The sequence below is a fragment of the Rissa tridactyla genome, chromosome 1 (assembly GCF_028500815.1).
Source record: "Rissa tridactyla isolate bRisTri1 chromosome 1, bRisTri1.patW.cur.20221130, whole genome shotgun sequence".
Classification (NCBI taxonomy): domain Eukaryota; kingdom Metazoa; phylum Chordata; class Aves; order Charadriiformes; family Laridae; genus Rissa; species Rissa tridactyla.
Genome location: NC_071466.1, coordinates 129,801,000 through 129,943,652, shown reverse-complemented (window position 1 = coordinate 129,943,652; position 142,653 = coordinate 129,801,000). Strand labels below are relative to the sequence as shown.

At 47.4% G+C, this 142,653-nt stretch overlaps 1 protein-coding gene across 1 annotated transcript; it reads left to right on the top strand.

Annotated features, from left to right (window-relative positions):
* Nucleotides 1-26,866: 26,866 nt before the first annotated feature.
* IGSF11 (immunoglobulin superfamily member 11) lies at nt 26,867-135,536 on the top strand. Its single transcript, XM_054220840.1, has 7 exons — nt 26,867-26,912; nt 129,259-129,422; nt 130,637-130,844; nt 131,646-131,801; nt 132,779-132,901; nt 133,131-133,281; nt 133,978-135,536. The coding sequence occupies exons 2-7, from the start codon at nt 129,384-129,386 to the stop codon at nt 134,426-134,428; spliced, it is 1,128 nt and encodes a 375-aa protein (XP_054076815.1). The 5' UTR covers nt 26,867-26,912; nt 129,259-129,383; the 3' UTR covers nt 134,429-135,536.
* The last annotated feature ends 7,117 nt before the right edge of the window (nt 135,537-142,653 follow it).

Sequence of the window (142,653 nt, the reverse complement as noted above, 5' to 3'; positions counted from 1 at the left end):
CAGCCTAAGACACGGAGATAGATAACAGACACTGACTCGTGAGTTTTCATTATAGTTCTTCATGCTAAAAATGAGTCATGGTTCAGAGTTAATGGGTGTACCCTTCCCCTCCAAAACTGACTCAGCAAGAGGTTTGGGGATGCAAGGGTAAATTTTTGGCTCAGATCCAAGCACACACGTGAAGGTGAGAACTGTGGAGATCACAACTGCCTTTGCTCTCTGTAGCTCTGGTTGGGATCTGCAGCCTTAGAGTGGTGGGAGTGAGCGGCTCCCTTATCCCAAAACCTTGCCCTGTTAGTGAGGCTGCTGCTTCCCCTGGTTGCTTGGTTTAGGATTGCTGCAGTTCCTGGCCAGGGAAGGAAACACAGGAGAACCCTGTGTGAATCCCTGGTGAATCCCCTGCAGCATCTCTGCAGAGGGGCGCAAACACCACTCCCCTACCTCACTACTTCTGTTTTTGTCCCCTGTCCCCATTACGTGTTGCCACAGCTGCTGTGCCATCTGTACAGAACAGACTGACCTCTCCTTCCCTCGCCCCACACCCTCTGCGGAGGCAGGGGGCTGGCCATTGCCTGCGACAGACGTGCAAAAGGAAAAGGTGAACGTCACAGACAGCACCAAGAAAATCCATCCGAAACCCTGCTCCATATGGGGGAGCACAGTTACAGCTGTTGGGCTTTTGGAGTAAGCTGGCTCTGAAGCTGCTGCTACCCTGGCTTTAATGCTAGGCAAGCAGAGACCCATCAGAGCTGGTGAACAGGGGGAAAGCAGCAGGGGAGGAGCATCACGCTGGTACAAGGAATCTCGTGATGCTATTGCTCCCCATGATTATGCTGTTAACAGCCAAGCAGGGTGGAGTTTAATGAGCAAAGGTAGATGAGAAAAGGAAAACAACTGAGACAAATGATGTTTAAATGTGATGGCTCATTAAACAAAAGCTCTCTGCTACGTTTCTTTCCTTAGTAGCAACAAAAGGGACAATGGCCATAAGTAAGAGGCAACCCACTGACAACAGGAAGGATTTATAGAAAGTAGCACACTTAATTTAGCAGCTCCAGCACCAATGAGCAGTGATATTTTGCATCAAGTAACTCAAGTGAAGAGTTTTGCAATGTTTTTGCATGAGGCGGAGAGCTCTTTTCAGCCCAAATCCTAGGAGCTTCTCGCTGCTTGAATATTGAGGACCAGTCCTGCTTTCCCGCACATCCGAACTCCTGCTGTCTCCAGCAGATGTTTTGGAATGCAGGAGTCAGTGCAACGCGGGCTGCGGGTGTCATACTAATGCACCCACCACTGTGTCTGGTCTGGGTTATCAGTGCTCGCTTGTGGGGCTTTGATCCTGACCAGATCCTGTAGTTTTTACTGAACTGTAGGCCTTAACAGACTTTGAGAAGTTATCCTAATCAATCAATCCCCCTCCAAAAGGCAGGAGCAGTTACACTGTTGTTCTTCCTGCCAGCTGCGTAACCTGTGCTCAGAGCATCCAATTGGTAGAGGCTCTGCACCCCCCAAAATGAGCAACTGTTCCGGTGTTTCATTGTCATTATCCACCTTGTCAGTATGTTGTTCTGTCCAGCCAGGTTATGGAGTACAGATTATTTCCTCCCTCTTTGCCGAAGCCTTAGTATTGATTTTGTAATAGACTGCCTTTCAGCTTTCCAACAACATGCAAGAAAAGATCTCCACGATGTTCATCTGTTTTACAAGGCAAATGGCCACTCTGCATTTGTATAAATCATGAAACTGGGTGTGAACTTCTGCCTGAAAAAATAAGATGCAATCTGTCATATTGAAGTTTCTATTGTGTTTTTTTCTGAGAATGGTAACGGCAACAGTCTTCAGACATAACGTTCCTGATCCCCTGGGAGCTTCCACCGGTACAGCAGCTCCTGAGGTGAGAAGATGGCCTTGCAATTCAGCAAGAGTGGAGAATGGGCCCCTGGACTTCTTTGCCAGTTCAGAATTTGTCAGGAATGAAAACATGATTACTTCTGATGTTAGAACATCTCAGATGGCAAGAGAATAGTATCTTTGCTACACTTTGCTTGTTTTCTGCATGGGCAACCTAGCCTTATCAGAAATTATATTGTCCAAGACTGGAAAATTTAGCCACTTGGATGCTGTAGAAAATAAGCTGCTAGTTCTCTCCTTAAGAAAAATATTCTTAGGAGCAGATGCAGAGATATCAGATTTAAACGGCCTATTCTTTGGCCTTTTTGAAGGTCAGGCGCCAAGGAACTAACCCAGATTCTAGGATTCCCGCTGAAATGGTGGTGCATAACAGCGGTAGTACAGGCCCTTTTATTGGCTGTGTTCTTGATGTTGACTGCGCTGACGATGTAAACCACAGTAAAACAAGTAACTTTGTTCTAACTGCTGCAACAGAAGGTCCTCTGTCTCCCAAACGTCATTTGATCCAAGAGGGATTGAACTGACTTGAAAGCAGCTTTCATCAACACCCTCTCTGTTCCGAATGAGGAGCTTGCACCACTGGAGCTGCCTATTCACAAAGCTCATGGGAAGAGAGACAGCAGAATACAGCATCCATACGGGAAGTGCTTATTGGTTAAGAGATGGCAACTCTGGACAGGAGAAAAGTTACTGAGACAATTTATCTACAGCGGAGAGTTTAAATATCCAGTTCTCCCTTCCATACTGCTGTATCTCCTGTTTAGTGGATGTCAAAATGTTGCAGTTGAGCAACATCTCATTTTGTGCATACAAATCAATGGTCTGATTGATTGCCCTCAGACTGATTTTTGTTCAAAATTGCTGAAGCCCCGTTACCTGAATGACATGAGTCAGAGAAATTAAAGTCTCACTGATTATGATGTTATAAAGCAGCCCGAGTCTGCAAAAGAATAACCTATGTATTTGATGTGTTTGCAATTGACATTTTGAAGGCAGATACCACATAGGCCAGAGCAACCTACAAAAAAACCAGGACACAACGGTAAGTCAAGGCCAGCTGGACAACGCAGTGCATGAAGCGCGTTTCACCTGGGCCTCTCGCAGGGAGTGGATTTCCAAAATTTCTTACTGACGGCAGGATTTGGCTGCCACCCCATTAAGCAATGGATGTGGGTGTATGGGAAGCTGTGACCTTGCAGTCAGCAGAGATCCAGTCAATGCAGGCGGTGCAGTTTGGAGAGCTATGCTGCTCTCGCTGAAGTAGACACTGTTGGTTGGCTGAATGGCTCTCCAGACTCTGCAGCCTGCATTGACTCATTTTTCTTGACTGTAAGCAGGTGTTTGGCCCCTAGTTCACGTGTAGGTACCTGCAGTCCAGGCACGTATATCTCACACTGGCTGTAAGTGCACGTAGTTGAACTCACTCTTGAGCTTCAAACGTCACCTTGGTGTGTCCCTTGTCAGTCAATAACAATAGCAAGTTCCGTTAAAAAGTGGTTGTCAAAGCATAATCTCCAGTTCCCTGGGAATATCAGCTTCATATTGAAAACCAGTCTTTCCACTTCATTTCATGCCGTGAGGATGTAAAAAGTATCTGGAAACTGAGTCCTGAGCTGGACTGTCTTCTGAATGGTGTGTTCACAAAACATTCAGTCCCAGAAGTCAAGAATATGTAAATATGTATTTCTCTCAAATCTTTCACCCACCTTGCCTATCTTATAAATGACTACTACTCCTGGTTTTGCTCTGATGGATTTCCTGGAGTTTTCTTAATTCTTTCCAGGTGGTCTCTCTCCAGTTTCACATCTGCCAATGACCACATTTTCTTCCTGTATCTATTGAAAGCAGTAACCACTGTATCTGTTCCAAAACACCTCCTCATGGGCAGGCCCAGGGGCTTCTGATGACAAACAACACTTTGATGCTCATTCGCGTTATGCTGGCATGTAAACCCACTGAGGATGACCAGAACAAATGGGACCTGACTATCTTCATAAATTTCCTCGAGTGCCTCGTGGGAGGCAGAACGTGCTCTTGCCAACGACCTCTGAGACTGCAGTATAAAAATAACCTAAAGCATTTAAAAAGCAACAAGAGGGGAAGGATGCATTTTATGTCAATTCAGTCAAAAAGTCCTCAGAATTAGTTGCCTGAAGTGTTTGGGAAAGCTGACAGAGTATAATAGCACAGAGACTATTTTCTTGCTTCTCAGCAAAGACAGCATTAATCGTCTGGGCTTAATATAGCCTTCCACATGCCAACTGGGTGCAAAATTATGGCTGGTATTAGAAAACCACTTACCATGTGGACAGGCTTAAAGTGCAATAAGCTGTGGGATGTGGATGCAGATGGAGTATGCCTAAGGACATACTGTGACCTTGAGAATTGTATGCCGTGTCTCTGGAGACATAGTGCCTCTTCATTATGGACCCTGACAGAGATGGAGCTCTTCATCAGTGGTGGGGCAAGGAAGGACTTGGGTTTGGAGTCAGGCTTGAATTTTGTGATTCAGGTATATCTAGAGATGTCTGAGCACAGAGATTTAGTGGAATTGGCTGTATACACCATTATAATACCTCTATGCATAATACATAGACCAATATACATCAGGATTGGCCAGAGAGAGAATCCACAGCTATGGGTGTTTGCAAGGATGTCATGTGTAGAAAAAAATACAGACCTGTGAGCATCCTCCATTCTCTTCCATACCCAGCTTGGTTTGGTTGGTGTACCTTCTGCCAAATAGCTATGCTTATTTTGATAGGGAGCAGATATATGGCTGGGTATCTCATCTGAGATTTTGTCTTAGCGCCTGAAGAATGCAAAGCATGGCAAATAAGGTCAAACTCTTTAACGCCCTGTATTGTAACATCTGTACATCACAGCTTAGAGATTGTTGTTCTAGTATTACTACCTAGTAAAGTGGGCTCAGTCATTCGATGCTTATGTAACGCTCTTTTATTCTGTATGTGGATTGTGTCTCAATCCTGTTTTTCTCCCAATAGGTTTTCTCCAAAGTTATTAATAAACAGTTTTGACTAATAAGTTACAGGTTTTGCAGTGAATTTTTTGTCGTTCTGTCTGTAGCTGGCCTCCTTGATTATGCAGTGATCTCTCTCTCTGATCTCTGATGCGAGGATTAATTTTAAGAGCATGATAATAAATGTACTTTTGGTGAAGTCTTTTGGGCAAATGTAAATCTTTGCTAAAATTAGAAGACATTCAGCCCAGCATTTCTGTGGTTATCCAGATACTGACATATACAACGACATCATGCAGAGTGAGTCAAGCAGAAGGCTTTTTGATAATCAACCAACACTAGTATTTAGGTAATTATGTCTGTAAAGGATGTTATGACATATCTATCCTACATGTATTGCCAGTTACCGAGACAGCTTCGTTTTATTACTAAAATATACCTTTCCTGCCTTGAAACATTACAACAATTGTGGGAACTTCTCTTATTACTGAGCCACATGCCGCCTTGGTGAAACCGACAGGGCTCAACTTGTGTGAATTAATGCTGAACTGGAAGCACAGAGGAGACTGTCCATGGCTCCTCGTACGACTGGTGGAAGGATGAAAGGTTTGGCAGCAGGGCTGGAACTGAGAGAAGCAACTAAAAAGAGAAAGGGAAGTGAGGACATCCCAGGAATTTCTAATGGTCATCTTCTTGTGTTAGTGACCAAATACTGTGAGATCACTGAATGCCCTTTCTCCTGTTTCAACCCGTGTTTCTGCAGACACCTGTGCACTGAGGGCCACCAAGATCTGCTAAGCTGAGGGGGTTGATCCACGTCTCACCTTCTAGCTGGGATGGGGACCCTGGGGAAATGGCTGGATATTGTGCCACCAGTTGGCGATTGCAACTATCAGGAGGTATGAGCATCTGTTACTGCTGCACATGTTCTTGTGCAAAACCCTCCCCTGGCCACAGTCAGGAAGGGGAAAGGTGACTTCACAGAAAGCAGTTGCTCTGCGCTTAACATCTTGTGTTGTCACCACTCAGCGCTGGGCCACCGTTTGGGCTGTGAATGGAGGGTCAACCCTGTCTCCAGAGGACAGACATGCATCGATCTCTTACCCTCTCACTGCGAATCTTCCAACAAACACTGTTCCATGGTCAGATGTGGGGAGAAGTGGCCTTATTTGCCTGCTTAGACCTCTAATACACACCTTCCAAAAACTACTGGAGTCTATCTGAAGGGCTAAATAACAAGGCGCAAGGCGCTTGCTGTCAGGCTGGAGTGTCGTAGCTGTGCTGGTGTTCGTCTGAACCCTGCCAGCTCAAGGCTGCTCACTGTGCTCCTTCTGCTGAAAGATTCCCCACCATTCCTGCTTCCTTCTCCTTTTTCCCCTCCCCATGCCAGGAAGGGCTCCTTGGCTTTTAGGTGGGGGCAGATCACAGCAGATGTGTGCTCTCCTTTGAGACTCGCCTACTGTTTGGCTTAATTAATCCTGACACGATGCAGTTGCTGTTACGGGAGAAACGTCAAGAGAAATTAGACCAGCTGGTAGCATGAAAACCAGGGAAGTCAGGACTGTGCGGTGCCTCACTTTCCTGGAGAAGTTTGATTTGCTTTCCTGACAAGGGTGGTGGGGAACTGGATGGCTGTGAGCAGAGGAGGCTGACCTGTGTCACCCACTCTTGGTGCAGTCCCCTTGCACCGAGATCCACTGAGGGGACAGTGAGGAACTGTTCTCCAAACAAGCCCAGCAGGAGATCTAGCCATCAGCAACTGGTCCGGCTGGGCTTTCGTGAGAGCCAGGACAGCCCTGGGATTCAACTTGGCTGAGGGTCCAGGATCGCTGAAGTGTAGGGCTTAGTTGAGCCCCTTGGGGAGGAGAGAAGCACTGCTGAGTTCCTTCTTTATCTTCTTTTATTCTATCTATGAGCACCTTCAGCTGCTGTTTCTCACCACTTCCTTCACCTTTATATCTATTGACTTGAATGATTTCATACACCGATCAATTTTGCTGGATTTATCAACAGCTTTCATGCTTTTTTTCTTAAAGCAAACAACCTTCATATTTTGATGTTCCATTAGACCATCGCATTTGAGCTCTTTCCTTTCTGCAATGATCTGATTTAAAGAAATGAGAAGGTGGTGTAATAATACACAGTGCAGCTGCACAACGCGTATGCATTGTAATACATATTTGCCTCTATAAGAACATCTCCTCCACTGTGCTCTCCTGTGGGACATGTAACTTGTAAGTCTGCAGATGCCACAAGCCTGGAATAGATTGCACTTACGGAGAACTAGCTTTGACACTTAAATATTGCCCAAAGTTCAGGAACGTATTTTGTGCAGTGCGTCTTGGGGATGCAAGCACATAAAATTTCACTCTGCTTGATGCATTGGCAAAAAAGTTTCTTTGTTCTACCACAGACAGGCACCTACTTGCCAAAGGGATGTTACTCATATTTAAATATTAAGAACAAGACCGTGCCATGGCATGGTATCTCTGGCTTGCCAAGCTCAGAAGTAAGTTTGGCTTCTAGTAGTGCAGAAGGAATATATTCCTCTCCTTTTGAACCCACAGACTGCACGTCCTGTTGCAGGCATTGGAGGTCTTGCTCCTGCTGTCTGCCCTGGGCTCAGTGCAGGCGTGCTTCTCTGTGACACCTCAAGGGAGTGGACCATGAGCTGCATTGCACCAAGAAGCAGAGAAGACACCAGGCACTCAGAGGGGAACATAGAAAGGATGCAAAAAAAGGATGGTTTTGTGAGGGCCGTGCCACTCCACAGGGGACAAAGGCCTGCCTGCAGCAGAGGTGCTGGCTTTGGTAGCTGTGATGGCAGTAGCTACTCTGCCCTGTCAGGCCTCTTTCTCTGCACCAGTGAGCTCCAGGCCCAGGGGCTGCTCAGCGGGTTGGTCTAGGCACAGGGTTACCCAGGGCAGGAGGCTATAGGAGGCAGCAAGACAGTCATGGTCTCTTGCCCACTATACCTGTGTGTGCAGATGAAAACCGAGCTATTGCTGGCTGGTGATGGCCCCTCTAATCTGCAGCAATCAGTGCATCCTGTGTCAGCCAAAGGCTCAGCTCACCCCTGTGAGAGCAGTCCCGTGGTCTTATGCATTGTGTCCCTCATCCCCATCCCGTTCTATGTTCCTCAAAAGATCACAGCATTGTTTATTCTCCCTCTGTTGTGGTCAGGGCAAAAAGGCATTCTCTGTTGTGCTGTAGAAGACCTAATTCGTGAGGACAAGCCCTCCTCTCTCACTTTGGGCTTGGTCTGAACCTTACTGCACACATCCAAGGTGTAAGAGGGCAATGGGAATGGGATATGGGGACTATGTGAAGTGTGTCTCAGATACCAGTCACTGATCCCACATCCATTCATTTCCCTCTTCACTCTACTCTTTACCAGAGGTGCAGCTCTGCTAGGTTGAATGTCACCGGGCTGCACAAAACACTCGCTGTCTGTGGTCACAGCAGGTCTGCCCGTCCTCTGGGTGATGAGTTTCCAATGAATCTGTAGAAGGAGAGCTGTACCTGGTAAGCATCACTGCTCCCTTGATCCTAATGTCCATTTCCTTGCTGGGAGAGCCTCAGGAGCTGTGACCGTGGGGAGCAGCCTCATAGCTGCCCGTGAAGGGGGGGGTGTGTTTGTGTGGTGCTGATCACACTGCGTGAGGTGGGAATGCACCTCTGTTCGCATCAGGCCACTGCCTGAGCCGGGGCTGTCTTCTGCTGCTCCGCCTGAGAGCTGCACACATCAGGGCTGCCACACAGCATGGCTGCTTTACTGGGTTGTTTGGTTTTGGTTTCTGTTTTGTTTTTTTTTTTTCACAAATCAGGTGTGTTTCAGTGACCAAAACTGCCCATGACTTAGAAAGGAGCTGCGCTAGAGCTGACAGTTTAAGGCATTTTGACACAAGCACACAGAGAGCCCCTTGATGCTCTCAAATTTTGCTCCATCTTATGTATCGGAGTGTTTTCCATCCAAGCAGGTGAGATGCAGAAATTCTGGGAGCTCTGGACCCCTTCTGTGCACTCAGAGGTATGTCAGGCCTTGTCATCCATGTCAGCAGCAATATTGACTGCTTCAGGGCTGAAGGACTGAGGCTAGGTCAGGCCTTTTGGGAGGAGCTGCCATTGGAAGCATTCCTCTTCTTGTGTCCTTCATGTCTACAAGTCCATGTCCTACAAGTCCTCTACCTGCTTGAACACAGCAGACGCCAGCCTGGCTCAATGGTTTGGCTTAGGTGAAGCAGGTAGTGGGGTCGTTGTCCCATACTTTGCACCCCTTGGTCTAGGCTACTTGTCTCAACAGCTGGGTGCAGCAGCTGATGGAAGCCCTCCTCCTTCCCTTCACTGCTGTTGAGCTGGGCACAGCAGGTCACTGCCGCAAATGGTGTGGGTTGTTGCGTTGACATCTGAACAGGTTTTGGTCTGAGGGTGATGCCAGTTGCCTTTACCCCAAGCCTCCGCAGGTGAGCAGAGATAGCTGTAGTGATGGAAAAGGTGGCTGCCCCAGCTTGCAGTTGCTGCTGCCTGGTTGGTAGTTGCCAGCCCTGACCAATCTGCTGGGGAAGCTGTGCAAGTTTCATTCCCTCATCCGAGTTGTGCAAAATCCTCAAGCTTAGCTCACATCAATCGTTTTGATGGCTTCAACTAATCTGTTTGTTTTTTCCATGGCTTGGATTTGGGAAGGCTCCTGTGAACTGGTCTCTCAGCAGTGCGGTGTAGGCCCCTCCATCTTTGCAAGGGCAGCAAAAGCAAGCTGGGGTACATCTGCTCTTCCACTGGCATGGCTGAACCTGAGGAGAAGGCTCCTCTCCATTGCCTGAGGCCTTTCTCACTCACAGCCCTGCCCGGGGTTAGTTAAAGCAGCACAGACTCCTCCCTGAGCTCTCTCATGTCAGTATAAAAGTGGCTTACATCCGCTTTTTAATTCATAATTTCCTTACAGACTTAACTTGGATCATCATAAGCTGTTTTCAATCCTATAGAGTGTGAGCGAAGAGGGGGGCCTTCAGCTAAATGCACGTAACACCAGCACAATTTTCTGGGTGGGCAAGCTCTGAGCAACGTGACTGAAGGCATGTGAATATTCACAGCCATTAAAGTCAAAATAAATACAGTGCGGGTGGCCTAATAGATTCAAACAGTGAATGCTGTAGCAGGAACTGCTGTCAGTGTCCATGAGCAAAGAAATACGGAGTTCATCCAAAGAAAAAAAAAGTATATTCACTCTGCATTATTCACCCAACCGCAGCTTCTCCTCAGGGAGACCATGCTGGTAATGGCTGGAATGGGCGAAGGCAAAGCAAAAGGTGCAACAAAAATGGCAATATAAACCAAGCATTTTCTCACGTTTCGCCTATTGGTGCTAAACTATTAAATGTGTTTGCTCAGGGTGGGAGGTTGTGGAGCCCTCAGGTAGGAGCAGCAACACGCAGAGACACCCCTGAGACTTTCTACATCCGCTCTGAAAGATGCTCCAAGGATAGTTTTTCACGGTTGTATCACAGGACCTTCTTGAAGGAAGGAGAGACACCCCACCCCTCTCCATTCACTAGTCAGTTGACTGCAAGGTAGTAGGAATGGAAGGACTAGCACCTGGCTGGGTTGGGAAGGAAGACCTACTGATGGTTCTCCTGTCTTTATACCCATGCTCCTGCATAAACCTCTGGAAGTTAGCTATCATTAGTGTCTCAACAAATTACGATAAGGTTTGGGGACCAGCTCCTCTGGGCACTTTAGTAAACCTGAACCTTATTAGACGTCTTCCAGAAAGTCAGCAGAGTCTTTGCACATTTACTTCAATGTTATTAATTTACAAGGGTTACTCAATTAGGAGAGTCTGCTAACTTGTAAAACTTTACTTATTTACACTGTTTCTTGGAGAGGGATTTTCTCAAAGCGTGATGATGATAAGCTTAGGCATTACAAATCCTCTTGCTGCTTTTGTCAACAGGCAGCCTGAGAGCATTAATCAGAGACGCAAGCTTCATGGCAGTGCCTTCGCTCCAGTTCCCCGCTGCTGGGCACGGCTCTGCGAAGCACCGGCTTCCCCCCAGGCCTGGAGGAGCTCTGCACACCAGCACGAGCCTTTCCCGGGGATGGAAACCCCATTTGAAAGGCAGCAGAAAATCGGGATGTTTCTCGTGACTCCCTTTTTTAGGCAACAGGCAAGACAAGGCTGTCTTTGCCTCAAAAGAAAAGCACTCTCCCTAGAGCATGCATTTCAGCTCAAGACAATTTTCTTGCACCTTGCAGGTCTCTACTGCATGAAGCTTAGGTAGGACAAGATGCGGGGTACGTTTGGGCTTCAAAGCATGCTCCGAGTCACTTTGCAGCCAAATGAAAAATTGCGGTTCAAATTACTCCTGCAGAGAAGGGAAATGGAGCACAGGGTGAGGAGGACTGGGAGTCTTGTGACCTCCAAGCCCTTGAGACTGTCTCAATCACCTTGAGGGGTGTCCCAAAAGCCCCCTGTTTGTCTAGGAGCCTCCAAGTGATTTCAGTCCAAGCCAGTATGCAGCTCTGTGTTATTCGCACAGCAAATGTGGTAGGTAAATGCCGCTGATCTGCTACTCCTGGGAGGTGCTGGTACACATTAATGGTATGAGGAACTTGGCACAACTTCTGCCCTGCCCCAGCCCGGGGTGTTATTTATCCCCGTGTCACTGCTGCAAGTGAGATTTAACAAAGAAGAGTTTCTCATTCCTGATAGTTACTGAGATTTTGCTCTGGGCACTTGGTGAATCCTCCTCTCCCTGGTGTGCAGACACTGTTGGTGCATGAAGCGTGAAGTTTGAACCCAGCCGGCAGACTGGGACAAGTCCTTCCCCCATGATGGATTCACTAAGACAGTACTGGGGAAGGTGAACCCATCTGCTAGCTGGTTTGGGAAGGAAGACCACTGTCTCAGGCAGTGACAAATAAGGGTAGGATCCAGCTGCCAGAACAGGCAGATATTAGAGACACGGAGGGTCTGACACAGGTTGTGTAGAAGTGAATTATTGCTCCTTTTGACCCTTTGTCCAGCGTCTTCCTGTCTGGCTACTCGGACTACTTTATGTGATATTCAGAACTTTATTCTGTGTATTGACATTTGTCTTCTTTGAAAGCTGCAGGGAGAGGATAAACCACTGTTTTCTTACGTGGAAAATGCCAATAATGAGATTGGATGCAGTGAGTTCTCCCTTCACTAAGAGCTCCATGGTTTTACGAACGTATCGTGAGCGTGTTGGTAGCCTTTGCTGCCTTGAAGGGTCTTCCTTCTTGAAGCAAATTGATTTCCCCTCAGAGTCAACATGAAAGCAAAGGTTTTCAGCCCTGACTGTTCTACAGGTGCCTATGCAAGATCTAATATACGTGTTAATGTGCATGCAAGAATGTTGCTAGGAAACTTGTGAGAGCTAAATGAGGAAATGCTGTTAATAGAGGCAAGCATCAGGGCCTCAAAAGTCTTCCTTTGCAGTCTTGCAGATGTCGTTATTATATAAAGAGGGCCAACTGTGAAGTTGGGTTGGGTCATCCCCTGGTATCAGTAGGCCTGCTTAAATAGCAGAAAAAAAAAAAAAAAAAAGCCTTAGTTTGACTCTTTTGGTGAGGTTTTGATGTTGCTTCGTCCCAGATAAGCTTCATTGAATCATCTGCTTCTGGAAAGGGCAGGTAAGTGTTTTCTGTCTGGGTTAGTTGGTGAGGACTCTGCTCTGCCTCGTTTCACTGTATGTATTTGGCGCTCGTTGGTGACCAGCCTGTTACAGACCTGTCTGAGCCCCAAGTTGGAGCACTGCTTTCCCAGTCAGCCTGAAAAAGTTTTGTGGTGTCTAGACCACTGAGGGAGGTGACGTTTTGCCACTACCTTTGTCTGTTTCCAGTGGGCCCCTTAGAGCTTAATTCAACTCAAAAGTGATCTTGAATGAAAGATTTTCCTCCCCTCTTTGTGGTGTAATTGCCTATAGATCCCAAGGGATGCAAAGTTAGCAGGGAATGCTAATATCTTACATTTGGAAGAGGCCAAAACACTTTTGTCTCAGGTTGACAACGGGTATGCTTAATACATGATCTTCCTGAGTTAACTCCTCCTGCTTTCTCCTCTTAAAGGCATATTATTTCTGCAACAAGCATTGTTCTTCCTGCCAGTACTGACCCCAAGAAGCAATCCCTTTTGCTTCTTGCAAAGGGTTAGGGAGTGCTGAGCTTGCCCTCTTTTGGAGAAACATTTAACTGTGTTATGTACTTTCCAAGTGCTGTAAAATTTAGGGCTGGCAATCCTGGCTTATGCCCAGCTGAATCTGTGTTATTGTGCTACTTTAGCTTCTTTTCTAACTTCGTCAGTACATAATACTTCCCTTTGTGTCAGTAGTTGTTGCATTTTTTTATTTTTTATTTTTTTAGAAACAGATAGGAAAAAAACTCAAAAGAAACCAAATAAATTAACTAAACTCCAGCAGAAGAGGTTTTCTTTGGGTATGACCATTTGTTCTCTCAGCTAAGAAGTGACCTGCAGGTTTCTGCTGTCAGCTGGAGAGGGAAGGTCTTTGCTGTAGTGTGACGTGTGGATGAAAGCAAGGGGTGTCCTAGAGAAGCTTTTTTGGAATGAGGTGGGGATGGAGTTGTTCCTCCTGTGTCCTGAAGCATAACTTGTTTAGGTGGCTCATGCTGAAGGAGCCCCGATAACTTTTAAGCAAAAAAAATTGTCTCAAATAATTTAGTGAGCTTAAAATGTTTATTGGAAGAATTGTCTCCTCCTTGGCTCCCTAGTGTTCAGATCCAAAGATTTTTTTTTTTTTAATCTTGAAGGCTTTGCGTTCCTAAGAGATTGTGTGATATTTTTTTCCCATCTCTTAGTTGATCTAATAAAAATTAATTTCTTTCCCTACAAACTTTGTCTCAGCTACAGCCTAAAGCCTTCACAACTACAACAATGCTACTACTGTGAACAAAGTTGCCTCAATTTCAATGAATCCAACTGTGCAGAACTCAAAGGGAATTAGCTGTGCAACCATTTAAAAATGACTCAAATGCATTTCTATGCACAAAAAGTCATAGCATTAAAATTTCAAGTCTTTTCAGGACATATGTCCCCTTTGTGCAGCTGGGAATTGCCCTTCCCTAATAGCATGAAGCTCCCATTTCTATCCCTTCACAACCATCAGGCATTAAAGATGAGAGGGTTTTTGTTGTACAGGGTTTTTATGCCTAGAAAAGCATCACTTGCCTAAGGCTGAATCTGAATCTTGTCTGCCCTGAGTGGGGATAGTTTGGGGAGAAATGCCTTTGAAACTGATGAGTTATTTGTAACACTAGAATACATCTTTCTGAAGATGGATTAATGGGTAGAGTATAGCTGAGCTGGTGAAAGGTACATGATTAATTCAGTTTTGACAGGACTGCATAACTTATAGCCTGGATCACACCTCCAATTAGGCATATCACATTCTTTATTTCTACAGCTGTAGAGTCTAGGAATACCATACCCGAATGTCAGCCTTAGCGTGCTTGGTGCTGTACAAACAGAAATAAAAATACAATCTGAGAGAGAGAGAGAGCGCACCTGAAAAATATTGAGACTATTTTGGAAGGCAGTGCTGCTCACTAGTGACATATTAGACTATTGAAGCTTTCATGCTTAATGAATTCCTGACTATTTCCATAAATGTCCCAGTTTCTGCCTTTGCAGCCGTTCCCTTGCGGAGGCCAAGTTTGATTCCAAGGAGAAATAAGCCGAGGAAGGCTACTTAAGGGGGCGGGAGAAGCATTGCAGAGACGTGGATGTCTGGTAATGCTGTAGATGATGTGGGTTTTGGGTGCCAGGGTCACCAGAGGTTGAAGTTTTGCTCATGAGGGATGTGTGGGTTCCTGCCTTCTGAAACTATAACACAGGGTTACAGAAAAGAAGGGGAATTTGCCTGTAAAGGAAGTGATCTGTCCCAGGCAGAAGCAGGTCGCCGTGCCTCATTATAGGCGTGACCAAGGTGATGAGGACAGCTAGCTAGGCTGGAGCTCCTGGTTCCTGTAAGGGCATTAGCTACCCTTGCTGTGGGCCCATCTCTCAATGCCAAGCAGCCTAGGGAAAGCAGGCTCAAACTGAACTGCTGCCCCTTTGCAATCATTTGGCAGGGGGTCCTTCCCCCCAGTGCAAAGTGGCTGTCAGTCAAAACCCCTCGTTAGTGGCACTGCGCTGAAGACCTTGCTGTTATGCCTCTACCTGTAGGACTTGCAAGGCTGTTGTAGGAGCTCTGCTGTGCGCCTCCGCGACACACCTCGGGGCTACTGTTCCTTGCACAGCTTGTGCTCCCCTTGCTAGTGATTTAGGAAGTATCGCTGTATAAATCAGTATGCAGGGAAATAACTTAGTGTCTCTGCCAGGTGTCTGTTTTCCTGTAGTCTTCCCTAGTGTTTCAGACTGGATCGGTAATGAGCAGAGAGCTATATTTGTGTGGAAGTGAGACGACAGCTCCTTAAGGATTCATTTATTGGGCTGCAGGCCAATGCATATTCTGGCCCTTGATTGCATGTTACTCACTGCATTTAGTTAATCCAACAGGGAAGGCTTTAAATTTTCAATCCAACAGCACAAATGCACCATTGCACAGTCCTTTGATTTTCTTACTAGCAACATGTGAGTAATGAGAAATGGGGCTAAGGAGGAAAGGATCAACAGTGTTGTTTTATCTGAGGAGGGTCAAGATCTGCTCTGTGGCTCTGGACTCCTTGTGGTAGAGGTAAGATAAGTACTGTGCTCTTGTCTTTTCACAACATCAAGACCCATTTTGTGAGACTCTTCTGAAAAATCTGGTTTGTAGCTGCTTGCCTTTGCATTCCTATAGAAAGGCAGCTGATTTCTTCCCTACTGGGAGAAGGATTTATCCTTGGAGATGACACCTCCTGGAAACCATTATAGAACATAGTATCCCTGGTAACTGGAGCTGATATTTCTATACTCAGAAGAAATCTGTGCCATGTTAAACTGAGAGTTGAATGAGTGGAGGAGGATAACTTCAGAAAAAGCTGCTCTGAGACACTGGAGGTAGGATCGGGAGTCCATGCGAGGTGTCCAAATGTAACCTTATACACAAGTGTGAACCCAGTCCCAAATTCTGTAGTACCCACATCACCTTTCAAACATGGCATGTCCAGGGAGGTCACTTAGACCTCACCTGTCCTATATACATTTTAAATTGTTACCAAAGTAATACCAGTCTGAGAAAAACTGAGTTGGTTAGCGTGCCCCGTATCAGTATGAGCTTGCTATGATTTTCTACTGGTTAAATTGGATTGAGGTTAAGTACTGTTGTGGTGATGTAGAGGCTTTGATTCACTACCACATATGAAATCAGGGAGAAGCAGAGGGAGCTGGGCTTCTTCAGCCTGGAGAAGAGCAGGGTCAGGGGAACAAGCACCTGTCTTCCAATGCATAGGTGGAGGCCATCAAGGAGATGTAGGCATGCTCGTTACTGAGGATAATTAATCACTGGAATAGGTAGCTCAGAGAGGTTGTGGAGTCTATGTCCTTGGAGGTTGTGAAGAACTGACTGGTCAAAGCCTCAAGCAACCTAGTCTGAATTGAATGTTGACCTTGCTGAAATTGTTAATTTGCTAGGTTTTTTTTGAAGTAAAAAATGGGTTTTTTTCCATTACTTTTTTTGCTCAACTTAGTTGCCTCACAGCAACATTTTTAGTTCAAAGCTTTAAGAAAAAAATCTTTCAAACCCTTTCTGTATCTGAGAAGCACTAAGACTGGAATCTCTCCATGAAAAGATGTGAAGAAAAACACTTGTGGTAAAAATTCAGTCAGAAAACTTGGACCTGGTCTATGCTCAGTTTTTGATGTGTCTAGACAGAGCGAATAACACTGGTGGTGGTAACTAGGACTTCTCAGAGTTATTTCATATTCATATTGCAGTTGCACCCAAGGGCCTGCTGGTAATGAAGCCCCCCATAGGTTGGTCCAGCATATCCCTTTGAAGAACATGCAGATGAAGAAAAAAGTGAATTTATTATTAAGGGCTTAATTTAGATAAATTGAGTTGAATCTGTGCTACCAAACTGAAAACTCCAATTGGTTTCCTAGAAGTCTGATCCTCCGTAGTTCTCCAGATGGGTTTAAAGTACTACGTGTTCCCCCAGCAGAACATGCTCCCTCTGGCTGACCAACACCCAGCTGCTACTACCTCATATCTTTTTGGGAGCAACCTGTTTTGAAAGGACAGCCTCAGTGGAGGTCACACTCCCTTCTCCTCATACTGATACAGTATAGGGGAATGCAGGCATGGTGTGGTAACAGAGGTTGCAGTGCAGAGGAGAACAGGCATGAGGTGATGACAATAGAGATGCAGGATACCACTGTATGCACCAAGTCTATAAACATCTTGCCAGTGATCAGATAAAGAAATGTGGACGTGAGAGCCGGTCAGAACCAGTATTAAGGAGAAAAAAGAACAAAATCCAAAAGTTCTCCATATGTAGTAAATCTGGATGTTGTGTGGACTTGCAGATCAAGGAAGGAGGAGTAAGATGTAAAATGCTGCTAGAAAATGTATAAACCCGACTCCATATGGACCTTAGATGGAGGAGGAAGAATACATCAGCATCGTGCTCCTCCCTGTGAAGAGAAAGGTGGGATGTTTGCCAGGAAGCGTGTGAAACAATTTAAACTGTAGTATCACTCAGATTTTTTTTTTCCAGTTAATATTCTTTCTTTATTTTTTCCTCCAATAATTACATCAAGGCAATTAACATTTCTTGGATTAGACTGTTAAGATTTCAATTACACTGACTAAATTCTTGGGTTTGCATGTAAGGTCTGTTTCTGTATTGTCTATAGCAAGAATTTAAGTGCAAAAGTGGCACTCTGCAGGTGAGTGATAGCCATGAAAAAGTAAAAAAGAAATAAGGACCAGAAGAGGTAATAAATTCCTCAGGCTCAGCTTTGTGCCCTCTGGCATGAAATGTTCTCCTGCCATCCCAACTTGCAGTACTCCATGAGACCAAGCTCTATCTGGAGAAACCCGTGAGTGAGAGAGCACTGATTGCTGCCAAATGCAAGTCAGATGGCACTAGGGAAATAGGATCATAGAATTGTCTAGGTTGGAAGGGACCTTTCAGATCATCATCTAGTACAACCATCAGCGTAACTCTGACAAAAACCATCACTTATCTGAACTATATCTCTAAGTACTACGTCTACCCGTCTTTTAAATACCTCCAGGGATGGTGCCTCAACCGCTTCCCTGGGCAGCCTGTTCCAATGCTTAATAACCCTTTCAGTGTAAAAAAAATTTTCCTAATATCCAGTCCAAACCTCCCCTAAGGTTTAGACTTAGGTGAGATGCAGTTTTCCTCTAAGGGTTGGGGCAAGCAGACATTTAAATGACTGCCTCTGCTAGTCACGTCCTGAACTCGGGGCTCTACTTGCTGCATCTTTTCCCTTTCCCTTAACATGAGAGGGACCCTGTTAAGATTCCTGGAGACTTGACTTCTGCATGCAGTGGCTATGCTCGGTCTCTGCTGCTCTGAAGCAACAGCTACAAAACCCAGAAATGCTTTTGCCAGCGCGACCCGTTATGTCCCAGGCCATTTTGCTAAGATAAGCAAAAAGTAAGGCAACTGATGTAGTGGGTTTTGTACTGCTGAGTGAGGCACCTCGCTGAGACCGCTGCTCTCATTTCTCATACTGTAACCGTATTGTTGTTGAAAGCATTCATTGCCATTCACCTTTAGGAGTTTAATTTGCATAATCATTTTTCTTGCAAGGCTTCAGAGTTGGCTGATCTGGACTCTCCACTTCAAAATATCTTAACTGTGCTTTTCAATATGCACACAATGCTGTGAGGGAGAACAAAACGATCTTGTTGTGTTACCATAGAGACATTCAGGGTCTAAGAAGGGTTCCTGCTCAAAATCGGACTGTTAAAGGGACAAGGGGCTGTTAAAATTTGATGGAGGTTTTAATCCTTGACCAGGCACTGGTATAAATCAGTGCTATCAGGGTGAAATGAACTGGCAGTCCCAATGTAGTGCTTTGCAGACAGTGCTCTTCAGTCCAGCTGGCCCAATGGGGCTGTCATCTTGGTAGATTCAGGAAAAAAAAAAAAAGAGGTGGAAGGAGTGGGAAGAGGTCCAGGAAATTCAGTTGAAAATGTTAAATCACTTTACGCTTTTCCTTCATTTTCCTCCCTTCTTTTGATTTGAGTGCTAATTAAGAGGCTTTCCTTTGCACTTAGACAACTCAACTTTGCTTTTTAAGCATACATTTTTTAAGCACCACTAAACGAAGGCGGGGTGAGGGAAGGTGCGGGGCTAACAACTCTGGTCTGGAGGCTGAAGTTCTGCATTTACAGTTAAAGGCAAATAGCAGGACTATAGCTGCATTCCTAGGTTGACCTGGAGAAAACGTGGTTTGGACTGAGAGGATTCTACCTCCTATGAGCCTGTTGAGTTTTTAGTGTCGGCGCTGTAATTGCCAGCTATAATGACAGTTTTGTGCAATGGAGGGGAGAAGCAAGACATTTTCTATATACATAAAGGGAAGCAAAAATTGGTTGGGAGTAGATTCAGTAACAAAACCTTCTGGCACTTAGCATTGTCTTTGCTTGGGACTGCAGTGTCTGGGCTATCTATGTGAGCATCAAAAGGGTGCTTACAAATCCTACTTGCTAAATTATTTAAAAGCCCTAGTGCAAAATGGAGAGAGAGGCTGTACCCTGCCCCGTGTTACTGGATTGATGTGGACCCTGGAATTATAATCCCTAAATGGGCATTTGAAAGAGCATTGGGGAACATGTTTTGAAGAGTCACCTTTTGTTGTGTGACTGTGGTGGGAGATGCAAATCTGCCCTGTGTTATACGTGGAGCTATTCCTCTCCTCCCCAACAGTAGTTGCTGATTCAGGCTCTTAGGACCTCCTGGCTCTGGAGTCTGGTGAGGGCAGAGTTTAATCCTTCCTACTAACCTTAAATCAGCCCTGATGACTTCTTCCTCTGGCTTAAATTCTGGCCCAGATGGACTCACCCAATGACTGTTGTAAGGTGTCTAAAAAAAGACAATTCTGCTCTCTTTGCTGTAAAGCAAACTCTTTCTGGCCCAGGCTAATGTGAATTATGCACACCTTGCCCTGCATAGGAAGCCATGGCATATTGTGCCAAAGCAGTATGTTCAGCAGAGCTACGTTTGTGCACATCCAAGCTACTATTAACTCCTCAGGCACCATGTACTCTGACAAATACCGTGTGGCCCATGGCTAACACTAAGCAATGACAGGCAATACTGCCAGTAATAGCTTGGAAAGTTGCATTCCTGTCAGCAGTGATTTACAGGGTGGTTTAGTCTCCTTCCAGAACAGGTGAAAGGAAGATCAGGTGGCATGGGCTCAGGGCAGCTTCCCAGTAGCACAGCAAATGCTGCTACAAGGAGAGGTTTGAGTCTGGAGTGCAGCATGGGCAACTAGAAATGTTAACCACCGAGTTGTGTCAAAGTACAAGCTTATGTTTTGTCCTTATATTACTTTATTCTTATGTTCTTTCTAAAGAGAAGATTTCATTTGTTGCCACATGACTGCCTAGATTTTGGAGGAGTCATCCTTGGGATGTGGTTGGTTCCTTGCATTGGAGGATCAAGTCAGACCCAGAAGATGCTGAGCACTTGTCCCATGAAAGCACTGATAGACAGGGGTGAGGTGCATGCTCTCCAAAATTCAGTCACTTTGGTGTGGTGGTAACATCACACTTTATAGGTGGGGAAACCTTGCCCAAACTGACCTTTAGACCAGCAATACATAATGCCCCCTCCATCACTGCATGGGCCCCCTATCTCATCTATGGATACCTTGCACTGTGGAAACCAAAGATCTGAGCTCTCTCCTGCCTTAGTCTGACTGAGATGCTTTGCTCAGCTGCAGAGTAACATAGACGATATTGTAGCCCCTGAGCCAAGCAACCCTCCTGAACTGGGAGCAGCGGTGAGGGTGCTAGAGATACCTGCAAAGCTCTGTGGGCTTTGGTAAAGTTGATGTTTGCTGAACGTGGAAGTGTCTGCCGTGCGCTCTCCAGACTGTCCTGTATATCCCTGGGGTTTTCATCGTTTCCTGGGATATCTCTGGCCTTTCTAGATAACTTGCAAAAATAACTTTTAATCCAGTAAGTTATTGATACAGGCACCATTAGCATCACCAAGATTAAGCAAAGTGGCCTGTCCACTGGCATAAGTATTTTAGCCTCTTTATTGTTTTTCTTTTTATTTGTTTTCAGTCCTCAGAGGAAAAAGCAGGCCAGTGGCTGAAAAACGTTATGTATGGTTACTAGTTGCCAATGAACATCAAACAGTTAAGAAATGCAGAAAGCTGCAATATCTTTATATGAAAACATAAGTTTTCAGGCATGGAAGCCCTTCTCCAGGTCAATGTGCCCGAGAGTGTGTTGATATTTTTCATCTACATCAGCTGGTCTAGTAAAAGTTATTGCTTCTCTGTAGAAGTTATTGCACCTCGCATATCTTTAGACCATCACAGCAACACTGCCACTAAACAAGATTCCTGAAGACCCATTTTGTATCACAACTGCAGGAATATGTCCACATGAGTCCTAACTTTAGTGTATTTCTTCTCAATTTTGTCATCTATTTATTTTCTGTCACAGCTGTGTGTAATAAATTCTTTCAGCAGTTCTGGAAAAAAATGGAAGAGTGATTGATTTCCATTTTCTGAGCTTTATGGGGTGTGCTACTTAGAAGACTTGTCATTACCACCATTTGCTGGTGTTTAGTGGAAGATTTAATTCACCTACTGTAACGATTTGGGGAAATCTGTCGATGTACAATTTAGAAAGTTATTATGTAAATGGCAGTATTATGAAATGCTTTTATGTGGATGCAGCATCCACCATTCCCTAAGAGGGGTGGCAGCGTGTGTCCGACAGGGTACAATGGACAGTTGTTAACCGCAGCAAGAACAGCGTGTCCAAAGAAAAGATTTAGTTGAGACCTTGGGGAGCAATTTGTTCCGAACATGTCTGTGTGAACTGGGTTCGGGGGAGTGGAGTGAGAAAGAGATGAAGGATTTCAAAATGTTGAATAAAAAGCTTTGATTTTGTAGACTTACACTGAAATGCAGGGGGTCTCTGGGCAGGAGGAGGGGAAAGGAGAGGATTTTGTAGCTGCGGAGGCTTGGTTTTACTGTGGGAGCAGCCAGGGAAAAATCAGAAGGTGTAGAAAAGGTGGAGAGACTTGAAAAGATTGTGGATTAGCTCAAAGCACACTAAAATGTTGCAGGACAGATAGAAACCAGAGGGGTGGGTGGCGTAGGAACGCATTTATTCCCTGTCATACAGAGGGAAAGAGCACCTTGCAGGACTCTAAGCAAAGTTGTTGTGTGGCAGGTGCTACATGCCTGCGATGAAGAAACCAGACAAACCAGCACACCCACGAGGGTGAAAAGGTCCAGGGGAAGCAGAAAAGGTCCAGGGGAACCCAGCTCCCGGGTGCTTGCGAAGCTTGGCTGTATGGCTCCTTCCCCATGAAGCAGGGACAGGCAGAGAAAGACTGCTCGAGGTGCAGGTCAAAGTGGCCTTGGGGAAAGAAACAGCGTGGTGGCCTACTTCAGTGCTGAGAAGTTTGAAAGTACTCCTAATCCACCCGGGTTTCCGTGGATTCATCCGCTCCTGCCATCTGGCACTGAAGGAGTGTGGAAATCTGTTTGTTCTTTCAGGGCTGGTTTTGCTCAGATGTGCCTGAGGTCTCGCTACCTGGCTGACATGCAAGCACAGGTCATTGCTGCGGCAGGGATGAGGTTATCCCGACCGGCACATGGGAGTGCTTGCCCGAAAGCCTACGTTGGCAACGTGTTGGACGCACGGTGCCTGCGTTGGACCGCACCTGACTCTGGGCAGAGAGGGCAGATGAGAGTAAACTAGTAAATACCTACCTTTCCCAGACCCGAGGCTCCTGCTAATTCCAGTATGTGTGCTTTCAAAATCACGAACCTTTGTACTTGGGACAGTATTCCCACATAACCATTCCTGTGGCCAGGAGAAAAAAATCTCCTGGGATAGACGAGTTGACAGGAGTATCGCTGCTGCTTCTTCAGGTTGGTGACACCTGTTCTGTATACACAGGTGTTCAGCAAAATAAATCTAGGGTTTTGTTTTGATTTTTTTTTCTTATTGAAAAGGTACAGAGGCAGTTAATTGGGTGTATCTCCGAAGGTCTGTCATATTTCTTCTCAGATAGGATTAAAACAGTTCAATCTGCAAACTCTATTTCCTCTGTCAGAAGGAGATAACCAATTCCACAGACTGAAGTTATTAATGATCAACTGAGTAAATTTTATCCATCTCTTTATATCTTGGAAGGACACTTCACTGAAGCTGATTTTGATCAATTTGTAAGCAATGTCACCTTCAATACATTCCCATCTGACAATAGATAACCCAGTAACAAGCTGGGAGACAGCAAAGGTGATGTAAGACTTGGCATCTATTGCAGCTCTTGAACCCAACTGCACCCCCACTGGTTTTTTAGAGCCATGTTAAGGGAAATGGGGGGGTGGGGTGCGGAGAACATCGTCCTGGAAAAAAACCCTCTTTTCAAATTTGATTCAGAAAGATGTTTTTCCCTGAGACACGAGAACTGCATTACTTATCATAATTCTTTCAAAAGAAAAAGCAGATGGGAGTGGTTTAATTTTTCTCTTTCTGTCCTTGCCCAGCCTAGCATGTAAAGTCTTGGCAAATACCTTGGCCATTCAGCTTGAGGATCCCATGTCTGTTCTTGTGAGCAATGTAACACAACTGAGCCCTGCAGTGGTCACCTGCCAGCGTCTGATGCTTGGGATATTGCAAATGTATCTCCTCTGTCCACGATGTGCTATTCCATCAATGCCAAGGAAGAGGTCACTGATGGGAAAATAGACTGCTGGAGCAACAAATATATGTCTGCTTGTAGCTCTAGCACCCAACCCGCCAGCGTGTGCTGCACTCGCTGAATAAATGGTTGGCATAAGCCTAATATGTTGGGGAAGGCTCAAGGGCAACTCAAACAGAAATTCAGAGTTCCAGGAACAATACCTCCTCGTCCATGTCCTTTCTGCAAGCTATTTTTGGAAGTGGTGGTAAGGTGGAGAGGGAGCCAGGGTGAGAGGACTGACTGGTGCATCTGAAGATTATTATTCCCTGTGGCTGCTCCATCCTTCTGGAGCGGGGCCACAGATTGTTCTTGCAATTGCTGCAAGAAGCAGCTCAGGTCACTTGCTGTGTCACTGTGTTATGCAGGTACGACATAGTATATCTGCTGTGGTGACCAGATCCTAAAGGGGATTAAAATACTCTCTGCTCCTACCAGCTTGGGTGAGAAGGGAGTCATGTGGGTCCGTTCTGGGCAGAAATGCTTTCTCTGACCACCAGGCTCTTGGTTCACATTGTGCTCACTGCGCTCTTCAGGAAGCACATTAATTCAGCCACTGTACAGGGCAAACTGATCTTCGCTGCTTACCTGCCAGCTGATGCACAGCAGGATGCAAGGAACAGTCCAAGGCGAGCTGGGATGGCGTTTGCTAAATGCAGCGTGTCCTTATACTAAAAAAACACACTTATTTCCATTAGGTCAAGAAAGCTTCCGAGTCTTGGCAGATCAGTAAAGCAGTGCGTCAGTCCTAGGGAGAATATGCAATTTTTCTTGTTTTCACTTGATTTGTCTTTGCATCTTTTCATCCCTGGAAGTTACCTGAAGGAGTAAGGGCAGTGGCAGGCCACTGTGCCCAACATGCTCTGTGCTCTCTGCCCTTGACTTTGGTGAAGGAGGTTATGTTTGGCTTTCATTGTAGTTAGGAGCATGGACATACCCATTGCGTTCCTCCAGGTGGTTGCTGCACATACCCATGAGGGTAGGGGGTCTCCTGGAGCTGCTGCTGATCAATAAAGAGATCACGTTCCTCTACCCTTTTTCTAGATGAAAAACACAGCAGGTCAGCTGAAGGAAAGAGACGCTGAGGGAGCCTGAGAAAAATTCAGTCCCCATATTGCTGGAGAATGTGGGAAACAGCTGGGCTGTGACTCTCCCTTCAGTGCTCTTCTGAAGAGTTCTGCTTCAGCTGCTTGAGCCTTTGCCAAGAGCTGGCTCCTTAATGGAGCAAAACTATTTCGTAGCCCGACTGCCTGTGGCAGGGCTGCAGTGGGGGGTGTTTTACAAGAGCAAAGAGACCTATAAGACTATCCACATTGTCAGGTTTGATGCCTGAGGACATGCAGTGGGCACTTGACAGACCTGGAAAGAGACTGGGGCTACGTCCCCTGAATCCCTGTGTAGTTCCTTTTTTACTCCATTGTACCACCGCTCACTGAATGACATCTCAGTCCACACAGGGGTCAGCAGGAATTTTGCTGCCTGATAAGGGCAGGTCAGCCATTGCTTCTCATAAATAGAATCAGCAGGGTTTTTTCCAGAACCAAGAAAATCAGTAAACCTGGACCGCTGGGGTGACATTTATACCTAGTCCTCTGGTAGAAGGGTGACAAAGCTTGATGCTGGGCAAGGAAGAGCTTAACTTAAGTTTGTTAGATGGTGGTGTTTCCCACTTGCTGTTTCCAGATATTCCAACTTACCTTTTTCCTGTTGCTTAGACATTTCTGTTCTGCTGCCCCAGATGCTTTTCCTTGTCTTCCTCACTCCCAGGTGCAGAACCCCCTTCTCAGTGGGAATGCAGCCACATAAACGGTCAATGCAGCTTTTGAGGCAGCTGAGGAGGCAGAAACCTGATAGGCCTTTAGCAATAGGGTAGACTGAGCATGGGGATGCTCCCAGGGCTAGGAAGGAGGTAGGGAAAAGTGTCATAAGATGGATAGGCTGTCTGCAGGATGCACAGGTTGCACGGCTGTGCTTTGGTGGGGAGGAAACTTTGAGTAGGGGAACAAAGTGATCCTACGTTTTGCAGAATTCTTAGGGTTTTCCTAATGAAACCACTTATTTTCACAAAGCAAAACTAACGTGGTCAGACTTGGACAGGGAGCTGGGGATGTGGAAGGAGTCGTCCTGTGCAAGCCCTCTGCTTTGATCCTTTCCCCGGATGACCGCCCTAAATTTGTAAAGAGCTCCTTTCCTCCCTTCCCACCCTCTACATGCACACTTGATGTCTAGCGTGCTGGATTTCAATTGATTGATTTTTCTGTGTAGCCTTAAGGACGGCAATGACTTAAGCCCGTGACCCTAAATGACACAACTTCTTGGTGTTTCTTGTGTTATGTAGCATTGCGGGGCCCCAAATCCAAGAACTGCCTTACTCCCTTCAGGGATATCTTGGTCTGAATTTTTTTTTAGGGGTTCTGAACGTTCATGTCTCCCACTGTCTTAAATGGTGTAGTTAGGGCAGCTCATACCTTTAAACAACGATCCGGGAAGGTTTATATTGTGTGCTGCAGCGGTGCCCAGCCCCATGCCGCCCGTCCCAAACCGTTTGCCGGGTGCTGCCACCCTCTTCTTCCACGCAGCCATAGGCAGGTCCTGGGGAGAAGAAGCCCCCAGTGACAGGGAGAAGCTGCGGCGGTGCAATCTCCAGCCTGTGCCGGACCGCCGCTCCTCACCCTGGCCCGTGGAGCATCCCTACGGATGCAGCGGCACCGGGTTGGCGGCGGCGCGGGGCGGGGGGGCAACCCCCAATTTGTGTGTGCCCCGCGCAGAGAAGGCAGGCGGGTGGGATGTGCCACCGTGTACTGGGACGGGACGTGCTGGGGGTGACAGCCGCAGCCCGGCGGGTTGCGGGGGCGGCTGGGGGCCGCCAGGCTGCGCTCTCGGGCCGGCCGCCGCGCCTGCCGCCCTCCCCGGGCTACCGGGACTTGGGGCACGGCGGAGCCTCGCCGGGAGCGGGCGGTCCCGGGACGGCGGCGGCGGCACCACCACCACCAGCGGCGGCGGCGGCACCTGCGGGGGAAAGGCGGGGGCTCGGCGGCCCGCTCTGCGCCCCTCGCCCGGCCCGGCATGACTCGGCGGCGCCCCGGCGGCGGCGGGAGGTGGGTGCCGGTAGCCCTGGCCGCGCTCCTGGCCCTGCGAGGTGAGTGCTGCACGGGTGGAGCGGGAACGGTACCCACGGACGGGGCATCGCCCTGGGGTCGGCGCCGGGGATGGGGCGGGCGGGTTCCCCGCCCGCCCCATCCCCGGCGCCGACCCCAGGGCGATGCCCCGTCCCCCGAGCCGGGTGGGGAAGTTCCTTTTCTTTTTTTTTTTTTTCCCCCCGTTTTTTTTTTTTGTTTTTTTTTTTTTTTTTTTTGCTCTGGTTGCGGTCCCAGCGGTGATGCTCGGAAATGCGGCGGCTGGTGAGTGCTGCTTGCAGGCAGGCGTGGGGAAGGAGCGCTGCTCTGCTCGGCTCCTTTTGCTGCTTCCCTGCACCATCCTTCTTCCTATTATTATATATGTTTTTTCTTTTTCTTTTTTTTTTTTTTCTGCTGTTCCTTACGGGGCTGTAAAACTTGCTTTAAAACTGGGCTTCGCATCATGTTGGGTTGTCTGGGCCTAACCCCTTGATAAGCTCACCTGGGTGGAAAACTCAGGCCCTGAGGCAGCAGGGAACTTTCTGCAGTGATGGTGACAGGCTGCCCGGAGCCCTCTGTGTCCCCCGGGGGGTCCTCCCTCTGCCTCCTCCTCCCAAGCTTACGGCAGGCTCTTTCTGCTCTAAAATAAGTCCCTACCCTTGGGTGTGTGGAAAGACCCAAAATCACTCCACCACCTCCTGCTCCCAGAAGCCCTTCCGAAACAAGGTGTGTACCCTGGTCCTCTGTGTGGAGAGGGAATGAATTGCATGTGACAGATGCTACTGGCATCACTTAGTGCATTGCTGGAGAGCACTGGGAGGTGCTGCGGTAAGGGCGACAGTAGAAACTACAAAGTGCAAAATGTTCAGACTCATCTGTTGATCAGGTGGCAATGTGCCTTCTTTCAAGTAATGCCGAACTTAAAAGCAGGCCTGCTCAGTTATGTTTTACTGAGGTCCCCAAGGTAGTTTTCTTAAGGCCTGCTCATTGATGCAGAGGTCCACTAAGTACTTTTGCAGAGGTCTGCTCAGCAGTGAGCAATGCACAGCTCCACTGAGCCAGCTGGGCACTGCTGCTGGCCACCTTCACAGCTGGAAAACTGGGAAACCTGCTGCAAGTGATCCCTGAGAGAGTGGGGGGGGCAGCAAGAAATGACAGGTTCTCCCACAAGAGACATCTCAGCAAGGTCTGGATGAAACTTCCTCACAGTCTGGATGTGGATGGAGTCTGCTGCTTGGGTGGCAGTGCCTGGCTTTCGCTGCCTGGCGAGACGCAGCAGGCCATTCCTCTCTGCCCGGGGCCCGCTGAGAAACAAGTCTTGTGATGGTCAAGGTGAACTTTTCACAAATGCCTCAGCCCCAAAAGCACTCTGAGCCTCATCCTCAGAAAACATTTGGGAGTCTGAGTCACGTGCATTAAACGGAAATTGCACCTGCTGACTTCAAAGAAATGAATTACGGGAAAAAAAAAAAGTTTATTAGCACTTAATTGAAAGAAATAATCTCAGCTGTTTCACACTTCATGCTATTTGTTTACTTTTTGAACTTTTTCCTGTTTGAAAAGTGAGTTCAGTGACTTTCAGGTTCTCAATGCCACAATTTTTTGTCTGCAGACATTGCAAAGGTGTAACTGTCTACAAAGTTACTGTGCCTACAGCAGTTAGAGGCGTATAAGTGATGAAGTGTTTCTGTTAAGTAACATCCCTGTGAAAACATGTAGTAGTAACCAGATTTGAAGTTAAAATTAAAGGGGCGTTTAATTATCTCTTTAGGCAAAAAGATTGACTCTGTTTAGTTTTCTTTTTTTTTTTGGTTGAGGGCATGTGGGGACAATGACAATGGGGGCAACTAGGAACAAAACCACACCTTTCCATGAAATGTTTTTCTGCAATAGTGTAATACTTTTTCTTGCACTTCATTTTAAGGCTTAAAGATTACCTTAATGAACCACCTGTGTCTTAAGTTTGTTTTTTTTTTTTAATTTTTGTCTTAGGAAAAGTCTTTAGAAGACAGTGGTAGATGAAAACAGCTGTAGTACACAGTTACTTCTGGGTTACACAGTATGACCATGTTTTTGGTGGTTCTTGAGTTTGAAAAGAAAACCCTGATAAGCAACAAGGAACAGACAGACACCCAGGAAAGCTGAAATAAAATTGAGAGAGTTTCTTCTAAACAACATTTGCAGAAGATCATTAAGTGTGTTTCTGCTCTAGGTTGCCAAGTCTGGTTAGGAAGAGTGATTTTTTTTTTTTTTTATTATTTTTTTCTTTCCCTTTCAGAGGCTTTACATTGGTTTAGAGGATAGAGGATAAAAACAACGGTGTCATATGCAAAGTGATACCTAAATGAGAGGTGAAAGGTTTAAAAGTTAAGGGGTCTGAAGCTGTAAGAGTGTATCTATGGAAGAAATACTTAATGCCAAACAAATGAAAAGCGGTGGGGAAAAAGGTCCCTGGAGGTCATTTTGTCATTCTCACACTTTATGCTTATGGTAGAATAGTCAGACTTTGTAGTGAAATGTCAATCAAGTATTATAGTCCCATTTTCTTACATTGTTTTGGATTTGTAGAACGGCAATGATTCTTTTTAACTGAAGCCAGATGACTGCTTTCTTTGGGCCTCTAATACCCATGTTTAATGCACCTGGGGCAGGGGCAGCATCTATGTTTTTCCCTCTAAAGCATTATGAGCATAATAACTTTTGCGGGTGTAATATTTTTTTTCAGGCTCCCCAGAGAAGTTTAAGGAAAGATAGCGGGGAATTCTGTTTAGAGCTTTGAAACCGAATTTGTGATTGCAAATCAATCCTGCTGCATAGCCACAAATAGCACACTGCAAGTTGTCAAATGTGTTAGAAATCACACATCGAGTACAGCTAAACTGCAGAACCAACTTTTTTTTTTTTTTTTTTTCCTTCAACTGCATGGTGTTTGGATCCTGTGACACAGTATTGCAACAGGTGAGATGTCAGCCTGTTAGGGTCCGTTGAAGCTGGATCTTGCAAGATCAGGGCAAGGAGGAGGGTGGTGGGGGGTGGTACGGTGCATGCCTGCCATCAGTGCAACAGCTGCTGGTCCGCAACGTTTCACACAGGTTGGTCTTTCCAGTCCTCACCTGGAGTCACCCTCCTGCCAGTGTGAGGTTAGCGCAGCTGAAACTGAGCGTTTAAGTTTTGGCCTTGCAGCACCCTTGTGCTTGCCCACATTTCCTCCCCAGCCCTGCACCAGGTCTTCAGCCCCAGCAAGAGAGGACTGTGGCAGTCCGTCGCTTTTCCATGCTTATGCATTTTTTTTTTTTTTTTTTTTTTGGAACAGATTGCCATTTGTGTCAAGCTGTGTGGTTTTGTGACGTGTAGATAAATCATTTTGCTCACGACCTGACCTTGGTCCCCAGCGGTAGGCACAGATGCATTAACTACTTCTTGCGTCTCTGAAGTGGGCATCCTTCCCTTATTTTGGAAACTGATTCTTTACCTCTGTTTCTTCAGTATTGCCTAAAACCCGATTTTCTTTTGTAAGATGCCCTTCTCTGAGGGATCTCAAAGAGCCTCGAGAACCACTATATTTAGCTGCTCAATCGTAATATGGATCTACAAAGTATGGTGAAAACAACAATTAAGAAACTTAAAAATCATTTTTCCTGCCTTCATTGGGGAGATGTGTTTTTATTATTATACTGGTAGTACAGATGGAGAAAGTGAGGCTCAGACAGGTTTCGTGACCCACTGAAGGTCAGCGGGCACTGGTAGTTGTCTTGAGTGTCTTGGTCCAAACTGTAACCACAGGAGAATGCTTAAATTTATGCGTCAGGTTAAGCACTATTGTAATGGTACTCTTTAAGGATGTTCACTACTAAATTGTGGTGAGTCATCTATATTTAGCAGGATGCTACTATCACTGTGCTTTTTAAGTAAAGTGCTTTTAACACAGTTTATTTCAAGAAGAAGTGCATGCACTGAAAATCTGTTCTTTGTAGTTTTCTCCTTGTGGAGCATTAATGCTGCCTTCCCTTTTGTAAATGTTCAGAGAGAAATTTACCTCCTGGTTGTTTAACAGACAGTAGTGTAGCAAAGACAGTTCCCTGGTTAATACTAGCTTGTGTTTGCACAGTCATTTACGAACATTAACTAATTGAGATTCTCCAAACTTACTTTGTGAGGGCAGTCAGTTTGATTCATAGCACGGAAAACTGAAGTGTACAGAGATTAAATGATTTTCTTGCTGTCAGGCAGGACATCTGCCCAGCCTCTCCTTCAGAGAACTCACAATTATGGGGCTCCTAGTCGTACACCACCCCACTTTTCTCTCATAAATGTTTCATGTCTTATGCATCAAGGAGAAAGGAGAACACACACCATTATTAATTATGCACAGTGAACTGTTGTGTTTTGGTTTGTTTTTTTTCTTGTATGTTTTAATCTCTTTGGTTTTGGAGGTCACTCATGTCTGTTCTGGCCTCTGCTTTTTTTTTTTTTCATTGCTTGATCTGGGCTAAGGACAAATGCTCTGTTTCATCAGGATTGAGGAATTGGCCTTCATCCTGGGATGGAAGTCTGGGATGGAAGTAGAAGTTAAATGCTTTGATGGTTTTGAACGGAAATTTTTGAGAGGAATTCCATCTTAGGACAGCCAATATTGTGTTTCTTTGTGGAATTGTATTATTATAATACAAAAAAAAATACTCTAAACAAAAAAATATTTTGATGTTGAAAGTCGAAACTTCATCCCAAAGAGGCTTAAGTTGGATGTTTCTGTATTTCTCACAGTTTTCCCCTGTGTTTCTTTTGAAACACAGTTACGATTTTACAAAACATCCCACGTTTTATAAGGTTTGGTTTAGTGGAAGTATCCATGGTAAAGGCCTTAGTGTTTGCTATTTTTTATTTCTACAGGGCATTTAAAAACAGCAGTGACAAAAACTAACTTGCAGCCGTTGGTGGTATCTGTGCACAGTCTCTGTCCATTATTTTTGCCACCTTGACACAGGTATGCAAGTGCCATGTACACACACGTGGCATTGCCCATGTCCTTTCCTTATTTATCATGCTGTAGAACACTGTTGGCACCAAAAGAAGCAGAAAATGGCGTATGAAACAAGAGGAGTTCCTATTTAAGAAATACAGCCTCCTTGTTAATCTTTGTTTACCCTTCTGGAGCAGTCACTGGAGAAGTCGGAACAGGACCAAGCAGATCGAGCTCAGCCTCTTATCACTCATGCATGTGCAGAGCCACAGCTCTCCCTGGCACCACAGCAGTACTTGTGCATTTGCATATTTGCATGAAGTTAACTTCAAGTGTAATTTCAGTATTAGATTGATTGGATTGCTTGGTTAGGGATAAAAACTTGTGTGGGTGGTTTTTTTTTTTTCCTTCACAAGTCAACCTTGCTACGAGAACGTGAGCTTGATTGTGTTTCACTAGCATCAGCAGGAGAAAGCTGATGTCTGAACTCCACTTGGTTACATCTGGGCTTCAGTTTTACTCGGAATGCTGAAGCCAGGAACGTCATTTTAGGGGCAGGGGACAACACATTGTTTAAAATGTGTGCTGTGTTTTTGCAGTGACCTGTCTAAGCGGTGCTGGGACAGGTCAGACCACTGGTCTGCGGTAGCATGGCCAACACTGGATGCTTCAACTGGGGGTGCCAAAACCCTCACAGGGAGCAATTGGTACCAAATATTTAGCAAAGAGGAGTCTGGTGCCATGCCAGTGCTATAGGTTGCCCTAGGAGGAAGTCGGTGTACGTATTGCTCTGGACTTGAAAGCCTACTCAAGCCAATTTTCTCTTAATTTCAGGAGGTGCCCATGCTCCGCTTCCTTGCTGTAAAATGTACTAAGTCATATATATATTCCTCCTACCAATGCAGAGCGAATACATTTCATCCCCTCTCCTTTCCTCAGGGAAGCCCCCTCTGCTTGCAAAGCAACAGATGCAAAACTCTGCCCCACTTCCCGCTCCCCCCCTCCCCGACCCTCCCCCTTGCCAGGAGTGAGGTTGAGCTGGGGTGACCGAGCCCGCTCTTGCAGCCCCTTCAGTCATTGGGGGGGGCTGGTGTGCAGTCCCCTGGGCACCCAGACCTCAGCCTCCCAAAGGGCATGGGCTGCTGCGGGTGGGCTGTCCAGGCTCAGCTCTTCCCCTGCCTGGCATCTAAGCAGCGTCTGCCAGGAGCAAGTGGGTTGGTACACCCTCTCTGTGTGCCCGCTGGGGAGATTACTTCCTAATCCTCGTTAATTAGAAGTTGGCTAATGCCTGGAAGCATGAGGGTGTAGTGCTGCTATGGTTTTTCTTTTCTTTTCTTTTTTTTTTTTTGACTTCTTTTTTTTTTCATTCTACCTGACATATATATGGATGTTCCCAATATCCTTATGAATGCACAGGCCTCTTATTTCTGCTGAGCTTTTGACTTTATGATAACACGGGCTAATCATTTCTGGTAGTTAGTTATGGGCTGTGTTTAGAATAAGCAGAAAAAGTAAAAACAGAAAAGGAAAGGAAAATCGTAGTAGTTTCCTTATGTCTGGTCACATTTCCTGCTCGTGGTGGTTTTGGCTGGATTGACCAATCAGAACAACAGATGCCCTCCTCCCCCCCCCCCCCCCCAAATTGTATAGAACAACCTTTTGTCTTTCTCTTAAAAAAAAAAAAAAAAACCCACACAACAAAAAAAAAACCCAAAAAACACAAAACAAGGTAAAAACATAGAAACACCTGGTTCGCTTCTTCATACCCGTTTGATAATTCCTTTCTTTCTAGCTCCTAATTTAAAAATTGTCCCAGTTTTAACTGTGCTTGGCCAGTAAGTGTTATTGACTGGTGCATGATGAAGCATCTCTGTGCCTTCTGTATTTTCAGGTGTGCCATCCAGAAGCAACTGCAGCAATTCCAGCTGAGGGTGCACTCTCAGTATTCACAGTGGCATTTTAATACTTCTATCATCCTTTTCAGCCTCTGCCTTTAGACATCCTAACAGCTTGCTTGCTTTTTTGACCACCATTGTATGTTGAACAGATGTTTTCATTGAGCCGTTCACAGTGATACCAAGATATTTTCCTCAAGTGATTACATTTGAATTAGAGCCCCATGGTATAAGAGTAGTTCAGATTATTCTCTCAAGTTCTTATTACTGTCCGCTTGGTAATGTGGAACTTCATCTTGCATTATGCTGCCCACTTGCTGAGCTTTGTCAGATCCCTTGGAAGTCTCTCTCAATCTCCTTTTGTCTCAGCCAGCCCAAATCACTTTGCCAGCTCCTTGTCTCTCTCCCAGATATTAAGGAATGGATTAAACCACCCCAGAGCTGGTATGAAACCTGGGTGTAATCCCTTGTAATCAGGGCCAGAGCAAGGGCAAGGGGAGAGGGGCTCCTGCCCCTCTGAGCCTGGGCACTGAACAGTGGGGCAGCAGCTCCAGACTCAGCCTGAAGCTGAGTGGCATGAGCCCCACTGGGAGGGGGGAGACAAAGGAGGGGGTGTCCCACCCCCGGCAAGCAGGGGACGGGGCTGGCACTGAACTGGCATTCTGCCTGGAATGGTTTAGCAGGCGCACGTTGAAGCGATGGCAAATTAATCGCATAGTCCTGTTCTTTTCCTTCCAAAATGTGAGTGGGTTGAAGGGGCACAAGTTCCTCTGAGCAGAGATCAAGCTGTTTTGTCTCCTAGTGTGTACTTTGAGGGGCTTAGGGAATTTGGTAGGTTTAACCGATCCCTGCTGCAACTTCCAGGTTAGCCTGTGCCCTCTCTTAAAGAAAACATTGCTAATTTCAAGAAACACCTGACTTAGCAAGAGCTTGCATGTCTTTGCTAGCAGCCCAGCCACTTGAGAAATGTCATTCTCCTGCTGCTCAGCGGTTCTGGACTTGTCCTTTGAATATACTGAAATGATTGTTTGGTTCTTGACTTTTGATATTTGGCCTTCAGTTTTGTTCTCAGCCTTCCTAGCTACCATCTTATGCAGCAATTGCTTAGACTGAATGACTTCTTGTTCCTTTTGTTTGACCGTATAACGTGCTTTCTTGCTTCTCAGCAGTTTTGTTTTGTTTTTTTTTTGTTCAGGGGCACCAAGTACCTTTTCAGTGACAATGCCGAGATTGCTTCAATGAACCGCCATACAGACTGTAACAACTTTAATTCCCCTGCTTTTGGAGTTAGGGTGTGATGACTGTTTTGCTTGTGATTGTCTTCTATAATGTGTAAGAGGTGTCATGCAAAGTTCTGGTGCTGTTTTTCCTACCGGGTTGTTAAATTTGATTATGTAGCAGTCACTGTTACTCTGTAATTCAGGTTGCTCCTTGCATCAGTTGGTGTTTTAGCTTCTGAGTGCCTTGGGACTGGCTGTTCCAAGCCCTACCTACGCTCTTTAAGACACTGCAAAATTGTAACCCGCTGAGACACTTCGCTAATTCCTGCACATGTTGCTGAAGTCACCATTTTTTGCTGTTTTCTTTGACTTTGTTCCTTTGTTTTCCCTCTGCGCTGTGCAGTAGATATTCCCTTCCTGATCAGGAGGCCATTGGTAAATCCAGGTTACTGTAGTGAGATTTGGTTTTTAGTTAACTTTTCTCCCTCTTCAGCCTTGGCTATCTAGATGGGATCTGTGCGTTACTCATCTTGCAGTTTGATGTCTCTGCCCTTTTGCCCACTTGGGATTTCCAGGCAGGACGTCAGCCTGTGATGAATTCTGCAGCTGTGGGACCACAGACTACAAGATGTGTTGGACACCTTAACCATTGGTTAGCACGGGTATTTCATCCCATTCCTGCACTGTATAAAGCTGTTGTTGCATCACGTTGTAGGGACCAATTCACTGCAGGCTTCAGCATCAGACCCTAGGTGCTCCTTGGAACCTTTTGCTCCAGCTTCATGCCCACCTGCACCAACCTGTGTTCCCGTGCAGTCTGTCAGGATCGGCCGCTCCCTATGAAATGTTCATTTTTGAAGTGATATCTCAGAAAATACAGTCCTGCTTCTTGGTTAAAAGGTCCGTGGGTGCTCCTGCAGGGAATGCTCTGGGTCCCCCTGGCTCCTGTGCATTGCTCGCTCTGCTGCCTCTCTCTGCCTGAAGCCCCTTGTGACCCCTGGGGAAGGAGAGTGGGGTGGGTGGCAAATCCTGTTGTTTTAGTGAAGCCCTGTGAGAGAAGGTGCCAGAGGGCTTCTGCAGGGTATTGCTGGGTTTATGTGGCTACTGGGCTGCTTCCGTGGCTGAGGATGTGTTTGAACTTTACTGTTTGACAGGGCTTGATGCCTGATGGTCTCCGTTTGTTGTGAAGCTGCTAGGCTGCAAGCCTGCTTGGCTTTCTGGCTGTGTGTTGGAAGCTAGTGGCTCGGAGAGGTTGAGAGGACCTTGGCTACTTGGCAGCGGGACAGAATAGCCTCAGTCTGTCTGCAGAACCATCATGTCCTTGGCTTGTCAAGGGCAGCCCTTTCTTTTGCCCCTGAAACAGCTGGTGTGCCCTGGGCCCCTATTATGGGACTCATCCGCAATCAGCGCCTCCCTCTCCTGCGCTGAAAACGCCTCGGACACGGAGTGTAGGCTGGTGTTTCTCAGCTGCATGGAGTTGCAGCAAGGCTGCGTTTTGCTTGTTCTTTGGGGAATGCTCTGTGTTAGTTAGTTCTTCAGCAGCTTTTTTGCATAGTCTCATCTGTTCTTGCTGCTCTCGTCCCTGTTCCCAGTGGCTGCCTTTTTTTTTTTTTTTTTTTTTTTTTTTTTTTTTTTTGGGTAAGACTGCATTTCGGCTGCCACATTGATGGCAGCAGTCCTATTTATCCACAGAAAAGGTACAACGCGAGCAGGCTTCCTCCACCCACCCCGGTCCCCATCCTCCAGCCCTCTTGCACTAACCCTCGCCCTCCCTGGGAGCTCCAGCCCCGAGTCAGCCCGCTGCAGGTGAAGGAAGGGAGCTGTGGCATCCCACAGCCACCACCAGCTCGTGTTGCATCCTAATTGCAAATAGCCCTTCCGGCGTCAGCAGTTTGTGGGAATAATTGACAGGAGGTGCCGGCGAGGTGCTGAGTCAGAGCGAGGTGTGCTTGCCAAGTCACTGCAGCAGAAGGAGCCCGCTCGCCTCGCGTGGAGGGAAGCCAATGGACGGTGGGTTTCCTGGCTGACTTTGGGGGCCTCTTTCTTTCCTTTTTCTGAGGCTGCAATTCAGCGGCAGTCATGCTATGCACGTAAGGGAGAAACCAGGCGCTAGGGAGGTGGGGGGAGCCCTTTTTATTTTTTTTTTTTACCTTTCTTTCTTTCTTTACGCTGTGAGCACTGGGGATTAGGAGATGTGAGCTCCATTCCCACCTGCTGCCAGTGGGTCTCTGTGCTGCCATTTCCGTGCAGAAGGGGTAGAAAACATGTGGTGTGGTGGTCAGGGGCAAGTGAGTGGCCCTAGTGATAGATTGATGTCTCCTAGGGGAGGAAAAAGAGCATGTGGCACCCTCAGCCAGGCAAGGAGAATAGTTTAGTGAGCCAAAAAAAGCTGCAAAATAAAATAACTGAAAAGGTGTTTTGTCTTGTCCTTCCTGGGGGTTGCTTCTGCTGCAGTGTCCTGCTGTTTGTTTAGGGGTTTGAAATGAGTTGTTTGGCATGCAGGAAGATGAGTGCTTGTCCTATATACATCTAGCACCTGATGGACCTCCACTTGAGGTTCATGAGAGCTCTGCCATTTGCTCCTGACCTTCCTGAGTGGGGCTAGCATCAGTATTTATACCACAGCTGAATCTGTCCCAGAGGTCTGGATCCTTTCCTTTTCCTTGCTCCAGGCTGACTTCAGATGTCTTTTGTCTTTCTCCCCTTCTGTAACACAGGGTACTGTTTTTCTGCCTTGGACAAAAGTTGGTAATTGTTTGCACAGTGATCTAAATATACATGTGTCTGATGCGTGCTGCCTTTGTAGGAAGCGTATGTTATTTTTGAGTGACTACTTTGTAGAAGGAGATGAGGAGCATGAAGATGGAGGCCCACATATTTTTCAGAACATTTCATATCTATGCTGCGCTCCACCCACCCACGTTTTTAACGCTAATCTTTGTATAATCTTCCTCTCCACTGAGTAAGGTAACAGCCATGTGATCTAGACTATTGTGCAGACGATGGGAAAACTGAGCCCCAGAGGTGGAAATGTCATGCCTACAGTCATGCAGGATTCCCATGGCCAGCCTGGGGTTGGAGCCTGTATCTCCTGACTGCCAGCCCCGTGTCTTGTCTGTGGGAGCATGCTGCCTTCCCACTGATTAAGGAAGTGGCCTGGTGAATGCTTTCCCTCCTGAGTATTCATGGCAGTGGCTCCTGGATGGTTGTTGATTACTGCAGGTTGTTACCTGCAGTAACTACATTGAATGTGGTTCTTCTGTCATTGTTGCCTTGGCCACCTCCACAATGAAAGTCATGCACGGGACCACTGGAGAGGTGGCCCTGGGGGCACTGGGGAGGGGAGAGCATGTGTGTGACATCTGTCCTCCTTGCCTCCACCTAGGTGCCTGTTCACATACTGGGTGCAGTCTGTGATGCTGGTGGCAATCTGAAGCCATCTGTGGCTTGATGACATTTTGGAGGAAGCCTTGTACCTCTGGGTTCTGCTGCAAGACCAGCCGGGGATAGCTTAGTGTTCAGGCTTGGCTCAAGAGGCTCAGGGCTGGCCTGCCTTCCATTTGTATTTCTGTGTGAGTTTTGCCATGGATGGTGGAGATGTGCTAGCCAGGGCACTGCTAGAGAGAGAAGAGTGGATCTGGTCCTCCTGTGCTTTGAAGGATTGTCTTTGTTGTTCAAGGGAACCTTGGTCTCCATCTGGCCAAATGCAGGCCTTCCTCCTTATCCACTCTCTACTCATGCTGTAGCTTCACTCTGGAAATGAAAAAAAAAATAAATAGTGTTGTCTGTTACAGTTGGTATTTTATAAGGTACCTATGTGAATTAAGCACTCAATTCCCTCAGGTTCCTTTTAAACAGCTGAGCCGATGCATTGAAAATAAGCAAGGAGAGGAGGCAGTCCTGTCAGCAGTGCCATAGCTATTCTCCCCGTGTTTGATGTAGCAGCTGCCATGGTAAAACTGATTTAGACTTTAAGGTCTGTGGGTCAGGAGCTGGGACCAGAGTCTTCAAGAGGTCTCTGATGAGAGTGGACCCTGTGCCCTTTGCCTCCTCTGTCCCTGTGCTGAGGGCCTTTTAAAGCACTCATAAGAACTGTGGAAATACTAGTGTGTAACAACACTGTGTGTAGCTACACTGTGCTGTGCTGGGCCGTGATAAATGCACCTGACATCCGCTGGGCCAAGGACTAAGCCTGCTGCAAGTCAGTCCAGGATGACGAAGCTCTGCAAAACCAACTTTTCTTTCATTCCAAGGAGTAAAAATGTGTATGGTTGATGAGGTGTAACATTTAATCACAACCCATTGCCAACAGCAGCGATAGCTTTCACTCTGGAGACAAATGGGAGATTATTTTGACAACTGCAAGAACCTTTTTACACTTCCTTCCATAACAAAATAACCACAGTTTGCATCAGTTTTCAACAGAGAAATTCAGTGACAATCATCATCATTTTAATTAAAAGTAAACAAATATGGTATAAAAAAAATAAAACAACTACTGAGAGGCCTAAGAAGTAGTGGAGTATGGCTGTCGCTTAGAACAAGTCAGGACACAAACAAGATGAAAAAGCTGCCTTTGTCCTTGCTTATGAGTGAGAACCCTTTCTGAGATTTTGTTTTCAGGGCAAAAAGAATTGTATACTGTATTTGAAGTTTCTTTCTGGATTTTCTTCCTCTGGCCATATAGCCAGGGTGCATGGGGCAGCTTGTCTTGCGGTTGCAGGTGGGGAAAAGAGACTCAGGTGGGGATGCTGCTGACCCTGTGATCCAGAGCCAGTGGGTCCTGGAGAGCCACTGCCATCCCCTGCCTGTGATCCGCTCCTAGCTCCCCCTCGCCCCTTGGCTCTCTGACACATGCCTCCTGCATCTCTCACCTTTATGATAATGTTCACTACGTGGCTTGATACAGACACAAAAAAATGCCTGCTCCTAACTTTGAATTTACGTGAAATGGACCCCAATTGTGGAATTCTCATGTAATTAGCCAACTGTGTAAGATTGCCTTTTTTGTTTTGGTTTTGCTCAGAGAACAGCTTGGATTCTTCTCTCAGATTGGGAGAGTTATTCAGCCTTGGAACTCAAAATCAAATCACAGTCTAAAATCAGACCAGGTCTCCTTAGCTCAGCTTTTAAAACAGAAACGTATTACACTCAAAGTACATTAAAGACAAAAGGCTGTCTTAAAAGGCAATAATCTAACTGGACAGTCAAAATAAAGCGGCACTGGGAAATGCATAAGTTAATGATGCCTTGTTATGTATCCTGTATCTTTTATGGCATGAATTTTATAGTCTAAGTGGTAGTAAGATTAGAGGTAGGTGAATAATTTATAGCAAATAATTTATTTAATGAATTCCTCTTCCATTTCTATTTGCAAATTGTTTGTGAACATCCTGTGGTTTCTTTGCATTTTACTTATTTGAAATTACTTACTGAATAGCTTCTACAAATAATATCTGACATACTGTGTGCTTAGGAGCAGCATTTTTTTTTTCCTGTTTCGTTTGTGGGGGAGCAGTATTTCAGCTCCAGGTTTGGTTGCTTGGCACTGGTACAGAGCAGAAGTTCATGCCACAGTATTTCACTATCCTGACATCTTAAAGTAATTGTTAGAGTTAAGCTGTTTCTGAAAGGTATCAAGAGTTAGCTATTACTTTTTAATAATCATGCAGATTATTTATGTGGATAGGCAAGTGCAAATTTCATTTTTGCCAGTGTGTGCTAGAAGTTCTTAAAATGTGTTACTTCCTTGTACGCTCACATCACTAAATTAGAATAGTTGCAGAAATTAACAGAAAGATATAAGGTCCACGGTCAGCGGTGCACTGTGCATATGCTTGACTTCAGGCATATTCTTGAGTAGATGCGTAAGTGGTAGAGTGGCAAATGATGAACTTCAGCATCTGTTTGAGTGGTTTGCTGAATTAGGCCCAAAATATAGAACAAAGCAGATCTATTTTTCGTGAAAGTGAACGCAGGAGAGAATTTTGTTTCCTCATCTGCAATTATGGGGTAGTTCATCTTTCAGATGGCGGGGGGGAGGCGATGATATAGATATTGCACTAGCTTGCAGTATTTCTGATTTCATAAATATGAGACAGTATAATTCTGCGCTTTTTTTCCCTTAAATATCGGGGGAAATAACATGACAAATTGAAAAAAAAAAAACAACCCAGACGTTAGTTTTCCTTACTATTTTATTTATATCTTCATCTTTCAAGATTTCTCAGATTTCAGAATATTTGCCATGTGCTTTTATTGGCTTATGATCTCTCTAAAAAAAAAAAAAGTTAATTCAGAAATATTAGATAATGCTCGACAAAGGTGACCCACACAGAGAGGAGAACTTTCTCTGTGTCTGCGAGGAATGGGTACAAGTTACTCTAGCATCTTAAAAGGCTCTCGTAACAATACAAACCAGGAAAGGTTTACATTTTTCTGTGCATCTTTCAGAGGCTACACATTGTGGAAAGCAGCTTCTGAAGTTATGTGAGGTACCCTTCAGCTCTGTAACTCAGGTGGTGTTTTGTTGGACTGCCTGAAAAGCAGAGTTAAATAGTTAGTTTTGTGGATCTGTGAACCTGTGAGACCTCATCTCCTTCCCTTTTCTGCCTTCAGGCTGACCTGTGTGGAGTCTCTTATGTCTCGTAAAGGGTTGAGTGTGGCCTGGTCTTTCCTCCTAGCAGTGAGTATCTCACCTGCACCTACCCACCTAATTTCATGAACCTTATGGAAATAAAAGTAATGTCTTTGAGCCCTTTACTCTTCTGTCAGAGGAGGGATGTGTGCAGGGGCCTCATGTCCCAAGGAAACAACTGCAGGCCACGATGCCCATGGGCATGTTGAGTGGAGTAGCTAGCAGAAGGCTACAGACAGCTCAGGCCAGTGTGGTCTGGGAAGAGAAAAAGCCATCTCTGGGTGATGGATGATGTGTGGGAGGCAGCCGCAGAAATTGGCGGTGACTTTTGGGTGAGGAAGAGCAACTATTTCTGCTGACTTGCAAGAGCCAAAATGACCTCTTTGGCGCAGAGACTCAAAGGAGTGGGATGCTGTTTCTTATGCCACAGTGATCAGAAATGCATCCAAGCCGAGCTCTGTACCAAAACCCAGACCAGGTATATTACAAGGACGAGCCTGTAAAATGTGGTCATCAGTGTCCATCAACTCCTTGTATGCAAGCAACTCACACAATGTATGTGAGAGGAGGACTTTTTCCAAAAGGAAGTTATTGGACCTGTGGACACATTTATTGCCCCTTAGGTGATGGCCTAGATACTGATCTTGTACACACGGAGATCAATGGGGCGGTTTCAGCTCTGTGTGGTTGGGAAGGTGAGGGAGCGTTTGTCAGGCAGAAGAAAGGAGCGCTGGAGCTGGACTAGCGGTGTGTGCTGCAGGGAGGACTGGAGAGTCCCTGGACTGATGTGTTTTCCCATCTATATTCCTATTTATCAATCAGCGCTCCTTGTCCACCTGTTCTCCTCCATGTCTTGTCATGCGATTCCAGCTCCCGGGCTGGAGAGGACCCTGCAAAGAAAAGCTGGTGGTGGAATTCTCAATTTTGCACTGGCAGTCTCCTCTCCTCTTTGTAGGGCTTTCAAAACATTAATCGCATAAAATTTATCCAGGCTTACTGCTCATCCCCGGCACCTTTGATGACCCCAGTGATGAACATCGTGAAATTAAAAAGCAATCACCTATAACAAACAAGATAAACAGCAAATGGTCCCAGCGGTCCGCCACGTGTCCTTACACACTACAGGGATGCCTTCAGCAGCAAAATAAGCAGCACAGCATAAGGTTTACAGAGGCAATGATTCTCTATCCTGCAAGGGCTGTGGGCACTCGTATCTATGACAGGAACAGCATCAAGAGACTGCTTGAGGCAATTGCATCCTTGTTATTTTGGGACCAGAGCCTGGTCAGCTCAGGAAGGTGGGAGATCAAAGGCCACTTCTGAATTTAGCTTGGGCTCACTTTCATAGAACCTTGGGCTGAAAAAGGCAGAAGAGGTTAGTTTGAAAAGAAGTGTGGCTATGTCTCCATCCGGTGGCTAGTGCCACTGATGATGACCTGGCTTGCCACAGAAATTCAGCTTTATATGGGGAGATCTCCCAAAAGGGGGATGTGGCAGAGGGGAGGCTGCCTCCCTAAAACTGACTTTTACAGAGGTCTGAGGTGTGTCTTATCTTGTCTTCTGCCTTTCTGTGTTGCTTCCTCTTCAGTGTTATATACGTAGATTTGTTAACAGTAGCAATAAAATAATAATAATTAACTGTTTTCCACTCCTTTGGGAAAGACCTTGGTTGTGCCAACTGGTTCTGCAGTGACTCCTATAGGATGGTGCACAGTTTCAGACCTAAATGGCTGTGGCCATACATCAGGGTCGCTGTGTGTCTGTCACAGTCAGCCAGGACAAGTCAAAACAGGCAAAAGGAAAGAAAATAGACAAATTTCCGCATTCACAGCAGCTGGAGTGAATGTCAAACAGATGGGCTCTTCCACCCCGATTATCCTAACGTCCTAAATTTAGAAATACGGGCTTTTTTCTTTTTTTTTTTTTCTCCTCTCTTTTTTTTTTTTTATAAATTTAAATTACCCGAGGGGGTGGTGTTAGCTCATGCTAGGGCAGTGCTAACGAGTGCAAATAGAAGTCATCTGCTGACAGAGTCAGATCACGGCTTCTGCTCATGACTGTTCCCCCCACCCTGCCCACACACACTTTTTCCATTGGAGGTGTGGGGACTGACAGGGGCTGAAGCTGCCCTCTCTGTGGGGCAGAGGAATATGTATGTGTGTGTGAGCAGGCTTTTATTGCAAATCGTGGCCGTGGTTATGTAGATACACAAAGTAAGCACCAAAGAAAACGGGTGAGAACTGCATGTCCTCACCTCCTCCTGCAGATGGTTTGGTAAGTAGATGGGGCAGCCGTACTTCAGGTCACTGGAGGAGTTTGCAGCTATTTTGGTTATCCTTGCACAAGCACACTGATAGGTGTGGGGTAAGAAAGGTGTCAGGTCTGCTTTTATACTGTCCCCACTCGTGTTTTTATGCATTGCACAGAGAGATTGAAGGGATGACTGCTGGCAGTGGGATGGCTGGCTGTGCCTGAACACTCTCGTCCCTTTTGTCCTGCGGAGGTTGACAGCAGTGAAGCAGCAGCAAAGTAGCTGCTTTGGACTTCTTTTACTGTACTGAGGACTTGGGTAGGGAAACTCTGATGGATTTTTTTTTCCCAATGGTGGAGCAAAGCACTTTGCCCAAGCCTGTGTTTTCCGTTCATCTTCCAGGTTACTTTTCTTCTGCTTTTTCTTGTCCTGGGACTGAATTTCATACCTGTTCTTAGGCTTTTGTTCCCTGACCAGCCATGGGAGCAGGAGGCAAGGAGAGGCAGGAGGAGGTTCTGCCTGGAGAATGTGGTAGAGGAGCATGGAGTGAGCGTGAGGCCATGGGTCTTGCCCCTGCCCTGATGGTTACATGCACCATGGTGGGTGCACACACCTGGGCCTTGCTCTCCTCACTTCAAGGAAGGGAATGACAGGGGATTGTTTCTGAGGATGCTGACAGGGAAAAACATTATGTCGGTGCTGTATTACTATCACTGCTGTAACCATGACCTAAGACACAAAATGAGGATAAAGGTTTGCAGCAAAACTGCCCTGACTTGGGACCCAGCCAAGCAGCACTGCAATGTTTTTTCCTTGTCATTATGCACAAGGGTGTGTTGTGCTCTGTGGATGTATCTACGCTAGCATCAACGCAGATATACAAATAGATCATGAATAAAACTTCAGAGACTCTGTGAAGAGATTCTTTATCTTATGGGCTGCTCTCCATGTAAGGATAGCACATGGTTTATTAAAGCTCTCAGGGCTCATTTTGCTTGTGGGCTCATGCTCTCCTGCAGAAACCCAAACAGTTGCAACCTTAAACCCAGGTGCCAGAGTGCTGTATGTACTGTTGGCTTCTATAGGATCTGCATCTTCCTTGGAGGTCTCCTACAGGCAGGAAGGGTTGACAACCGTTGGAGGAGGCTGGCTGAGGAACGTGTGGAGTTCCCACCACGGAAGAAGGCCTCTAAGAATAGGTTCAGCAAGCAGCTGGCAGGGCGACAGAGCTGTAGGAAATCCTGCCTTGGGGCAGAAGGATGAAGCTGGTGGTTTCCTGAGGGTTGCTGCGCAGGGAATTGTTACCTCTGGTCTTTTCAGGGTAGAGTGCTTCTCCTGCTACATACACTGAGGTCACGCAGAATAGTACTGTCTGGACCCATGAGGCACCCAGATGCTATAGATACTGGGCAGCACAGCAAAAGCAAATGTATCTGGAAGCTCCCCCTGGAAACAGTGTGTGTTTGGCATAGTGGGGGTCATTCCGCTGATAATAAGCCCTAGAAGGGCCATGCTCATGTTTGCACTGTGTTCCCTAGAGCTTGGGTTGGGAGAGGGCTTTGCAGCTTGGATGCAGCACCAGACCTGAGCTGGCTTCCACACGTTTGCTCGGGACTCAGGATAAGCTCTCCCAGATACTGTGTATGAGGGATCACAGCAGACAAGACACCTAATTGGCTTTGCAGGAGAGGAGCTCTGGCATGGTTTATTCCCTCTGATTCACGAGTGGCTGTATGGAACCTGGCTGGCACGGCACAGCGGGGGGTCACTCAAGCATCTCTGCGCTGCGTACTTGAGTACTCCTGCCCGGCAGCAGCTCAGGGGTGCCGGCACACCATCCCTGGCTCTGCGCGCTGCCTGTTTGGCAGAGCTGCCTCCCTCGGGCTGGGAGCCACCGCGTGCTTCATCTGCCTCTTGCTGCAGCTTCGCCTCATTCATGCTGCGCAGAGCCAGGGCAAGTCGGCCAGCCGGACCCGCGGTAACCCTGATGGGACCCGCCACCGTATTTCTGCACCAATGGCGTGGTTAATCTGCAAGCTGGTTAGAGCATCTCTGGCTATGATAACAGTGTTTTTAGGATTTAAAAAAATAATTATACTGCAATCAAGGAGGGTGATCGTGCCGCTTGTGTTTAAGGACACCTGGTATTTTCAGTTATACTCTTGGTAAATGGAGCTAACACTCCCCCTGATTGCAGTTGTTGCCCCTGAGTAACTGTAATGGTCATTATTGTTATCCCATCTTTGCTTTGAGACACTTAACTATCTTGTCAGGTTTTAAAAAGATGGGCTGAAACTTTCCCATCCCCAGATTCTAGCTCACACTGACTTTGTATGGAAAATGTTAACCACCTCTGTCTTATTTTTGAGAATAATCATGGAATGGTTTGGGTTGGAAGGGACCTTAAAGATCTTCTAGTTCCAACCCCCCTGCCATGGGCAGGGACCCCTCCTGCTAGACCAAGTTGCTCAAAGGCCCATCCAGCCTGCTCTCAAACACTTCCAGGGGTGGGGCATCTACAAGTTCTTGTTGATTAGGGTTCCTGTGTGTGTTTGAAAAGGAAAATGTTTTCTTTTGGATGCTGCCTTTCCACCGTGTTGTGCAGCCAGACCTTGAAACGCTGCAGCAGCAGGGTGATCTGTGTGATACAGGTGTGCTTTCTGCCATCTTTGGGAAAATCTACCTGAATTCAGCTAGGTAAAGAGCCTTTTGAAAAATCAAATCTGATCATCCATGTGCTCAGCATAGGCACCATACAATTCAGTGAGGAAAAGCCCCTCCCTTTCCAACCCCTTGCTGCTGTTGTGTGTGATGGGGCTGTGCCTTGTGCCCCCACCCAGCGTGCAGATCATGCTGAGCGGGTACCAGGACAAACCCAAACCTCCCCTAGAGATGCCGTGAGCTGAGCTAGGGCTGGTCTCTGGCAGAGTGCATGTCCATGTCTCCGTTACCTGCTCAGGGGACTTCCTTTGTCATGCTTGGAGGTGATGGAGGAGCAAGCCAGTCTGCTCATGTTCAAGAACAGAGGGACCTGGTCAGGGAGGTGACCAAGGCAGGGGGTGCCTGAGGGGGCCAAAGGAGCATGGTGAGAGTGGGACTGCACCAAGGGATGGTGGGAAGAAGGGAGGAAGTGTAACCGAATGGGACTGGATGGAGACAGGGACTCACTGGGGGTAAGTCACATTGGTGGGGTGTCCTCCAAGCCTTCTCTGCTTCAGGCTGTCCCAGCGCCCTCAGCCTCTCCTCTGGGAGACAATGGTTGCACAGAGGGATTGAGACTGGGAGTGGGGCTGTGCTTTGCAAGGGACCCTGTGGCCTGACAAGGCTTGGAGGAGAGGGGCAGGGTGAGTCTGGGATGGACTAGGCAAGCAGACCAGCATCCCATCCCAGAGGAACTGAAAAACTAGAAGAATTTGCCTGTGAAAGGTGTGGGATGCTACACCGCTGAGCACCCTAAAAACCTCCACAGGGACTCAGTGATTCTGTCTCCTGGCTGGTACTTGAAGGTATGCCACAAATAAAAGCTGTGGTCACACATTTTTTGTAAAGTCAGTAAAATAGAGGATTAAATATATGCTCGGTTTCTGTCTGTCATGGAGGTTGAATGAAACAGGAACAAACAAAGTATGTGATACATCTGTTCATTTGGTTGGTTTTCTTAGGACATGGTCAGCTATATTTTAGCAGCGCCAGTGGATACGGCATCCAGTGCTGTTCCTTTTGTGGCAGCTTCCAGGTTAAATACCTGAACTGTGTTGATACTTGAGTGATTCAACAGTTTGCTTATAAACTACCTTCATGGAGGGGTTAAAAAGGAGATGAATTAACATAATAACAAGGGAATAACTATTAATAATTGTTATATTAGTAACAATAAACAGCAATGAATTTAAAAAATCCAGGAAGTTTAAATCTCTGCAAAATAGATTGCCCCTTTCATCCTTTCCCTGAAGGCATATTATATTCCTGAGTTTTCTCCTGTCACCTCTGTGCTGAGAACTCACTGGTGTGGTGGTCATCCACTGCCTGTTTGAGGTTTGCTGCGGTGCCGTTTAACAGGAGAAGAATTTTGGTGCAGGGACCATCCAGCAAAACATGTTGTGGGACTTCTGCAGTACAAGTATTTCATCATCGTTACTGGCAGTATGGGCAGAGTCTGTTTCTTCCTTCAGGAAGAAAAATGGGGAGGAAAAGGAGAGAGATGACTCTAGTGTAAAGTAAATGGCTTCAGATGATGATTGAAAACGCAGAGAGGCTGGTGGACGTGAAAGGGATAGGCACTGAATTTCCTCAGGAGCTGCACGTAGTGGGCAGCACGTGTTTGTTACCCAAGTGGAGGAATTGCACCTGGGGTTTGGGGCAGCAAGGACTGCCAAAAGTGGTGGAAGAGCTCACATATGCCACGTTACCTGCACTTCTGGTCTCTTTCTCTCCCCCAGCATTGCAGCATCTGGGGAACAGGAGCAACTGAGTGAGGTGGTGACACCACTTTTCCCTGGCAGCGGGAAAGTGCTGCTCTTTGGGCATTAGTGCTCTTCCCTGCTTTTGTTTTTATTCAGAAGAGTGGAAGTTGAGGACAAAATGGTCTCTTGTCTGGATGTGATGTGTATTTTGTGGAGGCTGTCTAACCCAGCCTTTTGCAAAGGCAGACGGTGGGACTCCGGCCAGTTCAATTAGGCCAAATATACCACACTTGGGTGCCTAAAGCTGGACACCTGCATTTGTATTGAGGCAAGTCAGGAACAGTCACCTCCTCTTCAAAGTGGTGAGCTGCTTTCTTGGGAGGCTGAGCTTTAGTCCCAAAGCATGTGCTGAAGATGTTTGGTCCTGCCAAAGACTAGACCTGGAGACCCTAAGGGGTTGGGGATCCCTTCCTTTATGACCTCAAAAACATGAAAGAGTTAGTCTGATTCACATGGAAATGACTGCCACTACCTGAGCTTAGACACTCGACCTACACTAACTTAGAAGGCTTTTGCTTGGAAGCCCTAATTCAGAAACAAGATAGATGGTGGTGTTTTCCAGGGTCTGGGCAGAAGGCAATTCATACAGAACAAGGAGCAGAGAGGAGGGAGACCAAAGTTCCCAAAGCACCTTCCTCCTGCCTCTTGTGGTACCCAGGGCTGCAGCAGGTCCATTGGAAGTGAGAAGGGAAGCTGATCAAACACAGTGCTGATAACAGGCACTGGCATGGCGTTCTCCGTCCCTCCCTTCTCCCACTTCTCCGTCATGAAGAAAAGGTGCTAAGGCATGTGAAATATCTGCCGAGATACACCACACCTTATCAGCTCTAGTGATCTGGCCTCCTGCTGTTGACTGGATCTGTAAATACTCCTTATTGTGCAGGGAAGCTGTGGGGTTTGGCTGTCCTTTTCCACCTGCTCCTAAGTCTTCGTACTGGCAGGTTCAGTTGCATGAGTGTTTGGCAGACGGCTGTTCACTGCACAGACATTCCAGGGAGCAGGCAAGAAAATTTTCTACTTAGCTTTCCTGGTCTGTTGCTCTCAGACTGTGTCAAGACCCAGCACCCTGCGATCGAGGTTACCGATCACAGCCGAAAAAGCTGGTGCAAGCAAACTCTCTCTTTCTTTCTCTCAGATGGAAAGCTTTTTTTTTTTTTTTCTTAAATCATTCACCAAGTAATTGCGAATTGAGAGTAAATAATTTTCAAACTGATTGTGAATAATTTTTTAAACCATGTATTGTGAAAGAATCATGGCTAAAATGGGCACCAAGGCACTACCTGGAGAGTAACTGAACCACTTTTTCCTACAAAAATCAATGGTAACAAGAGAGCATCCTTCCCTTCCTTGCCCTCTAGTCTCCAGGTGTTCCAGCTGTGCGAGTCGCTATTGAAAGTATGAAGGGGACTGGGGCTGTGAGAAACCTACAGGTAGTGGTTCTTAGTTCCTAGGGGCGATACGCATCTGGAGAGAGGTTTCATTGCTCTGCAGAACGCATTAGTCTTTCCCAATGTGGAAGTGTAGCTTTTTAATCAAAGCAATCTTCCTCCCACCTTGGTGAGCCTTGAAAAGGTGTATTTCTGTTGTATCTGTCCGTGGCGCTTTGTGCTTTATCTTAATGGTTTAGAGAAAGCCTTTCTTACCTACTGGGGGAGTTTGGAGACTGCCAGGTTTTCTGGGCAAATGAAGCCTTCGCTGTGTTTCTCCATAGTTTTATTTCCAAGTAAGTTCCTGTTGCCTACTAAGTAGTTAAGAAACAGAGCAAATAAGAAACACTGGGGGCAATTACTTTCTAAAGTGGTGAAGGTGGGCAGGACACACACGTTTCATTTGTTCCTTTGATTCTTGCTTTCTACTCTTCCCTTTTGAATATCTTTCCTGTGGATGACACAGAGGGTTCCTGGTAAGCCCAATTAAAGACCAGAGTTCAGTGTATCATTTCTTTTTTTTCTTGTGGCCTGTGATCGTGTCCTGTAATAATTGAACTTTGGAGTAAGTCCCAGGGAATTACTCCAAAACTGCCTCTCTGTTATCCCATTACCAACACCAATGACAAAAAAAAAGCAAACGACCCAATTTTTTGTTTTTTTTTCTCCTGCACAAGAAAGGAATGTGCAAGCTAAAGGTCATTTTTAGGCTCAGCCTTTTCTCAGTGCCCTGCTCAGGGAAACTGTGTGTGGCAAAAGGGTGCCATCGAGACTGGGCGAAGAGATGTTTTCCTGCCTGGTCAAACACAATCCAGGATGAAGACTGGGTTGAGGAGAGAGATCTGGACCTCAGTTGTTGGGCTCTGTGGGGCAGCCACTGTCTCCTAGGCTGTTTTTGGGTGAATACTTAGCATTAATTTAGACTGATAGCACCACAGGGTAGCACGAGCACAGCTGTGAAATTAAAGCCACAGGTCGGCTTGTAGAATTTCCTGTGATTGAAGTCATAATGCCTCCTCTTAATTAATTTAATTCAGGTTTAATTTATTGAGGGTTTGCCTTGATTTATTCCGTTGCTGAATTGCTTGCTCAGATGGCTTGTGTGAAGAGCCGCTGCACTTTCTTGCAGCCTGGAAGGCCTTGTTATCATGTAATGATCCGGCACAAGTTACTGATGACACTACCCCCATCCTCTCACCTTGTTCCAACCCTCCACCAGGAGAAAAAAAATAATAAAAAAAGGTGAGAAGGAAGGGATGGATTCACAGGTTCTGCTGTTTGAAGGAGAGAGAGAAATTTCTTAGGAACTCGATGACAATTTTTGCACGGGGTTATCGGCATGTCTCTGCACCAGGCCTGCTACAAGTCTGTGGGCATGTGGCCTTACTCCTTGGGGCTGTTATTTCTTTATGTGTAATGTGGGTCATTTGCGTTTGAGATGTGCTTTTAGCGTCACGGGCGTGTTAGATGCCCAGCCTTACCGAATTTGCTTCTCACGGGGCAAGAGAGCCAGGCGGTAACACCCAGCGCCTCCGTCACCCTTGTCGGGGAGGCTGGATTCCCTTCATTCCCCCAAAAGGGGTTTTGTCCTCTCCCCTTCCAGCATCCACTTGTGCAGTGCGTGTGCTGGAGAGTGTCTCCCCCTCCTCCATCCCCTTCCCCCCTTATCCTTTCCCCCATCCGAAATCTCCCAACTCCCTTGTGCTGTTGTTCGGGAGGAGCCAGCGACCCACATCCTCCTCCTCCTCCTCCTGGCTGGGTGCAAGGCCCTGATTTCCATTTCAATAGCAGGCTTTCTGCTGAGGCTTCCCCACCGCCCAGGCTAGCGAACAAGGAGCCCACTGTTCGTCCCGACGGGATGTTCAGCCAGCCCTGATGTCCCCCCATGTCCTCAATGGGGCTTTTCAGCCCCTCGGCTGAAGCCCGGGCGCCGGGCTGGTGGGGGGCAGGCTCCCAGCCCCGGGCAACATGCCACTCATTTTAAGCAGCCCCAGCCTGTCCCCACTTAGAGCTTAATGATCTGTCAGAGGCTTCTTTGACTCGCAGCTGGTTTTCGTGCGGTGCCGAAGTAATAAAAAAGGGAGGGATAAGTTAAACTGGAGTTGGCAGCAAGGGATGGGGAATGAGATAGGGTCCTCTGCCAAAGGCTTGAATGATCCTGGGGGTGAGTGTGTGTTGTGTCCAGGGTGCCTGCCTTGTGAGTTCGCACTGATGCTTCAGATCAAAGGCAGGCCTATGCCTCATTCCTGATGTTTTCTTCTAAAAAACACATCCTGACAAACAGGTAGTTTTCTGTATGGGCGTTTGTTTCCAAACAAACTGCAGCTGCAGCTCCCCATCCCCAAGACTAAAGGGTAAATGCAGGACAGAGGAGCAACATCTAACCCCCTGCTCTAGGACCTCTGAGCCTGGACAAAACAAACCCTCCTGCCCCATCCCACCACACTGAGCATGTCTCCACGCAGGACCCGGCAGCGAGCCGGCTGGGTTTGAAGTACTGGAGTCTCATTACTGCAGCCAGATGTGGATGAGGGCTGACAGTCCCCTCTGGTAATATTTTTGGAGTTTACCCCCCAGATGATGCTGGTGCAGGTGCCACGAGGGATTGGTGTCTGCCATGGGAAGCTCCTCTCCCCAGCAAGGTGGGGACTTGGCTACTTCTCCTGCTGCTTTTAGCTTCGAGGAGCTTTTGGTGGCACGAGGAGACCCGAGTGCAAAGCCACGAAGGAGCTCCTGGCGTTGTGACGTACCAGGGGGACTGTAGGTGCTGCTTTTCTGAACAATTTTCCTTTTTTTTGTTTCTTTTTTTTTTCTTTCTTTTCCTCGGTGCGTAGAGGTAAGGGACTCCAGGTTTGTTTGTGTTTTTCCCCAAATAGTGTCACACCAATGACATTTACATTCTCCAGAGCAGGCACAGAAGGGGCAGCAGCAGAGCAGGCTTCCCTCTCTGCTGCTGTAGGAAGAGCCAGCTGGAGCGTGGGGACAGTGATGAGGCCAGGCAGACCTCTGCCAAGGCTGGCAGCAAACAAAGCCCACTAAAACCGGTTACAATGTGTTAAATCGCTAGTTGACAGCAGACGAGAATGAGAAACCTTTCTCTTCTGTCAGTATGGGTAAACTGCTGATAAGGAAAGGTAATGCTTGCTTCTGGTCACTTTTTAACATTTTAATTTAGCTGCGCTTCTTTTTGTCTTGGTTTTTCCACTGAGTACTATTCGTTTGTCTTCCACTGATGCCCTCCGTATGCTGAGCTCTCCCAGTCCTTTTTTCCCCTTGTTAATGGAGACATTAATTCAAGTGAGCGACACCCCTCTGCAGCAAGCTTGTGTGGGGTCCCAGAGGTCTTGCCTTCGCCCCCTCTGCTTCCACCCCCAGCTCCAGCAGCAGGTTAGGACTGGGGTGGTGTGAGGGTGGCACTGAAGCCTCCAAGCAGTTTGGGGCTCATTCAGGTTGGTGGAGGAGGCCTGGAGCAGATAGGCGACTGCTTCTCTACTGCCAACAGAAGCACTGGAAATCCACCGTTTCCCATTCCCCGGGCTCTGGGGGTTGGTGCCCCGAGTGATGCTCTTTGGTTACCCCAATGCTTGTGCTGTGGAGCCAGCCCTGCGTGAAGGATGGGCTGTTGCGGCTGCCTGCCCATGCCCATGGGTAAAGGGGCAGAAGGGAGAGTAAGGGACGGACATACAGAGGTATGGAGGCACCTAGCTCCTAGCCACTATCCTGGCGTCCACTGACCTCATTGGGAATTAGGCACTGAAATATTCCCAGTGCCTGGACATAAACAATGAGCAGAGACTTTGAGCAAATTGGTAGCAGTACCTGGGAGAAGGTACCAAGTCACCTTCCCAGCTGGGCAGTATAACTGCAGGATGATTCCTCCTCCTGCGAGCAGTCCTCTGGCTGCCTCTATCAGCGCTGGAAATCTCATTGCACTCTCAGCTTTCTTGCACCCATGACTAGTAAGAAGGGCTTTCTTACTGGGATGGAATATCCCAATTTGGTCTCAGCCTAGAGGAGGGGATTTCCAGTTGTTGATGTGGCAATGTTTTGTGTGTGCGCGCATGTCTTTATGATGGAGTGGTATCACTGCGCTCTGAAAAGAAGGTGCTGTGGAGTTGTGAAGGATGGTGGGTTTATTTTGGTCTTTTGGGAGGGGTTATTTGAAACATGAAAGGGTCAAAATTAAAGTCTGCAGAAATTCAGTCACATTTTCTTTATTAGGAGAGGCCTTCTTTCTCTTTGCTGTGAGGAAGAAAAAAGGAATAGAAAAGAAACTGAACAAAAAAATGTTTACATGTTTTGAGGAAGGTTAGCACTTGGTGCTGATTGAGTCTACAGGGGCTGATGTCCTGTTATGCTCAGCACTGCAATGGGGCTATGACAGCTGACAGCCCCCGTGGAGGTACCCAAGGAGCGCTGCGGATGCTCAGGGCCCAGCAGGATCGTTCTTAACATAACTAACTGATGAAGCGCAAGGGGCCCAGAGGAAAATAAGTTCCTGAGTCCCACTGGAATTCTCAGGCTCCTGTGACAATTTTCAGCGTGGAAACTTTAGGCAAGTTTTAACACAGCCAACAGGTTGTTGAAATCTTTGTACTTCTATGGGGTGTGTAAGCTCTGCAGAAGGGGACCTCATTACTAGGTAGCTTTTAAATGCTGCACTCCCTCTTACACAGTTGGTGCTGGTGAAGCCTGTGGAACATGTTCAGGTTGAGCAGCTCCAGTTATACATAACTGGTAATACATAACTGAGCTGATCCTTTATTTTTTTTTAATAGGGAAGGTTGCGGGCAATTCAGGCAGACAAAAATACAGATGCTTGTGTTACTGTAACATTAATGTCTCAGATGAATAGGTTTCTAAATTGTGACATTTGGGAAATGTTATCTTGTTTTTATTGTGCTTAGAGAAGATTGTATTTTCAGTATGAATATTTCTTTGTGTTTTTTTCAAAGACCGTTTTGCTGGATGTTGGGTATGTAAAATGCTGAGATAATGTTACTATGAGAACCTCCAGCATTTCATTTCCGGAGGAGGAGTGTTTAGCTATGAGGCTGTGATGGTAGTTCAGCTTGTTGCATTTCAGTTTTATTAACCAATCTGCACATGGTTATCACCTGGATGACTCACAATTAAGTAAAAGGAAATGCAGAAGTCAACCCTCCCCCCCAAAAAAACCAAACCAAACCAAAAAACAAGCCCAACAGTAGCTCTAAGTACTGTATAAAACTCTCTAAATCTAGCTATAAATATGGTCCTGGAAACAGCTCAGTGTTTTCTTTGACAGCTGCAATCTGCATTCTTCCTTTGCACTTTGCCTGCTGAGAAGGGAGTTTTCCTTCACTGGCATCTCCACGTAATTCAGCAGGACACGTTTACAAAGAAAGGAAAACCTTCCCAAGAGGAGCAGACTCTTCAGCTGCATAGTGATACTTGGGCAGTTGAACTTGGTTTATCTATTTTCCTCCCTTTTTTAAAAATTTTTGTGACATTTGTATCTTATTTGCTCAGTCCTTTGGGGTTTTTTTTTTTGGTCTCTTTTGGACCCATAAAGAAAAAGGGCCCTGGGAACTGTTTGTTTGTCCTCTTTCGCTTTCCCGCGTGACAGGCGAAGGGAGAACAAACGGCTTACGCTTGTTAGGGTTTTGTGGTTTCGGTAACAGTGTGCCCCTTGTTTTAGATTCGGCTACGTTTGCCTGAGCAGCCTGGGAAGGAGAGGTGGGTTCCCACCGGCACAGCAGGTGTATTTCTCCAGCAAACGTGGGACCCTGGCAGCAGCGGGCTGGCTCCTGGCTTGTGCTGGCTGCCAGGCTGGAGGGGGAAACCGGGAAGCTCCAGTGAACTGGCACGTCCAAGTATTCCTCAGCGAAGTAAATTGTTCCAGTAGAAGCCATTTCCCTCCCCACGGCACCTTCCTGTCTCTTTTGCAGAGAGGATGCTGTGGCAGCAGCCACTGCTGCATCTCGGCACGTCTGTGCAGATAACTCGCAGCAAGTCGCAGAGAAAATGTCTTCTTTCTGCAGGGGTTTAATTAGGCGGTGAATCACATTAGCGGAGAGGGCATACTTACTGTGCCATACGGTGGACATCACTCAAGCTGGGCGTGAAAGGGCAGGCACCGCAGGGTGTGCGGCAGACACCGAGCCATCCTGACTTTGCTCCCTGAGCCTTGCAAAGGCTGAATAAAGCACAAGGCTCATACCCGCGCACCTTGTCTGAGCCTGGTCGCAAGACGCACCGCCAGAACCGTGCAGGACCTCCAGAGACGTGAGTGCTCTGGCAGAGCATCCTTGCAGAGTGGGATGGGGTTTGGGCGGTGTGAGTGTGTCTGTGCTGCTGTGGGTACCTGTGTTGTGATCCTGCTGTCCTAGTAGGTCTGGCTGTGTTTTAATGGTGTATAGGGAAATGTGGTATTGGAAAGGTTGCTTTGATGCTGTGGGTGGGCTCCACATTGCCCTCCGAGCTCACGTTGGAAGGCCGCTAAGCATTTTATCATCTCTGCTTTAAATTGGCTTGTGGGCAGGGCGGCGGGGATGCTGCAGGGTGGGGAAGTGGGACATTGGCAGAGCTGGGTCTTAGGAAATATTTTCCTGCTCTTTCCTTTGTCATTCTTCGTGAGGACTTAAAATTGAATGATGAAATAGGAAACAGACACACTCACCCCCCCCCCCCCCCCCCCCATAAATGCCATCCTCAAACCCAGCAGTGATTGGGAGGAAGAGAATATGAATAAAGTTAGAGTGTGCAGGGAAGGGGCTGAGCTGGTTTATTGTGTGCCTGAAGCCTGAGCGAGCAGCTGGTGAGTGAAATCATACACAAGCGCACACGCGTGCGCACACACACAAACATAGAGCTCTGCATTTGTCAGTACCAGTGTAGTAGCATGGCCTCTGTATATGAAAGATCATGCCTGTGCTAAAGGGGCATCACCCAGGGAGAGTCGGGCTTTCAGGGACTGCAAAGGAGGAAATCATTGATATATATTGCCAGAAGATGAAAAACGTTGCAGAAGCAGAACTAACTGTGCTGTTTAGGCTTCTTTTTTACATTTTTATTTATTAAAATGCTCTAGATGCAGAGGGGCTCTGCTCATTATTTATAAGTGTTGCTACTGCCCTGAAATGGTGTCTGCAGGCACTTTGATAAATGCGGTGAAAGCTTGTCTGGTGTCACTGCCGCTTCTCCAAAGTGCCTCCTGCACCCTCTGCTGAATTGCTGTTTCATCAGTTTGGACAGCAGCGTTCCTCAGCGAATTGCAGTAAAAGTCTGGTTGCATCATCCCATGCTAATGGAAATGGAGCAGGAGGGAGTGAGTGCCGTGGGTGTCCTGTAAGTGCTGGGCAGGGCAGGGGCAGGGGGAAGGAGACAGCCCTGCTGAGCCCCACTTACTCCTCCGTCCTGGTGAATTCGGTGGATAAAGGATGCTGTTTGGTATCGCCATGTGTACACTTTTCTTTTGCCCTGTGCTGACAGCTAGGAATGGCATTCCTCTTCGAATCGCCTGTGCCAGAGTGCAGAAATTACATTGTTCCAGCATCAGCCCCTCCTTCCCATCATCCCAATGCCCATGGTGGGGACAGGCAAGCCATGGGCTGTCCGTGGGGCCGTCTTGACAACTGAGTGCCGGGAGCTTTTAAAGGGCTTAAAGAATGCAACACCCTGGGATCACGGAAGACTGACGTGTTGACACTGAAAAATCTAGCGACCAAAACACAAAGAAAGAAAGTTTGTTTAAAAGAACCCACAACAACAACCAAACCAACAAAAAACCAATCATCAACAACAACAATAAGGCAACCTCCCAAAACCTTGTCTTCTCCTTTGGGCAGAGGGAGCTGCTCTTAGCTGATCTCGCTAAGCAGAAGTTGCACTTGTGCTGAGGCAGGTGCCTGTCAGGATGATGAGGCAATGGAAACGTCGTCCTACAAGGGGAGATTAGAAGAGCTTTGACTGTTTAGCCTGAGGAAAATGGTAGGGGGAGTATAAGAGAGCTCTGCAAATACATCAGCAGGTAAACAGTGTGATGGGGAAGAGCTTTTTAAGGCTAAGGGAAGGTGTTTGCAACAGTATAGGCTTCTAAAAATCAGTTGTGGTAATCTAGTCTGGGAATTGGAGCAAAATTTCAAACTGCTAAATCAGGGAAGTTAGGGAAGAAGCTTCCAAGCAGAGTAACGGAAGCAAAATGCCCATACAGTCTTTAAGATGAGTCTCAATCTGTTTGTGAAAGGGATTATCTGACAAGGGCCAGGCTCTGTGTGCTAATAGATTCTGTCCTATGACACTTCCCATGTTCCTAGTCTCACACTAACCACGCAGGCTTTATGTATGAGATGTGTCTAAATAGAAATCATAGATGAAACTGTAAGTGGTTTGCAACTTCGAACTCATTTATTGTGGTGTTTTTGTTGTTGGTTTGTTTGGGTTTTTTCAATGGCTCCTTTCAGGGTGTCCTTTTGACCTGAATATGCCGCAGCAGCATTTCACCCGCTGCCCAGGTTTCCCCTTCCCCCTCCTCAAGCCGTCTCACTTTGGCGCGAGCTGTTTCCACCAAGGCATAGCACAGCTCAGCACTTCTGGGGGCTGAAAGCTATTTACCAGCCAAGAGGGCAAGAATACGAAACTATTTTCAGCACTGTGACCCGCCTCGGCCAATTGGATTGTGTCTGGCAATCCTATTTGGTGGAGGTGGGGTCACGTAACCTGAAATAGTTTCTGCTCTTTGCCTTCACCTCTGGCTCTTGTGCCTATGCAGCGACCGGGTTGCGGCACCTGCGCTCTAATACCTGAACTCCAGAGCAGAGAAGGGCACTGTGGGGTTTGGGGCTGAAGCTCACGGTCCCCACCAGGAGGTTGCCCCTTTCTCCTCGCTGATGCCCCGTGGAGTGCTGTCCTCATGCTATGATGTGAGGTTGCTCTCTGCCCCTGTGGAGTCAGGCACAGGTGTGTTTAGCTCTGACCTTCAGCTTGCTAAGCCTCTGTCCTTTGGGTTTTTGCTTTGCTGAAAATAGGTGGGGCTTACAAAGTGGCTGGGGATTGAGGAGTGGCTGCTGGGCAGCGTGGAGGGGTGGCATCAGGCCCCACGCGTTGGGTTACTGGCCCTCCTGGAGCACTTGGGTGCTTACCAAGGCATTACTGACACTTTGACCCTGAATCCCAGCTCATTCTGTGCAGACCCCGGCACTGCAGTGGAAGAAGCTTAAGCACGCACGCTTTGTGCAGCCATCATGGGAGCTGATCCCTGGCTGTGTGGTGGCCGCAGGGATGATCCGGCACAACCCCAGTGTGACTGAGGAGGGGCAGTGGGGTGAGAGAATGAGCCTGATGGCATGGGCTTGCTCAGTGAAGCAGCTGGCTTTTACAGCCCAGGCACCAGGCTCAGCCTAAAGCTGGGCTTGTAAACCTGGGCACGTTCTGAGGGGTTTGGTGGGCAGTGGTACCTCGGCGTGCCACTGCAGCGTTTCCATTCTCACCTGCGTTCTTGCCTCGTAATGGTCCTGTGTATCCTGGGACAGGCAGGAAGGCTTCAGGAGTTAAGTCAGGTAAGGAAAAGGGGCATCAATAATCTCTTGCAGATCTTTTCAAATGTTTAAAGTATTTAAAAGCCCTGAATAATCTATTGCCTAAAAGGAGACGAGAATAGAAAGGGCCGTTTAGCCCAAACTGCGTGTTTCAGACAGGATTTGAGGCTCTTGGGTTTTTCTTGGTGCAGTGACTAAACAGTGCATTCGCAGGATCCATTTTTAGCCCAATTTTACTGGGAGGGAAGGACTGTGAAGTTGCATTGCTTCACCCTTATAGCTTCGTACCGCGGTGGCCCATTTCAGCCCTGTTTGTCAGGAATCTCCAAAACACTGCATTTTTGCCAGAATTCATCAAAACATATAACCAGATTAAGAAAGGAAACAAAATTAATAATGCCACTGTGGGAAAGGAGGAGGTCCGTAATGCAAATTTAGGTAGATTATTAGGCATAAGAAAGTCCCAAGCCAGCGGGTTGCAGGAATCTAGGCTTCAGTCCTGCTACTCAGGGATTCCTTGAGTATTTGGGATGAGGGTGTGTGTGGAAACCTTAAAGTCTCCCTCTGAGCTTGTACAAGACTCCGAAGCAGGAATGTTGCTGTGTTTTGTAGTTACCAGTTATAGCTCAGCTCAGCTGAGGCACTTTCTGGCCTTGATTGCTGCAGCTTTCAGTCCTCTGATTGACAGAGGGTACCCTGCACGCTGACCCAGGCTCACATACTTGCCTCCTCTCTCATCAAAGACGAACAACTGTGGGCTAATCCCCTGGGCAGCCCTGACGGCAATGAGGAATCCTCTGCCCTCCTTTGAGGGGTAAGATGAGACGCTCCCTCTGGCCCCGGCACAGGTCCCGCAGGTGCTGCTCAGCCCATACCATGGGTTGATGCTGCTTCTGACTTGCGCTTGTGCTCAATGAACCCATCCCATTGATTTCAAGGCATAAAACTGCACAGCAGAGGCATGTTCTCTGGAGGAGTGGGAGGAACAAGAAGGCTGTCTGAGGATAAGGTGCAGACTGTTATGAAAGACTTTTGCATTTCCCCAGCTAAAGCATAAATTGGAGTTTGTGCTGCATTGCTAAAACCAGCGTCAACTCAGGCATGGGACTTTTGTTGCCATGGGTGCTGGGCTGGCCTGAGCCTGAGTCTCGGTGCTGTGTGTAGTGAGCCTTTGTCTGCCTTGCGATGGAGTAAAACAGTGGGCAAGTGTTGTCAGAAAGCAGTGCATGCAGTACTTTGCACTGCTTTAGACAGTGCTTTTCATCATGGGCCACTGCAGATGCTGAGTTAGGCCTGGCAGGAAACCCAGGAGGTAGGTCAAGTGTGCTGCAAGCTAGGGCAAGCTGGGGGAGCACATGTAGTCACACTTGTGGAGTCACGGAGTAGGCAGAGCAAGGGCAGACTCCTGTCAGTCTCCCTCCCATTGCAGCATTCAGAATACTGGCATTTATCACACGTTGGCTTGGCCACTCCAAGCTGCAGCTTCCTCCTCACCTGCCCCTCTGGCCCCTGCAGCAGCAGCTGCTGCATGGGAATGAAGCGCTTTTCCTGCTACGCTAATATCCGGCGCTGCTAAATTAGGCTGGAGTTTCTCTCTTTCTCCCCCACCTCAGTCTCCTTGTTCCTCTCTGTCTTTGTAGGGATGGCGTGAGCTCTCCCAGAGATATTCAACAGTGGCACGTGATTTATCGTGGTTTCTTTTTCCTGCCTTCTCACAAAGTAAAACCTTTTTCTTGTTTAAGTGTTGCCAACAGCAGGGGCATTGGATTTGGATCCAGCATGAAGATGAGCAGCCAGGCGGGTTTTTGGAGTAAATAATACACCCAATTCATCTCACTGTGTCATTTGCACTAGGTGTCTTGGAAACCAGAGCCTCAGTTAGGCAGGAAAGCCTGCACCAACTGGAGATGAAAGATTCTTTCCAGCCTGACTGCTGGCATCCCTAGAGGGATTTCCTTCTAGGCTTTCTCAGTTTACCTGGACAACACTCATAACCTTAGTCTTTCTTGCATGTGCTTTAATCTCATGTTTCGGACTGGTGGTATCTGTAGGGTCAGGAGGGCATTTTCTCTCTTTGATCAGCATGGCAGAATCTGCTGTAGTCTGGCTGGTTTTTTCCCTTCCTCTGTGGCATGCTCCACTCTTTCAAATTCCGGGGCGTTTTTGCCCAATAAAGTCCTCCTGATGGTGAAGAGGCATGGCAGAGCCTTGCAGGATGGAACACTTCATCTGCCCTCCTCTCCCTGGGCACGCTGTAGTTAGAGCTTTGGGTCTTCTGCTGTTGGGGGCACAGGGCATCAGGAGGAGGGTGCAGTTACTCTTTGTGGGACCTTTCTGTATCAAAATGTCCATTGCCAGGCTGCCAGCAACTGCACGGCGCTGCATTTGGTGACTCTGGTGGTCCGTTCCAGTATTTCCTTCCTAGTGACTGGGATGCGATGAGCGGGATGCTCACAGTCCTAGGTGGGGATTGAACTTCCTTCGGGACTGCTGCTGTGTTCTCCTGCATCCTGCTCCAAGTGCAGCCTATATCCTCGTCCTGCTCAGATCTGAGCACTGCTGGGCTCTCCCTCCCTCGCTCTCCCCCATTTGAATCTTTTTGTTCACCTCATTTAGTTCTGAATTGCAGCAGTCAGGGTAAAAAAAAGACAAAACAAACAAAAAAAAAAAACAACAAAAGAAACCCCAAAAAAACCAAAAAACAAACAAAAAAAACCCCCACCAACTCTATCGATAATCTGGGTTTAGAAACAAGCCTCCAGGGTGTTTAATTAAACCCAGTGTGATGGAGGCAGCCAAAAGGCATGCATGGTGTGCACAGAGAGCTGGCCGTGGGGGAGCAGCAAGTGTGTACGTGTGGGTGAGAGAGGGAATAAAAGATGTGGTTAAATAGATCCTTTCTATCCATGCTCCAAATATAATGTTCTTAAATGTGTAACCCATGAGACAACAACAATCCCCTTATGAAATATATGGAGAGGCTTGTGCCAGGAAAAGGTCAGCGGCCCGGCTTCGCATGGCTGGGGTGGCCATGGGCTGGGGTGGCAGAGGTGTTTGGAGGCGAAGAGATGCCCGGCCAACCCTTTCCTGGCATAGGGGCTGGATTTTCCTGCAGGGATCAAGACGGAAGGCTGACAACTCTCACCTAGTTTGAAAGAGAGACAAAAGGCAGGCTGAGGAGGGGACGTGTGGGCTGTTGCTTTACCTAGGCATTGTCTGCTGGCAGAGAGCGGGGGAAAAGTGGAGTGGAAACAAAGCTCTGAGTTTCAACTCCTGTTTCATCCCTGGCATCCGTAACTTCCATGCCTCTTTCCTTCATGAACTAGTTACTACTTGGATTTCACAAATAACAAATTTTATTTTGTCCTGAGTTATTTTGGAGGAGAGGAACAGGGAAACCTGTGTATGCCAGAAGGGAATACTTTGGTGCTAGTAGATGTGCCTTCTCTTTTTAAATTATTTTCCCTTTGGTCATCTTAGCACCTTGCCCAGTTTTTCTCCTTGTGTTTTTTTTTTTTTTTTTTTTATTTATTTGCCAAAAACCGTTGGGTTCCGCTTCCCCTTTGCTGCTGTGCAGAGTCTCTCCTTGCCTCCCTTCCTCTGCTGCCCCAGTAATGGGACGTGTGGGACCCTGGTGCCCGGCAGCTCTCCCCAGCGAGCAGGCAGGAGCCCTTGAAAAGGATATTTGCCCCTTCTGTGTGGCTGAGGGTGTAAACGGGGTTTGTGCCTGCCACAGTGGGTCCCACAGTGAGCTCTTTTCCTGCTGCCGGCGGTACAGGGCACGAGCGCTACAGCTGCCTACAAAGCCGACATCATTCTCATGTGCCTGGTGCCCATTTAAAAACAGGGGGTGGGGGGGAAAAAGGGCTTTTTGTTTTCCAACTGAAATAGCTTCGACAAGTCACAGGCACCGCCTCCATAAATGCAACTGTTGTGTGCAGCCCCGTGATGACCGGCTCCGTTGTGTTCATCCCCACGCGGCCGTCAGGCCCAGAGGGGCTCCTCTGAGCCAGGGGTTGTTGGAAGCTGGCAAATGTGGTGGTGGTGGAGAAGAGGCAAAGGGCGGTGATCCCTTGCAAATGGCCTCGCAGCTGTGAGTGTCACCAAGCACTGAGGTTTGCGCTTTTCGGCTGTAGGAGAGCACTGAGCCATGGTGCTTGTGGAAATAAAAGGAATATTGGGGGAAGGTGTTGCCTAACGATGGTTGCTTTGCAGTCTGTGAAGCCTACTGTCCCGCGTCTTCCCTGAAACACGGGATGGTGAAATGGATTAGGGTGGGAGGGCCCATGTAGCCCACCTGCAGGCAGAGCAGCACAGGGCCTGACTTTGCGTTAAGGACTTTGAGCTGGGTTCTTGCTGTCGGGCTTGGTGACTGCACCACCTTTCTCTCCCCTTCCAGCAATTTCTTGACTGCCTGAATGCTTGGAGAGCCGTTGCATGTGTTGGGCCATCAGGCGAGGGTGGCTGCTCTGTCTGGCGAGCTCCTGGTTCAAGCCTTCTGCTGGAGTCGCTGCTCCTCCATGAAGCCACTTTTGTGCCAGAGCAGGTCATGCAGGTTCTCATGGGCTCTAATTAATGCTCCTGACGGTGATGACAAGTGGCCCACAGAAGTGTGAATCTAGTTTAAGGAGACTAAGAAGCAAAAAAAAAAAAAAAAAAGCCTTCTAATCTGATCACAATGCTCAGGCCAAGAGATCAGCAAAATGATCAAGCAAGGAAGAGAAACAACTTCTGGCTACTAGATTCTGCATCCCTATCCAGGCCAAGTGCTGAGGGTAACTATTAATGACTGTACCACAGTGGACATCAATCTTGTAACAAGCTTAGATAATACCCTCTGGTGAATTAACAAGGACTGCTGATATCTAAGTGCTTTTCAGCTGCGCGTTGCCAGCAATAAGTCTCAATGCTAGGGGGCCAGAGTCTTTCCTCAATCTGCATTTAATTCCCTCCCATCTGCTGTCTGTGTTTCCCGATGATCCTTGCCCAAGTAGGGCATAGTGTGTGTTTTGAGAGGAGTGTGGACGCGCTGGGCTCTTGGTAGCCTGAAATATCCCAGGGGGAGGATTTCTTCCATGTGGGGGATATCCAGGCTCTGTTGTCATCTTCATGTCCCCGCATGTGCAACCAGGCGGTGCACCAGCCGAAATGTCCCGGGAGCATCCGCAAAGGTTTCTCGGCTGGTAGAACAAAACATCCCGAGCTGGTGCTGTCTGAAACATAGGACAAAGGCGGTCTCATTCCCACCATCGCTGGGAATAATGGGAATAATTATCTCATTATTCCTGCAGCCTCCACAGCTCCCAAAGAAAGAGTAACGGGTGTGCAACAATGCCCCTGCTGTAAATAATGCCCTCAGCACATTCCAGCGAGGCAGAAAATGGAGGTACAAAGCACTGTCTGCCCTCAGACCACGCTCAGATTCACCACTTGGGTTTTTGGTCCACTGAGCTTTAGGTGTTGGGTTGTTTGTTTTTTTGAAGGGGGCCGGGGAGGGAGCACTGCGTGGGTTTTCTAGAGTTTTATTTAGTAATTAAATGAAGGGCATGGGTGCATGTTCAGTTTGCATCTGCTTGGAGTTGTGGAAGAAGCCTGTGCCACCCCTGTCCTGGTCGTGACTGGCAACATCATAGAGTGAGCAGGGAGGGGATCCTGTGTCCTGGCTACACCAGTGCAAAATTAGGGGGTGCCACTTATTCCTCCTCGATCTCTCAAAGTACATTTTCATCTGTAGGCCTCAAAAATTTCCCCGCAATCCTTGTTCTGGCAGCAGGCAAGATTAGGGGGTAGGAAAGGGAGGGGTTTTGCTGAGGTTCACGCAGCCTGAAGAGAGCCAGGAGCAGAACCAAGTGCTGTGACTCAGGTTTGTTCACTTTGTCTTGTTTTAAAGGTGTCCCATAAAAAGAAAAATATGCTGCTATTAGAAGCAGAGGTGTTTCTTTTGTCAGACTTCTGCACATTTCACTGGTCCGTTGCTGGTTTGTGGAGGTTACTGCAGTGCTGCTGTTGACTGTGCCATTATCCAGGGGTGTCTAAAACCCCCTGGAGAATGTTTTGTTTCTTTTCTCTACTTGTTATTCGCATGAGAAATATCTGGAAGCTGTCTCCCAGGTTTTCCTGGAGGGCTTCTGGGAAGGTGTATCATAAAGGTTCTTCATCCTTGTCTGAAATTTGCCTTGGCTTTCAGGAAAGCAGTTTTTTCTCACAAGCATTTGTCAGGTAACTGGTTTAAATAAGTGTTAACATAAACCAGAGGGTGAGCTTTCAATGGTTCTTCCAGTTTCCTGGCTCAGGTATCAGTTCTCTTCCTTGTGATGTTACTGTTTCATTGGCTCACTGGAGGTGTCTTTGGCAAAACTTACGAAGCTGAGACCTAATACTTCTAATGCATCTTAAAGAGAAGAGAAAAGCAGATGTAGAAAATCCATCCATACACAAATTTTCACCTAAACCCCAGACTCATAAAATCCAAAATCCAAAGGCTGACACATCCTTCTCCTGCAGCCCTGCTGGGAGCAAGGATGGTGCTAGTTGGGACATGATGGTCACCTCTCTCTGGGTGAGCGCTGTGTCCCTGCTGGGCTGAGGGCAGGGGCAGAGAGTGCGGTGCTCCTGGAAGGGAGCAGAGCAGGCTGCGGGGAGCTGGGAGCGGGGGGGGACAGCCCCTGTCGCTTTGTCCCTGACTCTGCCATGGACTTGCTGCAAAACTTCGGTGGCTCGTTTTCCAGCAGGTGAAACTGGGAAGGATGACAGTCACTTGTGGTGCAGGGAGGCAGCGCACAAATTACCGAGAGTTGTGCTTGTGTCTCTGCGAAGTGCTGGATGGATGCAAAATATCCTTCTTCCCCATCTGGCCCCCTACCAAAAGCCCTGTGAGGCCGTGCAGAGAAGGGATCCCTCCTCCTTGCAGCCCATCTGCAAATTACCCTGCTGGCAGCCTCTGCTGTTCCCACACTAAGCCAGCATCTCGCTGGTACAGCGGGGCTGTCCGGCCCTGGGCAAGCGACGGCTTACACAGAGGGTGGAGCTTTCTGAAATCCCCGCCATAACCTCGGGAAGTACAGGCTGCAGCCAAGCAATAAGACTTCTCTGCCTTTGCAACACCATCTGTCTCCTCTAACTTTCTGTAATCCTTCAGATGTTGGATTAGAAATTATCACTGGGCGAGGCGGGGCTGAATCCGAAGCAGAGTTCCCCCTTCGAGTGACTCTGGAGTGGGGAGACTCGCTGAAACGTGATGTCTTCCCGTTCCTCCTCAGGGCCCCACAGGGCCGGCACCTTCCCAGCGTGGGTCATCCTGGAGTGGTAGGGCTGGATTTGTGCTTTGCATCTTGGTATCTTCTTCCCATGCTGGAGGGGATGGCACTTCGGGCTGAGGGGGACCAGTGCAGGGAGAGGAGCGCAACCGCTTGTTTCTCCTCCAACCTCGGCTTGCCAAACAACGTGCTCAGTGCTGGTATGCATGTGGGAGAAGTTCTGAGTCCTGCCCTTGCTCGTTATCAATCTGACTCCCGAGAATTGAAGAAGTTGATCTTCACTATGCCTTTTTGCAAGACCAAATATTTTGAGGAGGGAGACAAGTTGCTTCTTTCCCATGCACTGAATCCAAGGTCTGCATTATCACTGTGACATGTGTACTATTGTGAGATGTTTCTTTGCTACTTCAAACATCTCTACTCTTTTTTTTTCGGTCCTGATGGTAGTCTTTGTTGCGGGGGCTGCAAAATGGGGCGACGAGGCTCAGTGAAGAGCAGTTGGTGCATGGTGCTGCCAGTGTTGCCCAGGTGCCCTTGTGCCACTGACTCACGCAGGGCTCTGAGATGCAAGAAGGTGTCTTTCCTGCTCTCACCCCACCACTGGTAATGCCAGTTTCAGCAGGGTGAGTGCTGCTAGCTTTTCCTTGGTGTTTCACAGTTGCATCTGGAAGAGGATTTAGGCACCTGTGGATTAAGCATCTGTCAGTGACACTGAGGTTATGCCACTTGCCTACCCATAGAAGTGCTGCCGTGCCAAGGGGCAAGGCATGTGCCTGGGGTCCCTCAGGCTGGGGAATTCAGCGTGCTGGCTGGGACGGTGGGGAAGAAGGAGGCGAGCCATCTCAGTTGGAGCACCCAGGGAGATGCCTGGTTCCTCATGCCAGGGCCTGAGCCAGCAGTATTGTGTAAAGGGCTGGTGCTGCTGGTTATAGGCATTCTTTTCAGATGTGTTTTTATTAGTGTTGAAATCTGAACCAGAAGAGGAGCAGCTCAGTTGGTTCTGCAGTACCAGCAGGAATAAGGAGCCATTAAAATGTATCTGGGTGAGCAGAGCTGGGCATGCGGGTGCACACAGAGGCAGCAGGTCTCATCAGCAAGAGGTCCTTTAGTAACAGTCATTTTTCTGATAGAAGCTGCACTTTTATTGTCATTCCTGTGAGGTGCAGCAGGAAAAGAATGACTGCCCAGAGGGTGCTCCTGGGAGGTGAAGCTGTGTGTAGTTTCCTCAGAGAAGAGGTGGTTTCTTTTGTGAATCATACCTCTGTATGCGTGACTGTTAGTGGGAGGAGATGTCACTCAGAGTCATCTGTCCCCGCCTCCCAAAAGAACTTGCATTACAGAAAGGGACCAGAGAGGTGAAAAAGGAAAGATAAGAAGGGGATTTATAGGCTCACAGGCGGGTGACATGGGCAATGCCTACAGGATATACTGCAGGTATATATTGTCAGCTCTCCTGACCTGCCCTGCAAGCCAGCGCTGGTCTGAAAGCCACGACACCGCTTCAGTGCAGCTCTCAGTGTGAGCTAATGCACCTTGCATCTCAGCGCACTAACCCCAGCTATGTAGCTTTATCGGCTCAAAGGATGGTCAGGGCTTGCTTCTGCCTGCAGTACACCAGGTAAACCTATCTGTGGCTTCACTGATGCCGTCTTCTTATTATAACCCCTGCTTTTTCCAAAGTGCAGTTCACCTCCAAGTGCATGTTTAAGGGAAGGCTGCCTAGGCTGTCTCCTAAATAAGTAAAGTGGCTCTGAGGTGCACCAGCTGGTCCCATCTCCTTTACATAGAATTGTTTAATGTAGGGTTGCACCTTGGTCTCAGCTTGGCAACTCGGCAGTTATGTTGTGGTTGGATGCTGTGATGAGTGCACACAGGGAGCTCAAATATCACAATGTAACATTGCAACATCACCATTAGTCTTGAACTGTACCTTTAAAAATAATAACTAATGTGAAGCTCCTGATTTCTGTTTCTCTATTAGGTTGAATATTCCCATGCTATGGACACCATAGGTGTACTAGTGGGTGGTCTGCAGAGTGCCGGTGTTTGTGAAGTCACTTGCTACAGTGATTGGAGGATTAAGTTGGGATGGGGCAGTTTTGACCTGAGAAATAATCCCCAAAATGTATAGTTTGGAGAGTCCCTTTTGTACACTGCAGTTGTTTGCGCGCAGACCTATATTCAACCTATTCTCCTCCCGGGATTTGCTGTTCCTGGGGAGGAGAGCAGATGAATACTCTTCTGCAATTTCAGTGGAAGCCAGGGAGCTCTTAGGTGCACAGAGCAGTTCCTGGCATCCCCTGTCTCTCTTTTGAAGAAACGGGAAGACTGCTAACAGAGATGTAAAGTGTCACTGTCCCTTTTTGTCTGAGGGTCAGAAAGCACTTTGCAGGCACTTAAGCTTTACAAAACACGCCTGCAAGGTTAAAAAGGAATTCTTTACAGATAGAAAAATTGAGATAAAATGTCTTGCTCCTCATTGATCCATTCATTACTGAAAGAATTGGGAACGGGAGCTGGGACACCTATTCCTAGCCCTGTGCACTGACCACAGGGTCCTTCCTCTCTGTCACCTTGGGAGGGACATAGCCCACAAAGGGATGCTCCTGGGAGGGCTTTCAGTGCCTGCTTTGGTCAGGAGACTGCTCTGTGAATGCTTCTCCTCCATTCATGCAATGACACGTTGTGCCTGACCTTTATTTCTTATGGATATATTGTTGAACCACTCTGTTTCAGGTATGCCAGCCTGCAACACCCATCCAGAAGTGCCTCCCATTCCCTATCCCCCCGTTTTCAATCTATGCCAGTGCACTGATCATTTGAATCACACAAAAAAAAACCCACCTTGTGTGAACTCTTGTTTATCTCCTGGTGGCTCTATGCTTCCCTTTCCGGATTGCCTTGCCAGCCGTGGGTGCAAAGAAAACCCGTCCGTGGGGGAAGGGAGCAGGCTGGGAATGCCCAGCCTCTCGGGGACATGTCTGGTCCTGCATGTTCTGAATGGGAGCTGCTACTCCATCCTCTCTTCCTCTTCCCTGTGGTGAGCTGACCATCTGCTTACCTTAATGGACTAGAGATTAGCCCGGGGGTTAAGTTATCAACATAATTAACCTAGATTTCTCCTCTACGGCTGAGGCAATTTTTACTTATCTACCGCTCAGGTGATGTTGTGAAATTCAGACAGCTCTCTAGGAACAACAGAAACTGGAGCCAGTGGAGAGAAAGGCTTTCAAAGTTTGAAATTACCCTGAAGCCCCCACTGCACAGAGATGAGAGATGATGAAGTTTGCACATGGTCACATATGTTCTCAGCTATGAGAATGGTATTGCAGAGGAGTCTAATATATTATTAATACTGCCTGTTCCTTATGTGGAGGGCTTTTCAGCTCTGTGTCTCAGACCGGGCAAGACTCATTAGCTCTGTTTTATGGAAATTTGTTCCTGGAACATATGCAGAAAGCTAACAAATTGGAAATACGTGGCATCCCTGTGTTTCTGCCCAGTAAGCCCAGTGCAGAAGACTATCATTGGTCTACCTGTAGGACGCTTTCCAGCCTGTTCTCTGGGTACCGGCAGTTCAGTGACAGGCTGTCATTGTTCGATACTGTGGTCATGTATCACCAGATACTCTTTTCATTCTGGCTTAGTATGCCAGAGCTAATGTGACTCTACAGCCATGTGTGGGTGGCTTTTATGCTGCCTTTTTCTTGACAGTAAAAGATTACAGTTGCCACTTCAGAGTGTCCCTAGCTGCCTTTCCTGCTCTAGATTCAGTCTGTGTTTGTGGGTAGCGATATCGGACTCGCGCACAGGCAGTCTTCCCTGGCAGGCCCGGTGATGACAAGGCAGTGCCCGAGGCTTGAGGGCACCAAGTTCCTGCATATGCCCCCTGAGGCTCTCCTGCCAGTGCATTCAAGCCATGCATATTTGCTCTGGGCCGAGCTTGCCATGGGTAGAGATCGCTTGCAGAGGCTGTGAGTGTGGGAGCGCGCTCTGACCCATCCCTGCAGGCTCTTCCCATGCCAGAGGACATGCCATGCAGAACTGGAGGACGTCTGGCGTGCCGTCAGGCTTCAGAGCGGGCACTCAAATGATCATTGTAATTACCGTCCTGAAAGCTTTTAATCCCTTGGTTAAATAAAACCAACAAATGATAGTGGGAGTAGGAAACTGCAGACGGCTGGAGGACAGCCGTGCCACGAGCAGTGAGATGTGTGAACGCACAAACACCCGCACCCTGCCAGAGACACCTAATCTTGCTAATGATGAAATTAGCGTGCAGCTTTGGTCAGATCCCACCCAGACCTCGGTGCTCAGCTCCAGACATCTCTTTGTCACAGAGGCAGGCAAGTTCGAAGGAGTTCAAAGAATAACAACAATGATTAGGGTGCTGGAGGGGAGCCGAGGTATGAGGAAAGATTAAAGCAAGTAAGTGCATTTATTATGGGTAATGGGTGATTAAGAGGGGAAACCTAACTGTCTTCCTGTAATTTGAAGGGTGTGAACTTCAGGGAGAGGAGCTGCTCAGAAGGGTAGCAGGAGGTATATAAGTAGGAGTGATGTGATAAAGCTTGGGGAAAGAAATGTAGGTGGGATACCAAGAAAAGCTCCTAATAGACATTTTTTGGTCTGGCTTATAAGTGACAATGATAAGAACATCACTGTTTGGGGCGCGTGTATACAGACAAGAAAATGCTGGTGGAGGAGACCCCATAGTAGTAAGTTATTCTGCACAGCCAGGGCTGGACTGCCTGAGGCCACACACGTGTTTTGTCCCCTTCTCCACATCTCTTTTTTTTTTTTTTTTTTTTTTTTTTTTTTTTTGAATATGAAGAAACAAACAGTACCAGCGCTTCCTGTGATTTTCAGTGGAGACGTGTTGCAAATGTTACACTCTTCAGTAACGCTTTACCCCACACTGTCACTGTTAAATCTGCCTGCTGTCAAACTGTAGTGGGGCGTCAGTCCTCATGTCTCTTTGATAAGGTCTGGGAAGGATTTGGTGGATGTCGGTGGCACCACACGTTCCCGGACTCTGTTGAGAGCAGCTCTCCTCCATGAAATGGGGGGAGCCCTGGTGGTTCCAAGTCCCTTGGAGACAGAAAAGCCTCAGAGCGTGTTGATTTTGTACGTGCTGCTTGGTTTGCTCGGTGTGCCCATCGTGCTGCTGGGCTTGCACTCTGCCTTTCAATAAGGCTTAAACGTTGCAGACCTGTCCTTTTGGGATGGCAGAACCCCAGTTGCAGTGTAGGGAGCTTCTTCCCTATCTCGGGCAGGAGTGATCTGAGTTTTCGTACAAGGGATTTGTGTGCTCAGTCTGTGCTTTTGGAGGCACTCAGAGGGACCAGGGCTGGAGCACAGTGACAGCCACCTAACGCCTTAGTCCTTCGTTGTCCCAAGATTGTGCCCATGCAGAAGAGGCGGTGTCACTCTCCTGACAGACAGATGAAGCATCTACTCGAGTGCTTCTAGTGGTGGCTGTACTGCAGCCTTCTTACTAGTTAAAAGTAGACCCCACCACCCTGCCCAATATTCAGTCTGCCTGTATGCTGCTGGGGGCTGCTTCCTGTATATGGTTGTGCTTACGCATCCCCCTCACCTGCCCGTATGTTTTCCATAGAGTTTGCAGAGGTTTTGTTGGCGGTAAGCATTGCCTACAATGGGTTCCCATTGCAAACATCTCACCTCATTAATCTTCAAAATATAATGCGTTTACCAAGCTTACAGCTGCCCGTGGGAATCTATCTGTAACACGCACAAATTCCTCACCTTGTACCTCATCTGGTCTCCTGCTCCCTTCTGCCTTTGTCCCCAGACCTGCATGACGCACCCCCAAATGCGGTCCTGTTTTGTGTATCAGCTGTCCAAAGGCCGTGGTGCAAGGTACTAGCACAGTGAACGCTGCAACGTGGTGCCCGTGCTCTGACGTGGCTCTTACCCCAGGGCAGCTGCTCCCCATCTTCATCATCCTAACACAGAGTGACTCCGCTCGAATGCCCCCACAGTAACCTGCCTGGCCGTAAATTTGAGACCTTTACAGCTGACTGTTTGCCTCTAACATCTTTTTTTTTAGTTTGCCCGGTATAATTCTCTGCTCTGTGACTGCTTGCAGACACCATAGCAGGTTTTATTTCAAAGCAGACTGCATTGTAATTAAGAGGCCCCAAAATGAACTCAGCCTAGCAATAATGAAATGTAATAAACTGAGCTCCTAACAAGACTGATAGGAGAGCAGTCAAGCTGCACTTGCCTGGGATGTTTCAGCATCCACATAGACATTTTACCTGACAGAATAATAGCAAGTTTCTTTCAGCTGTTATGTTCACCTTCTCTGCTAGGGTCTGACAGCTGCTGTCACCTCAGAAATCACCAAGGAAGGGATGCATCCTTGTCTTTCCAGGGAGGTAACAGCACCAGCTAAGCAAAAGAGGCATTCATCCTGGAAAATTTCCAGACACCTCTAGAGAGGAAAGTCCTGCCAGTGACAGACACTGACCATAGAACCAAATAATGCAACCAATGGCACCTGCAGGATTGATCCTTTGCCTCCTTGCCGCAGACAGGCAGTACTGAATAGCTGCAGTCTACGACAGAATGCAGAAAATCGGGGTCTGTAGTATGACGTTGATGCAGACGTCCAAGTTTTGAGATCTAGCGTCTTGAGGAACTGAAGGTGTTTTTCTCTCAAGTAGAGTTGTGTCAGCTATTTCACAGCCAATACGTACTAGCTAGACATTGTAATGTTTGCTGACCTGCACCTAGCCTTTTGGGCTGGAAGGCTCCATCATTCTGCGTTATGGCCCACTTCTGGTGCAGTCTGGTCTTATCTTGCTTCAGAACATGCGACTGAGTCTTGGATCCAGCGATGCTCAATGAACCTCTCAATCAACTGGCCTACATAAAATTCGGGTGGTCTTTTTCATTACTGGGTCTTGCCATCCTTGTCTGACAAGGTCTAGTGAAAAGCAGCTTGCTTGTCATCATGTCATGGTCATCATATGTCTATGAGAGAAGGCTATGAGATGGTTGTCTGAAGAGCAAAGGATCCTGGGACCCTACAAAAGTCTAAAGTGCTTGTCAAGACCCTTCCTTGAAGGCATCCCAAACCCACAAGATCTTGTGGGACAGTGTGAGACAGCACCTTGTTGACTGACAAATGGTACAGAACAAGAGTAGCCCTCCTCCCTCTGTGTCCAAACCCATGTCAACTCAGAGAGCTACGTTCTGCCTTCTTTGGTGACGCCAGTCAGGGGGATTGCTCGGTGGTGGTAAGGACGTGTGTGCCAGCAAGGAGCAACCCTGGACTAACTCTGCACCTGGGAACAAACCTGTGCACAGAGACGGTCCTGCTCTTTTTTCCACCTGCTCCCTGCCAGGGAATGAGGCAACTCCTTGGCTGGGTCCTTCTCGCAGGCAGCTTCAGATGCAGGGAGCAGGTTGGTGGCTGCTGCATGGGTGGCTGGTGTCGTGCTGGAGGGAGGCGGCAGCGCTGGCAGGGATGCGGGGCCGGGTGTGCGAGTTATGTTGCAGAACAGTGCGGTTGTGTGAGCGGCTGTCAGTCTCCTGGCATCTCCAGTGGATTTGACAGCTGTGCAAACAGTGCAGGAGAACTTATCAGAGAGGAAGTGACAGTGAGGAAATGGAAACCTCTGGAAGCGTACCAGGGAGTGAAGCCTCATCATAATATACCCCCAGGCCAGATCAGAATTACTTTAGTGCAATGATACGTTATTTTTTTCCTCTGCTTTCCTCTCAGGGAGGAGATGGTACAGATCTTGACTGGTGTTGCTGGGTATGTAAAATGTCATGTTGCACAGTTGAAAGAGACGCTGGCCAAGGGAAATACAAGGCCTCTACAAGAGCTAGCTTGAATGTGCATTTGCAGAATAGCAGAACCTTGGCTTTCTGGAGTCAGCCTGTTTTAGAGTTCTTTTAATTTTGCAAAAGGAGCCCAAGTCCTTTGGGGCTTCTGCTGGTCACCCACAAAGTCCAGGAAGGAGTTTTCCTTACCCCCCTCTTCCTATGTGTATTTACATTCGATATTGGAGGGTGTGCGTGTGTGTTGTATTTTCACCAGGATCAGATTTACTTTGGTGTAACAGGGCAGGATGTTGCCCTCTCTTTTAATACAACCTGGACGCCATGGAGATGTGGTAGACCATGTGGTGACCATCTCCCTCTTCCCCTTTTACCATACTGCCAGAAAAACCAGCATCTGGTCTTGATTTTCACCTTCCCCTGGAAGAGAAGAGATGGGAGAAAATAGCACATAGAAAATGGTGGTGCTACAACTGTCATTAGAAAACTTTTGAGGCCAGCAGGCATCCCTGACTGGTGGGTCATGTTATGATTGGGGACCGACATTTGCCCACAGTGGGGCTGTGATGACCAAACACGTTTCAGCTTATTTTTTTCTCTGCATCACAATCTAAATAAATCTTGGCAAGCAAAAGGCAGTTATAATCATTTATCATTTGATGAGCTTCAGCTTTGTCTCTGGCAGGTACTAATAGAGAAAACATTGTCATCCAAACCCAAGCAGCCTTCAGCTGGAGTTAAATTACAGCACTGCTGAAGAGCGACAGATTTGGGAGAGAAAATAATAACAGGTGGGCAGATTATTAAAATACAATGCAGACAATACCTGGAGGGTAAATATAACCGGCTTGAGATGGCAATGAAATCTGAGGGGCATTTTGAAAGCAGAGAACGCTGGTATACATGTGCCTTCACAGTGTGGACCCCTGGTTACACAGCTGGAGAGCTGATATCTTTATTTTAGCAACTTGTTTTCCATCATACAGGAGTGCTTCTTGTACCTGATAACTCACAGGCAGCCTGGATGCATCTTATTTTGCCGTGTTTCACAGTAGGCTTCCCACGGCATTCCAGAAACCAGAAATGTCCTGCTGCAAAATCACACGTTTTGAGAGGCATTGCGGAGGGCAGCTGAAAGCCAGCCTTGGGTTGCACGTCTTGCTGTGGGTCTGGTGAACCACTATGTGGCTATGAGCAGAAGTAATGCCAGTGTTGCCCACCGCTGATCCCAGAGGAGCAGTCCCACAGCTTCTTTGGGTAGGGGTGATGTCACTCTTCTGCTCAGGTGTGCTTTCTTCTCCACCTCGTGCACAGGCTCCATCTCGCTCTCCCAGCCTCCTGCCCCATGTATCATGCAAGCTTTTTGCTCTGTCTGTCCTGCACACTTTCAGATGTTTGTTCTACCATACGTTTACTTCAGAAGGCCGTCTGGGGAAGACATATTCATGCCAATAAAATTGATAAACTGCCAGAGCGAGCAAGATACAGTTTTAGTAACTGGCATAACAGTGAATTTGCTGACCTGGCACTGGAAGGGAAAGGCTGGTGAATTAATTACAGCACCGAAGCAGTGCTGAGGAGAGCCTGACTTGTCTTGGACATGGTTCAGTTACTTGGCTTGAGATAGATGTTCAACTGTCGTACACCTGAGGAGGTAACAAATGCACGAGGTTGAGAGTCAGGGCTGCTCAAGGCGTGGGTCTGTGGTTGGGGTAAGCTGTTTTGAGACCATGCGGTAGCCCTCTGCCTGCCTGTCCGTGACTTCCCACCACCTCCCCTGTCCTGGCATTTGCAATTGCACCCCTGAGATGACTCTGTAGATAGCTGCACAGTTGCTGAGGCTGACGTGAAGGAAGCGGTGGCAAGGTGTAGGCGAAGTTGGGATATCAGCAAAGCATGATTTCAACCTGTTTTGATTCCTGTCCCCAGCTCAAATCCTGGTTCTAGCTCTGCTACTGACCTGGGTGAAGGCAGGTCACCTCTCCATGCCTCAGCATGGTCTCCTTAGCCCAGAAGCGCTGCCTTCCTTGTACAGCTGTGTGGAGGCACCCAGGGCTGCTTGTGACCATCGTGGGGAAGGAAAAAGGGGCAAACTGCTGTTGCGGTCGGTATCGCCCATTGTGGTCAGTATCCCCAGATGCTTTCCCGTGGACTGAACAAGCCCGGTACCTTTGTTTTGCAAAGCTGAAGCTGTCCCTGGAGTGCTCCAGCCATGCTGTGGTCCCCTCTCCTACTTCTGGGGGCTAGAGGAAGAGGACAAGTGCTCATCTTGCAGCACTGTTGCTTTCTCTCCTGCACCTCAGCCTGACCACCAGTTCAGGGAAAACAAATGGAAGGTTACTATCTCTGGTGGAAGGTTGAATGAGGTGGCTTCAGTGCTTCCCAATTTTCTCAGAAATTTCAGGGAAATGCACAGAGGGCAAGCAAGCCTCAAACCTGCTACCCATAGGAGGCTTGGAGGGTCAGGGGCTCAGCAGTGGGTGCTAGTTCAAAGAAAACGGCATCGCGTTGAACAAAATCTCCAGAGATTTCAAGTGTACCATGAGTCTAGAAGAAAGAGTGTCCCTTGCAAAAGGTATGTTCTCTCTAAAAGTAAAAAATAATTATTACTGTAATGGTGTGATACTGCTACCCCTCATGTTTATGAATCCTTGTCGCCAAGATTTGAATACATCTTTGAATACAAGTGGTCTCCTTAGGGATCATCTTATCTGTGATGTATGACTGATAACTTGGCCAGACAAAGGTTATTGCAGGAAATAGACTTGACCTTTTAAGCGTACAACAGAGATTTGCAGCAGTAGTGAGCACTGCGCTTTCTAAATGAATGTGTTAGCAGGCAATGAAAGCAGAGGAGTGCATCTAATTAAAAATGTATGTCAAAGAAAATAGATGAAATAAAAAAGGGTAAACAAATATTAGAGAAGATAAACATATTGTCATAACATAAGTTAGAGCCAGCCAGCATGGGAAGGGAAGGGTCCTGCGTAGAACAAAAGCAGCCATTTTGAAAGCTGCGCTTAGCACTAAATTGCAAAGAAAATACAAAAATAAAATGCAATTATGACTATACAGCTGGAGGACAAAGCTATTATGATGATGGTGCAGAGCCATTGGTAACTGTATGATGAGAAAATGCAAAAATCTTTCTGCCATCTGGTCAAGCCCAGTACTTACGTAGTTCTCGTTGTTAATGGTCCTCACATCAAGTATGTATTGTAAGGCTGCATCCTTAGCAATATTTTAAGGCTGGATCTATAGCAATAGGACATATGATCAGACATGCAGTCAAATGCACACAAATCTCTAAATTCCTCATCAGCTTTTTAAGAAAGCATTCTGCCTGGCAGACAGTTAAAGCACTTTTTTGCTTATCTGCACTTGTCAAAGCCTTTTTGGCTTCAAATAGCTCTGAACAGTCTTCCCTGAGCCTGGCTTTCTGGTTTTGTTGTGCCTCCTCTGTAAGATGAACGTAAATTATTGAGCAAGTATTGGCTTGCTATTACTCCACCCAGTCAGACCTGTGGAGGGGCAGTGGGGGGATTAAGATACGGAGCATGTAATCACCTGAGCTGGAATTTAGCCATGACACTGGGCTTATCACTTTTAATCTTATAAAAACAGGACCACGGGATCTATAATGGCTAGAAGTGGTCTGGTCCTCAGCTTTACCTCTGGCCTGAAAGCCTGGGTCTCCTGTGGAAGAGGCTGCTCTCCCAGCCTGGGCTCAGCAGAGAGAACAACCTGCTGATGACTCACCTTGGGCAGCATTTTATTTTTTTCCCATGAAGGTCTCCTCGTTTTGCTAATAGGCTTTTGCCTGTTCAGGCTCAGTGAGTGCAAGAGCAGAGCCGGTGGGAGGTCTGGCTGTATCAGGGCTGTTAAGGAAGGCTGCCTGCAGGTTTCTCGTGTTTACAGGGATGATTGCTTTTGACATCTCTTTTGGTGCCTCTCTGTTTGGGTCAGGCTGAAGGGAAACATGATGTCAGAGAAGAGGAGACCAAGTATGGGTTGGAGCAAGGAAGCTCTGTGAACTTGGAACTGTGATGACCCTTGCCACTGTCATAAGAGCTTTGGGGCAGAGCACAGGAGGATTTCGGTTGCAGCATCTCGGTGTCTCCCAGTGAGATGCCCATTCACAGAGACGTCATTCCCCAGCGTGGTCTGACCTCTGTGGGCTCCACTGAAGAGGGCTGAGGGTGCGCAGCAGCGGGATGCGCTAGGCTGTGCAAGTGCTTTTGATTCAAAGTGATGGTTGCCCAGCGGTAGCCAGCACAAAGGACTACCTGGCATCAAACCCCATGGAAGACGCCACCGCTCAGCTGTCCCTGGTGGTGCTGTGGAAGGAGGGTGATTGAAGTCGTGCATTCAATCCATGGGGACCTGCCCTCGGCCTCAGCAACTCCCCGTCCTTCCCCACCCCCCCCCCCCCCCCCCCCACCCTGGCCCCCGGTATGGTGGGAGCACAGCCACTCTGAAAGGGTCACTGCCTTCCACTACTGCACTGACGTCTCTGCTGGCTGTGCGCCGGGGACACAGGAGGAAGACGAGCTAACGGTTTTCGTTGACAAGGCTGTCTTAATACCTGTGTAGATCTATAGGCAGAGTTGCCTGAGGAAAAATGAAAAATTAATGGGGACATTTTCACCCCGGCTGGCTCACATGCCATTTTAATCCTGCTGCCGACACGATGGGCGTTTCTGCCTGAGAAGAAGTGTTGAGTGAAATCCAAATCGTTTGACATGGAGCAAAACCAGCTACTGATGGGGCCTGGGGCAATAAATCAGTTTGTAAACACTCTGTACTTTGAGGAAGGTCTATACACAGATTTTGTTTCTACCATGGCTCAGGCCAAGGTCTAAGCACCTCTAAAGCATGGACTGTCTTCAGCAGAAGGCAGTCTCTGCTGCAAATGTGGAGAAATGGGATGGTAGTGGGGAATGAGCATAGCGTAGTGGGGAAGCCTGTTTTATTCCAGATAATTAAGGCTTGGTCTGTGTGCAGAGTAGCACCTGTGTAACGGAAGGTATGATTTGCTAAAGTGTGCAAATCTTTCGTTGGTTCCTTTGGTTGAAACTTAGCGCCTCGATGTTTAGGTGGAAGGTAGCATGCACAGTGACAGCTAATGTCAAGGGAAGTATCATAAAAGCAAGGGCTGCTGGATTTTAGACAGAAATGCTGAACAACGTGGGGAGCTCAAAACCTGGGATGAAATAGAGAATTAATTACTTCTGGAGAGATGGCAGTGAGATGTGTAGGTGAAAGAAAGTTAGAGCAAGAATTGGGAAATACAAGAGTATTTAAGGTTTGCCAAGGCCACGCAGTTTGGGTTACACCACCAGCTCCCAGGGATCTCTGCCTGGGAGCTGTGGGGGGAGCAACCAGTGAGTGCGCCCCACGGCACAGGATGGGAAGGGGCATGCTGCTCTCCATGTAGTCCTCCAGCAGTCACTGTGTTATCACAGCTCATTCTTTGTAAGCCAGGCAAAAGGACTCATCCTCTTTCCAGAGAGATCAAGCCAGAAATATAAAAATAGTCCGATTTGGGCTGGGGCTTAAACCTAAAGTGATTACATGACTTCTATTAAAGCAAAAAGCAAACAAACAAACTCCATTTTCCTCTGGTGATTACATAACTCACAAATCAGATGAATGGGCAGTCTTCAAAGCCATCGCCAGAGGAAAGCACCTGTACATCCCGAACCCAGCAGTCCTGTGCTCTGGTGACTGGCACACCGGTGGAGGCTGAGCCCCAGCAGCACGGCTCTCACCCTGTGCGTACCTTGCAGCTTGCCTCTCCTGCTTTGCAAGGGGATGTGTGCCTTTTCCCAGCTGGATTAGGTGGCCTAATAACCTCTCCCTCAGCGTGGCATTTCTTCATTGCACTGCTGTCTGTGCTGCAGGGTATAGAGCTGCTCCATCAGGCACTTGGGCTTTGGAGGACCACTAGCCAAGTGTTTTTGCCAGTGTCTGTGCAGCAGCGTGGGCAGCAGGGAAGCTGTGTATTGTGCTGGGAGAGGTATGAACAGCAGAAGAGGTTACATTCCCAGATCCTGTCCGTGCACAGTGCAATGCACATAGTTGCAATGCGATAGTTGCAAATGCAATACTAAATAGAGCCGCATGGACAGTTGATCTGAATGGCAGACCGCGATTTCACTGCAAAAAGCTTCAGTGAAAACTTGTGTAAATCAGTACCTGCTAGGATCCTGCTACGGAGATTTCCCATCGTACAGGGAAGTTTATTTAAGTGGAGCTTACTTACCCCAAATGATGATTTTCCTGGAACACCAGCAGTTGAGAGATGGCTGCATGCTGTGGCTCGTGCTCTGGGTGATTTCTCAGGTGCCTTTGTCCTCGTTGCAGGTCATCAGTCAGTCTCTCAGCGGGAAGTTGCTGCTGGGTCTGCTACACATTTTTGTAAACGCTGAGGATGAAGGATATGATCTTTCATCTTTCTGATATATCGCTTGAGGACTTTGAATTTTTCCTGGCCTGAAATCCTGTTGAAAACCTGGCTTGCGCAAGGTCATCTTATAGTGGCAGGATGGAGTGCAAATCTCTGAACTCAAGGTCCTCCTGGCCATAGGCTGGGGATCCAGCCAGTCCCTGGCCCCGACACATGGTAAGGTGGTGGTGGAGGAAGTGAATGATTTCCCATCAGCTTCCTTTGCCTGCTGCTCCAGAAGCAAAGTGTTGATGCAGGGGACAGCATGGCAAAATGTGTTTTTTAAAGGCTGGTGTGGGGAAGATGGGCTTGTAGGGGATGATGGACATTTTGGGAGTGTGTAGGTAAGGCACAGGGGTGTCATCTCAGTAGAGCTAGGGGCAGGACCAGGAGGACCCCTTGCCCAAACCACTGAGTAGGTAGCGCTTATCTGCAGAAGTGGAACCTGCACTTGGGTTTCAACCTGGGCTTCTAGCGAGGACTGAGCTCACATGCCAGGTCCCAAATGTGTGTGTGTAAGCTGGGGCAACAGCTACAGAAGAGCTGATGGTAACCCCGCAGTGAAGGTACTAATCTGGGGGGGGTAAGGAGCACCGGACTCCCCTAAGCAGCTGGGCTACTGAGCCTGAGGCACTGAAATAGGAAGCTGAGTAGTCCAACATGCAGCCTTGCACGTTTTGATGTTAAGAGCTCTTTGCCCTCTACTGCTGTCCCTTTATGGGGCCTCTTTCTTGCACTTCAGCGTCTTGGAGTTGTATCCTCAGGCTGTTTGCTTTGCACAAAGGTTATCAATATCTCACTCCCAAGAAAGGGGTATGACTGTCCCTTCTTTGGGTAGAAACAGGGTCTTGTGCTCCTTTATGTGAGACCATTGGGCATCCTGCCTCCAGCAAAATGGCCACAGCCTGACACTTTGTAGTGTCAGACCCCCCTACCCGCCCCGCTTGCCTACGTGTCACAGGGTAGACACAGGAGGGCGAAGCTTTCTTTGTCTGCCTTGGAGAGTGTTTTGAAGCAGCCTTAAGATATGCAACCGTAAATTACTATGGAATTTCCTCCGTACTTTTGTGTGCATGCGTATATGTATGTGTTGATTTGTGCATGTCATCTGTTTCTCATCATCAGTCCTTGCAGCTGGGTTGCTGCCCCAGTTTGTTGCTGAAGCTGCGTGATTATTCTGTGGTCTGAAGGTGGAAATTATTTTATTCGGAGAAACACCTTTACCAAATGCAGCGCTTCTGCACACCTTTTCCAGGACACATTTTTTTTGTCTCCTTCTGGGTTTACCATCACCTGTGCAGATGATATTTCCAGGCAAGATCTGTTACTATATTCTCCTTTGTGCTCTGTTTTGCCCCTCTTTATCCCCTCTCAGATCAGCTGTCGTCTTAGTTCTTTGCCTCCCATTAGGCCATTACCTGATCTCCTCTCTCCTGGTGCCGCTGCCATCCTTATCACCCTAGCTGCTGCCAGGCTCGAAGAATTTCAGCAATAGTGACAACTCTCAGCTTCTCTTAGTTTTTTCCCCTTCCTCTCAAGCACACCTCAGAGACAGAGCTGGGTGTTCGAGGATGGGGGGGTGGGTGTCCTGAGTTTGCAGCAGGTTTTCTGCAATGAGTTGCAAAAGACGTTTGCAGTGGTTGATCTCGGAGGGGCGAGCAGCCCAGTTAGTCCAGAGAGGGGTGACCTAAACCCAAAAATGTAACTGCTGGCGTAGTTAACTCCTTAATCACTGAGCAATAATATCTAGCAAATGTGTGAATACGGCAACTCTTAACTGCCTCCAATGTATTGCTGAAGCGTGAAGAGCCCTGTTGTCTCACGCTCAGCTGCTACAGCCTCCTGACAGCTCCTCAGCTTCAGAGACTTCTGGTAAAGTTGTTGGTGGTTCTGGGGCAGAAGAATATAGGAAGGAGCTGAATTAAAGCACATTTTATGTAAAAGCAGTCAACATAGATACCGCATCCCTGAGTGTGTGATTCACATTGCATTCATTTTGCTAAAAACTTGCGTACAGGTGACACAGCTGCTGCCCCTGTCAGCATGTCAGTGTCTGGCTCTCAGTAGCTGCAGAGCGCGCTGGGTCTGCCCGATCCAGTTTGGCACCTCTAAACCAGAAGATTGGTGAAGCTTTGAAGCCGTCTGGGGAGGGGGAGGGAAGCAGCCTGTGGAGAGCGGCTGGTGAAATGTAGACATAATCCTGCTTCCAGTAAACCTGTCTGTGAAAAGGGCTGTGTTTCTCCAAAGTCAGGCAGTGCCAGCAAACCAAGGTGCTTGGTTTAGGCACTAAAATTTCTTGTTCTTGAGGTATTTAAAGAATCCTGCATTATTGATCATGATATCTGTAGATATCCGTTTCTCTAGACAACTTGATTGCTCCAGCAATGTATTGATTGCATTTATTGCCATGTTGCCACATTAGCAAAGGTTTGGTTTTTTTTTTTTTCCTGAATAGCCCTACCTAAACGTGTACCTTCTTCCACCAAACGATGCATGTCTCTGTGTATCAGAGATGCACTGCACAAGTAACGCCTTGTTTGTGCTGTTCCAGCTTACTGGTAGGCTTTGTCCTTCTCCTGTTACCCCGTATTTCTTGATTGCTCTGTTACACATGTGAAAGTGCCTTCCATTATGTTAGATCTGCACCGGCCGCTGGGTAGCGGAGCAGATCCATTGCTCTGCTGAGTCTGGTACATCACACACAAATTGTATCTAGAGTTACTTCATTATAGCTTTATAGCTTTTTCTTTTTTTTTTTTTCTTTTTTTCCTGTTTACGGTCTCATTGGGTTTCTGCATCAGTGATCTGTCCCATGGTAATGCAGAGCAGTTGGATCAAAAGGGCTGCAACCACCAGTGAGCTCTGTCTCTCGCAGAGCAGATGAAACATGGAATTCTGGTCTGAACTGTGATGGGGCACAGTGCCACACTCGGAGCTCCCCGTGAAAGGTGAAGCACCAAAGCCTGGATCTGAGACTGAATTCCCCCGAGGCTCCTGGACTGAGGGGTCCAGCCCAACAAACTGGCCCCTTCACCAGCTCTCCCCAGAGGGTCGAGTCTGATCGGTCTCATCACCTTGGCAGTCCTGCTGTCTTGCACACTGTGCTACCATCCTGGCCGTGCCGTGCGCCCTGCTCATCACGGTGCTGCGCTGTGCTGCCAGAGGTGCACGTAGGGTAACCCTCTGACCTGTCCGCGTGCTCTGCACTAGAAACGCCTCATCTGCTCAGGCAGAGGGGGGGTTTCTTCTTTTTCTAGTACATCATCAGTCTCATAAAAGACTAAGTGACTCAGTTCAGTGGTGCAGAAAAAAGGAGTCGGTGTTTTCTGTCCAGTGGCTGTTGCTTCTTTTTAGTTTTCTCTGAGACTCATTCCTCCCCTGTGTCTCTCCCGGTTCCTCCCACTCCAAGCAGTGCACAACCAGGACCTCTTACCCTTGCTCTTGCACTTCTCCTACGGCTTCCCTCCTGGCTCCTCCTTGGGTTTACATGCAGACTCGCCGGTCTCTTGGTCATGGGACTTTGCCCAGTGTCCAGTGCAGGATGGTTGAAGATAGTAGCTCCTCCTTTTCAAGCCGTGCCTGTCCGAGAAGCCTGGCCATCTCCCAGGCTTCATCACGTTCATCTGCCAGCCCCAGGCTGCCCTCATCTCCTCCCTGTCTGTGAGCCCTGGACAGCTTTTCCCTCTGGGCAGTGGCTCCCGGGGTGCTGTGCAGATACCCAGCCCCCGAGCCCGCATGGACCTGGCATGTACACCCAGTTTCACTTTACCTGTGGTGTAGCACCAGTCTTTCCCTTTGGGACCCATGTCACAGGAGTAATGTTGACTCTGCTGGCCGGGGGCCCGAGAGGAACACCTGCAGCAGGTCGATGCCAGCCACCCCACAAGTGCACAGCAGGCAACATGTGCAAGCAGCGCCTGCCAGGGCTGCTGAAGGGCTCCTCACGTGCTTGTCCTGAGTTGCATGTTGTAGTTGAGTCCGTATTTGCTGTGTCTTTTGAAATCTTTTGGGAAGGGCAGGATGAAATTTGTTGGGCTTGGTGGCAAGCTCTCTCGGCCCTTTCTTCTGCTCAGGGCAGGGGTGAAGTCCATGTATTTTTATCTCCACTTGGGTGCTGAATTCCATGTCTTTATTTGGCTTGCCGTCTTCCTCCCTCTGCGAGGATGCCTCTGGCTGTACCTGGTTATATCCAGCCCTTAGGCATGCATGCAGAGATTCTTGTGAGGGTGGTGGCCACCCCCTCCTTCTCCACCTGTTATGAAGAGTTGGGGATGGGGTGAGGAGAAGGACTCGGGCAGCAGTTGCGCCTGGTGGATAGAGTTAATCCCTGGAGTCTTGAGCATCTCCTGTTTTGCTGGCCCACGCGGTTTCCTGCCTCCAGCCCCTGCCCTGGTGGGGTAGGGTTACCGAAGACTCTGGGACTGGAGCGGTGGGGGGAGTGTGTCTATTCTGAGGAGCCGTGTTCGGTTACCGCTCAAACCCGTGGCATGCCAGAGACACTCGGGTATTGCTGTCAGGGAGCCCTGTGGTACTGGGGCAGGGGGACAGGAGCTGCGAGATGGGAGCAGCAGAGGATGGCCAAGGACCCGCAGGGCTGTGTGAGCCATTTTTTTACCCAGATGATTACAGAGATAAAATCTCTCAGTTCAAGACCGGAAAGTAGTGACACTGAAAGAGCATACAGCAGTTCATCTGTTAACCTTAAATTATTCCTCCTCCTGAACTCCCCACTACTGTGCCTCCTTGGCAGTGAGGGAGAGGATACAGATATGGTTTTTTGTGTGGATAGCCATGGTGAAGTGACGTGTTTGAGGATACAGGGGAGGTTGTGGCGCAAGGAAGATCAAAACCCTGGTCACAGATGGCCTGGTAGGTCTGTAACTTATCTGCTAGACGGCAATGTATGTTGCAGAGGTTGCTTGTAGGTACTCAGTTCTTCTGGATAACTCTACAGATAATGATCAAACATCATTCAGATGTAATGTGCTGTTCAACACTCTTTATAAGCCCCTGATGTTCAGCAGCTCAGTTTGGAAGTAGAGACAAGAGACTTCACGACCTCTGGGAAAGAGCATGAGACAGGGATGTGATAAGCAAGTGGGCTTGTTCTGATTTCTCTGCGCTTGCTGGCAACATTCGGGTGAATGAGGACAGTGCTGCATGTACGTGTGTAGCTAACATCACTGTGCAGTGTGTGGGCACGCTTAGAAGCAGCTTGCTTACGCTGATGTGCATCTCTACCTACCTGGTACTTACCCCTCTTTTATGGACCTTTAAAGAAAATGGTATTTTCACCTGCTGACACAAAAATAAAAGCTCATTTGGGAACTTGGCTGCCTGCAGGTTCCTGTCCTACATCCCCAACACTCCTGCCATGCTATCTTCTTCCGCTGGTATCCCCAGGATCAAGCACCACGACATTTACAGAGTCCACAATTTTCAGACACTCCGTGCCCTACCAAAGCTTTCCACCCTTCCACCCCCCAACTGGTAACACTCAGCTCCTTCCTACACCTCTGGTGACCTTTGGAAATATCCTTTACTTTCTCCTCTCCTTCCTATTTGCTTGATGAGGTACTGGTCTGGCAAGTACTTGGCTTTGGGATCTATGTGTGGTGATTGACTGCCTGGCAGGCAAAACCAGGCAGCTGTCTGTTGAGTTGTTACAACAGTTTGTCACAACACAAATTTACTCATCCCCTCAAAGTCCTAAAACTTACAGGAGCCTAAATCTTGGAGGTGTCTACTGCTCTGTTAAATTTTCTGACCAGCAGGTTTGAAAACTGTGTGGGTGACAAAATACTGACGTACACCCACACGAACTCACAGTGTGATCTCAATAAATGACATAAGTGTTGTATATATAGACAGTAATCATAGCTTTTTGGCTTAAAAGCAAGTCCACCTCTCTAATTTAATTACCAATCAAGTTTTGTCACTTTCCTTGTGAATTATCCATGCAAAGTCTCTTGGTCTTTTCTGAGCTGCTCTGCGGTAGATGTTCAGTGGGCAGTTATGCTTGGACCAGAGTCCCAGGTCTCGGTGCTGCTGTGGTCCTCTGGCTTGGAGAAGACCCCAGGCATCATGTCTGTACGTAGCTAGAGTCCCGATGGGCCAGCCCCCTACCCATTTCCTAGGCACATACCCTGTGTGTGGATACCCTGAAGTCCGTGGCAAAATATCTGTGGCTGCTTGTCTTTGTTCCCTGCTTGGCACTGCATGTGAAATTCCTGTTTGTGGGGGATGTAGGAGAGACCTATGGGAAAGCATAGCACCGTTTCATGAATAAAAGGGTATTTACAAAACAACGGGGTTTGTTATAGCTACATGCAGTCTTTATACCAGACAGTGATGCCAGCATTCCCAAGAATCAGCAAGCAGACAGACTATTCACAGGCATAGTCAGCTGATTAATTTATTCACTGACAATAATTCTTATGGACAAGCATTCTGGAAAACGGTATTTAGGAAATAAAAATCAATAGTCCTTTTTAAGAATTCCAGAGCTATTAGGGAAGGGAAGTTGCTTCATACTTTTCGTTAAGCGATGCTTGATAAAGCACAGAGGAATCATATTGTCTCAGTTTGAGCATTTTTGCATATATTGCTACAGTAACCAGAACTAGTGCCTGCTGTCTTGCAGCTATTACTGATTATGCTACTTCAACTAATATGTTCAGCTCTTACTACATCTTTGCCTGCAGTTTGTCAAAGGTTCATACTTCTTCCTCCAGATTTTCACCTATAACTATGTCTGTACCTTTACTATGAGCTTTTTTTCGCTGCAGGATACTCCTCTGGTGTCCCCTGTTCTCTTAAACTTCTGTCCTTAGTTTTAAAACTTTCCTACTTTAGCCCTTCATTCATGCTTTTACATTTTTGTGTTCTTTTCCCCAAGCCCCCCCTACCAGCTCTCCATCCAAGCACAGTTTATTACAGCCTCAGTCACCAGTTCTGTCCGTAGATATCTCCAGTTACAGTTACTTCTGTTCATGGTGGGTTTTCTTTTCAGTCTTGATACAGCTGCTTCCTTGCCCTGCCTTTTTTCCAGGTCTGCGCTACTCTTTGTTACACCAACTTGTTGCGCCCCGTTTTAGCTTGTTTAAGACCTCCATGGAACCATCTTTTGCTCTTAACATTACCAAAGACTCCCTGGGGTTCTAAGCGCTACTTTTGAACAAATACATATATAAAATTCATCATCTTGGCTAGGGCACATTCCTGATGTCCTAACCTAGCAATTTTCTTGCTCCTTGTGCGTGGGTTTTTCAAATGATGTGATAGAGAAGTATATTGTAGTCACTTAGCAACCAGAACTGGCTTTTGAAAGCAAAAATCTTGGTTTTTGTTTTGTAATTTTGTTTTCTAGAACCTTAAAATTAACAATTGCGTGCTCAGGAAATCAATTAAGTATTTGCAGGGTTGCAGAATGAAGATAGACCGAAGAACAGTGTCAGTTCGTGTGTTCGCTTGCATGCACGTGTGTGTGCGCATGCTTATTTGCTTGCTCTCCCTAGTTATAGGTGGGACAGTGTATTTTTTTTTTTTTGTCCTCTTCTTTTGCACCTGATTTTCAGGAGTGCTGTTGAACTCCACTTACGGTCAGCGCAAACTTTGGCACTGAAAAATCTGGAAAAATCAGTTCCTTTTCTGCAGACGCAGGCTGCCTCCGATGCATCCCCAGCTGTGAAAAGTTCCAACTGCCCTTTAGCAACAGCCAGCGCTTCCAGCTTTGTCCCCGGCAAATTCTGCAATGCAGCTCCGAGTGATCAATGCAAAAGTCTTTGGCATATGAAAACTAAAAGTGTGGGGACAGCACAAAATAAATTGAATTGCAGAATAAAAGAGCACAGGCAATTCTCCTGATTGCATTATTCGGCTTCACATTTATTTAATTAAAACCCGGCATTTTCTAATTAAAACGCAGCCCCTGCAGAATTTCCCGGTTGCTGCTTGCGAGGCGTGGAGGGAGGCGGGCAGGGCTCGCCGCAGCGGCCACCGCAGGGGGGAACCTGGGCCCGGGGGCTGGTGGTGGCCCCCTTCTTCGGCGGCGATGCTGAGGGACAGCCCAGGGCGACACCCTGCCCGGGGGGAGGGTACCCGTGGCCCTGTCCCGGGAGCGTGCGGGGGGGACACGCATCCCGCTTTGAAGGCAGCGCACTGCCCTCTAATGCTGCTCCCTGGTAGTGGAGGGGGGAAGCCCTGCGGAGGGTGCCGGGATGGAGGAAGCCCCGTGGGCGCCCTGTCGAGGCTTAGGGGAGAAAAGAGACTTTTTTGGGTCCCGCCGGGGACGAGGTGGGGGGGGGGGTGGGAGGGAAGAAGGGCATTTTTGGGGGACGCCCTGAGCCCAGCCCTGATGAAAACCTCGCCTCTCCATCCCCTCGGTGTGCCTGGTGACGCAGCTGGGGAGAGCCTTAGAGAGGGGCTGCTGTGGTGCCTTCTGTACCCAGGTGACTTGTGCGTTTCTTTTTGGAAGTAAACTTCTCCCGAAATTTGCTGTAAATGAGCTTCAGGACAGAAATGTTGCTCCAGGGCTTTCTTTTTAGCTGTGACCTGTCTTAGGTGAGGCCGTGGCTTGAGCTGCTGCGGAGAAAACGCTGCCCTTTGTCAGCGCTGCCCTTTTTCCTTTCCCTGTGCTTCAGAGAGGCATGTCCAAGCTGCGTATTGCCTTTACGTCAGAGATGTCCAAAATTACCATATCTTGTAGATTTTGGGAGAGTGTAGGGGGGGAAAACTTCCATTGCTTGAGCCTGTGTCTGAATAGAGGAGCAAGATTTGCTCCTTCTGCTTCCTCTAAATGAACGCCTGGAGGTGGATTAGCCCTTGCTTTCTTCACCAGGGTGGCATTGGGAAGGGCCTCTGGTGTCCCTGACTGTGGGATCACCTTTTTTAATCAGAGTTGCCCCTAAGGAAATCACCCGGCCAGAAAGCGCTGGTGTTTTAGATGCTGGCCTGTGGAAGCTAGCCTGCAGCATGGTAGAGGCTCAGCGCAGCCATGGTGCAGGCAAGCAAGGGCTGGAGGAAGGCTGTGGAGGTGGGTGGCTGCTGCATCTCATGTGTGGGGTGACCTCTCTGTGGCCCAGGAAGGCGACTGGTGTGGGGCGGAAAGCTTCTGCCCGATAATGGAGTTCACAGTTTTCCTGACCCGAGGGCAATTGGGTAGGAAGCTTGGCTGGGAATGGCTCATCATAAGACTGTCATCAGCTAGTTTAAGTCGATACCAATTACAAGGTTATTAATTAAAAAAATGTGACTGCTGTGAATAATGATTGTAACCCTTTATTTTCCAGGCAGCCACACTGCATACGTCTAGTGTGAATTAGAGCTCCCTACACGTACTGACTGGTAAAGGCTGTGCTCCCTTAAACGTGTCTTGTAAGTGTCATAATAACAGCTTTTTAAGTGTTAGGACTGACTTTTTTTCTTCAGAATTGGCTTTCTCCTGCTTTCAGGAATCTTCTTTGGCTTGAGTTGCCCTATTCATTTATCTCCTGCTCTCTGAGAAAACATTAAAAGTCTCTTAAATGTAGCCCATCGTGAAAGGGTGAATGTTCAATCAGGCATGGAAACCCGCCTGATGTCATCTCTTGTTCCCAAGAAAGTTTTCTGGCATTCCGCTGAATGTTCCCATGCTTTCATCTGTGGGAAAGAGATACTGGTGTAGTCACCATCCTTTGCTGGCACGGAGATAAGAGCTTGGTGCTCATATTATCACATGTGACTTGTCTTCTGGGGTCAGCCTCCTGACTGTCTGGTTGCCATGTCCTGGAGGAGGGACCTCGGGGCTGGCTGGTCCACATGAGGACAGGAGTGTTTGCTCAAGCAATTGCTGTGTTAGACTCGAACCTCTGATGGGTTTCCAGGACGGCCTGGTGGATCCCTCTCCCTGTTCGCAGAGGGGCAGAGTCTGCGGGGGCTGAGAGAGGAGTAAAGGGAGGTGGTGACAGGGCTACCTGCGTGGACATACACTGTGGTTTGCCTCGTGAAGCTTGGCTTTAATCTGACGGTGCCTTATTTCTGTTCTGTACCTGAGGCGCAAGAGCAAAGAGCTGCCTGGCTTTGGTTTATGGTTCACCAGCCAAACTTAGAGACAGCTCCAAAAAGGGTGTACCCCTGCCTCCAAACCTCCTGTGTCCCTACACCTCTAATGCAAACTGCGTAGCCTTAAAGTGCTGCTCAGCTGTGCCCAGAAAAAGTGCCGTTCCCCCCTCGCTGACACACAACTTGATGGATCTGGGGGCATGAATCCTCTTCAGGGACGCACGTAGCCCTGGCTCCATCACCGCTGGGCAGGACAGATGTGAATCCACGTGCATCGGTGACGCAGGCAAACTGGATTTGGCCAGCTGCCGGGGCTTTGAATGTTCATTTTGGGGGAGGGAGGGAAGGAGGACAGAAGAGGGGGAAACCTACTCTCTGCCTTCTCCTGGTGCTGAGGTGCCTGGGGAGGGAGGGGGGGTTGCGAGCAGAGGAAGAGCTCGGGGCAGGGCTGCTGCTTTGCCAGGAGGTCCTTTCCCCGTTTGGTGGCAGAGACATAATATCATGTGGCCAACGCACAGGAGCCCAGCTGGAGCTGTTTGTCCTTTTGCTGCATCCGATGGATTTGTGTGCGCCTCTGTGCGTGTGTGTGTGTTGCTTTGTTTTTCCACCCTGGGTTTTTTAGTAATAATCCCCTCCAAGGTTACAGAGATATCATTTGTCAGGCAAGCCGACAGAGCTCTTTCTTACTATGGGATTACATAAGAGAACACAGGCTTTATTACCATTTTAGGACGTATTAGCATTGTGGATTATTTCCATAGAGACTGAGCACAGCGGCTGCCTTCACTCCGGGCTCCCTCGTCCTTCCTCCCCCCCTTCCCCCACCCCCCTTCTTACTTTTTAAAAATAATATTCATTAGCAAACAAACAAGCGGCAAGTGTCCTGTGAAGCCTGGTTCTGTGATCAATGGTGTATGTGGAGGGCAGACCTGTGTGCCAAGAGCACATCGCGAGCCTGCAGACAGGAGGGATTTCGAAAAGACGATGCAGAGCAGCAAGAAAGCAACTGTCCCTTCTTTATTCCTGCTCATCCGTGTGCCTTCTTGGGAGGCTAGGGAGAGACGCTGCTCCTGCCTTGGTCATTCATTGCCTGTGGGATCATGGCAGGTCAGGTCAATGCTTCGTGTCTCAATTTAAGTCTGTAAAATGGGGGGTTTAATTATACCGGGGTATCCTGTTGGCCAGAGTTAACTCACAACCCTATGATTTATTCAGAGCACCTTTTCTGTGACAAAGGCTGATCCTGAAACAGCTTCCTCATGCTGTCTCAGAGTCTTTTGAGCTGCTGGTAGAGTAGGAAAGGAGTGTGGAGCATTGCCGTAAACAAGTGAAACTGCACATTCCTCCCTTGGAAAAGCATCTTGACATATATTTGAATCCCGTGTTTCTGATGTGTGCTGTAACTGGGCTGTGATGGGATCTCCTCCACAGATGGACTAGCAGGGGATATTCTAGGTCTTTCTCCTTTTCCTCAAACCTTGCAGAGAGCAGAGATGTTCTTCCTCAGCAGGTCTAGGGGATCACTGAACTGTGAAATCTGGAAACCGTTTTCCTCCTCTGGGCTGTGCCTCTGCTACAGCATGAAGTATTGGCATTTCTCACCACCTGGCAGACATGGTATAAGAAATTTTTGGCCTTCATCTGTGCTGGGGGTGTCTGTTACGTGAAGTGGTTCGTCATAAGTCTCAAGCTGCATCGTGCAGAGCTGATAGTGGAGTCGATAGACGCGACTGCCAAGACCAATGCCAGTTCACCGGTCAGTGACTGGTCTCCAGGTCTGGAAGGGAGCCTTTTGTTTCACCTCTTGCCCGGTCTTTTCAGGGCTCATAAGTCATCAAATTAGTGTTTCTTCTCCTGATGCTGCTCATACGTTACCTGCAACATGAAAGTTGTACTAGATCCTGCGTAACTCCCAGTTTAGGGAACACCTGCAATGTTTGCACTGCAGTCATATGTCACAACTATCCCCCAAGGGCCAGTCTTACAAGAGAGCAATCAGACAGCTAACCGCATCCAAGAAAGAGCCTGCTGCTCTGCTTTTTGAATGCTTCTATTCTGGCCTGTCCCCTGATGGGAGCTGCATGTGAAAGCCTCTCCCCTACCAGTGAAACCCACAGGATCCAGGTAGCAAATATGCTCCAGTGGCCAAACTGGCCTCTGCAGAAGAGATGCTTTCTACCAGAAGAGCAAGAGCTAACTAAAAAGTCACTGAGGATCAGTCATTCATGAGTAACTTATTGAAGAAAGACAAGGAACTTGCGGTCGTTGGAGATGGGGTGGGAAGGTGCTATTCAATTCTGCAGTGGCTGTGGTGGGAACTTAAATGAGTTACTGGACACCTGAGAAGCCACATAGGTAGACAGTTGTAGGCAATCAGGCTTCAGATATTCTGCTGCTCAAAAAGCTTTTTGTTCCTCTTTGAAAGAATAAGTTTATCCAGAGCGCTGAGGAAGTAGCTGGCTGTTGTGACCCTGGCAATTGCATCGTTTCTGTGATTTACCAGCACAATGCATGATCATTAATAGCATCCTTACCTGGGATGGTAAACTGAAAACATTGAGCTTTACCTGTAGGCTAATTACACCTGAGTTTTGGCATCTTTGCTGCCATTACAGAAAATTAAGTATATTTCTTGCCTGTGGATATTCTCTTTGCTGCTCTAGACGAGTGGGTCCAAGAGAGGGGAAAAAAAAGAAGTTAATTTCTCATCTTTGTGACCTGCCTGGACTTACCACCCTTGTGTTCTCTCCTGTGCTGGTCTTGTTTTCTTCTCAACAAAAAGGCCTAAAAACCTTTAAAGCCCCTGAGAGACACAAGTTTCTAGCTAAAGGCTTGTGGCTGTGTAGGTAACAAAATACTTTGCTCACGCGTATAATGGTTTTGGATCTTTAAAGATTTTTAGCTGGATTCCTCATCCAGTCCTAGGACACTGGTTGGCCAACAGAAAGTGCCCTATGATCTTTACTTTCTGTAGGAGAGACCAGGTGTGATGTTTTAAAGACTGATCTCAGTCCTTAGAGAAGTCCATTTACAAAAGTCCTCTGTAATCAAAGGTGTCTTATTCTAGCCAAAGCAGGCTACTACAGCAGACCCCAGTGACACGAACCTGTTTGTGGGAAACAGCCTAAGGAAAAGCTGTTTGGGCTGGAATAAAAAGCCATATGTGATAGAACTATTGACCTATCTAAAATGTTGGCAATATATGTCCTTGCTGCCCACCCTGTTTATTGCTGCTTGTGGAATTAACGTTGAAGGGATTCCTGTGTGTCAGAACACGAAGCCACCATTGCCGGTGGCTGGAAACCCTACCCAGAGACCTGACTTTCTCTCAGCTGAAAACAAGACAGCAAGGAAGAGCTTTCTTAGGTTAAATTTGCTACAGTTCAAAAAAGACTTGTTCTAGGATGTTTCTTACCAGCTTGCTGAAATCACTAGGGAATCCTTTAAACATCAGATCCTAGACACTGCTCTGCAGGGCTTAGGGCACACACTTTTGTTCCTGACAGCTACACCAGCATCCGTACACTACAATACCTCAGTCTGTTTCTTGAAGATTTTGGGTAGTTGTTGGTGGACTGCAAGTGTTTGTGCCTTGGACTGATGGCTGAATGAGCAAATTTGCAGGCAAATGTGCGAGCAGTGGGGCTGGCTGTATTTCTCATGCAAATACACACGACATGCGTTCTTCCAGGGGCCTCAGGGAAGGGCATAATTCTGAACACTGGACTCTCTGTGTCAATGACTAGTATCTATTTGTCACAGTTACTGTGAAAGCATGGTAGCAGATAAATAAAATGGAGAAGGACCTTCTTTCTAGCACATCAGTTCCAGGAGTGCCTTCACTTCATACTTGCTCATTCATGTGGCACAAATCAGTTTCCCTTGATGCTTAGCTGGATTGCATCTGCAGAACTACAGGGAGATGAGCAGGCATCATTTCTGTCTCTTGTGGTCCTCAAACCCCCCTTGAGCGAAGTTCTGACTGCAGATTCTCTAGTGTCCACAACTGCTGATGATGCAGGAAGACACGTGTCTCAAACCTTGCCACCTTGTCTTGTGCCTAAGGCATCTGCGAACTTCGGTGCAGTGGGAACCCTGCAAAAATGTTTGTCAGTGATGGAGGATGACCTCTTGGAGGGGGGAAGCCGTTAACCTCTGTCAGAGCCTATCCTGCCCAGGAGCCCAGTGCATACAAGCTGCTGCCGTGGGAGCCAAAGGTGTAACTTAATTCTTGCTTCTCTGTGTTTCTGCTTGAGAAATCCTTCACCAAACTAAGTGTGCATGAGGGCTTGGGGTGCATCAGACCTGCTGCACTGATGGCTGCTTCCTGTGTGGAAATAGCACAGTAGAGCTGACGTGTCCTAGCTGCAAGCAGCCTTGCGCAGCATGTGGACAAAACTGTTCTTTTTATAAGTCATCAGACTATTCCTGTACAGGGCTGATGAAGCTCTAAAAAGACTATGGTAATAGCCGATTTTCTCTTTTTCTGCCCTCACAGTTTCACTAGATGAAAAACAGAGAATTTGTTGAGGGACACCCGGCCGTGCAACAGTCCTGTGGGTATAGTGTTAGCGTGAGCTCTGTGTGGCTCATGACATGCCCTGCCACCTGGGAGAAGCCTTGTCCAATATGAAATTCCTTATCTACTTACTCTGTGTGGTTCTGCCTTCACCCATACCGGGAGACCTCTTGGGGACCTTAGCAGTCAGCTGTGGAGCAGTTTCACACATCTGTTCCGAAGGACTGTGGTTTTGAAACCAAACCTGCATTGTATTGAGCCCCTGGTGTTTTAAAAATTTTATTTGTTAGACACCTGTCCTTATTTGATGTAGGATTTGAGCGTTATATGTATAGTGTATTTGTACTCACCGTAGTTCACAGAGTTGCTTTATTGTCAAAAATATTTGTGCTTCAGTCTGTGAAATGAAGATAATTACTCACCTCTTGGCAAATTATATGGTATTTGGTGGTCTGAATCTTCCTCTGCATGGGCTTGACTTTTTGTTGAGATCTTCTGAACTGTGCCTGAGTTTGATCCCTTGAATAAGCAGCGTGACTGCCCTTCCAAGTGACTTCCAGGGCCACTTTATTGCTTGTAGCATAGAAAGAAGGATCCAGAAGCTGAGCCTTCAATCTCAGAAAAGCACCCTCATTTCAGAGCTGTCCTCCCTTGCCAGGTACACTGACACCAACATTTCCATTTGTGGTTTGTCTTGCAGCAAGGACAAAAACACTCTTTGACTTATAAATTGAGCACATTTAATGGGGAGCAGCACAGGAGGAGTCATTATTAATAATTATTTGCATAACAGTAGCCTTTCTTCCATAGATCTTGCAAAGCTGGGCAAACAGGAATTAATTCAACCTTAAACTACCCACATGGGAGGACGCAAACTATCATTATCCACATGAACAGTTTCTCTGCATGATTTTACTAATTATAGTATAGCACTTAGGTGTTGTTATATGTGCTATATAAGATGGTAAATAATATTTTACAGAGAGGAACAAAGGGCATTTCTTACCCAATCAGACTCTCTTTCCAGCACTCACACTATACTGTCTCCAGCAACGGGGAGAATTATTCCAGCAGAATGTGGAGGAAACGGGCCGTCGATGGGCAGCGTGGCCAGAGCTATAAATAGGTGAAATGCCTTGCCTAAACCCCGCAGAAGTGGGGCTGTCGAAGATCTGGATCTAGATAGTAACACAAGTTGCACGCTCTCCACCATACCAGAACAGCTTTTGCCTTTCTCCGTTGCTTGGAGGAATCTCATTCCTGATCCTAGCAAGGCCATGTAATGCAACCTTCCCAAAAAGGCTGAGCTGTTCCAGTAGCGCTGCCTTAAGATGTTACTGGACTGATCCAACAAAGTGTGGGAGCACCTTCTGCTTCATGATGCTCAAACATTAGGGAAACAGCTACTGTCTCAAAGTCCTGGGGAAGGGGCACTGAAATGCTTCCAGCCACCTGGGAGCCTGTGGGTACTCCTCCTTCCTGGCATACGAGACTTCCAGCAAGGCCTTTGCCATCTTTTTCCCCTGCTAAGCTCACGGAAAAGAGCTGGCTCTATGTTTTCCTGAGGACAGCCCAGCAACTGGGCATGGCGGTGTCTGAAATAAATATAGTTTTGGAGGAGAGTTCATTTCCCCTGAATTAATGCAGCCTGACACAGAGCGCAGGAGCATGTGCCATCTGGTCAGATCTGCCTTGATTTTGTGAACAAGGGGGAGGGTAACCGATACTTTTATGAACTGCTGTTGCTGCACAGGCGAAAACAGTAATCCCCTAGGTACTGAAAATGCGAGATGCTAATCTGAAATTAAAATGGGTAAACGCACACAGGCCCAGTAAGGTCGTGAAGGTCAAAACCTTGTTCTCTAAGGAAATGAACCTTTTTATCTTGAGAAGCCCTGGGCACAGCCATGTAGTCCATCAATTTAATAGAAGGCGGTGGGGTAGCGTGCTGCTCTTTTATTTCAGAGCCAAGCTTGTTCCCTGTACGTGTAGAGTGTAATGTAATTTCCTTCCTTCATCCCACGACGTATGTGTGTTCTCTGCAGAGATTTCACTCCTATATTACCCGTCCGTGCCCTCTGCCCCACCTCAGGCACTGTTTTGCCATTGCCTTCAGATGCCGCTGTATAAATTGGGCCGGAGGGTGTCCCTCACACTCCTCCTCAGCTAGAGAGCAGGCATCTAATTCCATTCTCTCCTGTAGTCCTGCCGAGCACGTAATGAAATGGCCAAATTCCGACAATTCTCCCCGTGAGGGCGTAAGAAACCATTCAGCGGTATGTCATAATGCGAGCTGCGATGGTGGGGAATCTGGAGGAGATCCTCATCTCTTTCACCCCGCTGCCCGTGAGAGCAGGGCTTGTGTGTTCGCAAGCGGTGGGCGAGGATTCTGCACAAGCTGACGGAGAGTTCAAGACGGCCATGTGTACCCCGTGGCAATGGCTAGGAAGTCACAGTTGGCCGTGACTTTGGTACAGGACAGGCTCTTAAGGCCAGCCGTGCTGGCCTTAATTTAGCAGATAATGGCTGAGTAACCCAGAGGCATGTGTGAGGCAGGAACAGAAAGTGTTTGCCTTGTTTTCCTAACAAAATTGCTCTCTGGCTGAGTGCCTTCCAGATTTTCAGCCCTAGTCTTGTAGTACAAAACAGCAACGAGGGCTCTGAAGCTTCTCTTGCGGATCAGGCGAGGCAGGCCTGCCGTGCCACCAACAGCAAAGGGGAGAGCAGGGACGTGGTAGAAAGCTGCTTACATATGCCGCAAAGTGGTGGGGGGCTCCTTTGGGGTGCCGGGTGAGACGCAGGTAATAAGTAGTAACTTCCTTTTACCTCCCTGAGGTTTGTAGTGCCCGTGCTGCTTGGAGGTAAAAACCTGTGATCCTTTTGATCCTTTTGTGTGTGTGCTCGGGGTGAAACAGAGTCGTGGGCTAACAGAGCATAACAAAACCGGGGCGTGGGGACAACAGATGCGGTCATTGCCTTTCTTCTGGGGGGTGTTTGCACACATGCACACCTGAAGCCTCTGTCATCTGGGAATTCCCTTCCCCAAAACACAGCCCCGCACCTCCCACCTAAGAAAGTAATTTGTCAGCTGCAATTAGGTCTTCCCTTACTGTCGTGGGTACAGGCCCTCGGTGGGCAGTGGCCAGGCACACAGAGCCAGCATGCATCACTTGGTGTCCGGGCAAGCAGTGATTCACAGGGAGGTGAGGGCTGCAGGAAGGACAAAAACTGGGAGGCATGTTTTCTGGGTGGTTAGTTTGAGGAGAATATTGCAACTCTTCTGGCCGGGAAAGATGCCTGGGGAGAGGATGTTTCCCTGCTGTGGCTTGGTTGTCCTTTTTCCCTGATGCAGGAGCAGTACCTTGACGCGTTCCTCCCGCTCTCAGATGGAGTAAAACTTGCCTGATTTTTGGTGAAAGACGCTATAAAAAAGGTGAAGGTTTATCTGGCCAGCAAAGCCCAGACACAGGGTCAAGGTTTAGGTTTAATTCATGACAGGGAGATTCTGGCTCAGAAATTTCCATCAGTTTCAGGAGTTCTGAGCTCTGATCGTCTATGCAAGGGGCACATACAGTAAAGATACTGTATTTGTTCCCCCCTGCCCTCCCTTGTTTTTTCTCTTGGAAAGGATATGTCTCCAAACCCAGGGAACTTTAAATACCTCATCTCCTTTACCCTTTTTCTTTCACTCCCAACCTTGTTTTTGTTTCTGGACCAGAATGCCCGATAAAATCACGCAAAGGTCTTTTATTTATGTTTGGCTAGGAGCTGACCAGATGCCCCAGCCTGTGAAGTAATCACCATCTGTTGATTGTAATCGCAAGGCAAAAGCCAAAAGCCTGGAAGGTTTTTTGAGTGATGTATTCAAAGAACTACAGCTTGACTTTTCTGAATAAAAACAAAAGCTTCTCCTTTGGGTCAGGCCTTTTTTTTTCTTTTTTTTTTTTAATACCTCCCCACACACAGAGTGCCTATGAATAGCTCTGCTACTCATTCCCTCCTTATCAGAAGCAATTTGACTTTGTGCTTTCTTTTTTTTCCATTGCTGTCTGAGAAGGTGGCACCATTGCTGTGCCCTGGTGCATCTGTCCTCGGCAGCTCAGCACTTCAGTGGGGAGCACACTTGTTTGAGGTCCCGTACGCAGTGAGTTTCTTCTCTCCCTCTTTTTGTCTCTCTGACATCTTGCCATCCTCACATCAGTCAAAGATGTCTCTGGGGGAGAAGGACAATGGCGAATACTGCAGGTGCAGTGAGAATCAATAATTCATTTAATCATAAATTAATAAATGATGATGCTGCTTGGGGAGAAGGGGAGGAAAAGAAAGAACATTAATAGAGTGGTTTCGAGATCAATTCCACAACTCAGAGAGACTGAAGAAAGGCTCCAGAGGGCCTGAACTTGATAATTGTCAAGGTCTGTAGGATTCCCTCACTACCATCATTGCTGCTTCTTGGGTTTAATTCAGTGATACGGCTGTTATCTGCCCCCTTGTCCTGTGGAACTTGGAGGCTGCAGAACTTCGGTATTTGCAGAACGCAGAGCAAAATGCCTCTGGGTGGGGCAAGTGAGCTATATAGAAGTTTTTATGCTTGCTGGATAAAAGCATTGCAGTTCCTGAAGTGCTTCTGCCAGATATTAAGAGGAAAGCAGGTCTCCAGTCCCAGCCCCCAAACAGCTGAGCTTGCTTCTTTGGGACCATGGGGTGCGAATGAGTGCTGTTGCCACTGGGTGACCCAGGAGCACTTAACGCTGTGCTGCATCTGGCCCTGCCCAAAACACATAGTGGGGAATGCACATACGCATCCCATCTGCTTGCAACTACAGCACATGGAGGCAGGGCAAACCAGGATTTAGCCGTCAGAAAATGAGGAATGAATATAATAAGGATATTAAGTGTATTAACCTCCAGAAGACACCTCTCAGGCACGCAATGCCTATTTATTTCTGTAAGCGGACAAAGACTCCGGAAGGCCTTATCACAGCACTCCTCCATCCTGCGGTAAGGGGCGTGATGGGTGGCCAAATTTGTCACATGAGTTATCACCAAGCAGCAACACTTTCCAGCACGTTTCTCTCCGGTGTGCTCCGTCCTTCCCTGTGCCTGCAGTGGCGCAGACCTTTCGCAGCAGCTGAGGTGAAGACCCTCAGGGCTGCTGAGCACTATTACTGTTGTTTTCTCCTTCATTGGCTCTTAAGTAACAGACATGGACATCTCCTGACTTGGGGATTGGATTTGTCTTTTCGAAAATATGTAGGACCCCGAGGATGTTTCTCCCCGGATTTAGTGCTCTGCGGGCCTACCTGCAGTTTAGGCTGACTTAAATTTCGCTGAGAGATAAAAATGTTCATTTTCGTCATTGTCCAGGAGAAGAGGTCAGATCTGTTTATGCAGCATGGTAGAGATTAGAACAAATTCAGAAACTGTGCCCCTCTCCCAGCTCTTCTTGTGGTCAGCAGGCATCTGGAAACATGACCTCCCTCGGGACTGAGGTCTTTATTATGCATTTGTGTGTCACGGTATTAATAATGGTAATGAATAGTGGAATTAGAGCCTTAGTATCTCTTTTACATAACTACGCATGTTGCTAATAGGCATAAGATTAGCCAGAGCTGCTGAAACACCCAGCAATGCTGTTTTGCCTCAGCAGTGGTTTGAATTCTGCCTGGTGCTTGTACACTGGGTAAAGTGTCTGCTTTTCCTAAAAGGCAGGAAGAAATCAATGCAACCAGGAGTGCTGCTGGAGCTTGGGAGCCAAGATCTCAGACAGTGCTGGGAGAGAGGGAAAGGGTCTCCAAAACGCTCCCTCTGAATGTGCTCGCAGTACCTGTTTTCTGTGCCCCTTCTTTCCTTTCTGTTGAGTTACTCGCAGTTTTCACTGATGCAGAAGCAAAACCGAGCCAACTTATTTCCTGATATAAGGCCAATTCTTTTTTTTTCTCTTTTCTTTCTCATTTAATCTCAAAACTCCTAGACATTACCTCCTCCCACTCTGCGGTATTCGCATGCATCAGGTATATTTTACAGTTTACTTCCTTGGGGTTGTTCCTTAATAAGCTGTACACATTTAATCCTTCTTATCCTTCTTCATAAATTCTTCCAGGTCTGTTTATCAGTAGTCTCTGATTCTTTTCTAGTTTACTAGTCATTTATTGCTGATGAGGAAAAACTGATGGAATGAACAAAATTGAATCCTTGGGCTGGATGCATTGAAACAGTGCAGAAAGCTTTTCCTCCCTCCCTTTGCTGTGATGGGGTGCCCCTCTGTTCCCCACCCAAAATTGCAAGAGCCTGTTTTGCTAATATAGCACTTTGAGATTTTTTATTTGCTATTTTCTGTAACCTCAAGTCTCAGAGAACCAAATAGCTTCTGTGCTTTCTCCCCCCTGCTGAGTATCCATCTTTTGGATTATTGCTCTCCAGGGACATTACCTGCATTTTTCTATTTTGTTGGGTTCAGCTTGTGGCTTTGATGAGTCTAGATTCAATCATCCTTTGTCCCACTCATGCTACTCTCTGCTTTAACTTTCAGACCATTGCCCACACATGCTTAATTTTAAGGAGTTCTGTGTTCGTCGAGGGCCTGTTTCTTTGTCTTCCATTATATTTGCAATTTCTCTGCAGGGCATCAGCTGCAAATTTCATGGACAGTTAGTGTTGGTTTCCTGTGACATTGGTTTAATAAGACCAACACGGATGTAAACCCTTTGGCACATCATTTCTCATTTCCCAGTACAACAAAGCATATTTTCTTTTGGTACCTCTGGCCAGTTTTTTGATCCATGGGCTGTTGGTTCTGGTCAAACTGACACAGTGGGGCAATGTCAAATCCTTCAAATTCCTAAGGCTTCAAATTCCCCTTACTGCTAGTTGTGCACGCGTATTAAAAAGCAAAAGATTTTCACTTGTGTATTGCATATGTTTTTATTCTTTAGATTCTTAATGACCCTTCATATTTGTTTCATTATTTCACTAGGAATAGATATCGACTTGGAATTAAACATTGCCAGCTCTATTCCTTATTGAAAATCTTTATTATGTTTGCTTTTTGGTTGGTTTTGTGGAGCCTCCCTAGCTCAATGTAAATTGTCAGATTATTTGTCACTGGGATAATACGTTTGTCAATGCCTTGCCATAACAAATTAGGCTCCTGATCCTGCATACATTTATGTAGGTGCTTATATGTATAGATTGCTTAACGTTCAGCCCTGTATTAATTCTGTTGAAGTGAAAAATACTTTTAAAAAAATGTCTCTGTCTTTTCTGGATTAAGTTCTAGGATGTCGTTTGCTTTATTTGGTTTGTGGACATACCATTCTTCAAGTTCTTTATGCTTGTGCTTTTTTAAAACTTGCTTTTTTTCCTCCTTTCTAGTCCAAACTTCCTCTCTTTATTCTTCTGGCTAAGGACAGATTTAAAAAAGCTGCTCAGCCATTTCTGAACCATTAATTTTATCCTCATCCTCACTTATTAATGAACCTACCTTCTTTCTGGTGTTTCTTCTCCTCCTGATGAATTTGTAAATCCCTTCTTATTCCCTTCAGTGCCTTAGGCAACATAAATTCATTTGCTTTTTTTCCCTTGCCCTTATCTTTTCCCTACAGCCTTAACTGACTCTGTGTATTCTTGTTTAGTCACAATCTCCACTTCCATTTGCAGTGCAGGACTTTCCTTGTGATTCTCTTAATGAAGAGGCATCAGTAGGAAAACACCGTGCTGTACAGTGCAATAAGAACTGAAGTGTTTCATTTAAAAGTTGTGTGTGGTGGAATCTTCTCAGGGAGAATTTATGTTAGGAACAGTCACTGTGTGGCAAAGCCAGCACTTTAGTTTTAGTGTGTCTTTGCCTTAATTTTTAAAGCTTTCATCATGATTTGAGCAGGGCAAGACGGGCAGCTGAGCAAATGGGAATTCCTCTTCTTTCTGAGTGGTTTCATCAACTATGCTGTGTTGGCTGTTCATTACAAGAGCTGCTCTCCTTCCCTGGTAGGAGATATGGAAAATCCTCCTTTTTTAAGGGGAGTTCTTCTAACCCAAAGAGAGTGGTGAGGGTCTGTGAGAGTTTCAGCCACTTGTTGCTCAGGCAAAGGCAGAGTGCCAGGAGGAAACCTGGACCAAAAAAAAATGAGAGGCTGTAAGAGGGGAGAGGGGACAGGAGGTCATTCTGTCCTTCCAGGCTCCCTTTCAAGACAGGTTGGCAATGCTTCAATGCTTGAAGGCAGGCGTGGTCTTTGAGCTCCATCAACATGTTAGGCAGGCGGAAACATCCCATGACCACCGTGGCTGTTGCTAGCAGAGGTGGCAAACCTGCCCTTGGGGAGCAAGGCTGGAGACTGGTTGGCAGAGGGGTTGCTTCACAAGGTCCAGAAACAAATAAATTGGAGGCTAAATTCGGATACTCATTAGAGAACCCCTATTCAGCCAAGGCTGATCTTGTGACCTGGAAAGATGCCTGTAACTCAGCTCATGTGAATGGGCCTGTGCCAGTGACCTGCCCTCTGACCTCGGAGAAGTCTCTCCTATGTTCAGTTTCCCCATCTATGAAATGGGGACAGTGATACAGGGTTGTAGGGGTTTGGCCAACTACTGACTGTGAAATCCTGGGTTGAAACATCAATGTTTCTTTCTTGTAGTGAGTCATCGTGAAGTTTTTGGTGGAGCAGGGCAGGAAGAAGTGTGTTGTGTTTAGGGGTTCCCACCACCTCTTTTGGGGGTGCTCTTACCCGCCTTTCTCCCTCTCTTCCTCCCTATGTGGGTGCTATGGAAAGCAGCTGCAGATAAGCAAAGTGTAATGAGATCACGAGTTTTCATGTGCCTCTGGGACCAGAATAATACCAGCCATTGCTTCTTCATCTTCCCTCATCACTATTGGCATCCTTCCACACTTCCTGAAGATGGACAAGTCAGGAGTCATGCAAAGTCCAGAGGAGGTGAAAGAAAGAACGGAAAATATGCTTAAGAATAGAAGTTACGTCCATAGACCTGCACTTTCCCCCTTCTCCTGTGCCCCATAGAGTTGTGCTACATGAGGGTAGGGAGTCTGCCAGAGCTCTGGTCAGTACGTTGGATGTTTGCTCAGAGGAAATGTCTTTTTGTTTACACAGGGGAGAGAGAAGCTTAGAGAAGAAACCTGGCACAGAGCATTAGGGATTCGGTTAATCTGCTTAGAAATACATTAATCAGAGGATCAGATGCTGTCAACAATACCCTTTCCCCCACACTCTCTTCCCTCTTTCAGTACCTTCCTCATCACTGCTCCCACTGGGTCCTACTCCTCACCCTCCTCCCTGTGTCCTTCCTCTCCCCTGCTGTGAAAGTCAGGGAGTAATGAAGGACAAGGAGATTAAAGCAAAATTAACAAATAAAATATAAATCCTAGATCTAAATGAAAATTAAAAATGGATCTTCAGCTGTTTATTTGCTTCCCTAAAAGTAGCCTTGTAGCTCAGGCAAACTAAATGTAGCCAGGATTTCCCTGGAAAGTTCTGGGGAAAATAGGCAGGTCCCAAAAGAAGAGCAAATAGTGGATATGGTGGCTGCCTGCTTTCCCCTCCTCTTCCCCTCTTCCCCTCTCCCTCCGCCCCGGTCCATCCATCTCCCCCCACTTCCACTGAAGTCTGCAGGAAAAGCTGTGGGGCCACACTGAGACATGACGTTATTAGGGCATTATCACAGTGACCAGAGAAAGGAATACTCCAAACCACCAGCCCTCATTGCCTTCAGCAGGAACTGTGAGTAGTTGGCTTCTGGCTAACATCTCTTGTCTAAGGACGGGCATCTGTAATTCTCAGGAGCCACAATTTAGTGGGTGCTCTGATTAAAACTGAAGCCAGGCAGTTCAGTTTCTCTTCTGTGCAGTTGGGATGGTAATACACACAAGGACATTACCTGTATGGGGAGAGAAGCTCTGAAAGACGGTGTCACTTGTTAGTGGCGTATCCTCAACATCTCGTTGCTTTCCTGCCTGGTGAACTGGAAAGGAGGCTCAAAGGTGGCATCCTGTGGCTACATGGAGCTGAGGTTGAGGTCGAGTTTGCCGCTCTCTGAGCTCTGCTGTTGTAGAATAACTATTGTCAGAGGAGTATTTGTTCTACATGCACTGTCTTCTTTTCTAACATTTTTGTTTTATTAATTTTTCAAGAAAAGCACGAGAACAAAAGCATTGCAGCGAACAAGATATCTGTACCAACTGGGGGATAAAGAAAGATGTAGATAGCTACTGCTATCTACTCTTAATGTTTGCTTTGCATGTGCGGTGTTTTGTTCTCAGATGTGCAGCACTTGGTTTCATTCTCTGTATGAAGGTATAATCATAGGCAATGCAGGATGTGCAGTGTGGCTTACTTAATTTCAAGGGAAACCTTTAACTTCATGGATCTCCTGACCTTTGAGCCATTGTTTTAACAGCATTACAGTTGTATTAATTTTGGAGATTTTGCAATCCCACGTTAATCCAAATTCCATTGAAGTCGGTACACAGACACCCATTGTCTTAAGCTGGGGTTGGTTCAGGTCATTACTCTTCAAATTGTGCTGAGGAAAGGATGGGAATAAAGGGGAGGGTGCAGTGCAATATCAGAGCTCAGCTTCTTTTTGTGTTTTCATAGGCGAAGTAAAGGCTGTCTAAGAAAAAAATTGAGGCGGGTAAATGTTTTTACAGGAGGATTTTTATTTTTCTGTGAGGGAGCAGGAGGCATGAGGGGGATACAAGGCTGCTGCCTAAGAGTGCAGTAGTACTTGCCCCAAATGGGAACAACAGAGTGCTTTGGACAGAGAGTTCTCGGTGCGACATCGCTTCCACAGGAAGATGTGCCCTTGAGCCAGTTCCCTTCCTCTGCTCCCTCCTGCTGCACCACTGCACTGAAGAAAAAGTAAGAACTCACCTCTGGTTCTCCTCAATTTGCTTTAGAGGAAGATCCAGAGAAAACAGTGCCGTTCCCCTGTTTATGTATATACACGAGCAGATTCACTCAGCTATTTGAGGACACGTGGATCCCTTTAATGTTGATCCACCCCATCTCTGCTTGGCATGCCTCCTGTATTCCCCCAGCCGTGGTGGTACACTGTGACCCAGCTGCCCAATGTCTAAGTGTGGCTGCCTGGGTGGGCAGCGGTGCCTGCTGGCTGTGCCCTGCGGGTCCTTCACAGGCCTCCTTTCCCTAAAGAATTTATAGTGCTGATCTCGTGGCCTGTACTATCATGTGAAGCCTTGATGCTCTGGGGCAGCAGCTTGAAAAGACCTGGGCTTGAGCATTGGCCCTGCAACTAACAAGTGGTCATAAGACTTTCCAGAAGGCCGTGTCCAGACATTGTGCCAGCAAGGCAGAAATGCTGAGTTAGCAAGTTCACAAATTCCTGCATCTTGGCGTCCTCCCAGTGAGTGGGAGGCAGAGAGACAATAAACCTCACAGAGACCTTTGAGAGCAGCCCCACGTACCCAAACTGCTCTATTGCTCCTGGCCAGGAGCTGGTGCTCTGATACCTGCTGGGTGAGGTTATAGCACTGAATCAGTGCATTTAGGGATTTTGTCTGCCTGGATAAAGAAGGGCGTGGTGGCATTGCTGCATCTGTTAATGTTCGGCATGAGTGAGAGGGAGGATCTGGTAGCACAGGTCTTGTTGTGAGCTGCTGTCAGGAAAGTACACAATATACTTTCCAGCATGGCATCCCTGCAGGTTTTAGCATGCTAGCTGGATTAAACCTAGTAAAGACACATGTACTCATGCTGTGTCTGAATTTTCCTTTTCCTAAAGACAAATACTTGTGGATTTGGGGCTAGCCTGTATCTCCAAAATGTTGTGTGGAGCCGGTCCAGGTTTCTCCTTCAGCTGTATGTGTTGATGAAAAATGCCTGTTTTAATCAAAGACTGTTTTTCACAGAAGCTTCCATTACATTCTTGTCTTCATTTCTTTTTTTTTTTTCTATGGAAAATGGTCAAGGTAGGAGGAGGAAGTGAGACAAGTGGTTTTTATTTTTTTCTGACACAATTTTCAGTTTTCACTGAGAAGAAAAGGGAGGGAAAAGACAACTGGAAAGAAGTCAAGGGAAGAAAGGAAACTCTTTTTGTTGGTTTTTGATCTAGGTTTGATGCTGGAAACCTCTTATCTACCTTTCTCCTTGTTTTCCTCTTCATCCCTTTATTTCTTGTGTTTCTTATAGTTTCCCTCATCCCATGCAGTCGCTTTCCCAAGAACATAAATATCCACAAGTGCTGATATTTGCATGGAAGGTTGGAAAGGAAACTTGCAGGAAAACACAGTGATTCAGGTAGAAATGTGCCTCAGTATCAGGTCTGCAAGCTGAGCTGGTGACCTCTTCTTGAACACTGAAGCTAGTCACCGATCTGGCAAGCTGTTGAGCCAAGAGCTGGTGGATGGGCTTTGTGCTGGTGTCAGCCTGGTAAGCCAAAGCCAGAGAAAGCATCACCCCCCATCTGCTCACACCTTCATGTAAGCAGGCAAGCTTGAGCAAGCAGAGCTGACCCTCCTCTCCTGGAAAATGCAGGAGATTTTCCTCTTTCTTTTCCTTACTGCATGTGGAGGAAGGTGGTCTTCTCCTGTCAGGTCTGCTGGCTTGAGAAGTGAGAAGGATTTTAAATGGGAACGGTGCCAGGCAGGGAGATTTAAGACCTCTTGTCATGCTCCAGTGCTCCCAGCAGGAGATTTCTTAGACATGATTGTTCTCTGCCTGAGATCAGCCTCTGCTTTTTCCATTCTCTTAATAGCAGTGACTTTGTGAGGTCTTGCCTCAGGATGATCTACCCCCGTAACTACACTACTAGTTGGAAATTGGATTACAGCAGATATTCAGAGAAAGATGTTCAAGGAGGCATCTCTTCCCATGTACCTTCTCCTTGGAGTGTCATGAAGAGAGGGATGAAGTAAGCATTGCTTGCCACTAAACTCTTCCCCTGCCCAGGGTGTTGTCATTGGCTTCCTTGCTTGTAGCCAAAGACCTAAAATGACACAGTTTGAGCCTGATGTGCTCCATCTCCAGGCTCAGTGTTGTATGTTGGTGTGGATGGTGGGCAATGGGTTGTTGGACTGAGAAGAGGGGTTGGAAGCACCAAGGAGATTGCCCCTCCCACTGTGGTTACATACAACACATGCACTATTGCTGAGCAAGCTGTAGGTCCCTGGAGCGAAGTGGGTTTCCTACACATCTTTTTTTTCTGTGTCCTCCTTCACGTCGCCTGGAGCCTGTCCCTGCCATTGAAGCATGTACAAAGGTAGAGCTGCAGAAGCTTGAGAAGATCTTGGAGCAACTTTTTAACCCAGTGATATGTGGACTATGGTCTGGGGAGACTGAGGTGAGCACTATGTAGGTAAAATGTATTAAGTAGCAGCTTTTAGAAACTCAGTGATTTCATGCAGCTGCTCTCCAAAAATCAGATAGTGGATAGTAGGCAGAAAGTTCAGGCACCACTGATCTGGTCCGTGTGCTGCTCAGGCAAAGTACCTGGTTAAGTCTCAATCATCCCTACACCCTGCCTTTGAAAGCTGCCTGAGGTGGAGTTTTCGCAGCCTCCCCGGAGCAGTTTGTTTCAGAGCTTTGCTGTTGTCATAGCTAGATAGCTAGTCTGAGGTCTCGCTGCAAATTTTGTTGCTAATAAAGATGATCGGTGGGGAAAAGAGAACTATTTTTCTCATGCAAATTAAAAGTATACTACATTTATCTTTTAGCATTTTTCTATCTATTTTTCTTCTGTTTCTTCTCTGTCCCTTTGATGTATCTCCCTATCTCTATCTCATTTCCTACCTTCCTTCCTCCACAATGATCACTTTCTCCTCTCAGAGGGAGCAGAACAAAGTGTCTGCTGTGTGTTTTATGGGTTCCCACTTAATCCTGCCTGATCCCCCGTTTTTGGAAGGCTGTTTCCCCTCTGGTACCTTTGTGTGTGGTACAGATGGGTATGGCAGACCCCTGCAGAGGGTCCTGTGCTTTTGGAACGCTTCCCAGCCAGCGCCTCTGGCCCCATCTCCCTCCTCTCTTAACCCAAACAGCTCATGCTCAGATGCTAAGGTTATCACTCTTTTCTTCTAGCGTGATGATACCTGGAGCTTTCAAATATGTTCATTAATTAAGCCTCCTGGGATGTATTCCCTACTGGCTGCTGTGTACCTATGTGGAGCCGGCGGAGGGGAGGGGAGGAGAGGGGAGAGGGCATGCCTGGCGCCGGAGCATACGCTGTGCATCCTGCCGGTTCGCAGGCTCGCTTTAACAGTTGGTCATTCCTCAGAGCCTCAGCCCCCTGCAGAAGTGGAGAGGGCCTGGGATGCCTCGGAGGGGCAAAGAGATGCAATCGGGTTTGACAGGTTTTGCACCACAAATTAGGTGCTGAGTGTTAACGTTTGACACTCCAGCTCCATGGAGCTTTTGGGTAGCCCCTCACAGAGAAATCTGTCAGAAACCCAAGCATCCAGAAAGCAGGGGGAAAACCACCCTGCCACCTCCTGTTTTTCACTTCTCGGAGGATGCAAAACACCGAATGGCCTTGTCAGCTCCAGTGAGCACCCCGACTCCATTGCCCTGGGGAGGAAGGTGCTGTCATGGCAGGGAGTTTGTGTGCTGCCACCCCGCATCTCACACCCCCATGGTTGCCATCTTGCAGGCACAGGGCTGGAGGGACAGCCTGCAAAATAAGCACAGGTCCCGGGGATCTACATGTAACTCTGGGGCATGATTTTTCCCCTCAGCCCCTTCCTGTGGTTCTCACGGCCATGGCCAGTAGTGCTGTTGCGGTGGTGGGCACAACACCACTGCTTTGAACCCTGTCCTCTTGGGTCTCATTGGTGGGGGGCAATATTGGTGTTGGAGAGATTTTGACGGTCATTGAGAGTGCTGCAGGAAAGAGGGCAGGTGAATGGATGCCCAAGGCTCTTCTCCCTCTGCCAGGGAACTGCTGAGCTGCTAGTCATCATTTTAGATCTAATGGGGATGTGGAGGCAGCATCACCATTCCTCTTAATCAATTAAATGAAAAACTATGAACCAAACCCATTTAATTACTTTGAGCTAGGGGTGTTCATGCCAAAAGACTAATGGAAGCTCGTTTTCATTTGTTAGACTTTCACTCTCCAAAGGTAGCTTTCTTCAACTGTGCTGCATGTGCTGTCTGAAGCAATGCTGTCTTCCAGCCTAGCAGAAGTGCTTTTCTCCACTGCTGTATTGCTTCCTTAGAGCTTGGAAAAGACTTTAACATTTTGTGACATGGGCATGGAAATAAATACCAGTAGGTCCTACTATAATGAGAGCTGGGCAAGCAATTATAAAAGGCTGTTCCTTTGATGAAAGTTGTCCTTGGATGGGCAGCAGCCTTGTGCCAGTCTCAGTACAGCACAGGCTCCCACAATACCACCTTGTCATTAGGGCTGAATTACTTCCTCGTGGCCCTGTGTTTACCATGAACATAAATAGCATCCCTGTGGCAGCCTCAAAAGACAATTCCTTCTGAGCTTCTGTTGTTCTAGGATTTATCCAGTGTAGTGCTGGCCTTTCTCAAACTCTTGGTTCCTCCTGCTCAGAGCCTACTCTTGTCCTGCTATATTGTTCTTTAGCCATTCCACATCCTGCTTAGAGATAACCAAAATGTCTGTGCAGATACGGGGCTCTTGCAGAGGCATCCAATGGGCAGCCTTTCCATCTGTCTCTGTGGGGTGTGTGTTTCAAGCCATGTTTTAACTCTATGATCTCTCTCTGCCTGGCCATCAAGTGTATACAGTTGAGTTTATTCCTCTCTGTTTATCATGAAATGTTTTTCCCAGAGTCATATTCTAGCTTGCAATCTATTGCTTTGAGGATTTATTACTTTCAACCTGCATGTAGACCTCGGGGTATGATTTCTGCTCCTTCCATCAGTCTCTCTGCTTGTTTACCTGCCTTCCCTCAATACCACATACCCAAGCGGTACAAAGCGCTGATGTGGTGAGGGGACACTGCCCTGGTTCACAGCCAGGTAAATGGAGGCAGGGAGAGAGGCTGCGGTCAGATGTACTGCCCTGACTGCCGCTGAAGTAGACGGAGAGATCAGAGGCTGTCCCTGCTCCCCTTCCCCTGACAGAGGTTACCATCAGTTCAGGTTGCCAGCATGGCTGCTTGCATTCTTGCTCTTTAAGGTGGTCCTCTCAGTGTGACCTATGGTAGAAAAAAATTTGCTCTTACCCACTAATGAGGATCTTTTTGCCAGGGCTGTGTGGGAGAGCTATTACAGCAACAGTTACGCTGGCAGATCTGAGGGGGAGACAGTGGGATGAGGAGTGGGAGGGATGCTTATCTGCATCCCTGGGGGCAACCAGCCAGAGGAGAAGGTATGGCCTCAGCGAAAACGACTACCCCTCTTCTCCCGGCAAGTCCAAACTGCAGAGCGCAGGACTCAAACACACATACAGATTCTTCAGTGGTAGACGAGGCCTTGGGGCAGTAAGTTTTAGCCTTCTGACTTTAGGCTTGTTTATCTTAGCTGGTTTTTATCAAGTCCAAGAAGTAGCCTGCAACACCTGAAAGGTCTGCGCAGCAGAGGCTGGAAACCCCTCCTTCACCAGCCGAAACCATCTTTGTATTTATGTAAGTGTGTGCAGCAGCCTCTCCCTCTTGTCGTCATCTTTGAACAGGGGAGAGCTGGTCTGAGCACTCGCAGAAGGCAAAGAAACCAGGTCGGGTGAATACTGTCGAAGCAAACGCAGGCTTATTATTCAAACAGATGTTCATGAATATATTTGCCATACTTGCGGAGTCTTAGTTGTAATCTGACTTGATGGCCACATGAGTTTAGAAGACTGAATTTATGGAAGGAGAGATGATCTGGGAGATGGACTTCCAAGCTGGGCTCTGGAGAGTGAGGGTTCACGTCTAGCTCTGCACAAGGGCTTATTGCTCCTTGCCTTCCCTGGGTCCCAGGGGTGCTCAGACCCTGCTGGGTGAGGAGGGCTGTTTGTGTGCCAGATTGCATTTCCATTCGTAATTGCTGCTTTCCTTACTTTCCTCTCTTGGCAAACACAGTGGAGATTTGCCATCATTTTTTCCTCCTGCCTGTCACTCCCGTGTCCCTGAGACAAGGGTCTCCTCCACTCCTCTTCTGTTTTCTCAGCTTCCATGGGAAGCTGTCAAAACCTTTCTCGGTGTGGCCCCTCCTGCAAAACCAGGTCTCTGTGAAGTTTTGGTGATACGATGACTTCACTGCCTGGTGAACAAGAGGAGAATCTGGGAAAGAAGCCAAAGCGTGATTCTACTACAGTGATTATTATTATTGCCACTAGCAATTACGGCAGGAAAAGTTATGGTAAACAAGGGAGACATAAGTGCGATTTGTACACGTTTAATCTCTTCTGTGTGTTTTTTTTCTTTTTTTTTTGTTTTCCTCCTTGATGACATGTACCGCTTTAAAGCTAGGGACAGATTTTAGCTAGCTAAATTTAAATTAGCTAGCTAATTTTAATTTGGCTAGATTTAAAGCTAGGTACTGCTTTTAAAGCTAGCCTCGGCTGGCACGGTGGTTCATCTGACATGGACCCAGCTGGCTGCAGGTGAGGGCAGCCTCCTGGGGATGGTCTCAGGTGGAGGATTTGGAAGGAAACGAGCCTGCGAGTGCAGGAAACGGGGTAGGAGAGAGACTGCTTCATGATGGTTAGCCGCTAGCGTGAATGTGCTGAGGTGGCTGTTAAAAGCATTGTTGCTTAGAAAGAAAGTTTTACCCCTTACAGTAAACCATGTGGTACCACAGACTCTGGAGGTGGAAACCTCCTGCTCAGCCTGATGCAGCGTTGTAAGATTGCAGCTCCTAAGGGTGCAAATGGCTCCAAAAATACTTGTGAAAAACTGCAACACCTCTGCACATGCTGCCTGGTCCCTCAATCCCCTCTTCCCAGGCAAATAAAAAAGAAGCACAAAAAAGTACGTAAAACTGAGGGCTGAGCCTCATGCCCTGTGTTTCTAAATGAGAAAATTTATAGCAAGGTGGCACAGGGCAGTTTGGGAACAATCCTTCATTCCAAGATGCAAAATATTTTGGTGAGTCCTCTGGAAAATGTCCTCTGCTGCAGTGAGTTGTGGCAGCCTGGACCACGTCAGACACAGACAGTTCTTTCCTTGGGCCGGTGTCCCCCACATTACTTTGTTAAACTGGGGGTGTTTGCAGGCACCAGCAAGCTCAACACTGGGCCTGACCTGCAGAATTTGGTGTGAGTCCTCCCCAGCATTGCCAAGGGTGCCTTGGGATGAAGGTTGAGGCCGGTGATGGTTTTGGCACCTGTGCGTAGGATCTGGCTTCAAAAAGGCACAAGTGGACAGGCTGAGTCAATCTGTTACCTTGCACTACCACTAACCCCTGCTAAACCGGGGACTGTGGTTTGGAAGCATTCCACTTGCTCCTGCCGGCTCCAGGTTTGCTCTCTTAGGACCACAGAGTGAGTGGCAGTGCTCTGAAACAGGACCTGGAAACTCCCAGAGCCTTTCCTAGCTCTTGGGAACCACAACAAGGCTTCTCCGAGCTTAAAGGATAAACGGGGAGAGCAGAGAGTACCTGCTCTTGGCTTCAAGAGAGAGGGAAGAGTTTGGAGGGACTTCTTTATGCAGAGTAGCACTGACCTGAGCTTTTAATAATGCAATGGACTTGTAAGTGTTCCAAACTGTGAGATTTTTGAATGAATTTTTAATCCAGGGTTTAACATTAAAGATTAACATGGGTGTTTTGAATTTCTAAAAGGGAATTTACCCGCGAAAGGCTAAGACTTCCTTCAGTGGCTTCTTATGGGTTTGTTTTATTTTACTTTTTTTTTTTCTTCCCTTGGATACATTAAAGCAAAAAACAAAGGGAAAGGAAAACCCAGCATCCAGGCTGTGCTTGGGGAGTTTTCAACTTCTTGTTAAACCGGTGTCCCCCCAGTTGGGCTCTTTCATATTAATGCTGCTCTGTGTGCTGTTAGAGTTGGCAGGAGTGACAACATCTGTGTGAAAAAATGAGCCAGCTGTGCAGAAAAAAAATCTTTCTTAGTTCAGAGTAGTTGTGTACTTTGCTGCTTGGGCATAAGCAGCTCTTTGCATCTGTTATGGAGGGAAAATTTGCGAAGTGTTTTCCTGAGACTCTAACTCTAAAAGACAAGGGAAGCCTGTAGCAGCTTTATGTTTGCAAAAGTTAGCAGCTCCTGTAAAAGGGAATTTAGGACGTCAGGAGAAGGGAAGAAAAGAGGGCAAGCATAAAATCAGAACAGCACTGTGAGGCTTGGTGACCCAGGGTTAACTCTTAGGACTTGGCATCAAAAAAGAAGGTGGTAAGGAGGGAGGCACGTTGCCATGTACAATAGCAGCAGCTGCTGCATTCACAAAAGCCTCTTTCCTGCATTTCAAGCATGTTATGACGATACTCTATGGTTTTTTTTTAAATGTCCTTAAGAGGTTTGGAGCATTTTGTGAGCATCTGACACTTCCTTGAGGGTGGTGCTGTGTGCCTCCCAGCCTGGAGCGCTTTGGGGCACGGCGTTTGCTCTCACAACCGTGTTGGCCTCCAACAGAGCTGAACATAGCGAACCTTCGTGGTTATTTTTTTCTCCTTGATAAGAAATGTGTGTGTTAATTTGAAATCAATACTAATACTTGGCACAGCGGTAGAGACTGTGATTAATAGGCAGAGCCAGAGCCATGAATCAGGTGCTGAAGTGCATTGACCTGCTGCGTGGTGTTTAGGTGAGTTATACCCTCTCTCCATCTTGGTTTTCCTCACTGCAAAATGGAGATTCTCTGCATTGCCCCAGTACCTTACCTGCTAGCATATTTTAAAGATACCAGTGCAACTTTCTGCACTTGAGTTTTTTTCAGCATGATGCTGGGTACCCAACTAGAGTGCAGGAGGGCTGGCACTGGCTGGAGGTGAGTATGCTCAGCATTTGTGAAAAAGTAGGCTCAATGGTCTTAGCTTGGACGCTTAGAGCTGCAGATGCCTCAATCCTGGGTACACTGTGAGCAGGGAAGGCCTCCCAGCATTAGGACGTGTTTCTTTTTCTGCCCTGTGCTGGCATGTACCCACACGTAAAAAGGGCACGCAGCAGACGGAGAGTAGATTTGCATTAATCTGGCTGTGCACAGAGGGCTGGAGCACCTCTGCTATGAGGACAGGCTGAGAGAGATGGGGTTATTCAGCCTGGAGAAGAGAAGGCTCCAGGGAGACCTTATAGCGGCCTTCCAGTACCTAAAGGGGGCCTACAGGAGAGATGGGGAGGGACTCTTTACCAGGGACCATAGCGATAGGACAAGGGGTAATGCTTTTAAACTGAAAGAGGGGAGATTTAGATCAGATATTAGGAAGAAATTCTTTACTGTGAGGGTGGTGAGGAACTGGAACAGGTTGCTCAGAGAAGTTGTGGATGCCCCATCCCTGGAAGTGTTCAAGGCCAGGCTGGATGGGCTTTGAGCAGCCTGGTCTAGTGGGAGGTGTCCCTGCCCATGGCAGGGGGTTGGAACTGGGTGATCTTTAAGGTCCCTTCCAACCTGAAGCATTCTATGATCCTATGATTATTGGTCCTGCTTCCACCATACAATGTAGGAATGATTAGCCCAAATGGCTGGAGAGCGGGGAATTGATTTATAGTCAGCAACACTCGCACCAAAGTGCGAAGATGGCGGGGAAGATGGAGAAGATGGCGCTCCCTGAGGATGGGGAGGATGGAGCGAGTCTCATTCAGGGAATGGACAGCAAAGTGCTGAAATAGTTGTGTTCCTGTGCCTAAAGTGTAGAAATGTCTGTGCCTGACACTGGCCACTTGAGCAACATCAAGACCAAACTTCACATGGAAACACCAACAGCTCCTGAACTCTGGGTGTTGCCATGAGAAGCTTGGGCTGGAGCTGTCTGTAGCTAAAGTCAGTAACAAACTGGTCATCTGTCGGAGGGAAGTCCTCTCTCTCCTTTCACGTGACAGTGAGAGTCCAGATTTTTTAGTGGGTGGAACAAAAATCAGGGGAAATTTCCACTGGGAAAAGATACCGTTCCCATTTGTTGAAAGGCCATAGCGTATTGAGTATGTGTGTGCATATAACACTGTACCATTACTGAATAAAATGATACAAAGTTAGAATTTATGTAATATCTAAATATATGGCAAAAGTCTAAATGGATTGAAATAAAGTGGTTTTACCGTATTGAACTGAAATGTACCAACATTACCATAATTAAATGGGAAAGTCAAAGCAATTCATTTTGTCTTCACTCACTGAACATGTCATCAAAGTTGATATTCTTACAACCTATTTTGATTTTAATGAAAACTCTTTTTTTCCCAGTGGAAAATTGTCCTTTTACAACCCCTTTCAGACAGCTCAACTCATAATCTGAAACATTCAATTACTGACCTGGCATTTGCCAGATCAGAAGACAAATTTGGGGTTTCCTTTCTTTTCAATTTAAATGAAAAAGAGCCTGCCTTTTTTGTTTCTTTTCTGTTTGTTTGTTTTTAATAATTTTAAATCCAAAGTAGGTTGGGATTAAGAGAGTTCAATATATGGAAGTCTAATGTCTTTGAACATCCCCACAAAAGCTAGTTTCAGTCTGACTGCTTTTGGAGACTGAAAGTTATGCTTTTATGCTTTTGTCAGGCTCGTTTTCAGCATCATGTATGAGACAGGGAAGTTTCACTGTGGTAGCGCGTGTTCTCACTTAAAGGCTCTCTCTCATACCAGCAGGCCACAGGGTTTTTGTTATCAAAATGGATGCAAATGTGATTAGACCTTTAAGCCCTGATTTGGCAAGATACTTAACCATGTGCTTAATTTTTAAACATCAAGTGTATTTACAATGACTTAAGTGCCTTTAGTGGAATTGCTAGGACATATCAAATCAGCCTGGGCATCAGTGTCTGGCCAAGAGGCTGTGGGCACTCTGCTGGTCATGCTCCAGCAGCATAGGTGAAGTAGGACTCACAACCAAGTCACAGAGTAGGAAAATATTTAGGGGAGCTCAAAAGCACTGTGAACACTGAAGAATATCCACCAAACATCCTTTCACTTGTAAAGCTTGTGTATTCCACAGGATGAGAACATTTAATACATGAGACACAAAACTGGGGTGGTAAGCAGATAGTCAACTTGTTAGCATTGCCTCAGCCAAAAATTGTGGGCTGCTGGACAAGATCCTTTAAGAATCTGATACTCTTCCTGGTGACAGTCCTTCCTGACTTCAAGGAGAATGGGATCAGTTATTAAATAAAATCTTTTTTTTTCTTAGAAATGGCTAATTTCTGTCTTTTGTCTTTTCAAAGGTTGCTTTTATTTTAAATTATTTAGTTTTGTTTTGTTTTGCCTTAGGCACACTTTTGTTGAGGGACCAGCCCATCATAACCTGCCATGGGCCATCATAACCAACTAGGGGGTGATGATGGTACTGAAATATCCTGGTAATGGGGGAAGGCAGGTAAGGTGGGTACCCTAGGAAGCATTGGGGGAGCTCCCCTGCATTTGGGTTGGAGATGTGGGGCCATCTCTTGGGCAGTTATTTCCTACCCCCAGATCCCACTGTTCGTGGTCCCCTGCACTTCCATAACCCCAATCCCAGCTCCCATGCTGCTACCGCACCCCTTCATTCCTCTCCTCCCACCTCTGAGTCTGCCTCCAGCCCCTCTCCAGCCTGATCCAGGTCTGGCCCAGCCTTCGCTCTCTCCTTTGCAGGTAAACTTTCTCACATAGGATGTCCCAGCCCCATTGAGCCTTCATTGCTGACCCAAGCCCTAATGGTGGCCTCAGTGGCTTTGTGTCATATGTGCGCCCCTGCATGCATGGGTGGAGCCCATCAACATCTGGGTGGGTGGATGCATTGTGTTCCTGTGCCTTGCTGTCTCTTCATTTCTGGAAGATGCAGCAGCACCAGCCCTGAGGTTCCTGGAGGGCTCCCAGAGGATGTCAGTGGTGTCTGCAGGCAGGTAGCCATGCAGCAGCATGTCCCTGCATCTCACCCAGCCTATGCCTAACAGGGCAGGCACGGTCCCTTTTCTGTTCATCACCTTCTGCTCTTCCTCTTTTTTGGGGAGAATGGACAGAGCTCTTGCCGCTTTGGATGAAAGTAGTTGAACTGTAGGTTGGCGCTATTTGCACTGGAGTTAGACCTAATGATGGTTGTGTCAGGTGAAAAAGCTGCTCAGGTGTGAGTTTGCACTCTGTGTTGCAATGGCATTTTTTCTGTAATGAGGGCAGGAGGTGGAGGGATACGCGTTCTGCATATCTCTGGATGCATTCTGTGTTAAAGTGTTAAAAGTCTCTAATGAGCTGGTTCTCCTTCCCCCATCCCCACCTGTTTTCCCATGCAGCTGCACCCCACGCTCCTGCCTCTCCCCACCCACCCACAAATCCTATCATCCTGCCCACCCATTCATCCTGCCTTCCCCTGTGCCAGCTCCCCTTACTGGGCTTTAATCTTATTCCTTATGGGTTCTGTCCTTCCCACTCAATATACCATTGAACGTATTTAAACCTCGAGTTGTTTTCCCTTATTAAGCAGTTTATCACTATGTTGCGCTTTTTCTTTTTTTAACCAGGAGAGAAGGAAGAAATTTATTCTTTTGACCATAAATCATTTACAAAGCTGCTGGGCCGTTAATGTATTTTTTATGGCTCGGCAAACAGAAAATAGCAGTGAGTGTCTTAGTAGAGCTTTGCCGACCTGTTTTAATTTCAGCTTCCTAACCCTGACTCTCTGTTCCCCAGTCTTGGGAGCAGATGCATTTCTCTTGCAGAGGCACCAGTGGATACCTTCTCCCGAAGGAGGCCACTTTGCTGTGTCAGCAATGTCACGTGCTGTTGCCAGCACTTGGCACCGATCCGCAGCGCGACACATCTCTGCTGACTGGGCTGTGCTGGGAGAATATTAGCGATGAAATGGGATGGGCCAGGGAGAACTCGAGGGTATTTTTGCTTTAGGTCCTGGGAAGAGCTCTAATTAGACTCCTGCTCTGGGGTAAGCAAGTTACATACAGCTCTCACTTCATACGATGAAGCCTCATCCTGTACTTTGCATGTTGTGGGCTCAGCTAGCCTCCGGTGTGGTTATGGATACCCACAGGGATGCTGGAGGATGGTTTCAGAGACAGTGACTGGCCATGGTGGCTCTTCCCAGATGTGAAAAGCTGGCTCCTGTGAGGTTTTGCAACCTGCTTTGGGAAAATGAAGCTAACCTATGCCTTCACTGCTCTCAGTCAACTCTGTGCCTTTTCCCTCTTTTAGGAAACACAGATACAAATCTTTGTTGTAAAAGGTACATTTTTCTTTCTGATGTGCTGTGACAAGCAGTGATATAATTAAAAGGAGGCATGTGGGAGGTTTATGTTGGCATCTGAGATGATTGGGAAAGTCTGCAGCTCTGAGCTGTTGTTGCAGGCTCTTTGCAAACTCAAGCTGAGCTTCCCACATTAAATGTGCTTGCATGAACATTTGCTAAGCTTTCATTCCCAAGTCACTTCAGCTAAAGTAACTGGCCATGCTGATTTAAAATGTTCCCACCCCTAGACATTCAATACTGTTGGATGATGCTTCCGCTGTAGCAGTGGGCAGGACAGCGCGACTGCAATGCAGCTTTCCCCTTTCACAGCAAAGCAAGTTAGCCTGTCCTTACACCTTCCTCAGCAGGTTATGCTAATTAATGCCTGTCTGTGAGGTGGAGGCACAGCTTCCTTTCTGCTTTTGCTGTTTTTGGGACAATAACCTTGTGCTGAGCAACAAGGCAAGCAGCAGAGGATGACAACATTTTAAGTTACTGCAGCAGGCTTCCCCAGACCTGATCTATCACAGGACTAGGGGTGCAGAAGGAAGGTCTGTGTTTGCCAGCTTTTAGAAGACAAAGAATAGGGAGATGCCTTTCTGCGCCCAGCTAAGCTTTCACTTTCTTCCTTGCCTGTGCCTGTGATTTGGAAAATGGTGCTTCAAGCAGCTCTGGAGGACCTTAGGAGGGAAAGAACTCACTGGCACCCTGTTGCAAGGGCACACACCACCCTTTTTGTACCTTGGCTATGCTGCCCCGTTGTGGCCTTCAGCCATCTTCTGTAGACAGATTGCACGCTCCTGATTTGCCCACCTGAGCCTTGAAGGGATGAGTCATTGATGACTCTGATGCTGGGCACAGCCAGGAATGGGCAAAGTTAGGACCAAGTGGTCCCACAGAGTGGGCTGAATTAGGCTTACCCGCCCCTCCCCTCTTTCAGTTCAGGGGAGCAATGAGTGAGCACTTGAGTGAGTTCCTGATCCCCTCTGGGTCCCCTCTGGCATTGCTCAGCTGCTAAGGCAAAAAATTCCCCAACCTCAGTTGTGCAGCTGCTCCTTGAGTCCTCTGCAAATGCTGTGAATTCAAGGACTGCCAGCTTACATCACAGCAGTCTCTGTTTCCAGCGAATGCCGCATGCATCGGAGGGAAGCGTTAAACCTTCCATAATGTACCTAATTGTGCAACACTATACCATGGGCAGGGGATTAATGCATGCCCCAGAGCACAGCGATTGATTAGTTTTATCCTAGCTAATGTCATTGTAGATGCTATTTTTGTTCCTATCAATGTCCCTTCCTATATTTATAATCTTGCTATAATACAATGCAGTTGTTTTTTTATCGCTAACTTGAGTGCGTACTGCATCCTAGGCAGCAGAGATGCAAAGCAACTATCCCAGCTAGAAGGAGCTGTGAAGAAGGTGGCTCTCCTGGCAGGTCCAGCCAGGCTGGATGGAGACACAGAAGAGAAGCTGGTACTGGGAGCACAGCAGGAGTCCAGAATTGGAAAGGACCATTTGGGTCATTGGGCCCCTGACCCTGCTATCACCAGGGCATCTGTAAACCCAATTTGGGTTCTTGTTGCAAATTTGTACATGTTAACAAGCTGCTCTAGCACCGTGTTATTCTCACAATTCAAAAACCTCTTTTGCATTTCAAGACTGTGACTAATTAAACACAAGCATTAAGATCTGTTGGAAGAGCACTGTTCACGTTACACAGAGAGCTTAACATAATGTGATCCCGGCTACATGGAAAGCACAGCCCCTCTTGATTTCCCTAGCAGGTTTGAAAGCTCAGCAGTTCAGAAAATCAAACCCTTGAGGTCTAAACCTGAGCAAATGAGGATCTCACACTAATAGGGACCCTCTGAGGATACCTGGAGCTGACTGACTTGCTCAGCAGGACCCAGGGAGTCTGCGGCAGAAATGAGGATGGAATCAAATTCCTTCCTCAGCTGTTCAGCTGTCCCACGTGTTACGAGAGCCCTTTTCTACCTCTGCAAGAGCTAGCCCAGCTCCTCTGACAAGGACATGGGAGGGAACTGACACGATTCTTGAAGTATGTATAGCTGAAAGCTTTCTTGCCTTTTTTTGGTCTTAAAGTCCAGTTTTCATCCCCCCTACGGCTGCAGGTTGAGGAGGTCAGGGGCAGGGAGATGTGCTCCGTGTCATCTCAGTCAGACAGTTGTTTGAAATCCTCCTTCCAGCTGGCCTGCAGAGAAAGACCTATTTCTAAAAGGGAGGATGGCAGGGGTGGTAGTGACTGTTATTCACCAGGCCAACAGCTGAGGCCGGAGCAGAGTGGGTCAGCAGGAAGTTTCACTGTTATCTTTCTGTCTAGTTCAGATGAGGTTATAAATGATAAGGGGGGAAGGCTTGGTGTGATCAGCACAGATTTACAGGTAGCCAATGTCCCTGCTCAGCTGATGGAGTTATTGTCAAGAAATGCAGCAAGACTCAAGTTCAAGACCCTGACATTGTCTTTTCCCTCTGGATTAGTGTCTGCTAGCCCGCATATCCTACAGGGTGGGCAGCAATCCTGAGATTGCTCTTACTTTGGTAAAATATATCTATTTACTTGGGAGGCTCCATGCTGGAGGGATGACTAGATACCACCAATTGTGTCTGAATGATTTCTCCAGGGATAAAGGTGCTTAGAGGTTAGCTTGGCTTTTGACCTGCATTTAACAGAGAGAGTAACACTGAGGAAAACACTGAGAGTAGCCTGAGAGGAAAAGTTAACGTCACTGTAGGTTTAACACCTGTGTTACAGAGATCTTTCTCTAAAACCAAGCTAGATGTGATAGTTTACCTGCTGTTTGCTCCAGTCTGTCCTGCAGAGCCAGCAAAGATAGGAAGGAAAGAGTTAGAAATTATTTTGCCTTATACGCTGTCGGGTTACTGTCAAATTGCTAGACCTGTGAGCCAGAAAGAACCAGCATGAGCCTTGTTTTGGAATATTGAGCCTATCCAAATAAAGGGAATGGGCTTACTCCCAATAAGTTCTGGTATCTGAGTTTGATGCAGCTGTTTCACGGAACAAAATGGCCGAACTCTGTTCAATTGCAACTTCTCTTTTTAGCTCTGAGCTATACATCTGCCCATCATTGTGATGGAAATAGTGAAGGATATGCAGAAAGAACTGGACAGGGCGAGGAGAAGAGACTAGGTTGGCAAATGTGATTTGCGTGGGTGGGTTGCAGAGAGGAAAAGGCAGGGGCTCAAAGGCATCACTGGTGACAGCTCTGTGCGTTACAAGAAAGCAGGGGCTGCTCACTACTGGACCCGACTGCTAAGCTGTGTTGCACAGTGGAGACATTGTCTGGGGCTTTAAAGACTAAATTAGGCAAACTTCCGTTGGAATTGGCTTAGGCAGTGTTGATTGTGTCTTGAGGAGGAGCTATGCTAGAAAATCTCTGTCCCTCTTTTCTCACAGAAGAATGACATTTTCTTGAGTGTCCTCAGTATGCCCCACAGGCTGTCTGAGAAGGCTCCCTGTAGCATCTGTAGCACCCATGGACCCACAAGCTGGGGCATGGAGGCAATCACTTTGGTTTCTGGACCAAAGTTTGCCTTCTCCTTGCTATGAGCTGGCAGAAGGGCTATCGTATGGTGGAGCCCTCCCTTCTTCTCACCAGTGCTCCCAGCTCCCAATATAATTGTTCCAAGGAGGTCTTTACAATGACAGTGGGAATTAACTCAGACTTGTGCTACTTTGGAGTGCTTGGTGATGCTGGTTCCACAAGCAGGATGGAGTCTACTGCATGCTGTCTCCAGACACTAGGCTGGGTAAATACTGCTTTTGGTTTGATGGCTTCTGAACTAGAAAGTGTGGCACACCTACAATGACAGAAAGATACTAGCCCCTGGTGAGAATGGGCAAGACCAGTATTCAGACAGCTTGTTGAGCAGCCTGTTTTGGGTGCTGCCATATCATGCTGGATAACTTTGGTGTTATCACTGCTTACAACTGCAAGTCAGGCTCCTTCAGGGGCTTTTGAACGATTGCTGCACTAGCAGGTCCTGTGGCAGAAGTATTCCCTGCATCTTGTTACTGTCTTCTCCAGCTGTGAGTCACTCCTTCCTGGGCTGCGGGTTTTGCTGCTGCTCAGTGTGATGAGTGGGCAATGTAATTCTTATCATTTGGGGTGGGAGACATTTCTCTTCTTTAGCACAGAAGGCAGGTCTGTCCCAGACTCAGACATGTGAGACAAGCCAACAGCACAGCAACTTGTGTTTTCCTTTCATCTCAGGAAAAAGACTGCTCTGCAGTTTCTCCCTTCGTTGCCTGCAGTCGCCAGATTGAACATCCTGTTCCTACTCTGTTCTTGAAACTTTTGAGTGACCTCATCTTTGCCTCTCTAACAAGGGACCCAAAATGTCATACTGCCAAAAGCATCTTCCCCAGCACATGGCAACAGGATTGCTAATTGCACTGGGTTGTGGGGAGCCATTCCCTGGGTTTTGGATGCAAGCTGATACAGCTTGACGCTTTATTCTCATTTCCCCCCCAGACACGCACATTTCTGCACGTTTTCCCTGGAGGTCTGGAGGCGCAGAATGCACGCAGCTGTGGGTATTTTTTTATCCTTTCCACACCTCCCTCCCTTCTTTCTCCCATGGCCATTTACTTCTCTGGCTTGCCAGCACTGCAGAGTGAACCTGTACCCTGGCCTCTGCGTATGCAAAGTCATGCTAGCCCAGCCTCCCGTGCCATTGAGCATCAAGAGATTGCTGCTAGCAGGTGCCAAGTGCTGCTGACTTGCCAAGAGTTCTTGGGGGTACTTGCAAAGCGGAGTTTGTCCTCCGGAAGGTGAGGCAAGGCAGGTGCTTGACTTCCATGGTATGAATGACCCTCCAAATAAACTTATATTTTTCTGTGGTCCTGGGAGATCAAAACTCCTAAGCTAAATACAGTGGGGAAAGACCCTCTCTGTGCACTGTGCTGCAACCCAGACAGTAATACCCAGATATTGTGCTGAGCATGGCTGCCTCTGAAAAACTTGGGGATTGGGGATGATGCAGCAGTAGAGGAGGATGTACCCTTAGCACAACTTCAATGGCGTGACCTCAGTGCTTCCTGAAGGCACAGCCTCTGAGGCCCTCGTGGTCTGTGACCATCTGTCATCATGGTCATATGGACTAGCAATTTGTGCATCAGCTGTTTGTGTTATAATCTGTCCTACTCCTATTGATGTGAAGTGACGGTGGTGGAAGTCCTCTTTTCACTCACGGGGTTATCAGCTGAGGTGATTTGATGGTCTTGATGGTGATCTCTGGCTGAGCGGTGTGGCAGTGAGCGGGAGCTGGGAACATTTTCGCTCAACTCAATGTGAGTCAAAGTGCTAAGACGTGCTCACGTCTTTCAGCTTTATTGCATCTGGTATATTTTGAAGCCTCTCAGGCTTGCAGCCCTTGTAGGGCAGCTAGCAAACCTGTTGCAGCATGTTCCTCTTCCTCACATCCAGCAGGGAGTCAAATGCTGGTTGCGGGACTGGGGCCTACGTGCTTGTGTCATGCTGTATGGGCTGTCTACATGGACTCCTTCATGGATGCAGGAGAGGGAGCTTAATGTGCTACTCGAAAAAGCAGTAGTGACCTATCAAAAATGAAATCAGAGTGATCTGTTGCCAGAATAATTACTTGGTCCTGGAAATATGAAGAAACTCTTAAAGAGCCTCTGTAGCCAAAACATCGTTCTGCTGGCTGGTTTCCTGATAGGGGACAAAAAAAAAAATGGAGCCTCTGTTCTAATTAGTGATGGGAGCTTGCTGCATCAGGATCAAAGGAGAAAGCTGTTTGCAGAATCAAGCTAAGATCAAAGTGTCCTATGTACAGGAAGGGCCCATTCCTCTTTCTGCTGACAGTGGTGTACCCTGCTCTTCCTCCAGGCTGCTGCTTACAGGGATGCTTAATTACTAAGTAAGGAGAAGACTGCACATACAAGAGAGGGTGTAATGGCCATTGTAATCCAATTCTAAGAGATGATTTGGTGGTGATCGATTCTTGTTGTCTCTCACAAGTCATTAAGCTTCTCTGAATGCTTAGAAAAGGTCTGGATTGTGTACCTTTGCAAAAGGAGACCCTTTACAACATCCCTTCCTTGATTTTTTTTCTGTGTAATTTGACTTAGTAGACTGGTCTGTATGTGTGTGCATATATCTATATTTGCATTTATATCTACCCAAGGGAATTCAAGTCTTCATTCCTTAGGCTGCATTGAAAAATCCTTATCCCAATAGATATGCTAAATTTGAAATCTCTTCCTCCCTCTTTCCCCTGCCTCCCTTCTTTTGCATTAATGCAAAGCCACATTTTTGCAAGTCCTAATTTTGAAATGTTTAAACATGTATCGTTTGGTTGAGTTTTCCTACTAGATTTCTTCCTTGGCATACAGTTTTAGAAGTGTATGTGTTTTTATGTGCATCCACCTGTGTTTTGGGCCATGAGTACTGGCGTGGAAGGATGCAGTGATGTAGATACTTGCATAGATGGGCAAGTGCATGTGTAAGCGTGTTACATTTTCTAGTAGTCTGAGAAATAAAAACGCTGTAGTTTCGGAAAAGGATTTGATCTTTGCTCTTTCAGCTGTCTCCCTGGGAGAGGAGTCACGTTGTAGTAATGCCCCCCTGGTGTTCTGTTAACACACCAGCCTACCTCCCTGTTTATGTTGTTGGAAAAGGACTTTGCCGCCTACATTTGCTCTCCTGTCTCCCCTGTCGCTTTGTTTAAGCCTACTTGTCAGAAGTGGTTGCGTATGTTTTCCCCAGCTGTAGCCCTGCAGGTGCCTCTTTGCTTAACAAAATGAGTCCTCGTCTTTAAAAGCCACCTGCCTTGTATGGATCCTGGGCCAAAGAGCAGCTGACAGGCCCTGGGATGCATGAGGCAAACCCCAGTGGTTTAAAAAGACAGAGAAAGGACAGCATCGTGGTGGTGGTGTGCTCATCCGGCATACCTGGGATCAAAGCACCTCCCCTTGGCAAGAGAAATGGATGGGGACCTCAGCTCTTCCTTAGTGCTTACCCTCACCCCAACCCCACCCCGGCCCCGCAATCAGAAACCACTCCATGGCATTAAAATTAAACGGGATGCTATGGTGCCTTGAAAGGGGGAGGAGATTATGAGGCCTGTGGGGTGCTGCAAGGAGAGACTGGGGCACAGGCAGAGCAAAGGGAATATTATGTGTTTTCTTTCCTTTTTTAAATTGTTCATAAGTGGATTGGGAAATTCTCAAATGTATTCAAAATTATTTTTACAGTAAGGAAATTATGCATGTTCTATTTTAGTGTTTTTGTTATTCTGCAGGATGTTTGCAATCAACTAATAGTAAATATTAGGAGGAGCAAGAGGGTGGTTAGGTATCAAAATCACATCATCTTGATGACTGAGTGATTGATGTAACTAACCCTGCAATGCAAACCGTAAACTCTAACTTTTCCAGTAAATTTGTTATTAGTGTATTAGTGAATACCCACAGGTAAGCGAATGACAAGAATTTGAAGGGGGAGTGGGGGTGGTTCATGGAGGGGATAAGGGATGGAGCTGGAGAACACATGTTGGTATTCCAAATCACATGAGTAGTTGGCTTTCTTCTCCTGGAGTGCATCTCATTAAATCTATGCTGAACATGGCAGAAGAGCTTTCTGCACCATGTTGGAGAAAGAGGTTAATCCAGTAAATGTCCAAATTACTCTGACTCCCTGCACTCTGTTTAGCACATGGATGATGCTAGACTGGCTAAGCAGTCATGGCAAGGTAGCCTTCAAATTTAGGCCTGCAGAAAAGACGATCCCTTGTCAGGGTCATATTCAGTAAGAAACATCTCCGAAGTTGACATGGATCACTTCTGGTTTTTGGGCTACTGCCACTGCCTGGTCAGCCATAAGCAAATGAGGAGTCCTAAACCATTCCCAGTCTGTCAACCACAGACACAACTGGAAGGCAGATTCCTTGAAATAAAGGTGATGCTTATTACTGGCTCTTCAAATTATTTACTTCCACTTGCTGCTAACTGCCCTGCATAGGAGATTGATGGATTAAACTTTCACCAGCTGTTCCTCATGCAGGCACCTAATTGTCTGAGATGTTAGCACCAAGATGAACTCTTTTTCCCTAGGAATTTCCAAAATGCTCCATATTTTTAAATATGTTCCAACCTGTGAGGAATGTCAGACTTGGGGTTTTTTTCTGCAAAGTAAGAAACTCATGAATTTCACCTGGAGAGATTAAAATGGCATTTTGTCTGGCTCTGTTCTGAAGTACTTCTCAGCCTCCCTGAACTACCTGGGGCTTTGGAGGTGGGAGATATTGAGGAGGGAACAGAAGTCCAGAGGAGGTTGCTGAGGATTTGCAGGGTCCTGGGATATTGCATCTCCAGAGCAGTCAGTCCAAACCCAGGCTGTTCAGGTGCTAGAAACTTCGGATCTGTAGCATCTGAAGCTCAGTGCTTCCAGGCTCTGAACGCCTCATCTCTCCATTAGGTAGGCTGGGAAGGATCCCAGCAGACAAGTGTGCAAAAGACCACTCTACCTTTTTCTCGGAAATTAGCCCGTTCTATTTCTTTGTAGTTCAGATAGAAACCTATTCTCATGGAGCATTTCACCTTCAGCAAACTATTGTCTCTTGGCAGAAAATAGAAAGTTTGCTGGCAGCCCTTCCTGGAGTCGCAAGAGCACTGGACAGTCCCCAGACTACACCTGGGTGCTAGCAATATTCTGATACTGCCTTGGAGATTGAAAACTCCTTGCCTTCTCTTCCAGCAACCTCCCACATGCACTGAACAAGAAGATAGTGAGCTGTCATATAGAGAGATGTTTTTGGTAGACAATATTTTTATTTTGTAGGGAAAAATTATTTAAAGAATTTTAGTGCTACTCAAAACAGTGGAGGTGACTCCTTGGTTAGTTTCATTTGACAAGATGTTGGCAGTAGGAATGGAGATATTTCCCTGTGTGACTTGCAGTTTAAAAACTGCGGCCTTGAGCTGCTGCACTGGGAAGCTGGGGCTTATCAGGCTTTCAGCCCTGTCCAGCCTGTGTGGAATGCAAAGAAGAGATGGTGGAAATGCTGCAAAACAAATGAGCTTTGATGAGATCCTCCATTATCAGTAGTCTTTTTTCACCAGCTAGATAGAAATACTTGGACTGGAAAGATTAATTAAAATTAGCACTAAAACGTTTCTGCTCGTACTGGACTTTACGAAGGGTAGAAGTGGGCAGAGAACTGTGTTTCTTCTTTAGTGATACAGGTTCTCTCTTCTTAACCCTTGGTGAAGACTTCTAGAATGCAGTTTCCATTTCTGTTTCAGTAATGTTGGGTATCATTAAGGTTGATGGGTTTGAAAACATACTTCATTATCTCTTAGGCACAGCTTAGCTGCTTTTACGGCTCCTTCCCCATCGCCAAAACAAAACCTGTTGTTTTCAGAGGCTCTGAAACTAGAGTGCTCTCACTTAAAAGGGCTGCCTATCTGCATTTGCCTGTGAAAAAGGTCTGCAAGAGAGTGACATGATCTGTTGAGGCAGGAATATAATTATTTTTAGCTTGAAGTAATTGGTAAGGGACAGTTTTGTACCAACAGGATGCTGCTGTCATGACCTGCACGTGTATGGGACCACATGGAATGCTTGAACTAGGTGTCCTTCTCTTGAAATGCTTGAACTGGGTGTACTTCTCATTCCAGGTCTGGTGCATCCTCTGGAGGTGTCAGTCAGTTCAGGGAGTATCCAGGTTGCCCGAGGCCAGACAGCAGTATTGCCCTGCACCTTCACCACTAACGCTGCTCTCACTAACCTTAATGTCATCTGGATGGTCATTCCTCTTTCTAACGCCAACCAGCCTCAACAGGTAGGTCCTTTTTCACCGGAGCATGCATTTCTTTGGGGATTTCCTTTTCCTTACCCTTTTCACATTGATCTGGATGTAGTCCCTTTGCAATGATGAGTCTCCTGTTGTCCCAGAACATTCCCTTCATTGTTGAACATGCCCTCTGGATCTTACATGAATCTGATTTCTTCAATGCTTTGTTAACTGATGAGAATTGTGTCCATGGCTGGATGTGCAATTGGGGCAGGTGTACATGATACTGTATGGCTGCCCTGGATCTCTAGTGTTTTGTGTGTTCAAAAGAGCACAGGAGGTGTAATCCAGTTTTTGGCGCTCTGGATATGGGATTTGGAGGATCTGAGAGCAGCTGCAGGCTTAAACCTGTGAAATCTCTATAAAATGTGCCCAGAACACATGGCTTCTCATAGGCTCATCTCGCCTTTTACTTCCCCTCTTACTTTTCCACTGTCTGTTGCTTATGCAAGTCTGTTCTTATGAACGCTAGCAAGTGAGAGTCTATTGTGGTGGGCACAAGAATCTTAACCTGAGATCTGCTGGCCTGGTTTTTACCCACGTATTCTGACAGCAGAATAATGCCATTGCTCCAAAGTGCATCTGTCTTGGGTCACACTGCCCCCATCACATTTGGTATTCAGTTGTGAGAACCTGCACTGAAGAGTACTTGTTCCTCAGGGACTTGGTCTGAGTACAAAGTGCTATATAAGCCATCTGATTGGTGGAGGCTGTGCAGGTTCAAGAGTTGCATTGCCTGTCATTCAGTTCATCCCAATGGTCTTCAGTAAGCAGTGTCAAATCATGGCAGGATCTTACTGGATGAGACTCAAAGTGATACTGCCCACTCGGAGGATGCTCTCCAGTAAAGTACTCACTGACCTGCACACAGTTTCTGCTTTTTTAGATGGGCAGTGGCTATTATATGAAGCAGGCTGGTATTGCCAATTCAGCTATGCCAGAAGACTTGGGTATCTATCAAGTCTGTTAACTCTGTGAACATCTTTATTGACATAAGTCAGGCTGTAGACCGTGTTCCTGTTTTAGAGAAAACACCTCTGCTAGGATGGGTCTGCCTGGGACAGCTGTATATTGAGGTTCAGTTATTTAGAGATGCTTTAGGAACTGGTCCTTTCATCTTTGGAAGCCCATGTTTTGCTTGCTGTTCTTCCTCCTTGCTCAGCTCCTGCAGAGTGTTATTTGAGCCTTCCTTTCTTTTCCAGGTTATCCTCTACCAAGGGGGTCAGATCTTTGGTGGTGCACCTCAGTTCTATGGGCGAGTGGGGTTTGCTGTGACAATGCCAACCACCAGTGCCTCCATCTTCATCAACAACACTCAGCTATCGGATACTGGCACATACCAGTGTTTGGTCAACAATCTTCCTGACAGAGGTGTCAGGAATATTGGAGTCATTGGACTTACTGTCCTGGGTGTGTATATTGGGATTATGGGGGAGAGGGGAGGAACAGGGACATGGGGATCTTTTGCATGATAGTGCATCATGGCAGAGCAATACGGTAGTGTATGGTAGTGTATTGGATCCTATGGACATCCTCTGATGAGGGATGGGCTGCCCCGTGGGTATTGTGGGAGTTTGTAGGCACATAGCCTCATATGCAGGTAGCATATAATGGAGTTTTAAAATATGGTGGAGAGAAAGCTTTTGTGGCAGCATTGTGATGTGCATGCAAAGAAGCATGAATAAAGTACAAGGGCATCCCAGAGAGCTGAAGGGACCATAAGAGTTTTGTGCATAGCAACAAGAGAGAAGAATGACTTTAGATCTTTGCTTCCTTTTCATGAAATCAATTAGTACTGGGTGCTCCCTAGGATTTTAAGTACTCCAGAGTGTGTAACATTATAGGGATACGGAAAAAAAAAAACCCAAACACAGCAAATTCTGTCTGCAGGTCTATTGGCTTTCACCACCTTTGCTGTCTCAAAGACAGAAATGTTCACTTTCTTTTTCTCTAGGGAGGGATCTAAGGGATCTGGGTACTGTGAAAGTCAGCAGTAGTCTGTAACCTTGATGGGCTGGTGGGTCAGGAATCTTTGTGAATTGTCACCCCCCAAACCTTAATGGGTTCTTGTCTGCTTCCTCCCTTTTGTCCCCTTGTCAGCTCATGCCAGTGTCCTTGCTTTCCCCAACAGCACATGTCCAGAAAGAGCTTGCACTCCACTGTTTGGTCATATTTCCTGATCTGCTGTCACGTTCCCCTCTTCTCTCGCAGTTCCTCCTTCTGCCCCGCTTTGCAGAATCCAGGGGTCCCTGGACGTGGGCAGCGATATCACACTGACCTGCAGCTCGGAAGAAGGCATCCCCCGGCCAACATACCTCTGGGAGAAACTGGACAATGTTCCCAAGTTGCCCCCAACTGCCACACAAGGTGCTCGTTCTGTTGATTATCCTCTTACTTCCCAGGTAACAGCCTGGGCTTTCCTTTGTCTGAGCCACCAGAGGTGGCATGTCTTGCTGAGTGTCTGCCACCACTTGCATGGTCACTTTATTGGAACGAAGATTCCTAGAGCCCATGGTGTACTAGGTACCCTCCAGTGGCCACCTAAATTTTCATGGTTTTTTTGGTACAGAAACATGTTGCCCGTTGAAGAACACGGGTCTGTTTGAATGGAAGAGGGAGAACATATTTGTCAGATGTTGGCACATGGCTGGAGATTTCAGCTGCCAACTCACCTGGGTTTTAAACCAAATGAAAGGCTCATAGATTGGAAACTGGGAGAAGGGAGGTAGAATCACCCCAGGAAAATACTGCAAGGTTCTCAAACTGAGGTCACTGTTCTCCAATAAGTTACTGCCAGAGCTGCCTTTTAGATGTGTGTAAAAGCAAGGCTCTGATCAGACTGGGTATGCCCAACCCTGAGTTCCAGCCATAAGATTTCTTAGCCTAGGTGTCCTGACCAAGTAGTGATAACTGTACTTTTTCCCTTTATCTTGCTGCATTTTAGTTTTACATAATTCGGAAATGAGGAAAATTGTCAGAGCAGGGGGTGGAGAGCCCAGGGATGGGAGAGCAGGGGTTCTGCAGGTCAGGATTGAATTTAGCGGGTAGATCTGGCTATAACACCTCTCTTCTTTCCTCCCTTTTCTCACACAATGCTGAGATTCCCAAGCTTTCATTTGCAGAAATTAATCTATAAGAAGAAAAAGAAACATATAGTGTAATCTCCTTAAGACCTAATCTTGTAGGTGTGTGTGCGTACAAAATGCTTCCCTCTCAAGGTTATTTCCTAATTTATTTCTCTCTTAAGAGAGTCTCACCAAAATTCTCTATTTGTTGGCTTTGCCTTTTCATGGTTTTCCTCAAGAGGGGGGAGGGATTTAAATCCTTCTTTTCTCTCTGACTAGACCAAGTCCAGGGCACTGTCACTCTCCGAAATATCAGCACTGTGTCCTCAGGTCTTTACCAATGTGTGGCTTCAAATGCCATTGGAACCAGCACTTGCCTTCTGGACCTGCAAGTCATTGCGCGTAAGTATTTTGCCAAGAGAGGCTTGGCCACCTGCTTCTGTCTTGTGACAGTTAAGTGTGTAACCATGTTTGCTGTGAGCCACATGTGCCTCTCTATCAGAAGATCGTTGTGCCCTGGAATGGGGATGTTGTCTTTCCCCCTCCTAAGCCATGGTAGCTTCAAATGCTTATGGACAGCCACAGCTCAGCCCTGATTTCTTCTCCATTCTCTGTTCAATTGTCCCCACAGCCCACCCCCGGAGTATCGGCCTGATTGCAGGAGCAGTGGCCACAGGTGCCGTTGTGCTTGTTGTTTGCATTGTGTTGGTGGCTGTGGCACTGTTTTACTGGAAAAATAAACACAAAGAAGAAGAAGAGGAGGAGATTCCCAATGAGATAAGGTAAGTGTAGGGGAAAGCTGGTGGCAGGGGACCTCTGATTGCCCAGCAAAAGCAGTGGCTGGCAGGAAGGCAATCAGAAATCTCACTCTTGCTAATTCTGGTTGTGTTCCCCTGGGCCAGGGGAAGATGTCCACATATGTCCAAAAAATGGAGGGAGCAAATGAAGAACGGTAACGACAGATTTTGTTTTCAGTATTGCCTTTATTGAGAGCTTTGACTTGGTGTTGTTAGCTCTGTAGAAGAGTGGCATGATGGGGACCCTGACCCATGATACCAGACAGTGACGGCTGAAAAGCTCTAGAAATACAACTGTGATCTTCTCTGCTGTTACAGCCACAGTATTTCCCTCTGGTAGCTTCCTGCACGTGCCCTGAGGATCAGCTTTGTTGGTTGTACAGTCATACTGACTGCCTGCAAAGTACCAGTGGCTGTGACAACCACTGGTTTTGCCCCCCTAGACAATGAGAGTGGGTCGTTTGCCTCAGTCGTAGGCACACGGAGCAAATAATGTGCACAGAGGTGGGTCCTGCAAAGAGAGAGGAGCAAAGAGCCAAGCAGCAATGCTGGTTCACATTGGTGCTGTCCTTCACCTTGAATCGATGGCGTTGACCCCAGCAGGGTGTGGCAGGGGGGAATGGTGGTGTTGGGCAAGTGGGACAGCATCCTCCATGTGCCCTCACACACTCTCCTTCCCAGGGAGGATGACCTGCCGCCCAAATGCTCCTCCGCTGCAAAGACATTCCATGCCGACGCGTCCTCGTCAGAGAACGACACCCTCACCTCCTCCAACACCTACAACAGCCGCTACTGGAATGACCCCAAAGCCAACCATGCCACAGACTCCTTCACCCGCTTCAGCAACAGCAACGATGCCCACCAGCCCCCCTTCTCCCGTTCAGGGAGCACAAGCACCCGCCCTGTCTATGCCAATGGTGGCCACCCATCCCCGGCTCCCCCTAAGACGCTGGTGGTGACGGCCAGCACAGCGCCGTCCCCTCAGGAGGTGATCCGGAGCAACGGCTCGGTCAGCAGGAAACCACGGCCGCCGCACACCCGCTCCTATGCCGTCAGCCAGGCCACGCTGGAGCGGATCGGGGCTGTCCCTGTCATGGTGCCTGCCCAGAGCCGGGCTGGCTCCCTTGTGTAGGGCCGTGCTGGCAGCCAAGAGCCGAGCAAAGGGCCTCTTGTACCCCTTGGGGCGAAGAGACCCTACTCCTTCCTGAAAGGTGGCGAGGCGGCGGGGGGACACACACTCACCTCTCCCCCCTGCCCTGCCCTCCCAAGGCTGCTGCCAGACAGGGGAACAGCCCTGGCCATGCCGCATACCCCTGGCTGTTGGGGCTCCTTGTGCCGGTGGACGCCGCAGATGTGCCAAGGCCGGAGGAGCAGGGAGGTGGGGACATGCTCCCCGGCTGCTGAGCCCTGGACGGGACGTGCACCCAGCCCTGACCTCGGGGGGACTTTTGCTTTTGTTTCCCGTTGGTTTTGTTTGGGATTGATTCCATCCATTTGGGTCTTTCAGGGAGGTTTGGGGAGATATATATATATTAATTTTTTTTCTGTTGTTGTTGCTGTTTTATTTCCAAGAGGACGACAGCCTGCGTTGGGGCAGGGAGGGCTAAGCAGGGAGGAGTGCTGAGGCAGGGTGTGCCTCAGCGTGGCGGCCCCGGCCCCCTCCCCACAGCCCTGGCCCCGCTGCCGGACAAGGGAGGGCGTGTGGGTGTGAGGAGGCACGGGCCAGGCTGGAGGGGAGAGATGGAGGCACAGCCACCAGCCCGGCCAAGGGGGCGGCTGGGCAAGGGCGCGGACTGGGGAGCGTTTGTCTTTGGTTTTTGCTGTTCTTCCCCCATCCCAACACGCACACAAACACACAGACACACACAGGTTCTCCTCAGACTGGGGTTTTTTCCTGCACTAGCTCAGTACGCTGCCTGCTCGTGGCTGTGGAGGGCGCAGCCGTCTGAGCATCTTTTCCTCAGACACTCCATGGAGGACGAGGGTGCGTCACTGCTGTCGCTGCTGCTGCTGTAGGGCTCATGGCTTTTTTTTACTTCAGGCGTTGCCGGGTTTATTCAGGAGGCAGAGAGGAGCAGTGTGGCATGGCAGAGAAGCAGGCAGGTCCAGAGGCGTCTGCTGCCCATGGGCTGCTCTGGTTTGGGGCAAGCGGCTTCAAACCCCACAGCTTTGGTGTTTGCATGGTGGGTTTTCCTCATGGGGCTGTCCATGTCTGGCCGGCATGTCAGGGCACATGTTGTGCTTGGGTCCCTCACAGGGAGGCATCGCAGTTTTCATTCCTGCTCTCCCACGCACAGAGACTTTCCAAACGCTGAGGCTGGCAGGATTCATTTCCAAATCCCTTTCCTTAGAAAGAGTGAAAGCAGGGGCTTAATGGAGGGGGTAACCCTGTGGAAGCCCATATGCTATCTCTCTGCCTCCTCTACTTCCCACAATGTCCTGGGGCTGGGTACTGGTGGCATCTGCCAGTGGCTCTGCCATCTCCTCGCAGCCAGGGAGGTGGTTGTGCCTGGCACCTATCCTTTTTCTATAGCAACTAAATAGCCTTAATCAAAGCCAAGAGTTGAAACTGCTCAAGGAACCTGGTGCCATTTGGAGGGCTGGACTGAGGGCTGGTACTCACCCTTCTAGAGAGCACTGGCTCGAAGGGGCCATGCCTGGATGGGTATCTCAGCCCTCCTGCATAAAAACAACCCTTGCACATGTAAAGGCAGTGGTCACCTCCAAAAGCACCAGAGCCCTCCCAGGTCCGCTTTTGGAAAAACAATGTAGGGAGTCACAGGTGACTTTCCGTAGCTTTCACTTTGGTAAAAGGGTCTGTTTAAACCAACAGACTCTTCCTCATCCCCACTTTCCTTGTTCCGGCACGGCTTTACTTTCTCTAGCGGTGCGCAAGTCTTGGGCAGGGCCTTCTGCCTGAGCGGTACCTTTCAAATGCAAGCACATACTCTGAGGAAGAGGGAGGAGAGGTGAGGGCTGGGTTCCCACGTGGACACACTGGCTTTTTGGGAGGTTGGGGGCTCCCAGGCAGCACTAGGTTTGAAGCTTGGCTGAGATTTTGTGCCTTCTTTGCTTAAATTGAAAAAAAAGAAGAAAAAACAAAGGAGAAAAACAAATCCAACCGTCCTTTCTTTCCCCCTCCTACACAACTCCATCCAGAATGGGTGCAAAGCCCCATGGTGGTGCAGGCAGGTGGCTGCTCTGTGAGTCTGTGCACACACGTTTCACCGGAGCAGTCCTCTTTCCTGCCTGTCTGCTCACTTTGCTACTGGGTGGTAGGATTGACAGGGGGAAGAAGAGTGGCTTTAGAAACCCTAATGTGGAAGGAAAAGAAAAAAGCAATCAAAGAAAAGCCCGGACACGTTTTCTCTGCTTTTGTAACAACCCCTGTGTGACATTTACAGGAACACTGCCCTCAGCAGGCCCTCTCCTCTACTGGGAAAGCTCTTCTGGTTCCTACCCTCCATGAGACTGTTTGCTCCTCTTTCTTTGTTCTTTCTAATTGTCTAAAATTCAATAAAACTTTATTCATATAAAAAAAGGACTTCTTACTGCCTGCTGCTGCTTTCTTCCCCTCCCTTGCCTAATTCTGTAACTATAATGAATTTGGCCATTAATACTCATCCTTGGTATGACTGGCAATAAGCAGCGACCGTGCAACCAGGGCCTGCACGTTATTAGGCCAGCCAGCTTGGTAGTGAACCCTGGTACTATAGCCTTGTTTTTCTCATTCATAATAGTCTGACACATTGCCCTTGAAGGTACAATTTCCCAGGCTTGCAAGGTCTCTACTTCTCTAGAGAAAGGTGAGTTTTATTTTCTGTTGTTTCATGGGGGAGATCCTTTGCTGCTTTGAGTTACATGGGAAAATGTTTTTAAAAATTGCCTGACTTTGCTCATGTGTTGGTTTTCCAGTCTGAAACACGGCATGTTCAACCCAGATCTAAAATCTAAGGCAGTCACCAGGAAGGTCCTCACTGACTTTCTTGCTTCTGAATAAGTTTGATGGGGGAAAGTGTCAGGAAGTTAACGGAAGTGCTCATCTCCATAGACGGAGCATGGGAAATTTCAGTGTCTGAGCATTCACATTTCCACAGCATAAGGGGACTGGGAAGCAACACTTCTTAGTCCATAACAACAGCTGCTAGCAGAAGGTTATTATTAGTTAGGGCAGCCTGATCTTTTGCCAAAGATTTTGCATTTTTCTCTCCATGTTTCATTTTCCCTGCTTCTTCTCCAGAATCCCCCAGATATTCTGAGAATGATTATTAAACCCAGAAACCTACAGATCCAGCAGCAGTGGTAATTCAGCCCTGCTGTACATGCATCGTGTTCTCATTCCTTGGTATTTTTCAACGCCTAGTTTAAAATGCTCCTGTAAATGTATTCTCAGCTATAGACCTTACAGTAAATGAGATGACTGCATTGCCATTTTGGGGAAGTTGCTGTAGGAATCCTAATGTTTGCATTTTTCTTCTTTTGATTGCGCAACCTTGATGTGACATTAATAGTATCTTTGCATTTTATTCCCATGATAGCCCTGTCAGTATTCTGCTGTACTATCCATTCCTCGCCACCGGCTTCCCCCTTACATCATTCTTCTGCGCGTCTCTGTCTATTGATCTAGAGCAGAATTTCCTAAGATACAGGAGAGTTTACAAGGTTTGTGCAGCACCCAGTATGCTGGAGTTTTAGCCTGTAAATTGTATCTAGTGAGGCATTGCTGCCGTACAAATATCTGGCCAAAAATAATACCAGTTAGATGACTTGATAGTGCTCCAGAGTGACTATTTATCATTAAAAAGCAAAAAAAGGTTCAAGCTGTTATAGTTGTAAGTGTAAGTCGCTACTGAAATGCATGAGTTTGCTGACAGCCTTCAATCCCATCTGCGCAATAAAGACTGCCCATCACAGTGGGTGCCACGGATGTTACTATAAATGCCAGTACCTGTTGGTTATATCACCTTCCACCGAAGAATATCAGAAGGAAACTTGTTCTATCACGAGGGTACATTTGAGTGTTGAGACAGAGAAAGAACCATGAGAGCATGCTTTACGCTTTAGCACTGGGCATCTTTTTAGAGGTTGGTGTAGATGAGACCTCAATTTAAAACATTCGGGAAATTTAGTCTGTAGATTGCCAGAAGTTTTTTTAACTTACAGAGCTTTTGGACTTGGATCTGCTGATTCATCTGAACTAAAAAAAAAATAAATTACTCAGATGCATGCACTTCAACAAAGTCTTGCCAGAACACAAATAAGTTTCCAGCAGAAGCCAGCCTACCAGACGGTGTCCTGTCCAAGACCGCCTGGCTTCCCCATGAGGACCTGGGATGCTCAGGAGATCAGTCCTCCTCGTGTCATGGTTTAGGTCTTCATGAAGAGTACCTCAAATCAGAGTAACCTCAAATGACACCCAGGACTGAGGTAATGGGGTGATTGATTTGGTACTGGTCAGAGGAAATCAAACTGAAACTTTTTGATCCCCTCCCTCCACCAAAAGGAAAGATATTGGAGGAGTGTTCATGATAAAATTCTGGTTTCATCAAGCACATTGCTAAGTTTCTGCAGGTTACTGGATTTCTGTTGGAAGCAACATTTTGCATCCCAGCTTCATCTGCTTTTTTAAGTGCCTTTAGCAAGTGCCTTTCTTTGTCTGCACTCTAACTGGGATCTTCCCAGCCATGGTGCTGCTGGTTTGCGAGCAAGTGGATGAGACGGCGCGTATGTGTGCCAACACCAAATGTACCCAAAATGGTTCAGCAGATTCTGTTAAGAGGGTCTTGAACATTTCTAAGACAGAGGGCAGGGAAAACTGAGGAAGCAGATCCCTTTCACATGTTGACTTCAGAGCAAACCCAACTGGGTCTCTTATTAACTCGTATGGCCTCTGTTAAAGGGAGGCCTGGAGCAGAGCTCTTGTGAGGTACCTTGATGACTGAGTTGCCCTTCTCCCTGTGCTTTTTCCAAGTGCTGCTGGCCATCCTGCCTGCAGCTTGTTTTGCTGATGCCAGCAAAGCAGGAGTTCCCCCACTGTTCCCTTGTTACAGCTCTACTCTTGCAAGTAAGGCAAGACATGCTGATAAGGATCAGGAATATGGGTGTTGAGAAAGGGAATTCAGTGTTACTGAGCTATGTTTTTCCTCAGGTGGGCAGTAGGTGAACATCAGGGACACAGCAAATCTTAAAGCAGGGAGAGTGAAAGGCTATGGCTCTTTTTTCATCCTGCTTTCTTCCACGTCTGCTTCTGCACGTTGCAAGTGCCAGGAGGATGTTACCAAGAATTACCAGGTCTGTGACCTCCTAATCAAGGGAGGACACGCATAAGGCATTTCCTGAGCCTGGCTCTACCCCAGAGCTCATGTTGTCAGCTGGCAGGCAGCGCAAAGAAAGGTTTCGTTAGGTCACCTACACAGCCATGGCGGGGGAGGGGGAGATAATACCAAGAGCTTTGGGCATGGACTGGTGAATACAGGTTTTTGGGGAGGAGAAACTTGGTAGTCTTGGGACTTCCCAACTCTAGGGCCCTGGCATATATTCTTTGATGAGTTTCCATAGACAGCATGAGCTTAAAAACTAATTTTCCTTTTCCTGTGGTAGATGCTCCCTTCCTTTAGAGAGCACTGCTGGTATGTAGGAATGGGACGGTGCACATGGCTAAGGATCAGACTCTTCGCTAAGCCTTCTAATGCCATTTTCTGCTGGTCATTTGTTCCTGATTTCCTCCTTCCCCCCACTTCCCCTGTAACATGTTTGAATGAGAAAGTGGGTTGGTAGGAAATTTAATCTATCTGTATAAAAAAACCAAAAACAAACAAAGAAAACCAACCCCCTGAAATAAATAGCAGCAAAGAAGAGATGAGATTAAGATCCAGCTTGCATGGCTGGCTGGCAAGTGATTCTTTAGCAGCGGATGCAGGGTCAGCTCCTGGATTTGGACTTATTAAATCATACTTGGGAAGGGATGATGACTTGCTTCCAGTTGATACGCTTTAATGGGAAAACCGGTGTGGCGCATGCACACAGAGAAGCATTGGCTAAGGGACCTGATACAGTAAAGCCCAGAGGCTCTGTAGTTTAACTTGCTTGTATTTAAACCCACTGTTTTGTACAGGGGCTGAGCTACTTAGCTAGTCTTCCAGCTTCCTGAATACTATCAGTAACTGCAGAATTTCTTTCAGGTAGTTATTTTTCTTGAAGGGTCTCAAGACACTTCGTTAAGCTAAATATAACGATCACCAGGTCATTGTCCAGGTGGACATTTGAGGCGGGGAAAAGGTGCATGATTTGGGTTGCAGCAGCAATACCTTAGTCTGGGGCAGCTTCTAAGGTTGCACAGTAGCCTAGAGACTCTTTTATAGTGCTCTGCATCGCTGGTATGTCATTTCCACTCATCATCCTCTGCTGTCTTCTTAGACTGAGGCTCATGGCAAAGGCACGTATGCTTCTGTGTCTCACATGAAGGACCAAAAGCAGCAGAGGGTAGAATTAGCTCAGAAGAGGAGCTGTTGTGGCATTAGACTCTCAAAATTAAGATGCATCATTAGGGATAGAAACTATTACAGAAGTATGCTAAAAACATCATTGGTGCTTCTTCCTCTTGACTGTGGTTTGCTGTTGGGACAAAACCAAAGACTGCCTTTTTGCAGCACAAACCGCAGAAATTAGTGAACAGGGTGATCAAGCACATAGACCCCCCAACAGCTCTTTCCTGGGTGCACTTGCTCAATGTCTGCAGAACACAGTCTGTTCCTTATATCCATGAACATAATCTCCATGTTCACAGTTTCCTTAGCTCATCTTCCTTTTGTGCGAATGCATCCTCCATGCACCCATCCATGCTCAGGGACACCGGTACAACTGCAAAGTGTGTGAACACCCCATGTCTTTACTCAGCCCAGTCACATAGAGCACACATCCCAGTTATTTTTCAGGTTAACCTGTTGCACGTCTCTCAGATCACGATGGGTTTTGCGGCTCCTCCTGTCCTTCCACAAGTTGCACGCTGGCCTAGGGAAAGTTGGTTACTTCTGGGAAAGTACAAAGGGAGGTTTAGAGCTATTGTCCAAAGAGTGGCTGAACACAGGGCATTTATTCACGCGCTCTCCAGATTTGGGTCACAAAGCTCGCCTTTTTTGGTGGCTCTACGGTGACATCCTCTGGAGGGATGGAGAACTACATCGGCTCCCGTTCACTTGTTCAGCTTGTCTGCACCAGACTTCACCTCCTTTCTAGCTCGTAGGTTGGTTTCTTTCTCTTGTGGTCCTGCAAAAAAGAAAGTGCTCTGTGCCTTGAGTATGAACACCTCTTCTTTTTTTTTTCTCCTACGATTGCTACTTAGGACCTGCCCTCAGTACTGTGGTGTCTGCTGTGCTGTGGTGGGGAGGCTCGAGTGCTTTCTCTGTGTCCCAGAAGCAAATGGTTTTCACCATGGCCTGCCTTTAGCTTCTCAGCTCCTCTCTGTGTTTTGATGTTCTGTGATTCAAAGGCATGGGGAATAGGCTGGTGCATGTGCCTGTCTGGGGAACAGATGGGCCACAAATAGTGTAAAAAGCTGCTATTACCTTATTTAACTGTGTCCACCAGTGCAACTGATTTTTTTTATGGGCTTACAACTGACTTAAATTTGTTCTTCTACACTGCTGTTGAGGTTGAGAGGAGCTGCCTGGCTGGGGTTTTTGTCTCCTCCACACCACAGCAATTCTTTAGAGCTTAGGAACGTACCCAGCAGAAGAGCCATTGCAAACTGAGTCATATGTGCCCACCAGCCAGCTCTGGGGATCCAAGGCTTCAGTGACTTTGTGAAACCAGTGCCCATGTCCATGCTCAGTAATGGGCCCCGATTAGTTGCAAGTCAAGGACATCTAGAGTTTGGGTTCAGGTATGAGAGCAAAGCACTTGCTCAGGCAAGTCTGCTGAGGCTTTGGTTCAAAAGGTAAGGTGATTATATGCAAAACTCCCAATTTTCTTTTCAGCTATATGTGGATGGGAAATAGAAAACATGACCCTAATAGATTTTGGATGTGACCAAGACTCCACAGCTTTTCGCTTTACACAGAGACATCTCCAACCCCAGGCAGTGGGTTCCTGGGGCATTAGAAATCAGAGCTTGGTTCCAGATCTGTGTTTACCAAAAACTGGTCTATGAAATATTCCCAACCACAGTTCTAAGATCAGTTGCTCGACAAATACTGTTTGCCTTTGAAATGCAGCTTTTAATCAGGTTTTCTGTGTCATACTCTCGTTTCTATTCTTGTCAGTCAAGTCAAGAAAATAGAGCCCATGGGACTCTTCTGGTAGCCTTTCAGCTGGGCTTTAATATAAACATTGTGCCTCCCTCTCCCCCCCCCAGCACAC

What these genes read in the sequence shown, in the direction of transcription:
- IGSF11 (XM_054220840.1), top strand. Translation starts at nt 129,384, where the DNA reads ATGGTCATTCCTCTTTCTAACGCCAACCAGCCTCAACAG. An exon ending in GGACCTGCAAGTCATTGCGC is followed by an intron (nt 132,902 to 133,130) that starts GTAAGTATTTTG and finishes TTGTCCCCACAG; the next exon opens with CCCACCCCCGGAGTATCGGC. An exon ending in GAGATTCCCAATGAGATAAG is followed by an intron (nt 133,282 to 133,977) that starts GTAAGTGTAGGG and finishes TCTCCTTCCCAG; the next exon opens with GGAGGATGACCTGCCGCCCA.